The sequence below is a fragment of the Perissodus microlepis genome, chromosome 8 (assembly GCF_051167445.1).
Source record: "Perissodus microlepis isolate ML-2025 ecotype Zambia chromosome 8, ASM5116744v1, whole genome shotgun sequence".
NCBI classification, from domain to species: Eukaryota; Metazoa; Chordata; class Actinopteri; order Cichliformes; family Cichlidae; genus Perissodus; species Perissodus microlepis.
This window is the reverse complement of record NC_140468.1, coordinates 22320164-22442059: the sequence shown is the minus strand read 5'-3', so window position 1 is coordinate 22442059 and position 121896 is coordinate 22320164. Positions and strand designations below refer to the sequence as shown.

Sequence of the window (121896 nt, the reverse complement as noted above, 5' to 3'; positions counted from 1 at the left end):
TGTGACTGCACATGCATTTATTTACTCTATCAGATTGCAATTTAGCACAGATTAAAGATAATAGGTTAAAGTGTGTAGTTTTCTGAGCCTCTGACTGATATAGCTACACCTTATCGACTGGCCTGGCATTTAGCATGGTGAATGAGGGTAAGCACGCTAATGTGTGAACACATATGCAACAGAGCTGCCAGTTTGATGGGGATAACAATCTATCTTTGTGTACGGCCTGATTACTCTGTTTTTGTTACTAGTCTAGTCTCAATTGCCCCTTCCTGTGTGTGAGCGTGTAGCGAGTAATGACAAGGATGTGGGTGTCATCCTGTAAAATCTCATGACTGCAGCAATCTGCAACAGGCAGTTGCACTGCATAATTTACCATGCAATCACTTCTCATGGGCAGTCTTAATCTGGATGTAATAGCTGCTCATCACAGGTCTATTAACCCCTTTTTCCATATAGCTTTTTGGTGAGGGTGATGTCTAAACAGTCTCACACACATCATGCAGAAGCAATGTCAACCAGGTCGAGATAAGACCCCACAGACAGACATTATGAACTACACGGCCATTTCACACACTCACTCCCCCAGAGCAAGGGATTGCATAACAGCTGATAATTTATTTTCTATTGTTTGTGCAGAGTGCTTTGGAGAGGTCGCTTGCCTTTTTTAACTGATGCGCGCACATCCGGTTATACCTGCTCGATTTTGATAGCAATTCTTTAACATTTATTTCCATCCAAAAAGCAAATGCACACTGTCAAAAAGATTTCTGTCTCTTTTGAGCCTCCTAAGTGTTCTTTTATAGCAGCCATTTGTCATTTCACCTCTGTTGCCAGCATGCATTTGCTGAAGTTTCATGAATACTTCATGGCTGCTAGTTGAAAACAGTTTATCGTCTAGCTAGAGTGTCTGTGTACATTGACTCGCAGTGAAGAGAGGCTGTACTGTGATAAATGGAGTTCCAACCTTTGAGGTCATAAGGTAACCGCTATAAATGTGAGAGCCTGTCTGAATGTCCATCTCTGTGAAAAATCAGCCTGCCTGGAGCCCAACTCCGATCAGATAAGTGGGAAACAACAAACAGAAAGCGGTGAGGGGTACACTCGCATTAGCCTAAATTGTTTTCTACTACAAAACAGTGTTCATATTATCATATATCATTTATGGGCCCTCCGCACCATTCCATGTATATATTCTGAAAGCCTAAATGCAAGGAAGAGCAACAGCAAGACACCAATCCTAACTGGCCACACACCCTCTGGAATACAGCAGGCGTCAGTGGCACCAGACATAACGAAGATTAAGTTGGAAAAAGCCTGAATAGCATCAAATGGAAGATCTGTTTGGTAGTAACCCACTGCACTCATGGTGTCACACCTCTAAGAGAAGAACTATTAAGCTGTCACATTACATTAAACATGTGCAGGATAAAAAAAAGACTTGTCAGGCATTTGTGACAAACTGAAGTTAATATTTAGAGTGTAAGACAACACCAAGAACAGACAATATAGAGTACACGGCTGTAATGTGAGTTGGCCTAATACTCTGCAGACAAAATCTCCTTAGCTGAAGTATTACTCTATCCTACTGACGTATCCACTTGCTAATACATGTTATGGATAATGTGCCAGCACTTGTCTTTTGACTTCTGTCCAATATGATCATTAACCTCTGCCTGTGGATCATTTTGCACGTCCCCCATGGACCTATTACGATAATCGTAATAGAGCTGTTTCATTTAAAGATTGTGCCGCATTCCTTTCAATAAAAGTTGTTTAGTAAGCACATTAAACATCTGTTCTCTACTCTGACCTGCATCCTGTTTCTCTTTAATTGGATAAAAGCATTTTATCTTCTACTGCTTTATTTAAAGCTACAGCAAGTACTTTTGGGTGGTGGGTATTTAATAGAAAAAATACACTGTTGTGCTTTAATTGAATGTTATCCATATAGTGCAGAATTATAACAGCAGTCACCTCAAGGCACTTTATATTATAAGGTACAATATTTTTTTTTATTTATTGTTGTAAATAAATGTGCGCCTTATCAGTTACTTTTAATTTAAAGATCATAAAGAGCTCTTTATTTGTACGTGGATATTTTCATTGTTTCTTTCTTATTATGTTTTTCTATGCCTCATCCAGTGTTCTCTCTTCTTCCTCATTTCCACCTCCTCACCTCCTCAACAGATGGTTATAAGCTAAAATATTGCCAGCTAATGTTAGGCTCTAGTCTAATAATCACACTTCCCCTCTGATAAACAGTTTTATAACATTCTCACATCTTATGAAAGTTTATTAGCTAAGAGTAAAAGTCCAACAATGTTCAAAGACAGTTTCGCCAATGCCAGCTAACGATAGCTAATGGAGGCTAACAGCAGCTATCGCCTGACAACGCTTACTAAGACAAAAGTTCAGGATATCCTCAACAACTTTCATCAGTATCACTATCATCAGACAAAAGAGAGGTTCACTAAGTCGTTGACTCATATCAGACTCTTTTCACAAAGTTTTACTGTCTTCCCTACAGAAAATAGACGAGGATAACCAGTATGCTGACATCTAAGATAAACAGCTAACTAACAGCAAACACTCACTACAGATGAATGGCAGCCAGACCTTTTTTGTCCTGCAGTGGTCACCGTAGCTAGTATTACACAGGCTAAATGGTGGGGGTAAATTCAGCTGACTGCAATTTACTGACACCTAGTGGTAAAATTTTATACACTGTAATTTTACAATTGTTCTTCTAGGTAAAAAGGGGGAACTACGCGTCTTTGACCTGACATGCAGTTGTATTAACATGTAGTCCATATTCAGCATGTAGCAGTGACAGAAAGCCAACAACACTGTTTAATTTATATCAGCTTCTCTGCAGCAGTCTGAGGCAAATTGCTGCAGTGGTAGTTGACGCTGACTCTGTAACCATTCAGTTAAAATAACAAACACAATCTAACAAATTGCCATTGCTGTATATCTTTTATTTACTGCATGTTTTTTTGTGTGTCTGTGAGGCTGTCATGCGAGTGTGTCTCAAGTCCTGTTATTGCATATCAGTTTGTTGCACACGCCCCTGTCACATGGAAATAGAGGGCACAGGGGTTACAGAGTGAAAGAGAGAAAGAGAGAGAGCAGAATGCATTTCCTGCATACCTCTCTGCTGTCCGTTCTCTGCGTCTTCTCCCTCCCACTTTCAGGCTTCTCAGCGAGAGTACCTCACTGATAGCTCTGTTTCCCTCCTCCCTTTCTCCCTGCTTTTGCTCAGCCCTCTCTACCTCTGGCACTCACACTCTCTCTATAACTCTCTCTCTCTCAGTCAAACAGAGGATTCTCCATAGCCAGCTGTAGCTGAACGTGATCCTCACTTCTGTGATTGTTTCACTGATGCTTTCTTCCCCCCCTTTCTCTCTCTCTCTCTCTCTCTCTCTCTCTTCCGATTCTGCCGATGCTGACATCCTGTACGTGGATGCTGCTAAGGTGCACAAAGAGTGAAGGGAATAGGAGAGAACTTTTAAGGCTGCTATCAGTGCACTTTCTCTTGAATCAAGACACGTTAGATTGGTTGATTTGCTGTCGAGAGACGAGTCAACAGTGGAGGGGTTTTTGTTGTAGTCGATGACTCATTTAGGTCATTTTCCTCCTTCAGGACTCCTGGATATAAATTTCTTTTCCTTTGCTCCACCTGTGGGTTTCCTTTCTACACTCTGTGGGGACTTTTATGGAGTGTGAAATTTGTCCAGCAAGTGTGAAGTTTGACAGGGCATGGCCGGTGGAACCACAGCTGAGTGTTGAACCTCTTCTGTCCAGTAAGGCAGCCCAGGTAAGTCATCCAATTCACTTTATTTCCCAAATAGATTTGTAATTGTGCATTTACATGCATGTAGTAGGAACTGCTGTTCTTTTCTGAGCTTGCCAGGAAATTCTATTACTGAAGGCTAAAATGTAATATAAGCCCAGCCTGACTTTATCTCTGCCCCTGGTACTTTTTGGTACTACTTAAGTCACAACGGAGAAATTACATCTTAGTGATTTCTGTCTGAATTTTGACAGGTGAGCATTAATCTTGACAAGAAGATGTCTATGACTCAGTAAAGACATCAGTGCAACAACTGGATCAACTCTGATACATTTAGCTTTAGTCTTACTTCTGAGAAATGACTTGGATCATTTTTCAGTTGTGCAATGTTCATGAGACTATTTTTCTTAAGTTGTGCGGTAATCAAATGGGAATAAGCAAAATTTTCTTTAGAAACTAAGATTCATGGTTCCAGCCTAGACCTCAATGTGTAACCAACTGACCAAGTTAGAAACTCACAGTATGTTTACTTTAAGTTCAGCACATAAGTCATAATTCTGATTCATAACACGGAGTCATAACTTATTCAAAGAATAACATACAAGACCATAGGCTACATATTTGTTAGTGCATGATAAAAAAAAAACGAACTTCTTCCCATTTAAAAACTTGCAGAGAATTATGACACATTTTTGTCACCAGAGTTTAAGATTGTGCTAATGTTAATCAGACAGATAACACTCAATAACTAGAGCGCTAATTTCCATCAAAGATTATTTCAGTGTCAGATTTTCTGCATCATTTGAGTCACAGTGTTCAGACTGAATCTAAACATTAGTACTACAGTTTCAAAACTTAGGATAACGCCTCAGTTCTTGACCAACTTGGTCTTACTAAAACACTGCTGTGGTAATTTTTATTAATCAGATTAAACTTTAGTCAGAGAGAAATTTAACCTTTTGTTTAGCAGTTTTGACACTTTTTGGTATCCACCTCTGTAAATATGCACTGAGTCAGAGACTCAGAGCGAGAGATGGTTTAGATCTCTACCTACTGGCGTGTTTTTTCAAAATGGAGATGATAGCTTGCAGAAAATATGCCAGTATAGTCTTTTTAACACTTTAGCAATCTGTTTATAAATCCCCAAAAGATCCACTTCATTAAAATAGCTTCCATGCATTGGCTATATTGGAGAGCTAATATATCATTTCCCTGTTCCCATACGTTTCTCTTGCATCCAGACATGACAACAGTGTCCATGGAGCCTGTGGGAGTCCTGGTGGAAAGGGGCGGCAATGCAACTGACCCTCCTCTGAACTCACTTGAAGATACAGCCGCCACCTTTACCATTGGAACCATCCTCTCCATCATGTGTCTCATTGGAGTCTCCGGGAACATCTACACCCTGGTGGTGATGTGCCACTCCATGAGGTCTGCAGCCTCCATGTACATCTACATCATAAACTTAGCTTTAGCAGATCTGCTGTATCTTCTCACCATCCCCTTCGTAGTCTGCACACACTTCCTGAAGGGATGGTACTTTGGAGATGCAGGGTGTCGGATTCTGATAAGCATGGACTTCCTGACTATGCACGCAAGCATCTTTACTCTGACAATCATGAGTACAGAACGCTACTTTGCAGTGCTCAAGCCACTCGACACAGTGAAACGATCGAAAAGTTATCGGAAAGCTATCGCCCTACTTGTCTGGGTAGCTTCTCTAATCCTCACCCTACCGATGATCGTGAGAATTCAACTGATGGCAGTGGGCACCAAGCCTATGTGTCAGTCCACTTTGTCACCGCTCTCCTACAAGATTTACATCTCCTTCCTGTTTTGCACTAGCATTGTCGCTCCAGGACTGATTATTGGCTATCTTTACATCCAGCTTGCACGCACTTATTGGATTTCACAGACGGAAACATTCAAGCAGACCAAAAAATTACCAAATCAAAAGGTAAGTTAAGCACAAATTAATGTGTTTAATGTGACTATTTTGCTTTATCATTGCACTTACTGTCTTACCACTTATCAAATCCTTTTGTGTGGATTGAATATTTAAATGCCACTGCTCAGCTATCTATGCCTATTCTATTCAAAGCCACATTTCTTCCTGGAAACAAAAGGGCAATACAGTGTTTCCCACAGATTTAAAGGACTTGTCACACAGGTTTAGAGACTGGTTGGTGACTGCCTGGTAACCACCGGTTGTTAGAGAAAAGTCAATGTCATGACTGACTGGTTGCCAAGTGGTTGCAAGAGGTTGCTTGGTGAGACTGATTACAATGAGATAAAAACCTTCCTGCCGTCTGCTAGTCTGCTAGTGACCACAACAATCATATAGGTTTTTGGTACAAAACCATTTTTTGAGACCAATTTCACTTTACAGTATGACAGTCAGGAACCTTCAACAACCACTCGACAATGTGTCATATTTTTCTCTAGTGATCGTAGGTGGCTAAGCGGTCACTAACCATTTTTATAAATGCTTTCCATTTATAAAAATGGAAAGCATTTTTATAAATCTTTCCAAGGTCTTTACCTTGGAAAGGTAAAGACCTTGGAAAGATTAAGTAGCCACTTGGTTAATATTGGCCTCATCCCTTTCGTCAATGTTTTATACAATGTTGGAAGATATATTCAAGGACTTTGAGCAAGTAAAAATGCTAATGTGACATACTAATAGCATTAATACCACTCCATTACTATTAAAGATCCTGTATTAGTATGTTACATAACTAAGAATATGTAATTCTAATTACACAACTTTAGTTTAAGAACAAAAACCAAAGAGAAATGGCGCGTGCGACTACTACACTATTTGTATCAAATGATTATTGTTAGATAAACTCTTTATTAGTCTACAGATAATTATAATGTTCTAGATTTATCTGCTCATTATTTTTTCAGCCAAGCACATCCTCATATATAAAAGCTGGAATGGAAAAACTAAATCGTACTCTTAGGCCAAGCTATGTACAATACTCTGAAACAACTATATCAATAAGAGAGCATCACATAATATCTTAAAAATTCTTCAGTTATTTTCACACAGACTCTCCAACTCGATCTCAGTTCTCCTTTTTTGGTGAGCTGCCTCAACTTCGACCTCGTCTCTTGCATCTTTCCCAGTTTTCAGCTCAGCAGGAGATGAACACATCCATCAACACCAACCTAATGAATATGTTTGAAGTTAGACACAGTGATGCTGTACAAACTTCCATAGATATTCCACTGCTAAACAAAAAGTACTTTATGCAGTGTTTGTCTGATGCACATTCCATTTTGTTTCATAGCAGGGCTTAAGATGGTTTTATTCTCTCCCGACGCGCTTAAATGTAACCCATCACTTGCATTTAAGGGTGAGAATCTTGAAGTGCAAGGGAAAATATAGACTGCCCTACCTTTAAAATTGCTACTATTTGATATCCTAACAATTCTCTCCTTCCCTACCAGGGCTGTGCTTCACTGTGAATCTCTTGCTGTTATCATGCTGCACCAAGAAATGAGAGAAAATTACGTCAGTATTCCCCACAGGGAAATAGTTTGCAATAGTTGCTAAAGTCACACAAGAGTACAAGAAACACAACACAACCAAAGTCTATAGGAAGTTACTGAAAGGATTAATGAGTTAACATTGGCTTCCATACAATACCTTAGACGAGTTACTGTGTAGGGACACTATTAAAGATCTGGGGACAACCAGATTTACTGATAAAAAAAAGTATAGATATTACAGTGCACGACTGATTTGAGTTGTAAACACTTGCTAAAGTCGCCAAAACATGTTATGCATGCGTTTTCCCTTTCTGTAATACGTTTTTTGTTTAAGTATGCCAAATAGGTGAAAATCATAATCCGACTTATGTTAACATAATCCTAACCATACCTATAACCAGAAATGGGTTGGTAGCTTATTTACCCTCTGACGAAAATCTCATCATTAATAATGACCTTTAACCCAATCAAAATATGTAATTTTTATTAAATTGTCCTCCAAAGTCTTATCACTTAGGGAACAAATCATTCTGATAACTGATACAACTCAAAAACTATTTACACTCTAAAGCTGGTTTTGCCTTTCTCCAAAATATAGGGGTTTTGTAGGGTTTGGGTTAACATATACACTTATATATATATATAGATATATAGATATATAGATATATAGATATAGATATATATATACAAAAAACTTGAATTTTACAATGTTTATTTATCAGATAAAATAAGTTAGAAGTTGGAAATAGCAGGGGTGTCCAAATTCAGAGGCTGCGTCCACCTGAGGAGCCTACTTCCAGCCTACCTGGCTTTCGGAGGACCTGGCCCACTTAGACTGCGAAGGCCGGGTCCTCTGAAAGCCAGGTAGGCTGGAAGTGAGCGACTGTGAAACTGGACGGTCAGAATTACGCCACGAGCTCTCTCAGTGGAGTGAAACTCAGCCGTCTGCTCCTTGCTATCTAAAATATAACCGGATGCTGGCGTAAATTCTAGACCGTCTCACATTTCTGTTTAATCAGTTTTCTGTTTGACGTTTATTCAGTTGTGTGAAAACCCCGGACGAATCCTCCTGAGGGATTAATAAAGTTTTATTTAATCTAATCTAATCTAATAATTTTAATCTCAGCCAAACCGATTTACTCACGAACAAATAAAACACTGAAAAAAGCCAAACAATAACATTTTTAAGTTATCTAAATGATCATGTTTAACCTGAGTAGTGAAAGACCGCGGGGGTTTGCTGTTCTCACCGGCTCAGATATTTGAAGTGTACACAACTACATTCTCGCCTGAAAATATGTTAAAAGTTTATTTTGCGACCCAGAAAGAGTAATAAGAGTAATATTACAACTAAGTAGCTGCCGCCATTGTTGGAAACTGGAATTAGCTGGGCCGCGCTTTGAATTCTGGGATATGGTGTTTCAATTTTGTTGTCCGGGTAAAAAATTGGGAGAAATTCGGGAGAATGGTGGCTCCGGGAGATTTTTGGGAGGGGCACTGAAATTCGGGATTCGGGAGGGTTGGCATGTATACATTAACATTAGCATTACATTAGCATTACATCCCAATATCAGGTGTCCCACCAAGTGAAATCTGAGTCTCTCTGATGGCACCTCTTTGTGCTCTTATGTCCTTGAAGGTGCTCTACTTGATCTTTACAATCGTGCTCCTCTTCTGGGCATGCTTCCTGCCCTTCTGGATCTGGCAACTGCTGGGTCAGTTTCACCCCTCGTTGCCTCTCTCCACCAAAGCCAAACGTAACATCAACTACCTGACCACATGCCTGACGTACTCCAACAGCTGCATCAACCCGTTCCTCTACACATTGCTCACCAAGAACTACAAGGAGTATCTGAGGAAGAACAAGCGCTTGTGGACAACTGGCAACTACTTCAACAGGAGGAGTCGTTTTCAACGTTCACCGCGCAGATCGCCATCTGCCAGCAGTCAGCAGTGCACTGAGAGCTTCATGCTCACGCACACGGCATCACTACGAGCTCATAACAGCAGTTTGTGAGGTAGGAGCAGCTTTTTCTCTAACATTCCTAAAATTTTAACTGATAAGAGAACAAGACAAGACGTTCCCTAAGTACAGCTTTGTGCTTTCGTCATTTCTGGCAATTAGGCATCAGCAAAATGAGAGTCATTGCATGCTTTAGAGTTGGTGGCTTTGTTGGGGTTTTCTATAACAGGAAAGACTGAGTTATGTGATTGCAGATAGCGCTGAACGCGTCTATTCATGTTCTCAGAATTCCTACTTGCTGGTATGCACAGCATCAAAACTGTGACGCTTTTTTGATAATTGTCAAAGGAGCTTGCAAAGAAAAGCGTCTGGACTTCTTTAAGTTTACTTGAAGACGTTTCACCTCTCATCCGAGAAGCTTCTTCAGTTCTAAGGTCAAATGGTGGAGAGTCCCAGATATAAACCTAGTGGGAGTATCCCCCCACAGAGGGACAAATAAGATGTTATCTCCGTGCCTGAGAAATAAGAATACTAGTCAACAATTTTTTGATAATTGTTGCTTGATTGATCTATATTAGCACTGCCATCATTTTGGACTACAAACACCAATGGGAAGAGCACAATTGTACAGACAACACAGCTGAGAAAAGGAGCTTTCTAAGTAGAATAAAGCAAATCAATATTAAGCAATCGTTTTCCCAAAACACTGACAGGTAATTGTTCACAGTCATCTCAGTCATTATTGTTGGCTCACAGTCGGCGTGGGAAGGAAACTATTTATCAGTAGTACTGAGATTGTGGGTGTGTGGGTGTTGTCACAAAACTTTTCATAGGGACTGAAATGTACCAATAAACAATCTAAGAGCCAAATCAAAATTTGCCAAACCAAACATCTTAAAAAAGTCGTCAACTAAATGGACCTGACAGGCGTCATGTCTGACTCACAGATATCATTAACATAACTGCTTTGTTTTACTGTTGTCGCAATGTGTGTATTGGACATTTTACTCTTCACTGATTGCATTGACAGAGCTCTGTATGCTGATGTGACATGCAGACTAGTATTCTTATTTCTCAGGCACGGAGATAACATCTTATACGGAAAAGTTAGAAAGCTGGTAAAACATCAGTAATCATGAATAATGAATTCTTAGTAAGTCCTAAGTTGTTATAGTTATTTGAAATCTACATGGACTAACAGGTTATAACTCACTCACACTAATATTTTGTCAGAAGCTGTGGTAAAAGATTCATATGCACTTTCATAACATTTACCATGACTGTGCCTACGATGCCCAGTGCATTTAAATGTGATGTAAAGGGGCATGATCAGGTATCTGTATGTCATGAATTGGAAGAGAGGTCTGTTTCACTATAGCCTCACTGTGGGCTTTGACAAATGTCAATAATTTGATATAAAAGGCTGATGGAGTATTGTCGTCAACCTGCCGGGCAGGTGGTGCGATGACCCAAGCTTGTCAATGCAGTAACTTGACCATGACGAAGGAGTTTCATTGATACCATTGGCCAGGGATAGCCAAGTCCAGGCCTCCAGAGCCGGTGTCCTGCAGGATTTAAATGTGTCCTTGATCCATCACAGCTGATTTAAATGGCTAAATTACCCCCTCAACATTTCTTGAAGTTCTCCAGATGCCTGGTAATGAACTAATCATTTGATTCTGGTGTGTTGACCCAGGGTGTTATCTAAAGCCTGCAGGACACCGGCTCTCGAGGCCTGGAGTTGGCCACCCCTGCCATAGGCATATCTACTAAAAATCTCTGACAAATTTGAATCTCAGTGACCTTGACCTCAAGGTCAAGGGCAGAGGTAGATGGTATTTCTGAAATAGCGCTATTGCTTTTTTTTTTTTGATGGCCAGAGGGGCTGATGGCGCGATATGGCAGCCTCACTTCTGTCAGTCTGCCCCAGGGCAACTGTGGCTACAACTGTGGTTTGCCTGCACCAGTGTGTGAATGTGAGAGTGAATGAATAGTGGAATTGTAAAGCGCTTTGAGGGTCTCGAAAAGCGCTATATAAATGCAATCTATTATTATTATTATAAATAAAATTGTTAGCAAAAGTTTACATAAGTCATACATCGTGGAGTCTAAGTCACCCCTGATGATATAAAGTACCCTAACAGTAACTCTGGAGTACTTGAATATCCTATTTTTGACTTCTGAAAATTTTGGTTACAACTATTCGTTACAGAGGAAGCTGGAGAAATGGCGACAGTGCAGCAGAGGGAAACAGAGGATGAACTCAGGGGAAGGGGGGTGCGAGGATTAGAAAAGGTGGAGGTGCCAGGACACACAAACACTAACTTGGCAATAACAGCTTTGGAAGGATTGCTATGGGTGTAGCCAGCTGATATACAATGCAAAACTTGCTGTTCTTTTACAGATTATGTTCTATAGAAATAACTGATTGCATTGCAGTTATAATGCAGATCATATCTAAGTCCAGACTGACACGACAGGATATCACAGCTGAGCAGCTCAGCTCAGCTTTTATCTTCATACATTTACTAATGAAACGAATCTCATGTTTCACAATAACATCCCAATTCTTTCTTTCCACAAAATGACAAATAGCAGGAAAATCCAATATTTACGAGCAGCTAATATATTGGTAGGGCTTTACTTTTGATTACTTGGTGGTTTGTGAATGAGAGTAGCAGTGTGTCATATATTACCACTCTTGGAAAACAATGTGCTGAGTGACGCCCACCATAATTCACAGAGAGAATACAGCTCCATATTAGTGCTTGCACACCACACATATGCATGCACATATTATTCTTCTCTAATGCCCTAACCACTACCATCAAAGTAAGGCTTTCATGTGTATACAGTTGTGGTTTACAGCCACTCATCATGGGCATGAATGTCATGGTAATTTGAGGGTTTTAAAGTTTTCTTTGAACTGTTCTTCTTCCAGGGTGTAATGATTGTACAGCGATCATCTTTAATGATGTAAAAAAACAAGATTTGGGTGTACAAGTTTCCATTTATTTTGGATTTATGCTGGAACACCTAATGTAAATAACATGCATGGTAGTCTGGGCTGGCTAATGGTTAGAAGGAAATCATCTTATACTGTCCTATGGTCAATTGAAACTCTACTCATGATAAGAATATTTAGTCAGTATACTTGACAAACATGATTTGAAACCGAAAATAGGTTTACATTGCTAAAAGTATAACAAAACAAAACAAAAACAGTACAATTGTCCATGTGTTGCCCTATACTGCTGTAGGACCGAAAAATACAGAAAAAATATGGGTATGTTGTATTGTACACACAAGTCTACAGTAAACACGCATATTAGTAAATACTAGCTAAGATGCTAAGTTAGCATTTAGCACTGGCTAATGCTAAACTGGCAGATAATTAAAGTTCTCATTTTCTAAACAGTCTATAACATATAATCGTCTGTGTGTTGCCGTATACTACTATAGGGTACCAGACAGAGAAAATATAGATATATTATTGATTTTATACTTGATAACCATTGTTTTGCTAACAAAAACAAAAGCCTAGACAAATACACAAGCTAACATAAACCTAGCTAAGCTAGGTTAGCATTAAGCATCACTGGCTAATTCTAACCTGGCACATGCTTAAAGTTTTTTATTTTCTAAACAGTCTATTACTTGTGTTATATACAGAAAATACATGTGTGTCTTAAGGTGGCTGCTAAGCGCTGGCCCTCTCAGAGGCAATCACAACATCCCCTGACACTTTTTAATTTAAATCAGCAAAATATATTAAATTGCTGTTTTAAGTATGAACTTTTAATTATAATGCCATTTGACCAGCATTCCCTGAAGAAACACAGGGGGGTTTAAAAGCTATTATAAACTTTGCCAAGGGGGGAAAAAGGCACTTGGACCCCTATCACCAAGTGGATTGACTTTATATCATGTTATTGTAGATTGGAATTAAATGTGATGTGCCAGGATTCTTTGACTGTAAAACAGCAATATACTTTGCGCAACTCTCACAAAGAAATTTTTTTTTATTTCAGGATAGATACTTAGCTGTCAAAGAAAAAAATATTTAATTTATCTCAATCATTCAACTATTGCATAGTGGCATCTTCCCCTCCCTACACCCAAAGGCTGCTTCACACTCCTGACTAATGAAAAGTGCTGCATGTTTCCAGCAGAAGGCTGGCCCAGTGAGACTTAAACACCTTCTGAGAGACAAATTTGTAACAAATGAGCTCATTGCGTCTGTTAATTTTTTTTTTTTAAACTTGTAACTTTACTTTTTATTAGTGTCCACATACGTCTTTGGTTGGCCAAAGCAACTTTTTGTAAAATGGCCCCTTGACATTGCACAAGTGCTACCTGATACGTTTTTGTACTAAATGTGAAGGTAATGGATAATTTTTTCCCTCCATTAAAGGTTGTACATGGTGACAGCTGCCTGGCAGGCTGTGTCAAAGTGCTCCTCGTAGAAGCATGTTTATTGCAGCTTAGGCCAGAAATAGGAGGAAACTGGGATTTTTATGCACTTAGTGTGGAAAATGTATCCTGTAGGGTTTTGTTGTTAAACAGGGCAATGGTTTAACAGTCAGTGCATGACCATATGGAACCTCGTCCTTGACAAACTGAATTATTCTATACTTGTACTGTAAAAGATGAATGGCTATAAAGAAAAAAGAAACAGTAGTCTCTTCTTTTTTATATACATATATACAACAACATTATACATTCACATATTTTGTGTGTACATCATATGATTTTGAACAGCAGCTTTGTGTAGCATGCTCTAAAAATACAGTAAAATGTCATTATTGCAGTGGCAGGTCTAAATGCTTGCCCTTTTCCTTCCAGATAAGCAGAGGAAATTAGTCAGCAAGGGATGTGGGAATATGCATGAATGATTTTGCAGTAATGATTGTCGGTGCTTGAACATAAAAAGTGAATAATTCATACAGAAAAACAGACAATTGCCTCCAATAAATTATTCATTACTTTTAAAGCACTGTCTTTCAGTGATTTTATATGTTCATTTTGGTCCCAGGAAAAGTCTTCTGATGCCTGTGAGATATTTAGGGGGGGGAAATAAGGCAAAGGAAAACAAATAAAGCAAAGGGAAAAGAGAGACTCCTGGATTAAAGTTGTAATTGTTGATAAAATCTCATTCAGGGCTCCTACCATTCTGTAAATGGAAATTCAGGTCTGCGTGAGAGCCTGCCACTTTGATCTCATCTGAAACATTGCATCATTATGTAATAAAGTTTCATGAGTATGCTTTTATGCTTTCTGTGGCAATTATCTCCAGTTAGAGACGTCATTTAATATATCTCAACACATTTTTGCTGGATTATTGTGAAGCTTTAATAGTTCACTGACAATGGCGAATCATATTATATTGTAAGTAAGCTCAGATCAAATTTTGTAGTTAATTATTCAAATATCTGTCTTTGCACAAAATGTTGTGTCTCAGAACAACACAGCTAATACATATTTTATTCTCCCAAAGTTTTTGCCCTGTGGTTTCAGGCACTTTCAGCTTTAAATATTGTGCACCAAGCTATTTACCTACCATTAGTTTATGTGCAACTTTTGCACATTACAATAAAATAATCATTTTTGAGAACTCTTCTTAACGTCAGAGTCCAATTTACTTTAATGTGTGCACTTATTGAAAAAGTACGATTTAGCGTTTTCTCTTATATTTGCCATAGTCAGAACTGTCAATTTCACTCATTCACAAATTAAAAATCAGTGTAGAAAAACAGATGTTCTTTCTTATTCAACTGTGTCATGTTAGTCGTAGCTAACGTAGCTTTAAGCTACATGCCTAAAACAAACTTGTAGTAGCTTCTAGGAAGTGCCTTAAACCTGAATTCTACCTCAACGTCTCGAGCTGGCAATAGCTGTGGTTGCAAAAACACTTCTGGTCATTAGAAGTCCATCCATCCATTTTTCTTCCGCTTATCCGGAGCCGGGTCACGGGGGCAGCAGTCCCAAGCAGAGAAGCCCACACCTCCCTCTCCCCAGCCACCTCCTCTAGCTTGTCCCAGGCCAGCCGAGAGATATAATCTCTCTAGCATGTCCTGGGTCTGCCCCGGTGCCTCCTCTCGGTAGGACATTCCCAGAACACCTCACTCAGGAGGCGTCAAGTCATTAGAAGTCTACGAAAAAAACCTTTCTGCTTTGATCTATGTAAATATTTTACTATTACAGCATCAGTTACTCATTTCAGGTCATGCTGAATAAGAAATTGAGGCTAATGACTTGTGACAGACAAGTCACTGGCATTGCTAGTTGGTGTTATTGTCAGACTCGCCTTCTCTGCATCCATTTGTTTTGTAAACCAAAATAGCAGCGAAAACGCTAGAGACATGAAGAACTACACAAACCACCAATGACGTCGCGATAGCTGGTTTTGTTCTAAGTTGGAATTCATATAGAAACATGTCTTCAACCTCAGTGATGCTTAATGAGTTAACATTCTGATTCCCTTGTACTTGATGCACTTTTTTCATATGGGCATTAGAACTATTTAGACATCTTTAAACTGACAAGTTCTCCGGCTTATAAACTAGAGTACTGGTTATTTAGTTTAATGCTAACAAACTAAACTAAACTAAAAATACGGTGAACATTATTTTGGGAAGAGCTGCTATTTTCTTATTTTAGTGATACACATGATACCTGAGTTATGAATCTAAACAGAAGACTTCTTTCTCATGTATCTTTGCTAACCATATGATTACCACAGCTTTGTAAGGGCCAAAGTCCAACTTGTATGACCAGTTGCAAAGTTGTTTATGCATATATGTTTGGTTGCTATGCTTGTTATTTCAATAAATGATCAAAGCTATAAAATATGTCTAGTAGGTCTTACATGTTCACAGCCTCTATAGCCTATACAGCCATGCACACATTTTTTCCAGATGAACTGGAAGATCAAACAGAAGGATCCTTGACTGCTAGAGCGCTGCATAATCATTCCCTGTCAGACCAGACATGTTCCAACTTTAATTATAATTACTTTAATCCCATGTCCAAAGCCGGGCACATCAACACCACTTAAAAGATATCCCCATCTCTCACAGGCTGCAGCAGACAATGTTATAGAGTTATTGATAGGCGACTCATTAACTCGGTTATCATCTTATAGCCCCTTTCCCATAACGCTTTAATTTCAGCTGCCAAATGAAAATGCATTTGGACTTGGTCATGGCTTGGTTGAATCAAGCAGAGGTCACTTTTGTAAAAGGCATCCAGAAATGCAGATGCTAATTCTCTTCCTTCCTTTCATGACACTAAAAGGTTTATTGATCGTTCAGTCATTTATCTGAAAGCTGATTACATTGACTTGGCTCACACTGGGAATTGGAAATGGGAATTGCTATTCTCTGGTCGCAGGTGATATGAAACTTTGAGTGTAATAGCTAAAGGCTGTGTTGTCAAAGAAAGTCTCTGGTGTGATCAATAAACACCCTGACTCCCCCGCTTCTGTTGTTCAACAAGATTATACAGTATAGAGACATGGATTGATTGAGTGCCTCCCTTATCTTACCAGGGTTCATGTTAATGGTCCAGCGCTCATTTAGAAAGGTCATAAGCTGATGAAACATTGGCTCCACAGATGATTCGGGTCACACTCACAGAATTTTCAGCACCTAAAGAGCTCATGTTATATTTATTTTTTCTGTCCCAGATTCCAGTCAGACACTTTGAATGGACTGGGAATTACATGAGTTTAGCAAAGTAAGTGCACAGGAATTGATAAGAAACTTCAGTAGGTGACAGCAAGTGGCAGCATTTTATTTTCAGCGTTTCTCTGTTGTGCTTTGAAATATTTCCACAGTTTTGCTAAGGGTTGCCTTCTCATATGGTTTACTCAGTATATGTGTGATTTTTACACATTCAGTTTCCAATGAAAACATTTCAGCCCATTTCAGATCCTGCAAAAGGAGTTAGTCTAAATGGGCACAGTAAAAAAAAGAAAGAAGAGAAACTGTTTTTAGGCCTCAAACTTGATTATTTACAGTGATGGAAAATTGTATTTCTTGCAACATTGATAATAAGACAATTACAAGATTTATGGCCAGATTTACTGAGCAGGGTGTTTTTTTAAGGCTTCAGTCAGAAAAGCCATAGCTGTGAGTAAAAGGTCCTGCGATGATCCTTCTCTCTAAATTCACGAACAGAGAGCTGTAGTCATTTCCTTTTCACAATGACCATCATAGACCTAATTAGGGTTGTAAATGAGCTGACGTATGAGTAATCTACAAATGACACAGTTACAGCTTGTTACTTGTAATGTGTGAAACATAATATAGGTTTTACGATGTTTGTGAGTGTCTCTCAGGAAACTGCATGGCAGTACTGACCAAGAAGAGAAAGCAAAAGGAAGGTTCTCTGTGGGAGAGTTTGAAGTTTTTGTGGACAAAATGTAATCAATTTAATTTAACCAAATCAACCTTTGACATGCTCGAAAAAATGAATTTTGTTGACAATAAAGTCTGTGCTCATTCTCCATTTATGGTTGGTGGCCTGTTGTTTTCTTTTTTCTTTTAGTAACCAGCAGTTTGTTGGAAACACTGTTTGCTGCCTTTGGTATTTAAATGCAGAAATCTGTGGGAAATCTTATACTGTTCAGCTGAAGCTTTGATATATTTCATATAAGTTAACTCATTTGGTAAATTGATTGATTCTTATACACTGCTTTTCTACTCTCCTGGAGCACTCAAAGCACTACATGCAACATTCACTTTCTTCTATGCTTTTAAGTGCTTACTAACTAACATTCACTACCATTCTTTCTCCAATAGATGCATTGGAGAGCAACTTAAGGTTAATATCTTGCCCAAGGGTATTTGCAGAATAGCCAGGGATTAACCCACCAACCTTCTGGTCAGTAGATGACCTGCTCTACCTCCTGAGCTACAGCCACCCGTTTCTGTCACTTGTATCTGTAATATAATTCTACCCCACTGCTCATGCCTGTAGGTGAGGGTAGGAGCAAAGATCGACGGCTTAATTTTCACCGTCAACTTTGTACTGACCACACGGACTAGCATACTGAAGCATCCTTGTTGCTCCTGATCATCTCCTCCACAACCATAAGTGGGCACTCCACCCTTCTGTCACTGAAAACTGTAGGAAAATAGGAAAATCAGTCGTGGCTGAAAGTAGAGTATCTACTGAACTGTTAAAAGAAAAAAAAAATCAAGATGTCAGCAGTAATGTTTTAGTATCTAGGTAAGACTAAAGTTGCACCATGGTTCTTGGATCTAAATCGTAACATCAACATCAGAATCAGAATCAGAATACTTTATTGATCCCTGGGGGAAATTATTTTTTGTTACAGTGCTCCATTATAAACCAACATTAACAAGACAGACAATACACTAACTAAGAATAGCACAATATATACATATATATATATATATATATACATAAAAGTCACTTATTAATAAATAGCTGAAAAAGAAACATGTGTAGCTGTAGCAGTAACCAGTGTGTTAAGTGGATGAGTTGTACAGGGAGATGGCCACAGGCAGGAATGATTTCGTGTGTCGTTCAGTGGTGCTTTTCGGTAATCTCAGTCTCTCACTGAACGTGCTCCTGTGACTGACCAGCATGTCATGGAGTGGGTGGGAGGTGTTATCCAACATTATCTTTATCTTGGACAACATCCACCTCTCCGACACCACCTTGAGGGAGTCCAGCTCCATCCCCACAACATTACTGGCCTTACGGATCAGTTTATCGAGTCTGTTGGCATCTGCGACCCTCAGCCTGCTCCCCCAGCATGCAACAGCATAGAGGATCGCACTGGCCACAACAGACTCGTACAAAATCCTGAGCATTTTCTGGCAGATGTTGAAGGACCTCAGTCGCCTCAAAAAATAGAGACGACTCTGGCCCTTCCTGTAAAGTGCTGTGGTGTTTTTAGCCCAGTCCAGTTTATTGTCAATGTGTACTCCAAGGTATTTATAGTCCTCCACAATGTCAACACTGACCCCCTGGATTGAAACAGGGGTCAAGTGTTTCCTGGTCTTCCTGAAGTCCACTATCAAGGAGGAACATGTTCTCATATTCATAGTGGCAATGCAAGGTCAGGCTGCTGGTAACGTCATCAATCTTAGAGGTACTAGAACAATAAAAAATCAGGGGAAGCAGGTGTTGCTGAAGTCAGTAAGATTAATTTTCTGGAAACCTTTAAAAACCTGAACAAAGTTTCCATCGGGACTACTTTAGTCAAAAGACGTTTTCTAACTGCAGTAATTTTTTTTGGCATTGCGGACACTGATTACATCATGAACAGCATAAAAGTTGGAGCTAAGGAGGAAGTTGCGACGCATAGTTATCGTGGACAGGCTAAAGCAGCTTAAACAATGTGCCCTATCTGCCAGTTAAAAAATCTGTCCAGTGATCGTGTTGGGGTTACTGCTGAGAGCAACTCATCTGCCTGAATGTTGGATGAGCCACAGAGACAGGCTCTTCCTTCTGCCTCAGCCTTTTTTTTCTCGCTCCGCTTCATGTTGATTGGGCTCCTAAATTAAAAATGAAAGTTTATTTGTAAAGGTTAGGAGAATTGCATTGCTTTCTCTATTAAACACAGTTTTGCCAGAGGCTTGTTCACCGTGAAGGTGTCAAGTATGTTTTTTCTTTTTAATAGAAAATTATTTAAAAGTCAAAGAATAAACAAAGTAAAAAACTCACATCAAAACAGCTCACATTAAGAATTAATGAGAACTGTGATAGCTGTTATTGTACTTTTCTCTTTGCCCAAATCCAATGAATTTGCATTTATATGAATTACATAACCAATATACCAACTACAGTTTTGATTACTTTGTCTTTGTGGTAATCTAGCCTAGGGAATTTGGTGATGTTCTGTACATTATCAGGAGTGTGATGATATTTGGGTGAGGAAGATGAAGAGGCTATGGATTTGGGGTTGTGTAAAAAGTGTGTGACTGACCCAGGACAGCTGTATGTGTTTATAGTCCACAGGCTGCACACGTGCTTGTAAATACTTATCCTCTGACCCTGGACAAAAGTGTCTGGCATCTGCACACAATTTGGCATCCTCGAGCAGTGGCCAATAAAAAACACATTCAACAACAAGGCATTAAAAATAAGCCCTGCTCTCGTTTCTGTGAATCCACGTCTAATGTACTGACCACCTCCAAATACTGCAGCTAGCTTTTGTTTCCCCATTCAACTCCTTCTGTTTCCGTTTGCATCCCCTAGCTCCTCTATAGGGAAGCGTGTGAGAAGAACTGTGTGATACAGTTCAGTGGAAGTTGCTGAGCCATGAAGATTCTCTCCACATTGGCGTCAGTCAGTATGAAGTATTACCGCATCTCATAGTAGTAGTAAATGGACCTGCAGAGACATCAGTTTTTGTGTTCAGGCTGACATCATTGGATGGATGCTGACCTTGAAAAATGAGCAATAGTATTTTTAAAGCTGCTGAAATTGATTGATTGCATAGAAGTCGTGTCCCCAGGCAGTAGATATTCATAGCATTCTGGCATTCAACTCAGTGACCAAACAGAAACTTTACAGTGTGTCCAGGGAATATACACAGCGCTTGACTTGTTCCACATTTTGTCACGTTATAGCATTATTACAAAATAGATAGTTTATTGAAAGTCTTTCAAATTCCAAATTTATTAGAAATAAAAAACAAAACAAAAAAATAACATGTACATAAATATTCGCAACTTATCAATTTGAGCAGTCGAGTTAGAAGGCCCTTAGTCAGTCAGGTGACCAAGAACCCGATGGCCACTCTGGCAGAGCTCCAATGACAACCACTTCTGCAGCACCCCATCTATATGGCCTGTACGGTAGAGGGGCCAGGCAGAAGCCACTCCTCAGTAAAATGCACATGACAGCCCCCCTGGAGTTTGCCAAAAGGCATCTGAAGGAATCTCAGATCATAAGAAATAAAATTCTCTGGTCTGATGAAGCTAAAATTAAACTCTTTGGCCTGGATGCCGAGCGTCATGCTTGGAGGGAACCACGCACCGGTCATCACCTGACCAGTACATTCCCTGCAGTGAACCATTTTGGTGGCAGCATCATACTGTGGGGATGGTTTTCGGGTTGAATAAAGCAATGTACACCAATGCTCAGAGCACTCTGGACCTCGGACTGGGCAAAGGCTCATCTTCCACCAGGACAATGACCTTAAGCACACAGCCAAGTTAATAAAGGAGTGGCCACAGAGTGGACCACTCTGTGAATGTCTATTACCTGACCAAACATCTCTGGAGAGGTCTGAAAATAGCTGTGTACTAAATATTCCAACTATAACATGCTGGAGCTTGAGAGGTTTTGCAAAAAAGAGTGTGAAAGACTGCCTAAAAATAGATGTACCGAGCTTGTAGAGTCATACTCAAAAACATTTAAGGCTGCAACTGCGGCCAAAGGTGGTTCAACAAAGGACTGAACAACAGCAGTGAATACTTATGTACATGTTTTTGTTGTTGTTTTTTTGTTTTATTAAATTTGCAAGAAATTTGAGCAAACTTTTCTGACTTTATCATTACGGGGTATTTTGTGTAGAATTTTGTAGTGACAATGAACTGAATGTGTTTTGGCATAAGGTTGTAACATGACAAGATGTGGAACAAGTGAACTGCTGTGAATGCTTTCCAGATGTGCAGTGATATTCACTATTACTCCAGAACCACCATCAGGATTGCAGTGTCTACTTTACATTCACACGCTATATCCACACGGAACAACTGGGATTAAAGAGCTTAACAGTTAACTAGACAGATTAACATTTTAATCATTTTATTTCTGGCTAATAGTTGCATAGGCCAGGATCAGTGTTTGTCCTAGCACTGCCAAGTTGAAAACCAGTCTAAAGAGACTTCAAAGCGATGCTATAAAAACATATACCAGTATAAATGGAGGCTAAAACATGCAGGTTTGACTGGTCATCACTGCTTCTGTTACCTGTGGAGTATCAGGCTCTGGTTGGCTTATATTGAACTTTAACATCACTCTGGGATCTAGCAGTGGGTTAATATGCTGTTTGTGCAGATAAATGCAAAGAGTCACTGTTCTGTGTTGCTTTTGTTGTTGATGAAGTTTGTACATTATCACTGCACTCTTGACTTTTTCTGGAAAACACCGAAGCGAAATCAGTTGATTGTAGCACCAATAAGTGCCTTGAGGCAACTGTTGTGATTTGGCACTATATAAATAAAACTGATTCAGCTGAATTGAATTGAATGGCACAAGTGCAAAGGTAGAAAAACACACTGTTAGAAACAAACACATTTTTCTTTCTGTCCACACGTTTTAGAGATAATTGAAGAACCTTTGTCATGCAAAAACAACATAATTATAAATTTAGTGTGTTTATTGAATTTAGTCTGCTTCCTACTTTTTCACATATCACGTGTGTTAAGTTCCAAAGGCAGCTTCTGAAACATAAAAAATTAAGCCAGTACATAAGTGGACAAAACTACAGTTCGTCTTGTGACTACTATAGGCATGTTAACGTGTGCAACTATACAGCATTAAAAAGCAGGTTCACATGCTGCCACATTGTTTTGTTTTAAGTCCATGTGAGTCGGAGAGTGGCTGTGTTGATTGTGGGTTCAATAAAGCCGCTCAGCATCTGCCGGGCCTCAGCCACTCCTTCAAGCCATCACACTGGAGCTTTTTTTTCCACTGTGGAAATGCTATTAGTGCCTTTGGGGGCATTTTTAATGGGTTATCTGATTAATATTATCCCTTAATGGATGATACAGACCATCTAAAAAGTTTTGGCTTCAGTTTGTGAGTAAAAATCTGTTTTTTAGTCCATCACTTAGCAATAATTAACAGCTATCTATGTCTCTGTTCCTGTGAGATTGTTTTAATCTTTACATCCTCCAGTTGCCTCATGACTGGTAACATTCAGTTTGGGGTTTTGTTTCTACCATGCAATGAAGCTTCCAGCAGAGAACCTGCAAGCTGTTTTTCAAGCTAGACACACTGATAAATTTGCCTTTTTTTCTCATTTTGAGCTAGTCTGTGAAGCAAACGTTACACAGTGCTGCATGGAATATTGAGTTTTTGCCAAGCTTCCATATTGACTACCCTTTATTCTTCAAACAAGCTTTGTTTCTGCCCTTTAAGAATATAATTGAACCCTGAAAGTCTGATGCTTCAGACATTCTATAAACCAAATTTATTGCTTCTTTAATCAGCACAATGGTTTTTAATTGGCTCTAACATAATTGGAAAAGCTTTTGTTATTTAAATTAAAAAAATACAATAAACCTGTATTAGAGAGCACAGTATGCCACTGGAGAACAGAAGCGATGTATGCAGAAAATTAGATTTTTTTTACACCTATTTAAATTCATAAATAATTTATGTCTCATTAAAATTATGATTATGCTCATTAAAATGTTTTCATGTCAACAATTGTAAATGTTTTAAATAAATGCAAATGTGCTTTTCTTTAAAATAATGGGGTTTGAGTCACAGTGAATGAGAAACTATGGTTATCATGTCTGTGCGTTGAGATTTGAGTTACGGCTCTGCGAAACAGCACAGTGATTTCTCACCCACACACTCACCTCAGATGCAAATTAGCCCTATTTCACAGTAAACATGGTGAATTGTGGTAGTGGAAAAAAGGCACTGGTATAATATAAAAACAGCATTAACTACTAGATGCCATATAATTGTCCTTCTAAGTTATATATCAGAACACTGGAAGTGTACATCGCAGTTAAGTTTCTAGTTAGTCTATCTCTCTTTTGCTTTAGCTTCCTGTCTCCTAACTCCTCATCCAAACAGAATATTACCAATGATGGACAGGTTGTAGCGAGTGCTACCAGGAACCAGTATCCATGGGAACAAAGATCAGTGTACAGGTTTGCGTGTGTCTGTTTGCTGAGGGATCTGCACTCTGCAGGATCTAATCTGCTGCAATAAATCACTATCGATACAATCAATGGGATGTCTGGGAATGTGGTCATCCAACAGCCTACATGTCAAATATCTCTCCCACTTTTGCACTCTTTAAAAATATGCAGGATTCAACAGAAGGCTTCATATATTTAGATATTTTTTAGAAAACCGCCTGCTTTAAGCAAAAAAGTGAGAAACCTGGAACCTCTATGAAACCTTTTCATCACAACAGACTCTTTCACACTTATAATCAGAGGTGGGTAGAGTAGCGAAAGATTGTACTCAAGTAGTAGTGGCTCTACCTCAACGTAGTTTTACTGAAGTAAAAGTAAAAGGTAGCCAGAAATTACTTAAGTAAAAAACTTATTCAGTAAAAAAGGCTACTTGAGCACTGAGTAATTGATCAGAACATCTGATTTAATGTTTAAAAATGATATAATTAGAGAGACAAAAATATTACGTAAATATAGTGCAAATGTTGGTATTTTAAAGACTGATAAGCAAAAAATAAAATACTATATAAAAATAACATGATTACAAACTAATAAATCGAAGTAGAAGAAACACTTTTCCAAATCATTATTAAACTAATATTTAGAGTCTGTATATGGTGCTACTTCACTTCTCCAAATGGCACAGCAGGCTCAGCAGATAGAATAACATTAATACAACAAACCTTATGTACAAACAAGAAATCTCCCTTTGACATAAACTGTAACTCATGCATGTTTGGTTAAAACCTGTTTATTATTCATTCACTGAAGTTGCTCACGCTGAGAAGAGTAGCCAGAATTTCTTTTCTCAAGTAATTCAATTCAATTCAATGCAATTTTATTTATATAGCACCATATCACAACAATAGTTGCCTCAAGGTGCTTTATATTCTAAGGTAGAGCCTACAATAAGCTACAGGCATGCATGATGTACTTTCAAGCCTTGCTTTAATCCAAATCTCTTCAACATAGAGTGTTGCAGAGTACATCACTATAAGTGTTTGATTATATTCAACAGCAGTGAGTCTGTATAAACTTGCATAAACTACATTTGGGTTTAGTCTCTCCAGGAAGTCTTCTTTCTGCTATTCTTATAAAAGGTAGACGACTCTCTTTACTGTGTTCTTTTTCATTCAGTTGACAACAAAGCAAACGTGTTCTAATGGACTTGGACACTGGACTGTGGTTTTCAAAAGAATTATTCTGACTGATCACTGAGCATCTCACGGTTTCAGTAGAAGAAAATCTTGCTGCTCAAAGGGCACAGAATAAAGTACAGTATAAATGAATGAATGTGGCTTGTATATGAAAACAAACAATCCTACAAACGATATAGTTATTAGAAATAGAAAAACTGCGTACAAATGAAAGCCTATACTTTAAAAAAATAATCAACTTATAAAAGAGGTACACGGTAAGAAATTAAAACCACAGTTAAATAAAATGAAGGGGGAAAAGCAGAGCCTTGCATGAAAATTAAAATATAGTGTGGTTAGAAGAGACAAGGACCGTTAAAGTATGTTTTTCAAAAGGTTTGTTGTGTTTCAGGACACTAAGACACATAAGTCTGGCTGCTGCTGCTGTTGTTATTAATAGTTATCAGTTTACAAGCTACACATTTCTAACCCTTAACATGTAGATAGGGAGTTGAAATGGAAATTGCAGTCGCAAACAACATAAGTGAGAGCAGTCATTACTAGTTCAAAATAAGAGTGTAAACAACAAGGCACTTCGTTTTTAATTCCTACATCAGGAGTTTAATTTGCTTTGAGAGTTTACTGAAGCATTATCAAAAGCAAATACCATCTGGCTTTGGAGTTATAAATGAAACTGCATTCTGTTTTAACATTTCACAAGCTCAAAATATAAATAAACTACACTGTTACAAAAAACATCTTAAAAGAACGGTAATATTCCGGCAGCTAGGGCACCAAAATACTACCGTAAAATAACAGAAAATAACTTTCTCATGAAAATACAGTTATTTTCAGTAATGAAAATAGGGTTTGTTGCGCTAATTTTACATGGGATTCTGCCTTTTCCAAGTGCTTTTAGACATTAAATTAGGAACATTTTAATATGATCAAACAATGAAATTACCTATAAACAAGGTCAAGGAATGTGGCAATATGAATCGTAATACGTAAATGTACAAAAATATACAGTTAACAGTTGGTTCAAATAATAATAATGGATTGCATGCCCTGGGACAGACTGACAGTGAAATTATGATACATTTCTGAATGTATTTTTGCAAACTAAATATGCATATGTACAAAAAAAATATTTAAAAAACAAGTAAATTGTGTTTTACTATATGTACAGTGATGTTATGTTATTTTACCTTTGACATGTAAAATCACAGTCTACTTATGTACATTTCATGATATTCTAGAAAGACAGTACAAAACTGTAAAATATATAGTAAGATACTTTGACATTACTATTTTTTGGAACAGTGTACAGCTGAATTAAAGAGAAACGTAAGAAAATGGCAAGGAAAGAACCAACTGCACAAACGAAGTTAAGAGCTGTTAAAACACACACAGTTGGTGTACAACAGTAGAGCAGTCATCAGCAAGACACACAAAAGGCTACTCGTCAGTGCCCAAACCAACATACCTATATTTCTAATTTTAAAAGAGTTCACTTCTTACATGTCTTTAAATAAATGTCTGTTTTAATCTGCATAAAATGAAAACACAAGCTCTCACTGCACTGATGTGGCTTTCCAAATGAACATTTTAAGTCCTTTAATCTTTGTAAATGCTGTGCCGGAACTAACAAAGGCCAGTTTGCAGATTTGTTAAATCAAAGTCAACTTAAAACAGTCAAACTTGTTAAACTGATTTGATAAAATAAATACCTACGTAACAGCTCTAGAAACTAGTTTGCGACCACCAGGCAACCACTTGTTTCAAAGGAAAAATGTACATTCTGTTTGCAAGTGGTTGTTGGCAGTCGCTGGTGTGAAACTGATCACAAACGGGTGTACTAACAAGGAAAACTTATTTGCGATTTGCTTGGTGATTAGCATGTTGACATAGTCATCACATGGAAGACACTGACTTGTCTGCAAACACACTTAAACTGCTTGAATTGGTCGTGAAACTATAACAAGTGTGACATAAACTGGAAATTTAAATCCAACATTTTTTAAAAGCACAAATTTTACTTCGAAGGTTTGCGTTACAGTTTCTCTACAGCTCTAAGTCAGCGGACCCCAACCTTTTTGGACCGGTTTATGTCCGACAATATTTTCACAGACAGGCCTTTAAGGTGTCGCAGATAAATACAACAAATTAAAACCACCAGTACCAAAAATGCTGTTCTAAGCAACTGAATTCACCCGGCAACAACCAGCAACCTCCAGCAACCACTTGTAAACCAATGGGGAATGCACACTTTCCCGTGGTGATCGAAGGTTGCTGACTGGTCTCAGGACCTGTGTGACCATCACCTAACTGCCCCCTTAGTGGGCTGCTTTATTTTTTAATTCTTCATAAATTCTACATTTTTACAGTGTAGCATTCATATTTGAATAAATATAAAGGCCAGTTGCTTGGTCTCTTTTCTCCTTTTTAATCGTTTGGCCCACACCCACTGTTCTTTTTGACCCATCCCATCATGCAGCCCTCCAAAATAGCTGACTCTCCTGTAATCCCCCAGATTAATGACTAGTGTGCACCCCAGAGACACATTTAGCATTGCCCTTGCTTTGTCACCTTAATTGAACAAATAAAGGGATCAAGTGATCCATCAAATTAAAACATTGGTATGCTGCCACTGAGGGTGAAACTGAAACACTGTTTAATGTGGAATTTACAAATGCTCTTTCAGGGCTTAACAAGATTCTGCTGCTTTTTATTAAAGGCCTCCAGTGTATATGTGCAGTGGCAATTCATATTCACAACTATAAGTTTTACTGTTAGTTGTCTTATTTGCTATAACTTTGGGAAATAAAATGTGAAAATGAACTGTTAAATATAACATGCTTTTTTCATGTAGATTTTTACCCTGATTTGACTGTTGGAAAAGCCAAGCTATCTTTACCATCATTCTTAACAAATCAATAACGGGTCTGTCATTTATAAATACATTATATTGCCTGTGATCAGAGTACATACTCCTCTTTCTAATTCTGTGAATGGTTAACTGAAAATGTATTTGTGTGTGTGTGAAAACTAGGCTTGTTCAATTTCACAGAGAACCTAAAAAGAAGGATAATCAATGATTAGTCCAGTTTCATCAATTATTACTTCTCTTGAAGCAAATATAGAGTCTGTTCAGCATATGACAGTTTATGCGGTTACCCTTGGTATGGATAATTTATAGCAGAATCTCTGTGAATCTATGTAAAATGCATGTGTTTTGTTTGTTTTTGATGCCTAACTTGATGTCTGGTATTCTGGAAGATTCATGAACAGATGCCTGTACCTGTTCTTTCTGTCCAGTCATTTTATGAGCAGACTTCCAGTTAAGATAATCTATAAATGCTATCCAATCAAAATCCCATCTCGTAATGAAAGCCATTGCAAATCTACTCTCTGTGTTTGACACATTTCAAAGGATTTCTAATATATATTTAAACTTAGTTTTTATCAGAGTTCAAAATAAGTGTATGATGTTTACCAGGTCACCAAAAAATATACAGCCCTTACAGTCCATATCCAAACCGTTCACAGTCATAAATTGAAACGGTTGATGTTTATCAAATTTGGGACTCTGGCTGGATGGAAAAGACAAAGGCTACACTTTTGAAACCTCAAGCTTAGACTCTGCAATGCTCAGAGTATATACTCTAAGAGCTCTGGCAGCAGACCTCAGTTAGTATGTTTAATGTTAAAAAATAATGGGAATACAATTAGAAAAAAGACTGATTAAGTATGGTTTGTTTGGAAGAGATTCCAGTAGAACATTTCAAATCTCCAAAAGAAACATGGCAGCACAGCTTCAATTTTCAAAGTGGTGTCTGAGCAAACCACAAGTCTCCCGAAACAATGTCCTTTTCACAAAAGTAGAGATGCATGGCTATAAAGCACTATGCCATATTTGGCAAAAACCAAACACATCACATCAGCACAAACACTTAATGCCAAGTTTCAAGCATTGTGGTGCAAGGGTGATGATTTCAGCTTCACAGCCAATACAGCTGGGAACCTTGCAGTCATTCAGTCGACCATGAACTCCTCTCTTTACCACAGTATTTAAATGTGAGGCCATCTGTCTTACAGTTGATATGTGGCCAAAACTGGATGGATGCAACAGGACCCCTGTCACAACAGCAAATCTACAACAGAATGACTGAAAAAATGAATCCAGGTGTTAGGCTGTCCAGACTTCAACCTGATTGAACTTATATGGTGAAACCTTAGGAGAACATAACAAATCCCTGCAAACCTCAATGAATTTAAGCGTTAAGCTTTAAGCTGTATTATAAAGAACAGTGGGTCAACAATTTGAGAGACATTAATGCCATTCAATTCAATTCAATTCAATTCAATTTTATTTATATAGCGCCAAATCACAACAAAAGTCGCCTCAAGGCCTCACATCAAAAAGTTACTACAGTAAATATCAGAGTGTCACAGGACTAAAAAGAGTCTTGTGAAAACTTTTTTCACATGACCACAGGTTCAATTCCAAGTGTGACTCTGAATATCCATCAGTTAACTTTTGAAATTCTTTTTAAACCTATTTGGCTTTATGAAAAGTTGATGGATCATCAAAGTTTATTGAGTTAAGATGTTTCCGTGTACGACCATAAACATTGCAGCTCTGGAAAAGCTCTGAATATTCTCCTCCTTTCCGATAATTCAGTCTTGGTTAAAGGGAAGGTAGAGTGATTCACTGTCTAACAATGCCGGCCTTTCAACAATACCTTGAAAAAATACAAACAAGTTTAAACTTCTGTTGAGGTGAATGTGAGCCCATAAAGACTGATAACAGCAGGAGGTGGCGTTAATAACCACCATATGTGGTGGTTATGTGAGGAAAACAAGTTTAAGGTGGTTCCCAGTGGTTTTGAATTGCAGCCAAGTGTAGGATATTTCAGAAGTTTGCTGTTGTGTTTTGTAGTTTATAACAAATCCAGAGTGCATACCCTTGCATGCACCTTTAAACCTCACAAAATGCTCTCACCCACAAACTAGCTAGCAAATTGGGGAGGGAAAGACAGATGGGAAAAAAAACAATGGTAGAAAAGAGTCAGTAATCAAGACATTCAACGTAATGGAAGGGAGTGTAACAAGTAATCAGAGACATAAACCAATGGAAGCCAAGAACAAATACCTACAGGGTTACTTTCAAACCATTAATAATTTTAAATGTTCGACTCAAGATTGAATGTCTGTTACTGCTGGTTCTCACAGACTAATTTTGCTGTGAGACATATTAGTTCTGAAACGGCCACAGTTGCAATTAGTGTGCTATGTCTACATAGATAGATGGAGAACTTTCCAAGACCACACACACACACACACACACACACACACATAAGAAATCCCTAAAGCACTCATTCCAGTCTTGACCCTCACAGTGATTACCCAGTTTGAAAATAAAGGAACTAAGAAATATCAATTTAGATCAATACACTGGACCTTAAGCCACTGGTTGCATTGTTTTTATTAAAATCCATCAAAAAAATTGCCACGAAACAAGACTGGCACTTTTATATTTGTCATGTGTCCAAGTTTATTTTCTAAGGAAACAATCTTGAGAACACGATGAATTGAACAGTTTAGAGTCTGACTAACATCAGTAAAGTGAGGTCCCATTTTCACAAACAGCACAAATACCAATCCCAGCAAAGGACACACAAAGAAAGCTACATCTGAGTTTTCTCTTTTTACCACTTGCCCTTTTCCTTTCAACAGAAACACAAGCTTTTATAAGTTTATTTTTTCATTCAAAAACTACAGTATCATTGATGTGAGCAGAAGGGCTACTCAAAACAATTTGGAACAGATGTCTAACTTACACATGATTTAAAAAATATTGTATTCTTTGCTGATATTATGTAAGATTTTAACTTTTAATATGAAGTAATGCAAAAGATATTTCTGAATTGTTGTTTTATTTATGTATTCTCTCAGTATGTATGGTATTTTTGTCCTCTATAGGAACTGAAAGAATTTTTATGGTATCCAATCTAAACACTTCATGGACATGATTCTGGGAAGTCTTTAACTATTGAGGACTGCCCCAAACTAAAGTTACTCAAGTACACAATAGACCTCAATTGGTCTATTGAAAAATTGAGGATAATTTTTTTTCTTTCTTTTCTTTTCTTTTCTTTCTCCATCCATCCATCCATCTTCATCCGCTTTATCCGGGGCCGGGTCGCGGGGGCAGCAGCCTAAGCAAAGAAGCCCAGACCTCCCTCTCCCCAGCTTATCCGGGGGACCACCAAGGCGCTCCCAGGCCAGCCGAGAGATATAATCTCTCCAGCGTGTCCTGGGTCTGCCCCGGGGCCTCCTCCCAGTGGGACATGTCCGGAACACCTCACCCAGGAGGCGCCCAGGAGGCATCCTTGTCAGATGCCCGAACTACCTCAGCTGGCTCCTTTCGATGTGGAGGAGCAGCGGCTCTACTCTGAGCCCCTCCCGGATGGCTGAACTTCTCACCCTATCTCTCAGGGAGAGGCCAGCCACCCTTCGGAGGAAGCTCATTTCCGCCGCTTGTATCCGCGATCTCGTTCTTTCGGTCACTACCCACAGCTCGTGGCCATATGTGAGGGTAGGGACGTAGATCAACTGGTAAATTGAGAGCTTCGCTTTTACACTCAGCTCCCTCTTCACCACAACAGTGTCCGCATCACTGCAGCTGCAGCCCCAATCCGTCTGTCGATCTCCGGCTCCCTTCTCCCATCACTCACGAACAAGACCCCGAGATACTTGAAGTCTCCGGGTCAGGAGAGTAAATATTTGGAATAATTCTTGATATTTTCAAATTATTTGCTCTTAGCAAGAAAAACATGGAATCCCATCACCCACTGACACCCACTCGCATTTGACATCAGGAAATCACATGCTAGGGTGGGGCTAGGTTTCAAAGCGGGTTCACACGAAACCTTGGCTGATTGTGACCTACACCCGTTTTCACACCTTGGCTCATGTGATTAGGTAGAGGATCATTAGGGGGTTTCTTGACGCCCTTGGGGGGCACTCCCCTAGGACTTAAATTTGGGACTCTCCACCTTTTGACCTTAGAATCGAAGAAGCTTCTCAGATGAAAGGTGAAATGTCTTCAAGCAACTTAAAGAAGTCCAGATGCTTTTCTTTCCAAGCTCCTAAGTCTTAGACAATAGTTATCTTGGACTTCACAGACTGACAGTAGGGAGGGTACTATTGCCTTTTCTGTTTCACAGGTTTTGGACTCATTATAATAGATTACTGGTACATTTGATGACCGCACTGGATTCTTGCTAATTTGGCCTAAACTCCAAAGCATCTGTTATTTGGTCCAAGCAAGGATATCGTTCACTATAGGAATCTAAAGGCACTTTTAACCCACCTGCTATCTGCTCTGAAGTTTGAGCTCGGTGAAAAGACCATTCATCTCTCAGCATCCAGCTTATTTCTCTTCCATTAACTTTTAGTTCACCAGGTCCTCTGCATGTTCTGATCAAAGTTTATTTTTCAAGTGATCCACAACCAAAAGTAAACTTCATAAAAGTGTGCAAAAAAGAAACAAATAAAACTTAAACGTCCTGCTGTGGATGAAGGCAGAACCCTGATGGGTGAAGATTGTTAACTTTGTTTACGAACTCTTCAATCAGAGATTTTAAGTTGGCACAAATGTGGTTTCTGGTACTTTATAGCTGACAAGGGGGGAGTGACATTCAGAACTGTGAGATGCGGGAAGTACATCCTGCACACGTTCATACAGTACTTTGAGATATCTGAGTTCTTCAAAGTCCTTGGAAGATTGAAAGTCTCCTTTGGACCTGATTACAGAAATAGCTCTCTGACACTGTAGATTACTGTGAATCAAACTTGGTGCATGTGACAACTTTTTCATTACCCTTTCTGAAATCTGTTCACACACAGCATGTTGCATCCCAATTATGGACTTGCAGATGCTATATTACGGCAAAGCATTCTTGATGTCAACTTAGGCATGATGAAATCTCATAAAGAGTCTGCCCGTCTTCATTTTGCTGCACTAAACAGATTACCCATGTGAGTCAGGGTGTGATGGAAGCATATGCAAGAGCTGGACTGAGCCTATTGAAAGATGAAGAGGGCCTGCAGAGGAGAGAAGTGGCGGGGAAGGAGGCTGACGTTAGGGCAGTGAAGGCTGGTGGCAGACAGATGCTGTGCTTATCACAGCTAGATCACACAGTGCGAAGGTTGGGCGGACATTGCGGTCTGCTTAATGTGAAATTTTTCCAGCCCCCCCAGAGATTCCTTCAGTACAAAGCTAAAACGTGCAAACATACAGAAACACTACAGATCTGTGGCCCACACACTCTTAGACACACAGAGATGTAAAGTAACATCACACTACCTTGCTTTTTTGGTGAAAATTAAAACCATGACCAAATAAATAGCAAAGCCTGAAGTTAAAATGCTAACTAAAGCTCAAAGAAGTGAACATAGTTTTGGTTTTTAATGAAGGTTATTGAGCTCGATCCTGTAATAGCTTGAGGAATTATGTTCCATAGTTTTGCAACATAGCTGTTAAAAGTTTGGTTTTGATTTTGTCTCTGAGAATAACAAGACTTCACTTGAGGATAAAATTCTAACTAATACTATCAGGATAGTATTAGTATCAGAAGATTTTATTAAGGATATAGCTTTTTGCCTAGCAGTGGGAAATCATAGTAGAGAATAATGCCCTGAATGATTAATGATTTGCTATGATTGGCCATAATTCACATAGCGATGTTTTGTGACAGCATATAATCACGAACACTACATGCCAACTGTCAAACACGGTGTTGGAGGAGTGATGATTTCAGCTTGTTTAGCTGCAACTAGACCTGGGCACCTCGTAGTCATTCAGTCAACTATGAACTCCTCAGTATACTTACTGTAATATATACCTATACTAGTGCAATAAAGTCAAACGAGCTCGACAGCTAAAGTGTGGTTAAAAGTGGGTTGTGCTACCAAAGGTGGTTCTACAAGGATGAGGACTGCATAGTCTCGCAGATCAGTGTTTCCCAACCTTCTGGAGCCACAGCACATATTTCACATTAGAAAAATCACATGGCACACAACCAGACAAAAATGTAATAAAAAGCACACCTATGTGCAGTGGCACAGTGGTTGGGAAACACTGTCACAGATAATCCCTTTATCCATTCCTGTGAGGTCTTTCAGATAAAAACTCTCATTCAAGCTAATCACACTGGAAGGTGAAGACAGTAATTAGTGTCCACAACACAGTACTGTTCATTGTCCTTCTAAAAGCCAGAGACATAATTTATTGGTTAAAATATCCACTTTTTTCTTAACTTTTTCACCAGTTTGATCACATCCTAATTGGCCTTCACTCTCTCATATATCTAAGTGTTGACATACTTAGATAATAAGATAATCTTGTTTTCTTATTATTCATTAAAATGAATGTTTTTGTGCCTTGTAAAGTTTTGGTAAATGTTATCTGCTTAGACAACAATTTAAAGTGCTTGTCAGTAACTTGTAAGTTAACCAGCCAACAATAATCTTTGATAGCGGAATAAACTGAAGTTGCAGTTCATACCAGGATTGAATGGCCAACATAAAGATTGACGTTACACTTACAGGAGAGAAATATCCTCTATATGAAAAAGCAACAGAGACCAAAGCTTCTGGGACAGCTTATGCACTTTGGGTAATTTAGTGAAGTAAATGCACACAATTTGATGACTGTCAGTAATTTCTCATTTCTGCTGCTTTTTTAACAATTCCTCAACATAGAACAAAAAGGAGGGACTTGAGCTGGAGTGAGTATAAGCATTAGATGATTTCAGCAACTTTCAACATGCTTGCTTATACAGAATGCAGAAAGATGGCATTAGCTTTAAAGTGCCAGAAGCTTGTGGCAGTTTTGTTTCACAACACAGATTCGATAATCTCACTTCCTGAGGAACACTTGGCTCTTTCCATACGGATTTCTTTGTTCAATGAATAAAGACGTGAGAGGCACATTTTGTACTGCGCTACAGGAAACATCACAGTCATTCTCTTTCGTGCATTATTGAGGTCGTGTGCATTAACGTTGCTTTCTGTTGGGAAGAGTTCTGTTTTCTATGCTTTTAAATTCTTGTAACACTTATATGCATATATAGATATAAAAGTTTCAATTAGATGGCATAAAGAGTGCGAAAAATTCATTTCATGATACACATTTATGTTTAATATTAGCAAGTATACTGTCACTGAGAGCACTGTGGAAAATGTTATTATGGTCAATGCTATCATGTTAATATAAAAATATGGAAATCCTTGCTTTTGTTTTGAGGAGTTGTATACTAAACTACCTTCTTATGTGGTTTGATTCTAGAGAAAAATGGAAAGGAAACATAATAAAGTAACAAGCCATTTTCAGCTATGCTGCTACTCTGATTCATGCTTCCTGTGTTGACGTAGTGTTTGGTCCTTTGTTCAGATACTTCCTCTGAGGACTACAATTCTTGATGTGTTGGAAGGTTTTTGGCAAAGAGCACAACGTGACAGCACGACTAGAATGATGTCACCGAGAAGCATATTGTATATGTGTGCCATTTCAGATAAGAGCAAGGTCATCAGTATGGAGACCTTAATTAGGGATCCACTTCTGCAACCGCAACAGAAGATGTCACGGCGACACACCACACATACCTCGACTCGCAGATGTGATTAATTGGAAATGCCATCAGTTTGTGTGGAAAAATCTCATTAACTCATACATATGCACGCAGCTCGGCGAGACGGCATGAATCGTTTTTTATTTTATGAACCATCTAACTCGACAATAAAAGAATGCCTCTATTTTATTATAACATATATGTAAATGTGAGTTATTTACATAATGACCAGCTAAAGGAAAAACTCTGAAAACATGCGTGCAAACAAACACATAGAGTGGAGGTAATACTTTTTTTTCTCCCTACAATCAAGATTCTGAAACACAGCATTAATGAAAGGAGTCTGCTGATAACAAGTTTTCAAAGTAAATGCTTGAGGGCTATTCTAAGAAGTGCCCTAACATTATACAATAATTACCACCTGCCGCAGACTAATGAAAGAAGTGGAACGCAAGTGGATGCAATTATTTGTTGCTTTTATGGCTACACGTGTAACTTTAAGTCGATCAAAGCCGTTGTTATTCAGTGGGGGGGCGGGATACAAAGGATGAGCTGTGTGATTACTGGCCGCATGACAACAGTGAAGCTAAACCCTTAGGAATGAGGAACTTGAACCCCTTTGTCTTTCATTACCAAACAGTGGCTCTGCTCCCCCCCATTGGTACCAAAGAGGAATCAGAATCAGATGCAAATCACAGTCATATGGAAAAGATGCAGTCCTGCACAATCTAGAAATGATGGTTTCATACTGCTTCCAAAGGAATTAAGAGTGAAAAGTGTGAGAAGAGTGAAAGTAGCAACCAGGTGCTGCTAATCAGATGCACTTCATTAACTGATCATCAGCAAGTGAGAGCACCTCTGTCACAGCAACAGTATGACAGTCAGGTGTGTGTTAGCATGACGCCCCAATCTTCTGCAGTGACGTCCCCTTGACCATGACAGAAAAATGACACCCCAGATTCTACAGGCTTCGTTTAGCACGTTAAGCCTCTGAGGTCTAAAGCTGGTGATTTTTGGCTCATTTTGAGACGATTTTTCAGTCGTGCGACTGTTTTGGGGATCGGCCCGAGTTTCGCCTTAATCGTGAGTCGTGCATCGTGTAGCATACATGGGGTAACAAGAAGCGATTAACACCTCACGACCAGCTCCCAATCATCAATCGTATGTTAGCGAGTTACCTCGGATCGCCCCGTGCATGGAGCTGCACGTCATCAAGGCGTGAGCGTGGTTAGCTCGTTAACGTGTTAGCGCCGTGCAGGGCGATCCGCAGTAACTTGCAAACGGAGATTTGCCGCATTAATGCGGTTATGGCGTTAATGTCATTTTAACGAGATTAACGCTGACAGCACTAGTTATAAGCTTCATGTTATGGACGCACAGTGTGAGCACTCAGGTCGCATCATAGCATTGGGCTGTATAGTGTGAGACCTACGAACTTCTAACCCCTGATTTCCATTATGATTCAATCGTACAGTTTGGGCAGGAGTTCAATAATGCGACTGAAAAAAAATCCCTGTGTATGCCCAGCTTAAGTCATCAGGTGTGCTAACCCTAATCCTACCCCACACTTTGGAAGGGAAGCACCAACCATTGCTGGCAAATGATGCTCTGGAATATCAATTTAAAACAAATCTGATCCAAAATATCTATTAAAATGTGAATCCAAACATTTTGCTTTTGTATGTATCATTTTACATAGTTTAACAGTTATCGTTATTGAATCATAAAATACCTAAAAAAGCAACATGGTTTGTTTCAGAAGTTGATACGTTCAGATGCTATGATGAGGCCAAAGTGGCTATGCTTAGCCGTCATGCACAGGCAAAGCTTGGCCTAAACTGGATCGTGCGATGGGGCAATGATCTCAAGCACAACAGCAAATCTACAACAGAATGGCTGAAAAGGAAAAGTCCAGACCTTAACCTGACTGAAATGCTGTGAGGGGACCTTAAGAGAGCTGTGAATACACGAATCTCATCAGACCTCAATGAACTGAAGCAATGTTGTATAGGAGAGTGGGTCAAAATGTGTGAGACGGATAAAGTCAGAGAGAAAATGAGTTATTTTCACATGATATTGTGTTCTTACACTCTATCTCCCCTCAAAAGCAAATCTTCTCTCAGACTGACTGATAGTCAGTGTGATTTTATCTAATACCGAGTCTGGCTAGATTTAGGCTGTCAGGAGACAGCGTATTGTTGTTTCTTTCTCTTTCTTTTCTTTTTTTGGGAGGCAGTCCCAGTCAGGTTTTCCAACAGGTCTGACTCTTATCAGTATCAGATTTCCTTTTCAAAACGATCAGTGAGTACAGACACCAGCAGATGGTCTTTCACACTGCTAGACTTTCTAAAAACCAAACAGTCATTTTGGACTTATTCCTTCACCAACCAAAGCAGGAGGATAAAACAGTGATTTGGTGTAAAGCTGTTGAAAGTACGGCATAATGGAAAATGCTTAAATGCCATTCAGGAAGCTTTGATCCATTGAGAAGCAGTTTGAGATTACAGGCACCACTACTGCTGACACAAAAACAACAATTAAAAAAAAAATCCAGTCTGTCAATACTGACAATGAAATGCATCTGACAAGCATCTAAAAAGCTGAATTGTCCATATGTCACAAAAGCACATGGATAGTGTGCAGTTTGTGTTGTAGTGGTGTAGGAGCTTAATGGAAGCACTTCATTCAAGCAGAAATTCATTTCACTGAACAATGCACGCCTACGCTGTTTAAAGATGCCTCCTGGCTCACGAAGGGCTCTTCATGAAGTGAGCGCTTTTAAAAATGCTCTACAGCATTAAGGCAATTGAAATGAATAGCTGTTAAATTCACAAAGCGAGATACTAAATTGGGATCAAATGTATAACTTAAAATAAAACCTGCCACAGTATTGTGCTATTGTTAAAATACCATGAATGAACGGAACTTCTCCAATCAGTTTTGTTTTAATCTTGATAGCTAGCGCCACAGCACGACTCTATAATAGATCCTCCATTGCTTTGCGTTTATCAGCTGCATCCAGGCCTTCTGCTTTCAAGCAACTGGTTTTGTCACCCTGGCAGAGTCCAGACTATTAAAAGACCCAAAGGAGCCTGGGATCAGTCAGTGTCCTTTCGTCTGCAGCCCCTAAGGATCACAGGAAATCAGTCCGTGGGGTCAACACAATCAAACCACCCGCAGAAAAAAATAAATAAGGGACCGCTTGAAAGTCGGTTGGCTGTTTTATCAAAAAATGATTCCTGGGAATTGAGCCGGCATTGTTCAAAGTGGATCAGCGGGTTTGAAGATCTCTGCTCACAAGTCTTATCCATCCTTATTTGCTTTTGATAGAGTGAAATGTGACACTTGGAAATATAAAGATATCTGTTCTATTCACCCACCTTGACACAAATAGCCAAGTGAGAGCTGCGAAATGAGCACACACGAGAAAGAGTGCATGGGAGAGCGAAGGGGGAGAAGGGATAAAAGACCTAACGTGGGATCTTTCCAAATGAAATCAGAAAGCCAAAGAACAGAATGTGAAGGAACAGGGAAAGAGTGGCTAATGGAAACAAAAAGGGGGAGTAAAGCCGTGTGGTTGTCTGGGTGTTCTTTACTATCGGCTAGTCCCTTTTGACCAGGTGCAATTTTTCAGACACTTTGCTCTTAAAAAGTAAAATGCAAAGTAAAGCATTTCACTGTGATATTCCTCCCAGGACTTTAAAGGGAAAGCGTAATCTGTCAGATTTGGACCAGCTCTACACTTTAAGATGTGCTCGTAGGCTAAGCAGGCATTACTTTTTAAAGATCTTATACAAAATAAAACTCTCAAAATGAATCAAATACCTTTTGTCATTCATCTCTATTTCATATTCATGATGCTGAATATGATCCAGCTCTGCCCACATGAAAACAGATTCCCAAAGACTGCAGTGCAAATCACATGTAGACTACAAAAGCAGCTTTCAAAATTATTTTCAGATTGATCACATGACTACATGCATGGGAAAACGGGATTAGTGATAAAACCACAAAGGATTATCACCCTTTTCCCAGTCAAAAAGGCCTTTAAGCTGTTATATTACACCTCCATTTACTAAAATATGACTCCACCTTTGGAACATGTCAAAACTTTTACTTTATTTTCAAAATGCTACATTTGCATCAAAATAATGTGGCATGTTGTGGACACAAGTATTGAAACTAGAAGTATGGACCATAAACTAAATAGAAAATCATGATCAAGTTTCTTTTTGCAACCACAGAAGTTGAAGGGCGTTCGGTTATTCAGAATCTTGGTCTACATTTTCTATATACCACTAGATACTAAAAGTCTATTTCTGTTACACAACTTCAGTTTTTTCAAATGAAGCTGCAGCAGTAGGAAATGTGGAAATGTGAAATGTGTGTATGATATTGTGCTGCATTAATCAGAGGGCCAAAGGATGAATCAACATTGAATCCCCCGATTTGATGATAGTAACCTAATAGAAATTAAAAGAAAAATCTAATTACTGCAGAGATGGTGATTGACCTCGCATGAAAAAGGACACATGATATATGATGCGTCTTATCCTTGGAAAGGATGTTAATGTCGTGGAGTACCAGGGGATCCAGATCAACAGCAGGCTGAACCGGACGACCGACACAGGGGGCTGTGTACAGCCAGCTCTGTTTACTAAGAAATCTGAGATCTTAGAAATTGTTGGAGAGTTTCTATCACTCAGTTGTGGCGTGCACATTGTACTTTGCTTTGGTGTGCGGGTGACCACACAGAGTGAGGCTGTGATTGGCTCAAAACTTGGCACTTCTGAAGCAGTAATGGAGAGGAGATCACTAAACAAACTGTCATCCATCATGGATAATCCTGAGCAACCTCTGCACCACTTACAAGGCAGGCAACAGCACACACTAATTCAGCACCACAATAAACCAGTTTAGTGATCTGGAGTGTCCACCACACTGCACTTTGCACCACTTCAATGTCATGTGATATTTCCTATGCTGTTTATTTTCCAGTATTTGTTTAATCTCATCTATTTTATCTCGTTAAAGAATTGTTATGAATTTAAACCCCATCATGCATGTCTGTGTTTATGTAAATAAATAAATACTCCATGGTATTCATTTGGATTTCAAATTTCTGTGACTGTGTCAATCATTGTAACTCTGGCAAAGTGAAACAGCACCAAGCTTAATGTGCTACCAACTTACAAACCAATACACTGAGATTTAGGCTGCTACACCAGCAAGCTGAAGTAGCTATGACCAGTACCAACCATTAGCTAAATTTAACTATGAGATATTGTTCTCCAAACGGGAGTCTTTTGTTCTGTCTTCTTTCAAGTTCCTATTTTTCCTTGATTGGAAGTTATAGCCAGCGTGATCGTTCTTTAGCTGTGAATAAAATCAAGGATTTTAATAAAAGAAGTGCTCGGTTCTACATTTATGACCCGCCATTGTAACATCAAACATCAAAACCTCAGCCACAGTGTGACGCTCCGTAAAAGCATCCAGAGAGATGTAGACATATTAAAAGGCTCTTCTGATCTTCACTGCGTTTATAGGAGGTGTTCATGAAAGAGCGATAAGTGAATTATAATGCACCTCTAGTTACTTACTTAGAGTCTCAAGAGAAGATCTCTGCGCATCTATTTGAGAACATAACCTCTCTGTAACATTCCTAAAGAAACACAAACAACTAAACAACGTAAATGATGTAATATACTGTGTGTACAGGTGTGGAAAGAAAACATGAAAGAAGCACTTGACTTTTTTAAAAAAAAAGAAAATAGCAACAACAATGCTCTGCAAGGAATGCCGTGGGTCTTTTTTCATTTTCTGGACATTTATATCTCCAAAATATGAACATGAATTATGGGTTCTTACAATCACTAACTCCCTGGCGACGCTTGCATACAGACACACATTCACTGTGTCACTGCACAGCAGCTGCACAGCCTCTCCTCCTCTTCTCTGTTGCTTGCAGTGAGCATGCAGACAGACTGATAACCACTGGCGAGCCTGAAGGAAAAAGGAGATGTCACATATCAGGACATTTTTTCTGTCGCTGTGGTTTTCAGAAGTATTGTTGCCAGTTTGGTAGCTTACACTATATGGACATGAATTCCGGTGTTCCAATCGCTTCCATGCCCACAGGTGTATAAAATCAAGCACCTGGGCACGCAGACTGCATTTGCAAACATTTGTGAAAGAATTGGTCGCTCTCAGCCGGTCATTGAATTTCAGCAATTGGGAAAGACAGCAACTCAGCCGCGAAGTGTTAGAGTTTGTAAAATCATACAACGGGGTCAGCGGATGCTGAAGTGCATTCTGTAGTTCACAGAGGTCACCAACTTTTTGCAGAGTCGGACGCTACAGACCTCCAAACTTCATGTACTCAGAGAGCTTCATGGAATGGGTCTCCATGGCCAAGCAGTTGCATCTGAGCCTTACATGACCGAGCACATTAGAAAGCCCAGATGAATGCAGTGGTGTAAAGCATGCTGCCACTAGGCTCTAGCGACGATGTGTTCTCTGTAGTGATGAATTACCCTTCTCCTTCTGGCAATCCGATTGGATAGTCTAGGTTTGGTGGTTGCCAGGACAACGGTACTTGTCTGACTGCATTTTGCCAAGTCAAGAGTTTGGTGGTGGGGGTGGGTTTATGGTGCGGGGTAGTTTTTTAGGAGTTGGACTTGGCCCCTTGGTTCCACCAGTTTTCATCCAACATCAGTGTCTGACATCAAATGGAAGTATAGTCAAAAACTCCCATAAACACTCCTAAACCTCGTGGAAAGCCTTCCCAGAAAAATTGAAGTTGTTATAGCTGCAAATGTGGGAAACATAATATTAAATCCTATGGATTAATAATGGGATGTCAGTCGAGTTCATATGAGTGTTGTAACGGCGGTCTGGCGAGGCAGCTAGCAGGTCCAGCAGGCATGTGGGGTGGAGGTTAGCCGGACCACTCGGAGGCCATTCAGTTAAATAGAAAAACAGGCATTAACAGAACAAGACCATACAAGCCAGGTCTCCACAGCTCTACTCTGTTTGTACATGCATGTGTACGGTCAATGGTACGGTCTCTCTAAACAGATGCACGGGGAGCAGCATGTTTGGCTGTAATGGCTGCCGCTGCACTCACACTAGGAGACTTTCCAACTACTACAATAATAGGATGACAATCCCTAGTGGTGCTATGCCATAATAAAAGTTCTTACAGTGTGAAGGCAGATGAACGAATACTTTTGGAAATATAGTGTATGTGGTAAATGTGTTCAGAACTCTTGTGTTCAGATTTTGTTTTTTTGTTTCACATCCGTTAGAAAGTCATTTCAGGGCCCCGTACTGACCAGGTGTGGTTTCTTTTTTGTAGTCTGAAGTGCTTGAAAAGAAGGCAACTGGACTTCTTTAGGTTCATGAAGATGTTTCTACTCTCCATTCAAGAGGCTTTCTCAGTTATAAAACAACTAATGGAGGGTCTTAGTTAGGTACGTTGTCATGAAATTATGTGATGTCCTCAACTTGCTTTGAGATAAACCTACTGTGGATTAATATAGTGACTCCTGGAACACTGATTTGTTTGTGCACAAGAACAAAATCATGTTTGGGTGTATTTTGTAGTGGTCGTACATGTATAGCTCTTATATTGTAATCATATCAGAAATCGCATTCGTTTACTGCGATTCATGGCAAAAGAGCGTTTAAAAGTTAGTCAGCCTGCTGTTCTGTTGTCCATAAGTGATTCCATGGGAATCCACACCTGGTGGTGTATCAGACACTCTGGGTTATTGCTAAGGTAAAATGTTTCATACACACTTCACACCTGCATCTGTCAGCGAAGGCACCCAGCGGTGACATCCCCGGCTCGTTCCTCTGCCAAGGTGAACCTGCCAAGCTCGTCTGTCTGTCTGTCTGTTTGTATGTGAGCTTGAAAAAAACCCTGCTGTGTTTCATAAAATTTGGTGGAACAAGGGAAAAGTGAAGAAACAGTTAAAACTGGCCGTGGATCACACTTATTTTCTTTAAAAAATAGCATTTGCCTTGACAGTAGGATGCATGTGTGCCCATCTGCTGGGTTTGGCAGCACCTGTAGTTTAACAATAAAGCAAACACTCAGCGAAGAACTGCTCTGTCAGAAATACAACAGAGGAACGACTCATTTATCTGCTTACGGTGCAGCCAAGAAAATTCATGCTGTTTTAAAAATCAGTCAGTCGTAACCTGGAGCAACTTTGATCTAATTTCACGCTTTAGGACACGAATAGTTTTCACATAAAAGCTGGGAACAGGGGTTCGTGCATTTTTGATTCCCAGACACTAAAAACATAAACTAATAAGGCTGAAAGTCACAGAGTTTCTTTAGCAGAAGAGATTATTTGATAAAAGTGTCCTTGTATACAGTACATGCACAAACTACATTTATACACCGATCTGTTATTACATTATGAGCACTGGCAGGTGAAGTAAATATCACTGATTATCTCTTGATCATGGGACCTGTTAGTGGGCAGGATATTAGGGACCAAGTGAACATTTTGCTGTCAAAGTTGACGCGTTAGAAGGAAAGCAGGAGAAATGGGCAATTGAAATGATATGAATGAGTTTGACAAGGGCTAAATTGTGATAGCTAGATGACTGAAACATAGCATTGTCGAAACTGCAGCTCTTGTGAGGTGTTCCTAGTCTGCAGTGGTGAGTATCTATCAAAAGTGACCCAAGGAAGGAACAGTGGTGAACCAGCCACAGGGTCATGGGCAGCCAAGGTTTATTGATGCATGTAAATATTTGTATGACCAACCAAATATTTGGCGGGGGGTCATAAAGCCTAATCACTGTATGTTATCTGTTGTTGTTAGTGGCTGGTTTCACTGTTTCAACTTGGGATTCAGACTGTCAGAGGCCTCAGAGGACAATATGCAGCATGTAATCCATCGGCAGTGGAAACAGTCACAGGAAACCTAGAGCCTTTAGAATAGTTGTTTTTGTCTTTTTCCTATTTTAAATATCATTTATGTTGCCTTTTTTTCTGAGCTAGTTCAGGCAAGCAACTCAAGCTACATGGCATCCTGCCACTTTCCAACTATGCCTTTCCAATTTGGTGGTTGATTTAAGCTGCAAATTTTGCACCTCTCTCTCTTTAACAAGTCAGTGCTGCTGCTGTCCTGCATTGCAGCCCACACTTTAAACCACTCCACCACTCCAGCATCCACCCTCTGGGGACTCAGGGGGGAATGTTTACTCATCGCTTCCCAATTTCTGTGTGCATTATATTTGCATGGAGAAAAAAGCTTGCAGTCTAGATACCAAATTCTATCTGTATTCTGCTGCTGTAATGAAACAGTCGAACGTACGTAATAAAATCACATACATGCACATATATAGTGCTGTATATAGAAAAGTGCATTGAGACGTTAACAACAATTAACAAGAAACATTGCATTGCTAGAAAATGATCAGCGTTATTGCTACGTTGCTTTTTCCAAGCACCAAGCAAAACATAAATAAAATTTTTAATAATAATAAAAAAATAATAATTATTATTTTTTAAATAATATTAATATATCTGCATATGTAATGAGTGAGAAAATTTAATTACCACACCACCGTAATGAGTAAATCAAAACACCATTCAACTGATCCATGTTTAAAGTTAATTATCAAATAAAAGCTTAAATCAAAAGTGTATTTGTGGAAAAAGAAAAACCACACGCATTCTCCCATTAATAGGTGTTTGTGTGCAGTGTTGTGATTGCATGTGTGGATGAGGCCTGCAGTGCTGCAGGGCAAAGATAGGAACAAGCCACTGAGCTATAGGTGTTAAGCCAAGTGCTATGAGCTAGGTCTGTGTGTCCTGCCAGAGCAGAGGGAGTCAGAATAAGAAGCCATAACAAGCAGAGTACAAAACTGGAACACCAGCTCTACATTTAAGCCGTCTTCTACCCGGACATTCAGTTAAAATTCCACCCAGGCCGAAAAACACCCCCACACGCGATTTTACACTCGACACGTCTTGATCTATTTCTCGTCCAGAAGTGTAGTGTTGTAGTCCAAATTCCACAAGCTGGCATCCAAGTTGAACATGGTCCAGAGTATGTGAAGTTCATAACAATAGAAACTCTGATAACCACAATAATTAGCCTGTAAGATTTTCTCCCAGCCCTTCCACGGAGATTTATACCACTGTGCCGCTAATACGCTTTGCAATCAACTTTGTTTGAAGGGCTGGTAGCTAAATGCTTCCTTCAGCGCTTCAAACAAAAATCACACAATTCCTTAAAGACGGAGAAAGAAACCACGCTGAAGTTTGCTCTTTTCCCCACTTAGCTGAATAATTTACATATGTGGATATACAGGAAATGGCAGAGGAAATCAGTGAGCCCTCACTTCCTCAGCACACTGAGATCCACATGGTGGCTGATGAGCTCTTGATGAGGCTTTGGCAAAGATGGTGCAACTTGCCTGATGGATGCTGCCAAGTGGGCTGTAAGGTGGTTTGGCTGCCACTGAGGACACAGGGGAGGTTTGCTGGAACATGACTGTGGATTTAATGACAGTGGGAGGAGGAGGGAGGGGGTGTAATGGAGGAGGTAGATCAGTGGAAGGGTGCAAAGCCAGATGCATAGCAATCTCAAGCCAACAGGTGTCCAATGAGCAGTCATTCAACTTTCTATTTTCTGCCCAGTGCTATTCTAACAGCAGAAGAACAAAGTGGTGAGCCAGAGCGATGCGGATAAGAGTCAGCAAGCTTAGGCGGCTCCAAACTGTAGAGCTTGCATTAATGAAACATCCTCTTGAGGCGAAAAACTACACTTGAATGTGCATTTATATACCCTATAAGCACGCTGTCGTCAAATAGTCCCCAAATGTGTGCCTCCAAAAAAAAAAATCATTTCAAAAAGCGAAGATTCATCTTCCTTACTTTCATGCCCGCTAGGACCTGAGTGGGACATGCATGCTGCAAAGTAAAGAGGAGATAAAGCATGTGCTCGCAGCCAAAGCAGGAAGCTGGTAAAAACATCCCAAACATCGGATAACAAGCCAACAATGAATATTTCATGGCTGTGTTAGTCAGCAATGAGTCAGACGATTGTCCACTGAAGCATTGATTGACCATTCATAGTACAGCTGTTTTTCTTTTTTCAAATATAAACAATATAAATATAATATAAACTTGCAGCTCGCCTTACAGCCTGGGCCGTATCCAGCTGTAGGGCAAACCAACTATGAATATAAGATGTATAAGGTCAATGACTAGCTTATAAAGTTCAAGTTATTTTAGCATTATATGACTATACAAAACAGCAGTATTCATCAATGGACAATATGTATAAGCAGGTAATATACATATATACTTGCTGACTGATCAGCAGTGAACAATCTGTGTCACACCAAGGTTAAACCTGAGGTTACTGTCCTTCAGGCCCAAATCGAGCTTCGTAGTGCAGACCTCAGCAGAGTGTGATTTGTGAAGGGAAAAAAAAAAGAAAAAAGACTTTGGGGGGAAGGGTATGTGTGTCTTGTCCCTACCAGGGATAAAAATAATTTTAGCAGAGGCAAAGATAAGTAGACCAGAAGGGGGAAGTCTCAGCAGATCATACACTTCTGAATATTTCAGCCAGGTGGATTTATATGTCCAAGGCCCCATGATGCTCTCTCCCTCTCTTGCTGTCTGTCTCTTTATATCTCTCACTCCTTAAGTGTTTGTCTGTGTGTCTGCTATTATCTTTGTTGTGTGAGTCTAAATGTGCTTACAAAGTCACCTGAGAGAACCATCTGAACTTTGAGGACAGAAAGTTCGTTGACTGTATTATGAAGGCAGGGTTAGGGTTAGTCACTAATAGATGGAGTTAAGGTGCCCTCATTACAAAAACACTGAACCATGACGTCATGAAAGACAGATTGTTGGTGATTGCTGATTGGAGGGTGAATGTGTGTAAATCTTAGATAGAAAGCACTTCAACGTAGGAAACAAGAGCTTGTGTAAATGGGTGGATCAGACTGTATAAAACACTTGGAGTGTGCAAGTTGAGTTGAGTTTGCAATATTTAGTATAATAATGTCATTTAACAGGATCCTATCAGGCTACTCTAACTTAACTGAAGCAACATAGGGTAACAAGTTTTAACTCTTTGCTCCTTGAACACCTACTAAGGACGATCCTTGAAGCTCCCCTCTGATCTGAGTGGTGTCTGTCATATTTCAGGCTTGCTTATAGAACAAAATGACTGGGTTTGCATCAGGAATGAGTCAGGATGGTCTCTGTCTTTGTAGGTACCCAAAACCAGGAAAATATTCAAATGGTCATTAAACCACATCTTTATGGATATTTACAGAGGTCTCCAAACTCATTACGAGTACTGGGGTGGTTGTCAGGGAAAGAGTGAAGACAATTGGCCCCTGAACTGCTAAATTAAAGTGCAGAAACTTCTCTAAGCTTGACTATCAAACTAGGCTGCGTGCACTTTAAAGATAATTATGGAAGCACCAATAGCTAGGTGAAGACATATGTTCAGATGGCATGAATGCTGGCTTTATTTGGAGTGAATACCTACTGATCTGAGAACTTTTACTTGAACCACCTAATGAATTTTTACTGCATAAACAGACCTCACAGTCCCACTTCATCTGATGAGCTAAAGGTGACTTCACATACACCTGTCAAACCTCACAAACACAGAACACTGCTAATCAGTGCATGTTCAGCTCCCACTGATTGGCAGAAAAGACATGTGTTTAATGCAGAATAAACTCCTATAGTAAGGGGCCTCTTGGATGGATGGATGGATGGATGGAAAGCTTGGTAGTTGAACCGATGGCCTGCCATAAGTTACAGTTTGATATCATAGGGATGGGTTCTTACAACAAATCATGCAAAACTATTTGAGTAGCACAAAAAATGAAAGCATGGATGTGGAAATCATCATAATAGATCGCCTTTAATTTTCCAAGGTCTCCAACCCTATTCCTAACACTAACCCTAGGTATATCCAACATGTATTCTCTCTTTTTGTTACATTGTTAAACACTTGTATGTCATTTTAATTGGTGCGTATTAAAAAAAAAAAAAAAGTGGAAAACACAATTTATGCAAGCAGAAATCCTTAAAATATTTTACTGCAGATCCGTTGGACATTTAGTCTCAACAAACCAGGTACTGAAGTATCCAAGCATCCAAATAAGAGTCCATTGAGTCTCTGCGTGTGACTTCTTATTGCTGTGTACTATGAAAAAAAAAAACAGAATGAAATTGAATCAGAGGAAAGGCTGAATGAGAAACTGATGATTCTCTCTTCCAGAAATTGTCACAGCACCTGCAAACAACACAATAGAGTGGAGAATGTCGTTAAGTATCCCTATTGTGTGCCAAGTTTGTGAGTGCACACGTGTGCGTTCTGCACTTTGCAGAGTGCAAAACGCACTTTGCAGAGTGCTTACCTTTACAGGGCAGGGCGATGCTAAGTGTTCCAGTCAAATGGATCCAGTAAACAGGATGTGGAAACACTAGCATGCGTGTCAATCCAAAAAGCATCCGCTCACGCGAATACGTACTGACACATTCGGAGGCGAATGCATTACACTTGAAAGTCAATGCAGCTAAAAGTACTGCTCGGGTCCAGCATATTCAGAAAGATATTAAAGCATAATGAGAGCTCAAAGACTAATGCAGTTTGCTCATTTCCTTCAACGTTTTGTGCTTTAGAACATTCAGGTCATGTTCACGATCGTGTTACTTAGTCGTCATTTGGTTCTTCCCTTGTGGTTTCTAAATGTCTTCCTTTGTCCCTGCATCGTCTTTGCTCCACTCTCTGTGTTCTCCGTTTGTCTTTGCATTCTAAGTCTGTTTTTAATTACTTTCTCTTTTATGTTGCTTCACATTGCTTTAATTTGTCTCTTCCAGCCTTTAGATTGTGTCCTCTGCACTGGTTTCAGCGTTGTATTGTCTTCAGCACTAAGTTTCAAAGGTTCAGACAATAATATAATGAATTTACGTTGAATAGACGTGTTGTATATACATTCTTAGGTAGATGGCCATTTTACTCTGTCCACCACTTTGGTCCAGGATGGTTTTTGAATTTGGCTCGATGGACTGTGAATGTCTGAATGGACAATTCTCCCTACAAGTAGCACCATTAGTACAATTTTTGAATTATACAGTATTTTTGTGCATCATCAAACACCTGTGAAACTAGTGACATTGGTTTGTGTTTAGTTCCTTGGAATGATAAAGGCAATAAGACAAACACAATGCTGGAGGGTAAAGGAAGTGTGGCGAAATGAGTGGGCATAAAGAGAATCAGACTAGGGTGATGAAAACAAATGAGACCAAGTCATGACTCACAGCTGCAAAACGTGTATTATATATTTTGGCAATTTTTTTTGATGCAAATTAAATTGCACAACAATGTAAAATGAAAATGATGACCAGTTTATGAAAGGCCGGGGTGGCTGGGCCGTTGTGATAAGATATAAGCAGTAGGGGTGCAACGATACTCGTATCGATATTGAACTGTTCGATACAGTGCTTTCGGTTCGGTACGCATATGTATCGAACAATACAAAATTTTTTATTTATTTTATCAACTTTTCTTCTGACGATGCTTTCTGTGTTGAGCGCTCAGTGGATCTGCGTTCGACTACTCCGCCTAGGCTGCACTGTCGAGTGCAGATCCACTGAGCGCAGCGCAAGCTAGCAAGACAGAAGCTAAGCTCGTTGCAACATGGCAACTGCCTCAACGCTACCCGAAATTGAACCTCCCCCACCCTCATTCAGATCTGGCGTTTGGAACTATCTTGGTTTTCATGTGAAGCATGTCGGATGTGCCACGCAATGCTCAATTGGTGGGAACTAGTGCGTTAGCGCAGTTAGCTTGTTAACATGTTGACGCCATCCAGCCCCACGCACGGGGCGATCCACGGTAACTCGTTAACGGAGATTTGCCGTGTTGTGGTGTTAATGTCATTTTAACGAGATTAATGCTGACAGCACTAGTGGGAACACAATGATTACGACTGCACATTTACGCCGACATCATCCTAGTGCAAAGACAAGTGGAAGCAGACAAAAACAACAAGCACGCATGCTACAAACTTTACCCGAGTCATTTAGACAGCCGTTAGCACATGATTCTCCTTATGGGGACCTGATATGTTTAATATGCTGCTGAGAATATAGCCCAGAAGAAGCGTATAGTATAGCTTTTATTTTGGAAAGAGCCATTTCTCTGTAATAAACTCTCTTTTCCAAAGATGAGTGATTTCTCAAACAGATAGATTTTTTTTATTTTTATTTTGTTTCAGCAACATTACATTTAAAAACTGTACTTTTGAGTTAAAATATATATTTATAATTTTAATAAATGACAAATTAAAAAGGCATGAACATTTTTTTGTATCGAAAAAATATCGAACCGTGACACCAAAGTATCGAACCGAACCGTGAATTTTGTGTATCGTTGCACCCCTAATAAGCAGTGAGACTTTAGTCCACACTTAAGTCGATCCAGGTGGGTGTTGGATTTCACCAGGGCTGCTCTTTGTCACCGAGTCTGTTCATAATTTTTTTGGACCGAATTTTTATGTGGAGTCAACTGGCGGAAGGCTTTTTGTGGATGATGTAGCTCTGTTGTTGATGTTGGCTCTGTATGGCAGCCTCCAGCTCACAGTGAAGCAGTTTGCAGCTGAGTTTAAAGCGGCAGGATTTAGCACCATTAAGTCTGCCCATTATAGATCGTCTGTCAGCAGGAGGCTGACAGACGAGCCGGTCTGTTGTGTTGACGAGCTGAGCATGCAAGAAAAGTAGTTTATTTACTGGTCGATCTACATCCTGATCTACATCTCACCTGTGGTCACGAGATTTGGGTAATGACTGAAAGAATGAGATTACGGATGCATGCAATGGAAATTTGCCTTCTCCAAAGGGTGTCCTGGCTCAGCCTTAGAGACAATGTGAGAAATTCAGTTTTTTGAGAGGGACATAGAGTAGAAACTCTACTCTTACACAGTTGATAGGCGATGAAAGGCATCTAATTAGGGCACCTCAAGGGGTCACAGCAATCAGTGTGTGAACAGTGAACATTAACAGGCTTGGATACTTGTCTATAAACAATTTCAACACACAGTACATAGCACACAATTGGGAAATGTTACCCCCTCCTCAATCTGGCATTAAAAAACTAATGTGAGTTGTTTAACCATCAGTATTTTCTTTGGGTATTTAAGTATTTTACATGCTGTTAAAGGACATTTATGCATCACTATTCCAAAATAAAATATTAAAAGAAAATAGCTGAGGACCGTTTGTTTAATTTGTTTAAGTGAGCTTACTGGGAACGGACTAATTAAATATTTCCCATCTCAAAGATACTAAATGCATTGTTCAAATTACGCCTTAGATTCCATTATAGTGCCCGGTCTTTTTCTTTATTTCTTTTGTTCTTTTTTCCGAGGGAGATACTGATTACATTTGGGAACCTTCTGCAGATATTGAGAAAAACACAGCCTCTTTGATGAATATTCATTAATCAAAGGGCCTGGGTTCATCAAGATGTAGCGAACAGGAAAGGTCATTTTTATTGCACTGGAATTTGTCTTCATTGAGTGTCTCTGTGGAACAAGTGAAAAGACCATTGCAAACAATCTGTCTATACTTTAATAATTTAAATGAAGTTAGAAGTACACTGAAAATAGCAGATAATATTATTCTGGACCACCCATCATTTAAGCATGCCTTTATTCAGCCCAGAAAAGACCAAATTTAATTGATTCTTTGTGTCAGTATACTAGGAATGGCATATATAACACCAACTGCATGGGCTTTTCTACTTGTGTGTAACCGCAATAAATCTGTAAAAAGATGAATGGATGCCGAATGGATGGATTTGCATCTGACCCACATCCATATGATTAGAATAACAACGAGGACCGTGGTAAAACGCAGACTTAGGTAAATGTGAGCTATGAGAAGACATTTTAGGTTGAGGCCAAAAGTGAATGAATGTTCAATCTATAACAATAAAGCTCGCGGTAATGCTAACATGATGATTATTTAGCGTGTTCAATAAGCCGCTAGTAGTGTTGCACTTAGCTGTAGAAAGTGCTTAAGAGAACTGATGCTGTCTGTTGTAATGCCATTAAGCTGTTGCTCTGGTACTACAGCACATGACTCCACGATCAATTAAACAAGATCAATTTAAAAAAACAAAAACAAGGTGAGGTGAAGGAGAGTCCATCTGTTAATTGTCTTAATCCATTTGCAAACTGTCAGCAGGGCTGCTTATATCAAAGCACACACGATGAGTAATGGCAGCTCCGTGTTATTTTCAGAGTTTAGACCAATTAGCGAGAGCTTACGTGCTTGTTGCTCTATGGACTTGGCTGAGGCATGTACAATCTATATGTTTACATCACAAATAAAATATATTGATTAGTAAAGCAGCAGTGAATGAAGTTATTCAATAATTTGGAACAATCAGTAATACAGCAATTAATCAGATTGGCAAGGCATTCATTGACGAATGCAACCCTCACCTCCCAGAAATCTCTGTACTGCTATGCTTTAGTCTTCCCACTTCATCTCATCCTTTATTTACCAATTAAGTCATATATATCTTGATCAACAATGTTGGGAGTAAATCTCTATAAAGTAATTACATTTTTCTTTAACAGCACATATAGAGTCATTTTCAGTAATCACACTGCAGTTTAATCACACAGTGGCAAAGATTTGTTACTTGGTATCTGACTTCAGGAGGAGTCCACAACCTTTTACACACGGTGTAATTTTATTTCACAAAAGGACAAGAAAGAGCAAAGTGTGGCTTGAAACAACTGCTGATAACCTGACATGGACTTTTTGCACAAAGTACACAGTGAAGCTAAAGTGTATGCTGACCCTGGCCAAGCAGTCAGAGCCTGACAAACAGGTAACAAAAGCAGTGATAAGCAGTCAGGCTCGTTTCATGTGTACCCTGTTTGCACCTGTTTCTACAATGGAATTGCTTTGGCAATCTCTGTGAAGTGCTCTTTGGGCTGCTTTTCAACTTTGCACTCAGCTTTGTGTTAATACTAAAACACCAGGAAAAGGTCTCGTGTGTGTCCATATTAGGATCAAGATTTATGCTATTGCATGGCCTAAGGTTTACTTTGTTAAATGGTAAATATGTGACAATCCATCTCAAGGCCATGTTAAAGTAATAACACAAGAATAATATAAAGCATCAGTAAGGTGCAGGTAAGTACTGTGTAATACATACTGTGTAAAGTCAATGCCTTTAAACACCAGACACCTAAAATCTGTGCAGTTTTTTCCTGCCTGTCCTCCCTTAGACATTGTCATACTGCACCACATATATTGTAAAATCTAAAATAACACAAATAGATAGGACTTAAAAATAATATTAAATATACGTTAAAAATGTTTTTGAGAGTCCCCTCATTCTTACTGCCGCTGTTCACGCCGACCATGTAATCTCGCAGAATGTATTTGCACCATTGCATTTGGCACAAGTGGTCAGAGCTCAAAACTTGCAGGTAACACTGGTAAAATAATACTATTTTACCTCAGACACACAGCAAGATGCTGCTCCAGGTCAATCGGCTCTCTGGAATTATTTCTCCCTCCTCACATGTGTTCCCAACACTGCCAGCAAGACCTGGGTCAAACCATGAAATTCCCCCTCTCTCTTCTCATGAAAAATCGGATGGACCCAGATTCTCAGTTTCTTAATTTTCTTTCTTTGAAACATCAGGAGCAAAACCAACAAAAAAACCCATCAGGAGCAGCTCATCATCGCTTGATGTCAACTTTGTTTTCACACCGTTTATTTTTAGGCCTTAACAATAAAAAGAATCAGTCCCATGAATGATGAGTGATTATAGTCCATGGTTAATTTTGGTAAGCACCTCATAGTATAACAGTCATGTTGACTTGTTGACTACAGTAGTGTAAGAGTTAATATTGTTGCCTCACAGGAGTAAACTGGGGTCTCTCTGCATAGAGCTTCCAGGTTTGTGTGCCTGTGCAGGTTTCCCACCCCACACCTCAAGTTAAATGAGGGATTATGAAAATGGGTGAATAATCTACATAAACCTCTTGGTGGCGCTGTCACTTGGTGTTCGCTCGCTCTGCGGTAGAGTATCACTTCCTGTTCCTGCTCAAACACAGTGGTGTTTCTGAGTAGCTTATTTGCTTAGCAATTTAATTAACAACTTTTAAATACATTCTTCTTTCATAGTATAATCTTCACGTGCTTCATCCGAAGCACACTTTCTGTGTACTCACTACCTAATTTATAGCCAAAGTATTCACTCACTGTCTCTGTACTGTTTCGCTAGCTTAGCTTAGCTCGTAGCCGACTCGTTAGCACCATGGCTACTTCACCTGTCCCTCCTGCACTTTCTTGCTCATTGTGTCAGATGTTTAGTTACTCCTCGGCCTCCTTTAGCAGTAATGATATCTGTAACAAATGTAGCATATTTGCAGCTCTGGAGGCCAGGATTACTGAATTGGAGACTCGGCTTCGCACCCTTCATTCACCCGTAGCTAGCCAGGCCCCTGTAGCTGGTGCAGCCGAAGATAGCGTAGGCCCCGCTAGCTGTTCCCCGGCAGACCCCAAGCAGCTGGGGAAAGAGGGCGGCTGGGTCACGGTGAGGAGGAAGCATAGTCCTAAACAGAAGCCCCAGGTACACCACCAACCCGTTCATGTGTCTAACCGTTTTTCCCCACTCGGTGACACACCCGCCGGGGGTCAAACTCTGGTAATTGGTGATTCTGTTCTCAGACATGTGAAGCTAGAGACACCGGCAACCATAGTCAATTGTCTTCCAGGGGCCAGAGCAGGCGACATTGAAGGAAATTTAAAACTGCTGGCTAAGGGTAAACGTAAATTCAGTAAAATCATAATTCACGTCGGCAGTAATGACACCCGGTTACGCCAATCGGAGGTCACTAAAATCAATATTGAATCGATGTGCAACTTTGCTAAAACAATGTCGGACTCTGTAGTTTTCTCTGGTCCCCTCCCCAATCAGACCAGGAGTGACATGTTTAGCCGCATGTTCTCCTTAAATTGCTGGCTGTCTGAGTGGTGTCCCAGAAACGATGTGGGCTTCATAGATAATTGGCAAACCTTCTGGAGGAAACCTGGTCTTGTTAGGAGAGACGGCATCCATCCCACTTTGGATGGAGCAGCTCTCATTTCTAGAAATATGGACAAATTTATTAAACCCCCCAAAATATGACTATCCAGAGTTGGGACCAGGAAGCAGAGTTGCAGTCTTACACGCCTCTCTGCAGCTTCTCTCCTCCTGCTACCCCCCCAAAAACCCATCTCCATAGAGACTGTGTCAGCTTCCAAAAAGACAAAAAACAAACTAAAAACCAGCAACAAACAACTTAAACATAAACAATCAAAAAGAAAGAACAATACAGTATCCACATCTGAACCAAAGAGTAAAACAGTGAAATGTGGATTATTAAATATTAGGTCTCTCTCCTCCAAGTCTCTGTTAGTACATGACTTAATAATTGATCAACAAATTGATTTACTCTGCCTTACAGAAACCTGGTTGCAGCAGGATGATTATGTTAGTTTAAATGAATCAACACCCCCGAGTCATTCTAACTACCAGAAACCTCGAAGCACAGGCCGAGGGGGCGGTGTGGCAGCAATTTTTCACACCAGCCTATTAATTAATGAAAGACCAAGACAGACTTTTAATTCATTTGAAAGCCTGATGCTTAACATTGTCCACCCCAGCTGTGAAACTCAGAAACCAGTCTTACTTGTTATCATCTATCGTCCACCTGGGCCTTACACAGAGTTTCTGTCTGATTTCTCAGACTTTATATCTAATTTAGTTCTGAGCTCAAATAAAATAATTATTGTGGGTGATTTTAACATCCATGTAGATGCTAAAAATGACAGCCTCAACATGGCATTTAGTCTGTTATTAGACTCAATTGGCTTCTCTCAAAATGTAAAAGAACCCACCCACCACTTTAATCACACTCTAGATCTTGTTTTAACATATGGCATAGAAACTGAACATTTAACAGTGTTTCCTGAAAACCCTCTCCTGTCTGATCATTTCCTGATAACATTTACATTTACAATAATTGATTACACAGCAGTGGAGAGTAGATTTTATCAAAGTAGATGTCTTTCTGAAAGCGCTGTAACTAAGTTTAAGAATATAATCCACCCACTGTTATCATCTTCAATGCCCTGTACCAACACAGAGCAGAGCAGCTATCTGAACGCTACCCCAACAGAGGTTGATTATCTTGTTAATAATTTCACCTCCTCACTACGTACGACTCTGGATACTGTAGCTCCAGTGAAAACTAAGGTCTCTAATCAGAAGTACCTGACTCCGTGGTATAATTCTCAAACACGTACCCTAAAGCAGATGACTCGTAATCTGGAGAGGAAATGGCGTGTCACAAATTTAGAGGATCATCATTTAGCCTGGAGAAATAGTTTGCTGCTTTATAAGAAAGCCCTCCGCAAAGCCAGAACATCTTACTATTCATCACTGATTGAAGAAAATAAGAACAACCCCAGGTTTCTCTTCAGCACTGTAGCCAGGCTGACAAAGAGTCAGAGCTCTGTTGAGCCAACCATCCCTTTAACGTTAACTAGTAATGACTTCATGAACTTCTTCACAAATAAAATTTTTATCATTAGAGAAAAAATTACCAGTAATCATCCCACAGATGTAATATTATCTACAGCTACTCTTAGTACCATTGATGTTAAGTTAGACTCTTTTTCTCCAATTGATCTTTCTGAGTTAACTTCAATAATTACTTCCTCCAAACCATCAACGTGTCTTTTAGACCCCATTCCTACAAAACTGCTCAAAGAAGTCCTGCCATTGATTAATTCTTCGATCTTAAATATGATCAACCTATCTCTAATGGTCGGCTATGTACCACAGGCCTTCAAGCTGGCTGTGGTTAAACCTTTACTCAAAAAGCCATCTCTAGACCCAGCAGTCTTAGCTAATTATAGGCCAATCTCCAACCTTCCTTTCATATCAAAAATCCTTGAAAGAGTAGTTGTCAAACAGCTAACAGATCATCTGCAGAGGAATGGTTTATTTGAAGAGTTTCAGTCAGGTTTCAGAGCTCATCACAGCACAGAAACAGCTTTAGTGAAGGTTACAAATGATCTTCTTATGGCCTCTGACAGTGGACTCATCTCTGTGCTTGTCCTGCTAGACCTCAGTGCAGCGTTCGATACTGTCGACCATAATATCCTATTAGAGCGATTAGAACATGCTGTAGGTATTACAGGTACTGTGCTGCAGTGGTTTGTATCATATCTATCTAATAGACTCCAATTTGTGCATGTAAATGGAGAGTCCTCTTCACACGCTGAGGTTAATTATGGAGTTCCACAGGGTTCAGTGCTAGGACCAATTCTGTTTACATTATACATGCTTCCCTTAGGCAGCATCATTAGAAGACATAGCATACATTTTCACTGCTATGCAGATGACACCCAGCTCTATCTGTCCATGAAGCCAGATAACACACACCAATTAGTTAAACTGCAGGAATGTCTTAAAGACATAAAGACCTGGATGGCCGCTAACTTTCTGCTTCTTAATTCAGATCAAACTGAGGTTATTGTACTCGGCCCTGAAAATCTTAGAAATATGGTATCTAACCAGATTCATACTCTGGATGGCATTACCTTGGCCTCCAGTAACGCTGTGAGGAACCTTGGAGTCATTTTTGACCAGGACATGTCCTTCAACGCACATATTAAACAAATATGTAAGACTGCTTTCTTCCATTTGCGCAACATCTCTAAAATTAGAAATATCCTGTCTCAGAGTGACGCTGAAAAACTAGTTCATGCATTTATTACTTCCAGGCTGGACTACTGTAATTCATTATTATTAGGATGTCCAAAAAACTCACTGAAAAGCCTTCAGCTAATCCAAAATGCTGCAGCAAGAGTACTGACAGGGACTAGAAGGAGAGAGCATATTTCTCCTGTTTTGGCTTCCCTTCATTGGCTTCCTGTTAAATCCAGAATTGAATTCAAAATCCTGCTCCTCACATACAAGGTCTTAAATAATCAGGCCCCATCTTATCTTAATGACCTTGTAGTACCATATCACCCTATTAGAGCACTTCGCTCTCGCTCTGCAGGCCTACTTGTTGTTCCTAGAGTATTTAAAAGTAGAATGGGAGGCAGAGCCTTCAGTTTTCAGGCCCCTCTTCTGTGGAACCAGCTTCCAGTTTGGATTCGGGAGACAGAAACTATCTCTACTTTTAAGATTAGGCTTAAAACTTTCCTTTTTGCTAAAGCATATAGTTAGGGCTGGACCAGGTGACCCTGAATCCTCCCTTAGTTATGCTGCAATAGACGTAGGCTGCCGGGGGATTCCCAAGATGCATTGAGTTTTTCCTTTCCAGTCACCTTTCTCACTCACTATGTATTAATAGACCTCTCTGCATTGAATCATATCTGTTATTAACCTCTGTCTCTCTTCCACAGCATGTCTTTTATCCTGTCTTCCTTCTCTCACCCCAACCGGTCGCAGCAGATGGCCGCCCCTCCCTGAGCCTGGTTCTGCCGGAGGTTTCTTCCTGTTAAAAGGGAGTTTTTCCTTCCCACTGTCGCCAAAGTGCTTGCTCATAGGGGGTCATATGATTGTTGGGTTTTTCTCTGTATCTATGAAGCGCCTTGAGGCGACTTTTGTTGTGATTTGGCGCTATATAAATAAAATTGAATTGAATTGAATTGAAACCTCCTTATCACACAACTCATTAGCTGCACGTGTGTTCATTATCTGTCTCCACGCAAGGATGCTTCAGTAGTGACTGAGTTATGTGGCAAACTTGCTTTATCTATGAGAGTACGTGCTGAGGAGCACAAATGTAAAATTACTATTGAAGAGTCTGTCACACATTTTGTGGTTATTTAATGCTTTTTTTGTCTTTTGCTTAAAAAAAAAAACCACTTTCTGATCACATTTCCCTAACTACCTTTAATGATGTTCTTCTGGCAATCCTCCTCTACTGATGAGCTCCACATCTGGATTCAGATGTGCATTCTCTGCAGCATCCTTTATTTGTGGTCAGACTTTCGGGAAATTTTCTCCCTGCAAAAGGCCTGTGAAGACTCTAGCATAATTTCTCTGACCTTTTTGATTAAACTCAGATAAATGTGCACTTACTTTTGAATAAGATGACTATTCTAACACCTTATGCTTTCCGTTGCTGAGATTGAAATCCATCAAGTAAAGCTGCAAAGACGATAACAACAGAGCAGATTATGAAGATTGATTTTTGTTTTAAAAAGGAAGCTGGGGTTAAGCTAACTATTTAAAACTTGTTCCCTTAGCAATAGTCATATACTGTTGTAAAAAAAAAAAAGAAGAAGTAATGCAGAGGGCTCTTATTATTACTCATAAATTATGTTTGTCTCTGACAACACCCCATTGTGCCCAAAGTAATTTGGCCCAAAGCAGAGCAGGAAGTCAGATCTGCTTTGCATTCTCATACCTTAGGCTTCCTCCCAGTACACTTGCACAAATCCCTATCCTACTCAGCATGCACACAAATGCTTTCTTTTGGTGTTAAAATATTAACACAAAGCTAAGAGCAAAGCGGAAAACCAGCCCAAAGATCACTTCATCGAAAAATGTGGCCACAGCAGTTCTTCTGTTGGCGTGAGTACAGGTACAAATGGAGGCTCCAGTGTTATAACCATGACTACTCATCTCTGCTTTCATTACCAACTGGTAACAACTCTTTGATTGCTTGGGTTGACTTGGTTCAGGAGTGGCTATGGGGAAAAAAAAGATTTCCCACACTATAACCCACACTATCGTTTTCAGTCATTTCATCCACACTGAAAATGCTACATACCTGTACTGCGCATGCATAAAATGTAAGACCATTCAACCTGCATCATTTTCGTCTGCCGTTTATTTACTTTCCGGCTCTTTGAAACGGCGTGGCAAAATGTCGAGTGCCGAGTTTTATCTGGAGCATGTCCAAACTGATATTAATCTGTAGGGCTGACAAAATTAGGAGCAAACAAAAAAAACGCTGTACAATGCCGTCCGCCGTCTTAGTTTTAGTCATATATGACTAAAATGTGTCACCGTTTTCGAAAACCTCAGTTTTTGCAGTCCACACTGCGACGCGAGAGAAAAAGATGCGTGCGGACATGGCCTGAGAGACATTGTAGCGTGAATAGTCCCTGTTGGATGGATGGAGGGGTGGATGGATGGGTTGGTCACACATTGGAAGTTAATGCAAGATAATGCTGTTTATTTCCATAGTCCAAGTTACTTGACAATGTCTGTTGTACGCCTTTATTGGTGTTTACGATTGTGGCCATGGCAATGAAGAGCTTGTATTTGTAACCGCAAACCTAACTAAGTTGTTTTGTGCCTACAGGGAGTGCAGAATTATTAGGCAAGTTGTATTTTTGAGGAATAATTTTATTATTGAACAACAACCATGTTCTCAATGAACCCAAAAAACTCATTAATATCAAAGCTGAATGTTTTTGGAAGTAGTTTTTAGTTTGTTTTTAGTTTTAGCTATTTTAGGGGGATATCTGTGTGTGCAGGTGACTATTACTGTGCATAATTATTAGGCAACTTAACAAAAAACAAATATATACCCATTTCAATGATTTATTTTTACCTATGAAACAAATATAACATCTCCACATTCACAAATATACATTTCTGACATTCAAAAACAAAACAAAAACAAATCAGCGACCAATATAGCCACCTTTCTTTGCAAGGACACTCAAAAGCCTGCCATCCATGGATTCTGTCAGTGTTTTGATCTGTTCACCATCAACATTGCGTGCAGCAGCAACCACAGCCTCCCAGACACTGTTCAGAGAGGTGTACTGTTTTCCCTCCTTGTAAATCTCACATTTGATGATGGACCACAGGTTCTCAATGGGGTTCAGATCAGGTGAACAAGGAGGCCATGTCATTAGTTTTTCTTCTTTTATACCCTTTCTTGCCAGCCACGCTGTGGAGTACTTGGACGCGTGTGATGGAGCATTGTCCTGCATGAAAATCATGTTTTTCTTGAAGGATGCAGACTTCTTCCTGTACCACTGCTTGAAGAAGGTGTCTTCCAGAAACTGGCAGTAGGACTGGGAGTTGAGCTTGACTCCATCCTCAACCCGAAAAGGCCCCACAAGCTCATCTTTGATGATACCAGCCCAAACCAGTACTCCACCTCCACCTTGCTGGCGTCTGAGTCGGACTGGAGCTCTCTGCCCTTTACCAATCCAGCCACGGGCCCATCCATCTGGCCCATCAAGACTCACTCTCATGTCATCAGTCCATAAAACCTTAGAAAAATCAGTCTTGAGATATTTCTTGGCCCAGTCTTGACGTTTCAGCTTGTGTGTCTTGTTCAGTGGTGGTCGTCTTTCAGCCTTTCTTACCTTGGCCATGTCTCTGAGTATTGCACACCTTGTGCTTTTGGGCACTCCAGTGATGTTGCAGCTCTGAAATATGGCCAAACTGGTGGCAAGTGGCATCTTGGCAGCTGCACGCTTGACTTTGCTCAGTTCATGGGCAGTTATTTTGCGCCTTGGTTTTTCCACACGCTTCTTGCGACCCTGTTGACTATTTTGAATGAAACGCTTGATTGTTCGATGATCACGCTTCAGAAGCTTTGCAATTTTGAGACTGCTGCATCCCTCTGCAAGATATCTCACTATTTTTGACTTTTCTGAGCCTGTCAAGTCCTTCTTTTGACCCATTTTGCCAAAGGAAAGGAAGTTGCCTAATAATTATGCACACCTGATATAGGGTGTTGATGTCATTAGACCACACCCCTTCTCATTACAGAGATGCACATCACCTAATATGCTTAATTGGTAGTAGGCTTTCGAGCCTATACAGCTTGGAGTAAGACAACATGCATGAAGAGGATGATGTGGACAAAATACTCATTTGCCTAATAATTCTGCACTCCCTGTATAGGCAAGATTCTGATTCTTCACTACCAATTATAACCCATAGGAACAAATCTTGGAAACGCAGTACCCTCATGGACTTTCAAACAATTCTGCAGGAATGATAAGGATGGACACATTTTGTCTGTGAAAAGCTGTAGCTTCAGCTCCATATTCTAGAGGCGCAGTTCATTTAAAGAGATTATACATAGTGCACGGTGATAAACTTTCTTTTGGAACAAAAACCAAACACCCCAGGGATGATAGCACTGAAACTGTAGACACCGTTTACTGCTAATCTGATCCTGGCAGGCAATCCTGTTTACTGTGCACTCTAAATCACACTGTAATGATTTCTTTGAGCTCAAGATGTCTGTTTAAGCAACTTGAAAAAAGAGAGAGAAAAAAGCTGTGACTACCTTCGTAAACGCACGCTGGAGCTGATAACAGCTTCTTTGCTATTTTTACCTCCATGTTGCTTCCAAAGAGGACACACTGTGCAAGTAGGGAGAAGTGTTTGTGTGTGTACATGTACAAGTTTTTTTTTGAGGATTTACAACCACAGTAATTATAGCCATGCTCTGTCCTGTGTGTCCCTGACAGATATGACTGAGAGCTGTGAGGGGACATAAAAAGAAGAAGCAGTTGGAGACACAGATGGGAGCAGAGCCCGAACTCCACTTCACTCCATTTGACCACAAGTGAGACTGAGGACAGAGAAGATGTCTTGAGTATTTTGTTTTTTAACATGTGCGGACACAATTATGTTAAATGAACACCTGGAGGAACCAGTGCTGTTGGACACAATGTACAAAACAGAACCCCCTCCTCACCACCCTCGCATGCATATTCATCACTTGCAGAACTTCCTGTCGCACAGAGAGAGACCAGCGTCTCAAAAACACAGGCTCGTCATATTTTTTCGGGTTTTCTCCCATGCTTGCTTTCTGTGCTTGCGCTGGGTCAGCCTGCATGCTGGCCCAGGGCAAGCTGTTATTTCCTGGTGACTGAGAGAGGTGTACAGTACATGCTGCTGACGCACAAGTGGGAGGAAAAACAGGAATCGAGGGTTTGATTTTGAATAACACATAAAAAACAAAAACAAAAAACAAATGTAAAAACAATTTACTTACGTTGGGCAAGTGGCAAAATATTACACAATGTCTTTAGCTGGTCCTTGCGACCCCTTCTTGGAGGGCACTGTAAATGTTTTGTTCTTCAAAACAGCGGGTAGAAAAAGATACCGACTACAAATGAAGACAAATTGTAAATGCTAAAACATGAATGCTGTTATGAACTTCTAAACTCCCACTCTCTGGATTTCCTGTTTTATAAAGAGCGCTTATGAGATACTCCAAAATTAATGGAGCCCTAAGGAGGTGTAATCCAAATATGTACATTGTGTGGTGATTTTCTGCAACCACCGTAAAGAGCTGCTTTCCTTGATGTGCTCATCTGCTCTGGTTTGTATGGAAGCTTGTTTCCGCCACTGAAAATGTTTTTTTTAGCCATCCATAACTCAAAATTTTGAGTTAATCAGCTAAAATGTTTAAGAAAATAACTCTGCCAATCAGGAAGCGCTGTAGTCAACATGACTGTTATATTATGAGGTGCTTACCAAAATTAACCATCATTTCAATGTTATCCGGAAGCAGAACATGGAAGGCATTAGCTACCAGTGCTATAGCTAAGCTAGCAATGCTACAGCTACGCTAGCAGCATTCAGCTGAGTTACCAGCGCTACTGCTGCTTGTCATAAATGTTCAAACTGAGGAGCATCGGGTTAGCTTAGTGGGATGAGCAGGTGGCCATATGCTATATGGCCAAGGAGAGCAGTAGACCCTGGTTTGATTCTAACCTGTGGGCCTTTGCTGCATGTCTTCCCCTCTCTCCCCAGTTTCCTGTCTCTTTACACTGTTACTATTGAATAAAGGCTAAAATGGCCCAGTAAAATAAATAAATGTTCAAACTGCTGAGTACTCTCAGCATGGCTTTACAAATGATGAAATGTGCTATTCGCTGATTTACAGGCATTAGCATAAAAGTAGCTTGTTCATGTTTACTACACTTCGGTAGCACATTGATGATATCACTACCTGATTTTCAGTACGCATTTGTCTATGCCATCTGCTTCTGGGTAAGCAGCTTCCTGATTTGCAGAGTTAAGTCAAAATTCCAACAAAATAACTCAAAATTTCAAGTCATGCTTGTCCTCTTTTCTCCTCTCTTGAATTCCTACCAACCAATAACGTCAAATAGCAAAATACTGGCATCTTTTAGAAAAACAGCTTTCATGTAAGTAAAACTAATGGGTATTTGTAGTGTTTTATTTCAGTGCAGACACATTATTGATTGTGTATTTGTGAAAATAAAAATAAAATATGTGCTTTTGTTGTCTAGAAGCAGGTGTAAATAACTATTTTAGCCATTTAGCTTCATCCAGTCTTGTTGAGGCTTTCTTGTGAGCAACCCTGCTGCACCCTCTGGTTGCATTACGGCCAATTTCTGTACAAATGGATGGGAAATTGAATGGCTGTTGTAGATTGGCTGCTAGGTGCAATTTTTTTTGCAGTCTAAATGTAAAGCCATCTTAAATAGAAGCCTTTTCAAAACAGGAAAAAAGAGAAATTTCAACTCTTCTTGCCATGCCCAAAAATAAAAATCAATAATCCATCTTAAACTGGTTCTATTATTCTTTTCCCCTTTTTTAAGTCATAAAGATATTATTAGCCAAAAAATCCAGCTCCAGACTGGTCTTAACCTTGATTCAAAACACGTTTTTTTTCTACAGAGCCAAGTTTGATGTGAGATATCCCAAACAGCACTGTCTGAAACACATGGCTCTGGCTGTGAGCACAGAAGCTACAGAAACCTGCTGTTTACATCTTTTTTCTGTAAGAGTCATAAGAAACTTACCTTAAAGAACGAGGAAAGGAAGCAAAAAATGGCTTATTTTTGAGATCTGAGCTGAGGTGCTCAACCAGGCCAAGTTCATCTGTATAGCACAAAATCACAATTGCTGCCACAAGGAACTTTATACCCAACAGTATTGGGTGGGGGGGAAACAACAATCAAGCAATAGGTGATGACGGGAAGAAAAAAAACTTCACTTTTGATAAAACCTTTAGCAGAATCAGGCTCAGTGAGGGGTAGCCATTTGCTGTGACGGGTTGGTGGTGTGGGAAATAAGAAATAAAAAAGGCGAGTAAGGATAGGCGGTCCTCTTTAAAGCTCTGCATGTGACGCACTTTGTGGTCACTTGTGGGTGAATTTTGTTTCCTTTGTTACCTGTTTCCAGGCATAGCTAGCCAGGTGCCTGTGATTGCATCACAAAAACTGTAAAGAATAAAGAGTTAGGAGATCACCCCCCATGACAAAGTTCAAATCTGTGTTTCTTAGTTAGTCTGTGTAAACCAGGGGTGGGGGTACTTCAGGCCTGAAGGGCCAGAGTCCTGCAGGTTTTAGAGCTCACCCTGGTTCAACACACCTGAATCAAATGATTAGTTCATTACCAGGCCTCTGGAGAACTTCAAGCCATGTTGAGGAGGCAATTTAGCCATTTAAATCAGATGTGTTGGATCAAGGACACATCCTAAACCTGCAGGACACCAGCCCTCGAGGCCTGGAGTTCCCCTGGTCTAAACTGTTTCTTTAGAGGCAAGAGCCAGCTCCCCGTTTTCAGAAAAATATCTGATTTTTCTTCTACTCACACCACGGTATTGATACTGATGCACAGTATTTTTCGTCACTTAATGAGTAGTTAGTAAAACAAAAAAACAAAAAAAAAATCTGTCATGCAAATTCAGTTTTCATGTTCTGCAATCCGGTGGTCCATGGCGAGATTAAAGCGGTGACATGATTCAGCCCGCTCAGTGAAAATCCTTTTTTCCATCTCATCCCTGTCATGCAGCATCTAGCTAGCGGTACAGAAGGGGAGCGAACAGAAAAGGGGGGAACTTTTTTGAAGTGGCAGGTAATTTCAAATTCAGTGTTTCACACAGAGCAACATGTAGCTTATGATACGCAACCACTTTATTTGGAGTTTGGCACAAAATTTAACAGCAAGTTAAGGGAACAGTGGCCGTTTTATCCAGGGAAGAAAACAAATGTTAATGTGTAATCATTTATTCTCAAAAAGATGGGAAATGTAATCTTTAAATTTAAAGCTTAAATCTAAAGTCCTTTAAGTTTTTATTAATCAGATATACGATCTGTACTGCTGAAGCGATCTGGATATTTCATATTGCATGCTACACCTGAGCTAAGAGTTCTTCCTTCTGCCAAATCCCGTATTAATACCTGGTGTTTTCCTCTGCAAAAAGCTTTCAGAGTCATGGGTTTGTTCCCCCACTGCATCTCTTGGATTGCCATGAACTGATGAACAAATACAGCCTATTAGATTTGTCTTTAATGGGATTGAATCTAAATTAGTGCTATGGCTTGCAATATTCTGTATTTTCTTGCATAGAAAAAGTGTGAAGAAGAGTCCAAAACAAAGAATGAATAGGTCTCAAATGTCTATATAGCTATGTGTAGCTTTAGCTTGATTCACAAACTGCTAAAAACACATCAATATGGTTAGAGCACGGCATGATAGCACTGTGTTGTTGTTTTGCCTAGACTGTCATAATAATGTTGGTACACGATCAACACTACACTGACCAACGACCTTGTCTTAGCATTCACTTAGCATTAGCCAAGCTGTTAAAACTATTGCAAGCCAACAATATCACGTACAAATTAATAAAGAAAACACTTCCTTCCATCACCCCTAAGCAGTCATGACAGATGGCCGTCCCTCCCTGAGCCTGGTTCGGGCGAAGGTTTCTTCCTGTTAAAAGGGAATTTTTCTTTCCCACTGTCACCAAAGTGTTTGTACATGGAGGGGTGGGGTCATCTGATTGTTGGGATTCTCTCTATTTTTGTTGTTTTATATAAACAAAGACGTTTAATTTCTTTTTTTCTCCACATTCCACCCATATGGAAAAGATATATATAAATCTTATAAAGTTTGTATCTGTCTTGTGTAAAACTTGTATGAAAAGCATACAAGAGTGAAAACAGATATAAGATCCCTTGAAAAATTATATAAATGAAACTTGTATGTTTTGGATACTTACTAAAACAATATATGAAAGTAATGAGAAAGTGGCCACTTTCATGAGTAAATCATATAAGCCTTATATGATTTACTATATGAAGTAGGCCAAATCTTATGCAAGTCTTTTATGAGTTTTTTCTATTTCTTTTCCATATGGGCAAAGCTATGACCTCACAACAACTGGTCAGTTGCAATGTTCGTCCTGGACCAATACTATTAACAACACCATTCTTGATCGGCCGGCCGCTCCTGGGAAGGTTCACTACTGTTCCATGTTTTCACCATTTGTGAATAATGGCTCTGACTGTGGTTCGCTGGAGTCCCACAGCTTTAGAAATGGTTTTATAACCTTTCCCAGACTTAAAGATCTTAATGACTTTGTTTGTTATTTGTTCCTGAGTTTCCTTGAATCGCTACATGATGTCTGGCTTTTGAGGAATTTTTGGTCTACTCCACTTTGTCAGGCAGGTCATATTTAAGTGAAACTAAACTCAGCTTTCCAAAGATGTGACACACTACAGCTAATTTATGTTAAAACGAGGGGGTGGGGCACGTTTTCATACCGCTGTTGCTCTGTCAGAAAACCAGAGCTGAAAATAGTACGCAACAAATGTACTACTTACTACACAATAAACTAACATAAGAAGCTCTTCAAATGATTACAGCTTAAAACAAAATTTAGCTTGATATATTTATTTCTTCAGTATGATCAAATGGACATGCAAAACAGAGAATATGGGATGAACTGACACAATGTAGCTTTTCTTCTTTGCTGGAGAATTGAAAATATCGTCAGTCATGTGCTTTGAGGATTTTTTAAAACCATCGTGTATGTTCTCAAAATTTCCCCTTATTAATATTGCATACAAGTTTCTTTTTGTTTATGTATAGTTTGAATCTTTTGCATGTCAGCGTTCCTTTTTAATGCTTCTTTGCAGTCTTATCGGTTTCTACAGTATCCCACTGAAAAAGCGAAAGGCGCCTTTTGTGTGTGTTCTTTCAGGTCTGCGATACTCCCCTGAGGCCGGCATTGTCATTCTGGGCCAGTTTAATCATCGTATGGCTTCGATTCAGATAAAGGAAAAGATAGAAAGAGAGCTAACAGAGTTACTGGTTGGAGCCACCATGTTACATCTCTATTGATTCTATTCCCCGTGCAGCAAGAGACAAGCTGCAAGCATCGACGGGCTGTTGTATTTTTTAACAAATCTATCCTCTCAAGAAATCCTGTTGGATTTTGGGAGGTTTTCTATGCTGGGCTTAATGCAAAAAGAGTAAAGCCAGATTTCATGCCTTGAGACTGAGTCTGCCATGTCATAAATAAACCTGTTTTCTGGCTGCAGATGGAACTGCCTGCAAGCCAAACACCATGACAATGTTTGGTTTCTTTCATACTCTTTGAGAGAACAGCAAGTCACATACAAGGAGAGAGGTTATGGTTTTTAGTCTGTACAATAGCACTGAGCCTCATTCCCACATAACCATAACTGAGTAAAAGTGGGTGTTTAAATTTGTTTATACACACATAAAGAAGGAGAAATTCTACTATTCTTCCATTGTTATTTATGGCAAGGCCAGGAGGTTCTTTTAATGACAAGAACATTTGAACTGTAATCATCAACCAATCATACCGTTTGAATTGCCCATCCCTGCTCTACAGTTTCATCTATAAAACATAGAGGTCAGTGGGCCCTAAATAGTCAGAAAGCAAACTCCATCACCTTCAAAAATCAGCATCAGTTGACAGAACTGCTTCGCATGCTGATGTTTGTATTTGGTTTTGTTTTTGAGAGTTTACGAAAGACTGAAAAAATTTAACTTCATGATTTCATCAGAGTTTGGGGGAGGATACTTCACATTTTTCAGGGATTACAAACAAAGGGTGCAGAGTTTCAAAGACTGTTCATTTGCCCTGCAGGAACAAACAAATTGGAATTGGTGACCAGCATGTTTGGAATGCTCCCACACTCAGACTAAAGGATATTGGGACCTCTGCTGCTCCACTGATTTTTCAATTTTTGATCCAGCTCTCATGAGTTTACCTGGAATTGTAGCAGCCCTTTAATATTCACATAGGATTGAATTATGTAGATTAATGTGACAGGAAATTGTCAATAAGGGACCAAAAGCCCTTATGTAATTATAATGTTAGCAAATCTTCTCAGGTATGCTTAAGTGAAACAACCATGGGGAATCAATTCATTAATAACTGCCCACTATGAATAAGATATTCAGATATTTAAGACTGTGTCAGAAAAGTGTCAGGATACAATCTTTAATCTGAAAGAAATAAACCCATAAAAAATAATAATAACATACAAACATCCAGTGCTGCATTAGCACACTGTAAGTGCTACACTGCTATAACTTTCTGGATGGAGTCTGTGCTTTTTGTGCCAGCAGCATGTTATTTTGACATAAATACATTTATAACAGTGAATACATTTCATGTCAAGAAGATAAGCCAAGATGGGATCAAGCCTTTCCACACTACAAAGGCTAAGGACTCAAAACAAAAAGGGTTAGCACAAGTTTGCAGTTAGCTAGCTGCACTTTAAGTTTAAACCCATTTAATATAAACTGTGGTTACATTAGGCTAGACTTAAATCCAGTCCAGCTCAAGACTACAAATATTTGCCATCCTAATCTAAGTTTTTTTCTTTTTTTTCAATGCACAAGCGTAGGGTATTTGTACAGCTAATATATCCAAAATCAAAGTTGGGACCTTTTAGCTGCCTTTTCTCTCTTTCACTCACACCTGTTATTAATGCTTTGGGAAATATGAATCAAATGTTTCAAAGGGAAAACTTTTTTATGCATGCTGATGTGGCCATAATTGGGATTTTCATTGTGGGCGGATATTCTTTAGTAAACTGTATGAATCTCCACCTGCTTAATTAGAGAGTGTTGTAAAAAAAAAAAAAAAAGAATCACAACACGGCCAGTCAAGGGTTTGTGTGCAGTTTAGCAGATGGTGTATTTATATTTAATCGCATTGTTCCTGTGGGTATAATGACACCTGGAGCGGCCTTACTGTGTAAAACAGATGTTGTCTGTTAACTGCTTTCCAGTGATGACAGTGAGTGATATAAATTATGTACATTGTTATTAAAAATATGTTTGACCTGCCTATTACCGTCTTTATTTTTTAATAGAATATATTGTAAAATCAAATGCAGGAGTTAATGGATTTTAACCCCACTTACTATTTTATCATGTTTTTACATGTTTTTTTTTCCTGTTGAGCATGAGACAAATGAAGCCATCACAAACTTGTGAACGTTTATTACATGCATGCTAGCTAACAATACACACACTGATATTCATCTAAATCCATTTAAGCTAAACATGAATTTTTCCCACAGCTAACTAAGTCCGCCCGGTGCTGACATCATCGGTGTAACTTTGTGCTGAACATTGGGGGGGTCAAGATTTCTGTCTAAATAAATAAATAAATCTGGGTAAATTCCCAGATGATTAAACATTGCAACTATTTTGCTGGTAATACCTGAAATGAGTAAAGAAAATAAACAGCCTATTTATGCAAGATAATTCATAATTTTATTGGGGGGGGGGGGAGGGGTTATATTGCTTGGGTCTGATTATTGGGGGGGTCATAACCCCCCTAACCCCCGTGGAAATTACGCCCCTGGCTGACATCCAACCAAACTGTAACTAAAACAGAAAATAATAAAGTAAATCTTAAAAATAATAAGCTAACTAAGTTAAACGAGACACAAACCAAAGTCATCTGGATGAAAGATCAACAGAACTGCTTCCTCTTTCAAACCTTATTCTTTATATTACCTCACATAACTTCTTAAAACCTTTCTGGCACAGAGCCCCTCTGCCAGAAAATCCTAAGGGCAAACTTCACTACTACATATCAGTTTTCCTCACTTGTTAACTATGGGCACCATTAGCTAAAAAGATTTGAGAAGTCTCTGCTCACACTGAAGTCACCCTCTGCAGAAAATCCTTCCCTCCCGCCCTCAGCCACCTAACCAAAATCCTCTAAATTTAGTAAAAACTGGGTCAGGCGTGCCCTTAATGATGTTCATGGATAGATGGGATGGACTGGGGCTTATACTGAAATATAGGTTTTGAACCCTAATATGACTCTCTGTACATTTGATGCCACAGTGCAATCACTAGCCCATAGCTGGTGACCAAGATACTTTTGCTCTCACTCAAGCAAAATGGTTATCTTAACCATGGATGGTACGAAGCTTGTAGTGGACTTGATAGTGAGCTCCAGTGTCTTAGTTTTTGCCATGAAGACATTGGCACAATATGTTGTCCCGAGAGATCCACTGCTGATTAGGATTGTGCATGCTCTCCTGATCATTTTGCAGAGATGAATCAGAAAATGGTACCAAGATAGCAAAACATCTGATGATTGCAGCTTAGGAATTGGATTAATTGGACTATACCTAAACAGTAACAGTGATACTGAGTGATAGTAACTGCTGATCACCACAGGAGCTGAGAAAGTGTTTACAATTTAAAAATGATGTGCATTAAATCAATTACCTGGTATACATATCACCAGTTTGTTGGCCTGGATATATGGACCCAAACCAATAATGCATTTCCTCACCCATGTTATTATGCTGCAGTATAAACTACAGTTTGGGGTTTTAGAAGCCTCTTTATAGCCAGATGGGCAGATATAGGAACTAAACTTTGAAAAATACAATGCAAAGATTTTGATCCATGATTTCTTTATACACATGTTGCATCCGAGGAGGCAAACCTTTGTTTTTTCTTTTTCAAAAATGCTTCTTCAGGCTCTCTGGGGGTCTTTTAACATTTTTGTTTAGACATTGGCTGACTTTTATCTAATTTTCTGTCCAGTCTTGTGCTTGACTATTCTCAGGGGAACGTTTTTTGTTTGTTAAACCACTTAACTCTAACCTCTGAACCATTCAAGCATAAAGAAAGCACCCAACTCAAGAGATGAGTCATTTTTTCCACCAACAGCTTAACAAAGAACCAATTTAAAAGGCTCTTTGTTACCTGCAGGATGTAAGAAAAACGCATAATTGATTTCAGTTTGTTTGAATCCACCAAAAAATGCCAAGGCTAACACCGTTTTACAGGCATTACAATATTATTTTTCTGCTGTTCAGGCCTCCATTTCTGGAAATGTAAAAATAAAGATAATTTTTTGAGCTTGACCACTCTGAGTCCAGTTTTTCTCTGTCGCCAAAAGAATTCAAAAGAATTTAATAACACCAACAAGCTGATTCCCAAAAAGCTATTGGCCAAAAAGTTGGCATATCCTAACATGATGTGCAATGTGGTATTAAAAAAATGAGGAAACTTGACCAATACAGGACACAAGTGCCAGGCCTAAAATATATATATATATATATATATATATATATATATATATATAAATTTAATAGTATCTGATAGTCATGAAATTGAAAAAAATCCAGCAAAGACTTTACACATGATGTCAGAAATGCATCTGGCCCTAGATCCACATTAGCTGAAACAGCCATCAGAAATCACCTCAGTGAGGATTAGCAAAGGCATCAGGGCAGAGGTAAAACAGTGAGTGTCTACAGCCTGTAAAATCAGCCAGTGGTGTTAAACATCTTGTTCAAATTGGTGGAATTGCTAAAGCGTCATTAAAGTATTATCTAATTTTTATTCAACTTCTTGCATTAGCTTAAAAAAGTCAGGCTCTGTTAACACTGCAGCACAACATCTATACAAACTGTGCAGTGACTTATCTGCTTGTCTGTTCTTATAGTCTTTAAATCGAAGACTTAAAAAAAAACTCCACAAAATGCAAAATTTAAAAAATAAATAATGATTAAATACCACTGGATATGTACCACAGTTTTCATTTGTAAATATTTCCAGGTACCAGTTTTAACCATCACGAGTAACTGGTATTATCAAGCCATTTACCTTTCTATTTCTGTAAACTAACAAGCAGGTTAGCTCACAAGGACTTTTTTTTTTTAATCATCAGTCTTCAGTGAGTGGGGGCTCAGGACTGTAAATATATTTAGTCCCCCTTTCCAGAAACAACTTTTTAAATGAAAACTTGAAACTCATGCTTGTTAGTTAAACCCACTCAGCTACTACAGCTAACACTGGGCATGTGCTGAAACACTGCTGTAGCCCTTTGTTTAGTCAGAAGGCCACTTGTTTGTTGGCAGCTTAAAATGTTGTTGAAAATCAGCCAGCTGACCAACACTAGCACAACGCAGCAATACAGAATAATTCGTATAGTGCTTTTTGGGCTGACATAAAATTTGGCAGATGTTCACAGCTGGGTCTTTGTGGGTTTTGATGACCTTATGACACCTCAACTATTCTCACTGTGAGGTTAACAGGTATGCCTGTTTGTGCTTTGTTTCTACTGGACTACTTGATCAATTGGAGCCAAATTCGCAAAATCTCCATGCTGAATATTCACAGGCACTTCATAATGACGTCCACTGAGTTAACTTTTTATTCAATGCCATTTTATGCAGTTCTAGTTGTACTACACTTACCAATCTGCAAAACTCTTGACACTTCCATCAGCTTCTGCAGTACCCGAGACGACACAAGAGAAAGACAAAAATAAATATACGATGAATAATAATAGATGTCCATAGACATTTCAAGATGGCTCTAAAGTAGTGAGACATGTTATCCCTGTTAGATAACACCTCCCACCCCATGCAGCACTGAGCAGCTCCTCAGTGACAGGCTGCTGCGCCCATGGTGTGCGAAGGAGAGATTTCGGAGGTCTTTCCTTCCAGCTGCTGTCAGACTATGACTATGTACAAGAGCCGTGAACGTACACATGTGAATACACACCCACATGTCAGCACACACTGGGGTCTGTACATATCTGAATGTATACTGAATGAATACTAAACACTCTTAACATCCAACTATTGCACTCTTATCTAGTAACTGCTTATTATTATATATTAATTAATTATAGTTTTACATATTTTTTAAATTGCATTTAGGTTTAGGAGAATTTTAACACAACGTTCACAGCATTATGACATATTTAAAAAAGCTAGTGAGGAATGTTTCTGTTCCAACTGAAACAAAAGAATTAGAATTAGAAGTTCGTTGCCGTTCACCTGTCACCATTACATTTAAATGTACATAATAATAGGACCACAGTACAACAGGGTTCGACCACACTTTAATTAAGCTCTCCTCCAAATGTAGTAGTTTGGGAAGCCTTTGGCTCAAACTGAAGTCGACCTGAGTATTCAGGGTCATCGCTTCAGAAGGCGGCTGGTATTCCTCTGAGGGGAAGTGTTGAAAGATGTCCGTGAGGGAAATACTACCACCACTCTTGTTTACCTCAACACTTGTACACCTGATTGACTCCAGGATTCTGTCATCTGTACACCTCTACAGAACAGTCTGCTAAAACAGGTAACAGTCTTATCTCATTCTACTTAGTTAATACATAGCTTCCGGCAAAGACAAGTGTTTTGTGATTGCCAAATATTGTTTGAGCTGAAACAACAACTACCATCTGCACAGAGTAGAGGTAATAAGATTTGTAGGCTGGAGTGAAGAAGTCAGCCAATAAATAGTTTGCTTGTGTTGGCTCCATAGTCAGATGATCAAAGAAACGGGAATTCAAGCCAAAGAGTAAAGAAAGGTTGATGATCTGTGTGGAGTTTCTCTGGCGGTGACTGAACAGCACAAAGCTATTCTGTCAGTGTCTGTGAATGAAGTTTGTTCCTACTGATGCTGCTGGTTGCCTTGGTATCAAATGCAGACTGTTAAAAGCAGGTAAGTCTTTCTGTCTTGGGCTTGTAAATAAAGCTACTTGAAACACAACGTAGTGTAGTCCATAATATATATAAAACGATTTGCAGATAGCCCACTAATCTTGAACAGCTGCTCATCCTGGTACACGTTTCTCTCTGACTTCATAGTAAAGAGAGTTAGCCTTTGTGTTTACAGTAAATGGCTTTAAATTGATAAAACTGCAGTTTCTCTCCATCAATTCAGACACAATTATCCCATAAAAATGTGAAGTGTTTTCAAAAATAAATACTTTTTCATTTCTTAGAAAAAATTCTTACACTTGCAGATTTCTGGCAGATATAAAAACTGAGAAGAACTCCAAGCATTGTCTTAGACACCCCTCCCAAAAACCAGATTCCTCCATCTCTGTAGAAGCTCTGCTAGAGTTAATATTCACCACTCACTACAGTGACTAAACCCCTTCCTCCTGTTGTTAGTTTGCCCACAGTACTCTCGGAAATAATCTTGATTACAACTCATTTTTCACTGTTATTAACTCAATCACGCCGCTAGAAACACTCAAAGTTCAGATATAATTTTATGCCCCCTGTCCTGATCAACGTCCCAACGCAATTTTATCACAAAGGTCTTGAGAGAGCCTGTTATACTTGACTGACTTCTTTTTTGTCTTGACATGTCATAGGAATTGGGGAACCTCAAACACAGGTGTGTCCCAAAGATTGAGTCGGCATGAAATCCAATTTTATCCATTTAAAACAAACTCTACGACACAATGAAATGTGCAAAAAGAGAAGAGTGAATAATATCAAGTTACTAATTTGTCCATTGCATGAATAGTTGCTTAGTTACTAAAAAGTTGAATTTACTTCTGAGAACAATTATGTTTTCTTGAACAACAGATATACATGTATGATACACAATGTATTATCCATAAATTGTACTTTGTGTTCTGTTCCTTGTAAACACTTTGTGTGCACCTTCAGGTGAAAGTAATGATATTAAATACGGCTCCATTCAAGCATGATGGTTTGCATTCATTTCAATGCAATCTTGTAGATCATGACCCATCCTGACTTCTGCAGCAGTTCTGTCACGTTAATGTCCCCCCAACACAATCAAAAGCACTTTGATTGTGTTTTACTCAGCTTCCGCTGTGTTTTGTATGCATTTGCAATGTTTTTCTATTTGCTGGTGTTTTCTTAAGTTACAGTGCATTTGATCTCTAAGGCCAACCGTGGCTTCAGTCTGTAGATTGTACCACTTGCCGTTAGCTTGCAAAAGATCCAGTTTTTATTTTGAAGATGAACTCTCTCCATTTCCTGTTTGTGTTGCGGTTGTTTCATTTTTTTGTACAAATTTCAAGCTGCAAGCTTCAGTGCACTGAATTGTATTGCACAACGTTGGGCATTTATTGTCCCTTTGGACAAAGTTTAAATATCATTTACGCATTTGCATTTGCAAAAGCAGAAAATGAAAATAAGAAATAACCCAAAAACTGATTCTGTTGAGGTTTAATACATACAGTAGAGACGGCAGATAAATGTGTCTGTATGTGAGCACACTACTGCACACACACTGATGCAGTTACTCCCCAGTGATTCAAACACAGCTACCCACACACCACAGCAGCAGCAGCAGCCCTCTGTACCAATTTCCAAAAACTGAAAACAAATGACAGACTAATTTATTTGCATTGAATTCCCACATGATTACAACATGCATATCCTCTGATAAACAAGAAGGTTCCACTCTACAGGGAGTGCAGAATTATTAGGCAAATGAGTATTTTGTCCACATCATCCTCTTCATGCATGTTGTCTTACTCCAAGCTGTATAGGCTCGAAAGCCTACTACCAATTAAGCATATTAGGTGATGTGCATCTCTGTAATGAGAAGGGGTGTGGTCTAATGACATCAACACCCTATATCAGGTGTGCATAATTATTAGGCAACTTCCTTTCCTTTGGCAAAATGGGTCAAAAGAAGGACTTGACAGGCTCAGAAAAGTCAAAAATAGTGAGATATCTTGCAGAGGGATGCAACAGTCTCAAAATTGCAAAGCTTCTGAAGCGTGATCATCGAACAATCAAGCGTTTCATTCAAAATAGTCAACAGGGTCGCAAGAAGCGTGTGGAAAACCAAGGCGCAACATAATTGCCCATGAACTGAGAAAAGTCAAGCGTGCAGCTGCCAAGATGCCACTTGCCACCAGTTTGGCCATATTTCAGAGCTGCAACATCACTGGAGTGCCCAAAAGCACAAGGTGTGCAATACTCAGAGACATGGCCAAGGTAAGAAAGGCTGAAAGACGACCACAAGACACACAAGCTGAAATGTCAAGACTGGGCCAAGAAATATCTCAAGACTGATTTTTCTAAGGTTTTATGGACTGATGAAATGAGAGTGAGTCTTGATGGGCCAGATGGATGGGCCCGTGGCTGGATTGGTAAAGGGCAGAGAGCTCCAGTCTGACTCAGACGCCAGCAAGGTGGAGGTGGAGTACTGGTTTGGGCTGGTATCATCAAAGATGAGCTTGTGGGGCCTTTTCGGGTTGAGGATGGAGTCAAGCTCAACTCCCAGTCCTACTGCCAGTTTCTGGAAGACACCTTCTTCAAGCAGTGGTACAGGAAGAAGTCTGCATCCTTCAGGAAAAACATGATTTTCATGCAGGACAATGCTCCATCACACGCGTCCAAGTACTCCACAGCGTGGCTGGCAAGAAAGGGTATAAAAGAAGAAAAACTAATGACATGGCCACCTTGTTCACCTGATCTGAACCCATTGAGAACCTGTGGTCCATCATCAAATGTGAGATTTACAAGGAGGGAAAACAGTACACCTCTCTGAACAGTGTCTGGGAGGCTGTGGTGGTTGCTGCTGCACACAATGTTGATGGTGAACAGATCAAAACACTGACAGAATCCATGGATGGCAGGCTTTTGAGTGTCCTTGCAAAGAAAGGTGGCTATATTGGTCCCTGATTTGTTTTTGTTTTGTTTTTGAATGTCAGAAATGTATATTTGTGAATGTGGAGATGTTATATTGGTTTCATTGGTAAAAATAAATAATTGAAATGGGTATATATTTGTTTTTTGTTAAGTTGCCTAATAATTATGCACAGTAATAGTCACCTGCACACACAGATATCCCCCTAAAATAGCTAAAACTAACAACAAACTAAAAACTACTTCCAAAAACATTCAGCTTTGATATTAATGAGTTTTTTGGGTTCATTGAGAACATGGTTGTTGTTCAATAATAAAATTATTCCTCAAAAATACAACTTGCCTAATAATTCTGCACTCCCTGTATATAAAACAATACAAAACAAACAAAAAAACAGAAACAACCAGATGACATTTGCAACCAGAGGCAATTACACAGAATAACAGGAATGTACAAGTAGTCTCAGCTGGATCCAGCCCTGTTTAGTACCCTTTTAAAAACACTCTATGTGTTAAATAAGCCACAAAGGACTGTGCAGAGTCTGAGACTGAAGAAAAATCAGGTCAGGTTCCTAATGTCAGCAAGAGGTCAATCTGGGAACCCAGTGGATAATTTTTCCAGGGGTATCGATGTGGCTGGAGCTCAAGAACAAGGAGAACAACCATCCATATCAAAGATTTTCTGTTCTATCTGGTTTAAAAAAATATATACATAAAAAAAATATTAATAAAATAAATAAATACTGCCATTTACTATTGTTACATTCTCTTAGAAGAATGTAAAGAAAATACATAAGCTCAACGTTTACTACGCTGCTTCCAGGTCCTGACCTCTGAGTCCCACCCTTCCCTCCTACTGGCTCCTGCTGAGCCTGTTTTCCTGTAATTGGCTGATGTCTGGTCATGCAACCATAAAAGCTGTCTACAGAGCCTATATAAGCTGACCGAAGCTTAGATACTGTAGGTGTTTTTGAGTATGCTGCTAGTCTTAGTTTTGCTTGCCTGCTTTTGCTAGGCTAATGTTTTTGGCTAGCTTGATTTTGGTTGTTGACTCTACCTTCAGAAGAAGCTTGTGGGGAAGAGCAGCCATTTTCTTTTAATATCCACCTTTTTCTCCTGGTCTTTCTTGGTTGACAGGGAGTCGAGGTGTAGGTTAATCTGTTGATGGGGTTTTATTTTAAGTTAGGGCTGTTTTGTTCATTGTGTTGGCCTTGGCTCTCCCTGAAGTTAATTTATGCTTCTGCCTGCTAACAGCTTGGCAATAAGGTGTTTAAAACCAACCAAACAGCCTGCTCATGTTCCTCCATCTATTTTTAATACTGCTTCCTGTCACACTTAGACCTTTTTGGGGATTTAACCCTACTGAAGCTTGACTGGTCAATAGCCTGAATATAAGCAGGAAACAAAACTCTTTCATGACCTTTTCATGGAAAGCTCTGATTACAACAAGAAAACAACACTAAACCTACAAATCTACATGTTTTTGAAAGGCAAATCTCCATAATAAATGTCCAGGTGCCTCCCTGCAGTTCACACCTCCCACCCAATGAAATAATCTTTTAGCACATTTTGGAGAAGAAAATGTGATAGAGAAGGCTGTGAACTTTGGAGCAGCTGAAGCTCTAAATCAAGAACAAAACCAGAGCAGCTGGTCAGCTCAGTCCTCAAACGCTTCAAGAGTCTTGCTCAAAGAAGATGTGAAAAAAGTGAGAATCAGCCCCTGCTCTGAGTTCTTTGAAGTGCTGCTGGCTTATACTATTAAAAAAATAAAATATATATATTTTTAAATTGTTTGCAGCATTGCATCCTCAGATTTTATTTTTTATTTTTTTTATTTTTTTTTACATTTCTTAGCTTCTTATCTTTTTTGGGAAAATAGGGGGAAGTAAAATTAAGCTAAATAAAAGTAAGGCAAAGCTTTATACAAATATATATCATCATAAAGTGATTTTTTAATCTCAAATTGGCAATGAGAAAGACATCCGCATGCTTTCATGACCCTTGGGAGATTATGCACACACAGTGTTAGAGTTCAAATGAATTACTTGGACATTAAAGCGAGCTTACCAATTTTTCATCAGTGCAACAAACCTAGAATAAGAGTCGCACTATGTTGTTCATTCATGCCCCAGAGCAGGCTCATATTTTAAACTTATATAAAAATGTCTATATAATGTGGGATCGTGCTGAAGGAGTGCTCAGGGACCGAGAACCTGCTGGGACAAACCAGCCTCTCGGAAAAGAAACCTGCAAATCGAACATCATGGGGTCAGCTGGATACATGGAGACAGCTACATGACAGCAACGATGAAAAGTGTCTTCCTCATCACTGTGTCAGTTGTCAGGTGGGTCAGCAGGTCTTTTCAAAGCACAGCACAGAGCAGGAGGATTGATGGGAGGAACAGCGTGCTCCAGTTATCTGCTGGCGTATTTTATCATACAGGCACACACATTGCATAGCGATGAACTCATCTCTGTTTGAAAATGATGCTCTGGTGGAAGAAAATGTGGTTCATGTGGAATCACTTAAATGTCATTCATGCGTCAGAGGTAATATTTTGTCCTTTGGCTTCCTAGCCTTCTTATTCTACTCTTCTAAAAGCAGTCATGTATCCTTTTCTTAGTATTACAACCTCAACAACTATTTCCAACACTGAAAATATCCATTCCTCATGTCTGCACAGAGCCCGTTAACCATTAGTCAGGACCATGTTATTAAACCAAAATGTCAAATAAGTTCACTGTATCTTTAAAATACAAAATTAAGCAGCAGTTAAACAAAAACGTATATACCTCCATGAACAGATATGAGACATAAACATTGACATATAGAAGTTAGTGGGCAGCACAGTGAGTGTTTTAGCACCTGTGTAGTTTCAGGGTTTCTCAGGGAGCCTTGAGTTGGAATGTTTTTCTTCCAGCAGCAGGAGGAAACCTAATTGCTCGATGCTGAAGGAACAAAAGTTTCATGCAGTCAAACGTGTTCTTAGAGCGCGCCTCAGATACACATTAGAAATCGTAGGAAACCCATGAGTGCTACAGGGGTTTTCTAAGCCTGACATTTGCCAGGCAGCTTTGTGAGTCTGATGAATTTGCCAGCAGCACAGATCATACCGCAGCGGCACCACATTTCCTCTGGCCGGCTCAAAGTTAAATGCCACCTGGGAATTTAAAGTCTGTAATGAAACTGCATCGGCTGATCCTCACAAAATGTCCAGCACTGAATGCAGCAGGCTCCCTCGGGGCTTCCATCACGCAGAGAGGACCTTTGCTCACAACACTCCTTAGTTCATAATCCTAAGTGTAAAAATGTGAAGGTAGAATTTAAGGCAGAACTTCTGCAATTACACCCACCAAACCTGTCTAATAAAACAGTTCATTAACAAGAAGCTTCCACCAAGGCTGCTCACTGTCTGAGCAGTTTTTACTCTTAAGGCAATTGTTTTGTATGTTCTATATATGTATGGTTTTCTTTGATTACACCAACATTATGTGGGAGTAGGTCCTGGATAACAGTTACTGATTTGTAAATACCTGGACAATAATAACTGAGCTTATTTAATAATATTACACTACAGTAAATTTCTAACTAACCAGCCAGCTCATTCTCTTCCCCTTGATAATAACGTACTTAAAGTTAAAATGCATTTTGGGGTCAACTTTAAAGAAAGGCAGATGTGAAATGTAAAATTGAGGTCAGAGGCATAGTTTTAAAGACAAAATTTTATTTTATGACATTTTATGAAATTTTGAGGTTATTTGAAGAAGCCAGAGGTCAAAACCATTCCCTATATATCAGCAGTCCCCAACCCCCGGACCAAAGACGGGTACAGTTTGGAACCAGGCCGTGAGAGTTGAGGCTCAGGTGTGAAATTTTTGTTTTTCAGTGTTTTTATCAGTTTTATCGTTATTTTTTATCATTAACTCGGTTTCCCTGTGTCTTTTCCCGTGTGTTAAGAATAAATCTGGGTTTTTGGTACCGGTACTGCTTTTATTTTGTTGTATTTATCTGCGATACCTTAAACATAAACAGGTCCGTGGCGCAAAAAAGGTTGGGGACCGCAGAGATCAAATGTGATATATTTTAACTTGACAGTTCATACCACAGATAACAGCCTCATAGTCTTTTTCAGCTTTATACTGTAAGAACAAACTATCACTGTAGTGAGTTATCATATGACCAAGGGCCATGGCGAGCACCAGGACATTTCTGTTGGCCTGAAGAATGCTTTGGCCTGCCATGAATAATCAGCTCAAACAGCAAAGATAAAACAGGCTGAAATGAGCTGAGTGTCACTGAGGTGGGATTCTTGTACTTTCCCCATAATCTGTACAGTGATAAAGAGTACATATGCCTCCTGCCAGACAGCTGAATATTTCATGAACCTTAGCTGTGTATCTGAGTTTGTGCAGCAACACTGTTGTAACCTGGTTTGCTGTTTTATAGTAAATGATTGACTTTTAAAGAGGAGGAACTGGGCATCTGTCATCTTGGGCATGACACAATTCTCTTAGATATCGAGTTAAGTGTGAGAGGTCTCCCTTATAATGTCTGTGCTGTCATTCAACTTCACACAAAGAGTCAAATGAAAAATTCATAGAGAATAGAGAATTTTCATAGAGAATATTTAGAAAAGCTGTCAAAGACCAAAAGCAGTTTGCATTTAGTTCAGGTGCTCCAATGTCAGTGTCCTGATATTGTTCATACTGACTCACATTTAATGAATTCAACCATTTCTAATCTTATTTATTTTGTAAGAGCTTACTCACTCTATTTGCAACACTGACCAATACAGAGGCAAGGCTGAGATAGTTTGGACATGTGCAGAGTAAAGTGGACAAAGGGTGTTGAAGATGGAGCTGCCAGGCAGACGGAAAACAGAAAGACCACAGATGAAATTCATGGTGGTGGTAATGTACTATTGGGTACATGCAGGCAGCCAACTGTGGGGCCCGCATACTGGTGCAAAATATAGGGCATGCCCCAAGGGAGCAGACCCATGGGCCCCAATGGGGGATGTTTGCTAGGTAAACACCTCAGAGCAAATGTCAAGCAGAGTGGAGGAGAACTGGTAATTAGGGCTTGTTTTGCAGCCATAGGACCAGAACCAGAATGTTCTAGAGTCAAACATAAGGCCATCTGTCTGTCAGCTAAAGTTTGGCCGAAATTGGTTCGTACAACAGGATAATGATCCCAAGGACACACCTCAGCCCGACTGACATGCTATGGTGGGACCTTCAGAGCTGTGGATAAATGAATGCTTGTAAAGAAGATTGGACAAAGATTTTTCCACAACAAAGTGAGAGAGGGCTCGTAGTGATACAGAAAGTGATTATTTCAGGTTGTTACAGGTGGTTGACTGAAGTGTCCAATGCAGAGATGGCATAACGGAGCTCGAAGTTTTCTTTAGTTCATTACCTTAAAAAGCTGGTCAAAGGATTGGTGGATATATTTTCCTTGGATGTCCTGTGTTTGTTAGATTTTTATAGGAGACATTTAATCAATGTACTTCTTAGCGGTGTGCGATACTACATGTTTTGGTATCGATCCGATGCCAAGTAAATACGGGCCAGTATCCCCGATGCCGATACTTGACAATAAATAAGGTGGATGCATCACTGAATTGCAAAATCTCAATTAATTTTCATGACCTTATGTGTCTTTTGTGATGTTTCCTTTTTTATTATTCAATAGTTAAAACCCAGGACATCATCACGACAAAGTTTATAATTAAATAGAAAATGCTTTATTATCAATTTTTCTTTTTAGAAAAAATCATAAATAAAAAGTGCATACAAACCAATAAACAAATTAAAATTAGTACAGTTGAGAAACTATAATACAAAATTACAATTAAAATTCTCAACAACAAAAACTGGTGAAAACATAAATAATATGTAAACAACTTAACAAGCCCAAAAGCATCTAAGTCACGTCACGTGACAGCGCAACATCTAAACACAAGAGGGGGGAGGAAAGTGTTCTGCGCTGACACGGGAGCGGCGAGTCTGGCGACCTGGCTGTTTCGTCAAGAGCGGAACTTAAAGTAAAGAATCCATCTTACCAGGCTAGTATCGATCTGATACCGATGCTGACTTGGTAACGATACAATCGATATTTGGATCGATCTTCCCACCACTAGTACTTGTATTAATCATTAGTTTTCGATAAATAAAAGTTTTAAAACTACTCCAGGGTTTGCACTCATGCTTGATGCCTGTTTATTGTGAATATTGTGGACAAAGCCTCACACGTGGTTTTGTCATCAAATAACTAAACCTGGGACCATTTAGCCTCTGCCTGACATTCTTATCTCACAGGCAGAAACAATGCCAAGCCATTTTCTTTTGATCTAATTTAACCTCCTAAGACCCAAACTCTTCCACGGCATGCATTTTTGATTTCTCTTTGATATTTGGGCATATTGGGACCTGATGAATGTAAAAACAAAGAATTGCCAGATTTTTTTTTTTTACCTGATTTTTGTTTCTAAGAAAAATGAGAGCCACATATGAGGATATTAGTTTAAAATGTTGATAGAACAGTGGCAGTATAATGTCCTTGTAAATGGATATCAGGCCCTTGCAGAGCAAAATTTAGTATTTTGGTCTAGACAACCCAAAATGTGATGTCCACATATGTGGACGGCAGGTCCTAGGACAGGGGTCAGCAACCTTTAACACCGAAAGAGCCATTTGGACCCGGTTTCCACGCAAAAGAAAACACTGGGAGCCGCAAATACTTTTTGACATCTAAAATGTACCCAATGCACCCAATTTCCTTTGGGGTTAACCTTCAGGATCAATAAAGTGTTATTGAATTGAATTGAAAAATGAAGATAACACTGTATATATTGTTTTTTACCTTTATGTATGTGTTGCTTATGAAATCCATGAAGTGCTACAGAGAAAATTACATTTTATTTATGTTATTAACACATTTTGAACTCTTAAAGAAATATAACAAAAGGAAAGACACCCAGCTGAACTAAAATGATCCATGTAGCAAACAAAAACTGTTGTGCTGCCACCCTTATATCGCCTTTGGGCTTTTGGAGCCTTGACCTGACTTTTAAAAAATAATTGGAAAAAAAGCACTATGCTGCTAAAAGATGAAAAATAGATATTTCTGCCTAAATATGTATTTTACCTGGTTAATGTGTGTGGCGGGGCGTGGTCTGCAGCACCGCAGCAGGGGAGGCGGACGCACCTGAGCGGCACCCGCAATCACGCCTCGCCGCCTTAACGTCTGTGCTATCTGTGCTGTTGTGTTGGTGTGTGTCGGGCTGTGAGCTGAAAAGCTACAGCCGGCTGTATGTGTACAGCAACCGTGTGTGAAAAGTGGTCAATAAAGAGATGCTGAAAAGCATGTTCATGCAAACATCGTCGGGTCTGCTGTGATATGTTTACAATGGAACTTCTGCGCACAGCGTCTGCAAATCGGGGCTGTACGAAGTCACTTTCATCTTTACGCAGGACTGTAAGCTGTCGTCTGTGAGGCGTGAGCGGTGTTTGTTTTTAACATAGTTCACGGTGGAGCTGCTGACATAATGTGGATCCAAGATCCATAATTGGCCTACCTGGGGTTGAAAGTCTCGATAAATGCACGCCGTTTCTGCGGGTACACCGGCTTCCGCGAGTGTGACGCTTATTTTGAGCGATGAAAAAATAATAGAATATAATTTTATTTTTATATTTCAATATCACAATAATCTTCCAATTTAGAACTACAAGTTAAAAAGGAACTAAACACAAATAAAATACACTTCAGCTAAATACTTCTAATTTATTTTCCCAAACCACTTGGAACTGCAGTACAAGGACTAAAGAGCCGCATGCGGCTCCGGAGCCCCTGCCCTAGGAGCTTAATGTGAAATTTGCTCACAATCCAGTTAGATTGGAGTCTAACAGTTTGGTGCTGTAACAGAGTGTAATATATTCATTGAAAGAGAAAAATGTTTGTTGAGAGAAGCTTTTGTTCAGGCTTAACTGGAACTGACAAGGGCAATTTTTATAGATCAAAACATTGGGTTTACATCAGATGTCATAAACTCAACACCGATCAGGCCCCCAGCAACTCTTAAGGTTTGAGCTGTAGAATTACCACCTAGTACCTATAGTACAATAAAAAAAACAACAACATCAACAAGATAATTTTAGGTCAGGATTGTCGTGTGGCCAGCTTTGGCTTTGTACTTCCTTGTACAGTCCCTGAGAATGGTACCATTTTTAAACTTGTTTTTATATACATATGGGATAATGTGCATCCCATGTGGCTATAAACACCTGATTCCCAAGTGAAGCTTAATGTATCTAATTATAGGGAACACTTTCTGATCAGAGTATAGGGTCTAGTTAGTAAATGTCTGGTCAGGTAAGTATCAGAGGGGATTGATCAGTTTCACTTGCTTTAGAGGGGCAACTATGAGACAAACTCCAAAACAGGAATGGTTTTACAGGAGAAGGGAAATGACATTTTTCATCTTTCCTTGATGAAACTAGTTTGCATTCGGCCAGGGTAGGTGTCACTACTGACAGTGTGATACGATACCTGGACCCTACAGAGGTTGCACAGGTAGTCCAACTCCTCCAGAGTGGTAAATCAATACGTGTCAATGCCAGAAGTTTGCTGTGTCTTCCAGCAATAGCTGGACAAGACCATAGAAAGTCCTTAGACCATGAGCAGGGCTGGTATCTGCTGCTGTGTGCAAGAAGGAAAAGCACCTCCAGTAGGACACTAGTGTGAATGTCTCTGACCAAACAATCAGAAACAGATTTCACGAGGGTGGCCTGAGGGGCCCAACGTCCTCTAGTGGGCCCTGTGCTCACTGCCCTTTCTGTTCATATCCATCAAGCTCCAAATCTACTCCCTTCTCCAGACGAATCACTATTATTGCTGTTGCATTGAAAGGATTTGTGAATTTGATTGAATATTCTTTGATGTTGGCAAATAGGCTCCTGCTGTTAAAGTAGGTAATTGATATTTTACTATCTTGTCTGTCTGTGGAACTGTTCACACACGAGGTAACAGCAGGTGTTAATGGCGCTGGTAAAAAAGTTAATGCTCCATACCTATTCTGTCCAGTACATCATGTTCAACAATCCTTTGAGAAGAACGTATAGTCTTTGAACATGGTTGAATGGGTGGACCCAGTCACTGTTCTTTTTGTATATGTTGGGTACATTTCTAGTTGTGCTGTGATGACTAGTTTTCTCACTTGTACATATAATTATGAGTGCTTTTGCGTCTTCTGTTGTCCCTTTCCGTTTAATAAGAATTTTGCAATTAGTCCAAGTAGTTTGGATTTTCCTTTGCTTGAGGAAGCCGTGCTTCCAGGGCAGTGTCACTGACAATGTCGGGGCAGTTTTATTTGCTGATTTCTCTCTCCTATTTTCTGTGGCAGAGGTTTGCATGCCTCAGGGTTCACATTCACTTCAGTTCTCTTCGAGTAAAGGAACACTGTTTCCTGCTACTCCACGAAGTTTATATGCAGCTTGCTGGGCGTCCTTCGTTTCCAGTTGTAGTTAGTATCTTGCCCAAGGATATTTGGCATGCAGGCTGGAGCAGCCAGGGATTGATTTGCTTCCACGAAACCAATTATATTTTGTTGATACAATATAAAGGTTTTTTTTTTCAATACTTTCTCAAGAAAAAGCTACACTTTTAAGAATATTTTAAGCAAAGAAGAGTGAACTGCCTACATGAATGAATCATTGCATTTGAACTTTAATGACTATTTTAATTTTAATTAATTTTGCCCCTGAAAAACCCGCTTTGTATTAGAATAAGTACAAAAAATTGGAAAATAACACTGAAATAAGACTAAAAAAACCTCAAAACTATAAACTAACTGAAACTAAAGCACAATGAAAACAAAAACTCAAAAGGAAATAAAAAATAAAAACTAATTAGAAAGACTAAACTGAGACCCTTTCCAAAGTTTGATATAAAACAAAAAATTAATTTAGTTAAAAACAGATCATTTTACTGAAAGTGACAACACCGAGGGCTAAAAAATACAATTACACAATTTTCACTTTTAAAAAATTAAAATAATGATATTTCAGAGACTGTGATTTGAGGAAGGTCCATATAAGGACAGGGCAGCTCGCAGGCCAGCTAGATCCAGTTAGAAAAGGTGAGGGAGGGTAGTGCAGGAAGGCATTTATATATCTACAGTATGACTGGAAGATGAGTGTATGAGATGTGGTACCTCAAATTCACTGCTAGTAACAAAAGACACACTTTCCAGTCATTTTTGCAGCCCTGAGCTGTACAAGGTAAAACTTTGGTATCTACAGTCTGTGATTCTGTGCTACAGATCACTCCGGTAATATTGCACTGTTAAATAAAGAGTGTTTTACAAGTTACTTTTATATTACTATCATCAGTGGAGAAAAGCATAGAGATTATGTTAAATGTTAATCACTCAGGCAACTAGATATTTCTTTATTAAAATGGAAAAAGTATTTTGCTGTAGGATCTAAATTCTGTTTCAAAAGGAGAGTGCTCTGATGAATTAACTTGAGCTTTTTTGTTCTGACAAAAGTTCATCTGAGGATAACTCCAAAGGACTCTCAGGGAAGAGTACTTTCTAAAGGTAATGAATATCTGAATAGATCTCTAACATATAAAGGAAACAAAGAGGAAACTGTATAGCTTTAGCTGATGGCAATCCCATTCATTTGTGATTGCACTGCATTTTAAAAATGACAATCTGACGGTTGGGCCACCGTGTTGTTCCCTGTTTGCTGAATTGCTAAGCGATGTTCACTTAACACGTGCACTGACACCAAGCTGGACTGGGATCTTTAAGCAATCACACTTTAAAATGGAAAACTGTTGAAGACATTGTCTGGCTTTTTTGTGTGCACTTTCATGCAAGTCTCTATTTCCCTTCCAAGTCTTCTAGGGACTTGATTAAGACAAACATCAGGATCCAGAGAGCTCCTCCAGGAAATCCCAAAAGGATCCCAAAGCCTCTATAATTGGAAAAAAATAGTGGATCATCATGGCCCTGCCATATTGGTCCATTTGATTGACCTTTATTATAATTATGTATTTACTTTATTTTCGTTTTTTAAAGACGGGACAGACATGACTGGGGGATAGGACAGGGAGAAATAATGAAAGAAAGAGAGGGAGAGAAAGAAAAATAGAGGGGAGAAGAGATGGTGAGAAAGGGGGGAAGAAAAGAAAAGAAAAACAAACAAAACACCTGGATCACCTGTATGGAGATAAAAAACCAGAAGAGAAAACAAACAACAAAGAGCAACATAATAAAAACAACACCATCACAATAAACTAGCTAACAATAGATAACAGTAGATACTTTTTTAATTTCACCTGTTGAGAATGAAAAAAGAAAACAAGCAGAAGAAAACGAGAGCAATAGAATAAACAACATCACGATGATCTATGGGAATATAACAGTAAATACTAAATATTAAACATTATTGTGCAGCACGTAAGATCGGTGTGCTTTAAGGTAGGAGCCAAAAAGGGTGTCGTTTGTGTGTGTGAGCACCCGTGTGTACACCTGTGAGCATGAGCGCGCTTGTTTTTAAAAGGTTCCTTCATGTAATGATCTGCTAGAGGGTGTGGGGAGCCACAGCCCCGTCCTCCAGGGCATGAAGCAGGTATGGAGGAGATCAAGGCTCCAGACATTCAATTCAATTCAATTCAATTCAATTTTATTTATATAGCGCCAAATCACAACAAAAGTCGCCTCAAGGCGCTTCATAGATACAGAGAAAAACCCAACAATCATATGACCCCCTATGAGCAAGCACTTTGGCGACAGTGGGAAGGAAAAACTCCCTTTTAACAGGAAGAAACCTCCGGCAGAACCAGGCTCAGGGAGGGGCGGCCATCTGCTGCGACCGGTTGGGGTGAGAGAAGGAAGACAGGATAAAAGACATGCTGTGGAAGAGAGACAGAGGTTAATAACAGATATGATTCAATGCAGAGAGGTCTATTAATACATAGTGAGTGAGAAAGGTGACTGGAAAGGAAAAACTCAATGCATCTTGGGAATCCCCCGGCAGCCTACGTCTATTGCAGCATAACTAAGGGAGGATTCAGGGTCACCTGGTCCAGCCCTAACTATATGCTTTAGCAAAAAGGAAAGTTTTAAGCCTAATCTTAAAAGTAGAGATAGTTTCTGTCTCCCGAATCCAAACTGGAAGCTGGTTCCACAGAAGAGGGGCCTGAAAACTGAAGGCTCTGCCTCCCATTCTACTTTTAAATACTCTAGGAACAACAAGTAGGCCTGCAGAGCGAGAGCGAAGTGCTCTAATAGGGTGATATGGTACTACAAGGTCATTAAGATAAGATGGGGCCTGATTATTTAAGACCTTGTATGTGAGGAGCAGGATTTTGAATTCAATTCTGGATTTAACAGGAAGCCAATGAAGGGAAGCCAAAACAGGAGAAATATGCTCTCTCCTTCTAGTCCCTGTCAGTACTCTTGCTGCAGCATTTTGGATTAGCTGAAGGCTTTTCAGTGAGTTTTTTGGACATCCTGATAATAATGAATTACAGTAGTCCAGCCTGGAAGTAATAAATGCATGAACTAGTTTTTCAGCGTCACTCTGAGACAGGATATTTCTAATTTTAGAGATGTTGCGCAAATGGAAGAAAGCAGTCTTACATATTTGTTTAATATGTGCGTTGAAGGACATGTCCTGGTCAAAAATGACTCCAAGGTTCCTCACAGCGTTACTGGAGGCCAAGGTAATGCCATCCAGAGTATGAATCTGGTTAGATACCATATTTCTAAGATTTTCAGGGCCGAGTACAATAACCTCAGTTTTATCTGAATTAAGAAGCAGAAAGTTAGCGGCCATCCAGGTCTTTATGTCTTTAAGACATTCCTGCAGTTTAACTAATTGGTGTGTGTTATCTGGCTTCATAGACAGATAGAGCTGGGTGTCATCGGCATAGCAGTGAAAATGTATGCTATGTCTTCTAATGATGCTGCCTAAGGGAAGCATGTATAATGTAAACAGAATTTGTCCTAGCACTGAACCCTGTGGAACTCCATAATTAACCTCAGTGGGTGAAGAGGACTCTCCATTTACATGCACAAATTGGAGTCTATTAGATAGATATGATACAAACCACTGCAGTGCAGTACCTGTAATACCTACAGCATGTTCTAATCGCTCTAATAGGATATTATGGTCGACAGTATCGAACGCTGCACTGAGGTCTAGCAGGACAAGCACAGAGATGAGTCCACTGTCAGAGGCCATAAGAAGATCATTTGTAACCTTCACTAAAGCTGTTTCTGTGCTGTGATGAGCTCTGAAACCTGACTGAAACTCTTCAAATAAACCATTCCTCTGCAGATGATCTGTTAGCTGTTTGACAACTACTCTTTCAAGGATTTTTGATATGAAAGGAAGGTTGGAGATTGGCCTATAATTAGCTAAGACTGCTGGGTCTAGAGATGGCTTTTTGAGTAAAGGTTTAACCACAGCCAGCTTGAAGGCCTGTGGTACATAGCCGACCATTAGAGATAGGTTGATCATATTTAAGATCGAAGAATTAATCAATGGCAGGACTTCTTTGAGCAGTTTTGTAGGAATGGGGTCTAAAAGACACGTTGATGGTTTGGAGGAAGTAATTATTGAAGTTAACTCAGAAAGATCAATTGGAGAAAAAGAGTCTAACTTAACATCAATGGTACTAAGAGTAGCTGTAGATAATATTACATCTGTGGGATGATTACTGGTAATTTTTTCTCTAATGATAAAAATTTTATTTGTAAAGAAGTTCATGAAGTCATTACTAGTTAACGTTAAAGGGATGGTTGGCTCAACAGAGCTCTGACTCTTTGTCAGCCTGGCTACAGTGCTGAAGAGAAACCTGGGGTTGTTCTTATTTTCTTCAATCAGTGATGAATAGTAAGATGTTCTGGCTTTGCGGAGGGCTTTCTTATAAAGCAGCAAACTATTTCTCCAGGCTAAATGATGATCCTCTAAATTTGTGACAGGCCATTTCCTCTCCAGATTACGAGTCATCTGCTTTAGGGTACGTGTTTGAGAATTATACCACGGAGTCAGGTACTTCTGATTAGAGACCTTAGTTTTCACTGGAGCTACAGTATCCAGAGTCGTACGTAGTGAGGAGGTGAAATTATTAACAAGATAATCAACCTCTGTTGGGGTAGCGTTCAGATAGCTGCTCTGCTCTGTGTTGGTACAGGGCATTGAAGATGATAACAGTGGGTGGATTATATTCTTAAACTTAGTTACAGCGCTTTCAGAAAGACATCTACTTTGATAAAGTCTCCTCTCCACCGCTGTGTAATCAATTATTGTAAATGTAAATGTTATCAGGAAATGATCAGACAGGAGAGGGTTTTCAGGAAACACTGTTAAATGTTCAGTTTCTATGCCATATGTTAAAACAAGATCTAGAGTGTGATTAAAGTGGTGGGTGGGTTCTTTTACATTTTGAGAGAAGCCAATTGAGTCTAATAACAGACTAAATGCCATGTTGAGGCTGTCATTTTTAGCATCTACATGGATGTTAAAATCACCCACAATAATTATTTTATTTGAGCTCAGAACTAGATTAGATATAAAGTCTGAGAAATCAGACAGAAACTCTGTGTAAGGCCCAGGTGGACGATAGATGATAACAAGTAAGACTGGTTTCTGAGTTTCACAGCTGGGGTGGACAATGTTAAGCATCAGGCTTTCAAATGAATTAAAAGTCTGTCTTGGTCTTTCATTAATTAATAGGCTGGTGTGAAAAATTGCTGCCACACCGCCCCCTCGGCCTGTGCTTCGAGGTTTCTGGTAGTTAGAATGACTCGGGGGTGTTGATTCATTTAAACTAACATAATCATCCTGCTGCAACCAGGTTTCTGTAAGGCAGAGTAAATCAATTTGTTGATCAATTATTAAGTCATGTACTAACAGAGACTTGGAGGAGAGAGACCTAATATTTAATAATCCACATTTCACTGTTTTACTCTTTGGTTCAGATGTGGATACTGTATTGTTCTTTCTTTTTGATTGTTTATGTTTAAGTTGTTTGTTGCTGGTTTTTAGTTTGTTTTTTGTCTTTTTGGAAGCTGACACAGTCTCTATGGAGATGGGTTTTTGGGGGGGTAGCAGGAGGAGAGAAGCTGCAGAGAGGCGTGTAAGACTGCAACTCTGCTTCCTGGTCCCAACTCTGGATAGTCATATTTTGGGGGGTTTAATAAATTTGTCCATATTTCTAGAAATGAGAGCTGCTCCATCCAAAGTGGGATGGATGCCGTCTCTCCTAACAAGACCAGGTTTCCTCCAGAAGGTTTGCCAATTATCTATGAAGCCCACATCGTTTCTGGGACACCACTCAGACAGCCAGCAATTTAAGGAGAACATGCGGCTAAACATGTCACTCCTGGTCTGATTGGGGAGGGGACCAGAGAAAACTACAGAGTCCGACATTGTTTTAGCAAAGTTGCACATCGATTCAATATTGATTTTAGTGACCTCCGATTGGCGTAACCGGGTGTCATTACTGCCGACGTGAATTATGATTTTACTGAATTTACGTTTACCCTTAGCCAGCAGTTTTAAATTTCCTTCAATGTCGCCTGCTCTGGCCCCTGGAAGACAATTGACTATGGTTGCCGGTGTCTCTAGCTTCACATGTCTGAGAACAGAATCACCAATTACCAGAGTTTGACCCCCGGCGGGTGTGTCACCGAGTGGGGAAAAACGGTTAGACACATGAACGGGTTGGTGGTGTACCTGGGGCTTCTGTTTAGGACTATGCTTCCTCCTCACCGTGACCCAGCCGCCCTCTTTCCCCAGCTGCTTGGGGTCTGCCGGGGAACAGCTAGCGGGGCCTACGCTATCTTCGGCTGCACCAGCTACAGGGGCCTGGCTAGCTACGGGTGAATGAAGGGTGCGAAGCTGAGTCTCCAATTCAGTAATCCTGGCCTCCAGAGCTGCAAACATGCTACATTTGTTACAGATATCATTACTGCTAAAGGAGGCCGAGGAGTAACTAAACATCTGACACAATAAGCAAGAAAGTGCAGGAGGGACAGGTGAAGTAGCCATGGTGCTAACGAGTCGGCTACGAGCTAAGCTAAGCTAGCGAAACAGTACAGAGACAGTGAGTGAATACTTTGGCTATAAATTAGGTAGTGAGTACACAGAAAGTGTGCTTCGGATGAAGCACGTGAAGATTATACTATGAAAGAAGAATGTATTTAAAAGTTGTTAATTAAATTGCTAAGCAAATAAGCTACTCAGAAACACCACTGTGTTTGAGCAGGAACAGGAAGTGATACTCTACCGCAGAGCGAGCGAACACCAAGACATCCAGAGGCCCTCAGAGCACAAGAGACCAAGGAAGACCAACAGAGGGGCAGCTGCGCCACTGTCCCACAAAGAGCTGAGGAGAGCCCCAGATGAGGGGTCACTCAGCAGCCGCGAAGCAGAAGCCAGGGGGGGTTGCAGTGACGTGCCCGTGAGCTCCGCCGGCAGCCAGCTGTGCCAGAGTGACCGAGCCTCAGGCTGTAGACTTCTAAAAGGAATAATAACGTCCCCTGCTGTGCTTTTATTTACACCCCCATGGGTTAGGCTTTCGAAACACAGGGCCAGAAACAGTAACAATAAGTGGCATGGCAGCTTTCAAGTGAACTGTGTGGCAGCAGGTTTAACAGCAAGAGAGTAACTGAGGGCTTAAGTATGCCTATTAAAAGGGCGATTCGATTACACTGATGACCCAAAGCGTGATGACCGTGGCTAATGCACAGCTGGTCCGCTAAGTGCCACCAAAACAGTCTTGAACAGCTGGGATATTGACTAATCAAGACCCCCGAAGGTGCCCTGTGATATGTGTCTCTAGCAGCACATTTGAAACCCTCTGAAATAATCCCAGATATCATCTCGTCTTTAAAATGTTGTTGGAGCTAGAAAATGTTTTTTTTTCTCTGTTAAATTAGATAAATTGTCTGGCAAACCAAGTTATCCATGCAAAACAGACAGTATATAAAGTTAAAGGTTTAAGATGGCGTTACTCATGTCTATCCATCAGTTCTCATCCACCATCTTTGTTGGTGATTTTTATATTTAATGGTATCAGTTTCAGTGGAAACGGAATAGCCTCTGACTTTTAAATTCAGAGGCTACTCTGTTCAAAACGCCTCATATGAACTGTTAAGCATGGTGGTGGAGGGGTGATGATCTGGGCTGTGTGCCAGCAGGCGAGCTGCTGGTCTGTAAAATAACTCATAGCATCACATCTCCAAAAGTTGATTCTGTTCATCTGGATGTAGCGTTTTCAGTGGGAGAAATGTTTCATCACTCATCCAAGTGACTTCTTCAGTGTCAGCTGACTGCAGGTTTCCCCAATCTTATAAACAGTACATTTGCATGAAGACTGAAAGCAGCCCACTGAAGGAACAATGGGCTGGGAGGTATGCAAATGTATGCTAGTGACAAAACGTTTCTCCCACTGAAAAATTGGGCATCACTGCATCAAGACGTCACAGCCTCACATTTCTTTTGTCTACTTTGACATGTAACATAAACTAAATTAGCTAGCAGAACATTTTGATATGTTCATCTCTGCTGCTCTGTTTTGTCGGGCACCAGTAATGGAGTGATTTTGGAGAAAGCCCTTTTTTGTAGTTAACTGATAAAAGCTGTGGATGTTAAGATGTATTTTTTATATCTGCAGTGTAGTATAACGGTTTCATCATACTGAAAACTGCATGTTTTCTTCATATAAAAGAGAGTTAAATGTGAGGCCATCTGTATGACAGCTAAAGCTTGGCCAAATTAATTCATTGAACAGGACAGTCCTGTATACCCTACGCCGTTGGTTCTTGTCTTGTCAAAGTTGCTCATAAACAAATATCTCCCAAAACCAGCGCATCAGCTGTTGGACCCAACCAGTCACTTACCACTTACTGATGCTGGCAGATTGTTATTACAAACAACAATAAATCCCTACACAGTAAAAAATGTTTAAACAGTTTATGTAAAAACTTACAATTGTACTAGAATTATGCCAAAAATAGGCTAAGTTTGGACTTACTCAATAAGCTCTTTAAAGTTCAGCAGTTCTCAGAGTATGATCTTGAAAGCCAAAGAGGGACATAAGTTAAAAGCCTCTGACAGACTTGGACTTGGACAACTAATGCTTGTTTTCTCTCAAAAGGAACTGAGGGACATGACTTATTTGAACAAAGAAGAAATCCTATGTTCTCACATTCCCTGTCCTTTCAGTTCTGTTCCGTGGAAATCAGTAATTGGAAGAGTTATGTACATGGGTCTGCTTCCCTGCTGTGCAGATAACGTGGGTGTGTGACAACCTTGGCAAAGTTGGCCACCCTGCCTGTGGCTCAACTGTCAAATTGAACCATTAATAGCTTTCTTTGATGGACCGTTGGTGGCAGAGTAGAAAAATGGGGGCTCAAAATGTCTGAAGGTGGAGATATGGAAGGAGCATGTACTACTGTACCAAATGCAATTAACCCAGCTTCTAGTTAGAAGAAAGTGAAAAAGTTATTAAGTAGACGGAGATAAGAAGAGCAGAGAATCTGTGATTGGTGTAAAACTTTGTTCATTGTTACAATAGTGCTGGAGCTCAGGTAAAAGCAGCAATGAACCTATAAGATAGATGGAAGTTATCATTGCTCAGAATTAGCCGATAACATAGAAATCTTTCTCCTCTTTACTGGTTTTCACAACTCTTAAAGTCAACCTGCTGCAGAGCTGCAAACCCCGAGCTGCTACCTCATGGTCAGTTTAATGTCCAAAGTCTAAGAGGAGGCCCCGTCAGAAAATATTCCTCCTCCTCAGGGATTTATCCAGCTTAGGGTCTCCTATCACTAATCAGTTAGTGAACTTCAGGGGAAATGTTCTTTAGCCTGGAGAAAAGTTACTGGCAACAGCAGCCGACCGCGCTCCCAATTTACATTCCTCAGCCACCAGCCTCAAAATACAGAAGGCATTAGTGTATGCAGTCTTGATCCTTTACTCACCACAGGCCTATAATGCTTTTAACTCCTGCCAGTCTTCAGAACATCCAGTTATCTGTGGCTTTATGGTGCGTGGCTCAGCTTTACGCTCCTCTCTGAAATAAACCGAAGCCCCATTTGGAAGGTTTTCTTGGTCACCGTGATTTTGTTACAGCTAAATGCCCCATTTTTTATGATCACATCTGGACAGCAATTTTGCTTAAAATAGCCTTCTTAATTTGTGCATGTGTGCGTATTTCTGTCTTTCAACCAACCCACCTTCTTTCGAGTCACTGCTTTTTCAGAAAGAATTTGAAGCACACACAGGAAGCGTTTCAGGTCGAGAGTCATTTATTCGGCTTCACGGCAACAACAACAGTAACAACGATAACAGTGACTTCACAGTCCAGACGACTCCAGCTCAGACCTGCCTCCTCCTGTCCCAGCGGGCTACTAAACAGGGAGGGCATGATTAGGAGATTAGTCCCGGCTGCTCTGCCAGGCTCCCTGGCACTGTCCCCTGAACCCACTGCACCACCCCTACTCTGCAGCAGAGCGCAGACCACACCTCCGCCACAGTAATGTAATATTTCATAATATTGTATTGTTCATTTACACTGTAAGCATAAGGATCTAGAGCATGGATGTCAAACTCATGTCACATATGGTCAGATGAGTGAAACTCCACCTTTTTGTCAGTGTAAAGAAGGGGTAAGCAACCTTTTTGATGATGAGTGCCATCTAAAAGTTCCTCAGAAGTCAGTGTGCCATATAATTGCATTAGCAATAAATATAATAACGCTCTATATCAACAGTTACACACTATATAGAACAACTTTATAGAATTATATTTGTTCGCAGATGTTGGCAGCTATCAACAAATAGTTATCAGCTATTTTGAAACCAAAAAAAAGACACTTTTTATCCATAACATGAACTCCATAACAGCAAATGAACTGTACAACAGAAAATGCATGTCTTGTTGGTATATGTATAATTTCTATACATTTTACATCAGATAAAAACTTTGTTGTAAGATTCAGATAATTATTTATTAAAAGTGAGACATTTTAAATGAGAATAAGAAAGAAAAGTATATCTTTGTGCCCCCATTTCCCTGTTAATGCCCTACCTGGGCCCCTGGCAAAACTTTGATAGACCCGCCCCTGCACAGTTACCAGCTGTCAGCTACTTAGAAAAGGATCCTGGTGTTATTTGTCTCTCAGAAACAGTTCATAACTTCCCTTCAACTCATTAATGTCACCTAAAAGGTAAACCTGTTTCTCCATCACCTGTTCAGCTCTGATGATTCAGTAAGGACATCTCCTGGTTTCATCTTCATGTTTCCCTCTCACCACATATCCAAATCAATCAATCAATCAAGCAATCTTTATTTATAAAGCACTTTTCATACAGCAATGTAGCGCAAAGTGCTTTATATGATTAAAAGCAGCCCACCCCACCCCACCCTCCAACTCACTCCCCACACTCTCATTAACATAAACGATCATGGATACATACAGAAGCCCCCCAGCCAGGCTGAGAAGTCCCACAGAGCCCAAGCAGCCACGGTCGATCACAGCCCCAGTGCAGAGAGCCCCCTCCGAGGAAACACTGGAGATATGACCTAATAAGAATATATACAGGATAAAAAGATAAAATAAATAAGAATGGGATACAGTATAAATATAAATAGAGTAAGAAGATAAAAAATGAATAAGAATAAAATCAATAAATATTAGGTAAAACCTAAATTAATAATATAAATAGAATAACAGGATAGAATAAATAAGCATAAAATAAATAAACGTTAGGTGAAAGCTAAATTATATAAGGTGGGTCTTGAGCCTGTTGTTAAAAACATGTACGTTCTCTGCGGCCCTGAGCTCCTCCGGCAGGCTGTTCCACAGACGAGGACCATACCACTGAAAAGCTGCCTCTCCGTGAGCATGTGTCCTGACTTTAGGGACAATCAAAAGGGCAGTGCCAGAGGACCTCAGGGTCCGCGAGGGTTCATATGGTAAAAGCAGATCTGAGAGATAAGAAGGCCCAAGACCATTGAGACATTTAAAAACCAATAAAAGAACTTTAAAATCGATCCTGAAACACACGGGGAGCCAATGCAGCGATTCTAAAACCGGTGTAATGTGGGCCCGCCCTCTGGTCTTCGTCAGCACACGAGCTGCAGAGTTTTGTAAAAGTTGTAAAGGTGAAATATTCTTTTTGGGGAGACCAGAGAGCAGGGCATTACAGTAATCAATGCAACTGGTAATAAAAGCATGCATCAGCATCTCCGTGTTGGCCCGAGAGAGAATAGGGCGGACTCTGGCTATATTTTTTAGATGATAAAATCCAATTTTGGTTACATGTTTAATATGTGGGATAAAACCAAGGTCAGAGTCAAAAATAACACCCAGGGTTTTCACTTGTAGTGAAGGGCATAGGGCCTGTAATTTAGACAAGAGTTTCTCTCTCTGAGCCTCAGGACCGATGATTAAAACTTCAGTTTTGTCCTGGTTAAGCTGTAAAAAGTTTTCTGCCATCCAAGATTTAATATCTAGAATACAGTTAAAAAGGGCATCCATTGGTCTGGTGTCATCAGGAGACACGGAGATGTACAGCTGAGTGTCATCAGCGTAACTGTGGAAGTTCACTCCATGCCTCCTGATGACACCGCCAAGAGGGAGCATATACAAATTAAAAAGTACAGGGCCTAAAACCGACCCTTGAGGCACACCACATGTCATTCTATGGATCTTAGAGGAGCATGTATCCATACTCACCATAAAAGTTCTGTCTGAGAGATAGGAAGTGAACCAGTTGTGTACAGCACCAGAGAGGCCCACCATGTGTTTCAGTCTGTTTAAAAGAATAGCGTGGTCTACTGTATCAAAGGCTGCGCTTAGATCCAGTAGCACCAAGACTGAGAGCTTTTGGGCGTCCCAGTTACATCTAAGATCATTTAAAACCTTTAGGAGAGCAGTCTCTGTGCTGTGGTTCACCCTAAATCCAGACTGAAATATCTCCAGGATCTGTCTGTCATTCAAAAAGTCATTAATCTGAGTAAAAACAAGTTTTTCTAAAATTTTACTTAAAAATGGTAAGTTGGATACAGGTCTGTAGTTATTAAAATCATTACAATCCAAATTGCTCTTCTTCAGAAGGGGCATCACCACCGCCGTTTTAAAGGCAGCAGGGAAGACACCCAACTGAAGAGAGCAATTCATCATGTATAAAAGCTCAGCCTCAAAAAATCCATGAAGTGTTTTAAAAAGTAAAGAGGGGATTGGATCTAAAAGACATGTGGTGGGTCTCACTGTGGAGAAAGCTTTCTTAAGGTTCTCAGCATTAACCAGGACAAACCTGTCCAGTGTCTCCTCAGGTACAATCGAGCCCTCAGATGTGTTTAAAATCATATCACGAGAAGATAAAATGTCACATCTGATGGCGCTGATTTTTCCCCTGAAGTGGTCTGCGAACTGCTCACAGAGCGAGTCTGTGGGGGTTCTTTGGGAGCTGTTAAAATCAGGGTTAAATAAATGATCTATGGTGGAAAAGAGGACTTTGGGATTATTTTTGTTATCACTGATTATTTTGGCAAAGTATGAATTTCTTGAATTCCTTAGTGTATTATTGTACATTTTAAGTTGCTCACAAAGTATTTGATGGTTGATTGCATTTTTATTTTTCCTCCATCTCCTTTCTGCTGCCCTGCAATTTCTTTTGAGTTTTTTGACTTCTTCGTTTCTCCAGGGTGATACATGTTTTATGTTAATCCTTTTGGATTAACATAAAACACAGATATCATGACCAGCAGCTTTTACAGCTTTGGCTCCAGCAAACATCAGCTGATACTAGAAAGTAATTTTAAATAAATTCTAACAACAGCTGATCAAGCTTAAACGTGCTGCTGTTATTTAGCGCGACATCCGCTGGTTTCCTCTTTCTGGCGCAAAGTGGGAGATAAACAAACAAGAGAGAAAAGCTGATCAGCTAATTATTGATCAGTTTCATGATTGAAGTAGCAACAGGAGAGGGAGGGGAGAGAATGAGAGAAGAAGAAGAAGCTGCAGCATAAAGACCCAGAATAAATCTAGCTTTGTGTCTTTTTCATTGTAGCTGAAATACGGGACAAACTGTTCCTTTTCACCTCAACATGAAACAGTAATATTTTCTCTGAATACGGGATGATTCCGTTTTTTACGGGATGGTTGGAAACTCTACTAACTAACCTTATGAATAAAATAAAGTTCACTATCAGTAACATCATAGCACCCGCCCAGCTGTATAGAAACTCAGTCATGCTAGCTAGTACGCAGTACGAGTTATTGTAACTGACTGTAAAAAGTCAGCACAATGAAAATAAACTCCACCTAAACTTGGTTTATATCTGACCCAGACAGACTGCAGGTCATAACTTCTTACCTGAAGTTGAGCTCACCTGACACTCGGACCGGCGGCCGCCTCGGGTCTCTCCTCCTCCTGCCTCCCCTTTCTCTCATCCACTCTGTGGAAACTCCGCCAGAGTTATTTTTACACATCTGCCAGCACCTGGCCAATCCACCAGGTTTCATTGTTTATACCGTTACTAAAAAATAAATAAATAAATAATCGGCCCATAAAAACGAAAAATCACCATTGGCCATTGGGCACGTGCCCGGTATGCCCGATGGCCAGTCCAGCTATGGTCGTGCCATCAGTTAACCCTTCGTGTGCCCAGGGTTGCCAACCCCTGGTATAAAGTTTTCTTTAGCAACTTTGTCTAATTTCATTATTTAGCTATTACTTATTTACTTTGTGAATGGTACTCATGGCCAATCACACGACACTGGGGAGTTAGGGAATGGTTGCTATGACAGCACTGTGGTGAAAGATGTTAGCCCCCCTCCTCAGTTCAGAGATGGTCTTTCCCTTTTCATGTAAATGGCCTTGTTGAGTCCCCACATTCCTCCATATCCTGTTTGAATCTACTGTTTTTACACTCTGTTAATCCTGTTAAAATTGGCTTCTCGCTGATTTTGATTTTTTTTTTTTAATTTGTATATTCTTTTTTTTAATTTTATTTTAAAGAAAGAATGAACTATTTTGATATTTTTTCCCCTTTCCACCCAGGAAGGATGTATGCAGCGATGGCATTTATAAATGAAAGTTAGGTCAGGATTTTGAGTGCAAATTCAGGTGGTTCATGTGACTGTACCGCATGAATCACACTCAAAGAAAGAGGAAGCTCGAATCCATCAGCACACAGGTGTTATGTGTGGAATGATCCGGAAAGGAAGATTTTTCCTTCTTTCAAATGACTGAACAGTGTTTGTGTGACAGCCTGACCAAACGTTTACAAATACATGTGAATTTCGAAATAAATTATATTAGTCTCCTCTAGCTACATCTCACGTTGTTTTTAGTGCTGCTTTGTGTCATATTCAGACATTAGTGATAAATAACTCATGAGGTCTTCCAGATTGGAGGTCATCATTTATTGTTTTTACTTGGCTTTTATTTTTTTAATGTGAAAAATAACATAACAAATGGAAAACTGCACACACTCCACAAAAATACAGTGAGAATAAAATAACTACAACTGCTGGTAGCTTCCACAGTGCATCACTGTCATCACAAGGTTACACATGAAGTGTCGTATTTTAGAGAAGAGCGAGCAGCAAAATGTTTTTGCAGACTTAAAAGCCGGCAGGTCAGGAAGAGTAAGTGTGCTGTGCTGGCATGCTGAGTAAGTGAGGCACTGCCCACAAGCATGTATTCATACACAGAGGGCTTAAAGATGTACAGTCTCTGAGAACAGGCCTATTGTGCAATGGGCTGAGTGAGTTTTTATGTTTCACGTTTTAATTCAAACATAAATATGCCAATAGATTATACTGTATGTCTAATGTAATTTTGTGCTAGAAGATTAAATTTGTCTGGTAAAAATTGTTTATGAAATGCAAGTAGAAACATGATTAATAAAGCAGGAGCGCCCAAGTGCTTTAACAAAAAATATCACAAATTGGTAAATGAGGGCCCAAATACAGACTCCTGAGGCAGGTAAGGTTTAGCTTAAAGTGCACATTTAATAAAAGGTAGATGGAGCAGTCCAAAGAACACAAAGTCCATAAAGCCAAAGGCATTTGAAATCAGGGAACATGCAAAGCCACGTTAACAGACCCTCTGACAAAGGGCGAAATGGGAGACGGGCCATTAGACACAACAAGGGCCAATCAGGGGACAATAAGGTGAAATTAATCAGAGATAACAAGACGTGGGAAGGAAAATTACATCCAAGGGACAAGCGGGTACCACAATGAAACAGGAAGTAATTGAGACATTGAGTGACTATATGCAGAGACAAGAACTTAAGATACATAACTTGATATAGGGTTTATTTTGTGTCATTTCCGGTGATTGCTTTGGGTTTCCCCTTGTATCCTTCTAAGCAGAATACAGATATCAATAAACTGGAACAAAGAACTAAGGCTCAAGATACAATAATATAACACAAATGAAAAACAAGAATCAAAGTCCCAAAAAGCTCAGAATTCAAAAACCCAGAAACATGACAAAAAAGGAAGCAGATTTTATTTTTATTTATTGTAATGCAGTGGGGCTTTAATATACTGTTGATGGGCTGGTTATTGATTTACCCAAAGATCTTTAGTTGTGGCAAAAGCGTATTAAATGTGTTAAATTGTTTCCCAGATGAAGGAACCTTACAAACCACAACAGGACATTTATGCTTACTTACTTTTTAACATGAGCAAGCGGTTAGAAACGTACCACATACATTAGAGCTCATATGTGTACATATCTTGAATGTTTTTTCCTGCCCAGACACAACCCAGCTGCTGCACTGGGACTCAGGAATCTGGATTATTCTGGATTCTGGGTGCAGATTTGGGATTATAACGTCTTTCAGCAAATTTGAAATCACTAGAATACACTCCCACTTAAGACTTAATAATAACACAGACTGGGGTAGGCATAGTGTTGTCACTGTCACTGGACATAAATCCGTAATACCTTTCAGCACATTGTAATTCAGGTGGTTTCAGAGGCGGCTTGACTCCTGTACCTCATTTCAGCTCTGTTTTTATTTGAAAATTGAGTCCTTGATTGGAGACTGTGGCCTCCTATCAGACTAGCTGCAGTAGAGTTAGGGTATGTAATGTAAAGCAGTGGGTGGTGCAGAGACATTTTGACAGTAGGAAAAGCAAGTATAACAAAAAGAAAGTTGGTAAGAAAAAATAACAACTCACTATTTAGTGAGCATGTAGAAAGACTTTTGGCTGGCCTTAAAGTAATGCTGGCAAACTCTCATGTAACTTGGGAGGGAGGCTGTTATATAGGCGGCATTTTGCTGACCACAACTGAAGACACTGACAGGTGGTGAGAGGAATATTTTGAGGTTCTCCTCAATCCTACTGAAACATCATCTGTTATGGATGTAGAGCCTCTGGATGAAGGGGATGACTCACCCATCACCGGGGGTGAGGTCACTGAGGTAGTTTTAAAGAGCTGACTGATGGTAGGTACCGTGGGGTTGGTGAGATTGACCCTTAGTTTCTCAAAACTCTTGATGTTGTGGGACTGTCTTGGCTGACTCCTTTGGAAGTCGATGATGGTGCCCTAGATTGGCAGAGTTGAAGATTTCAGACTTCTGTAGCTGGGCTGTAGTGTTCCAACAGCGGTGGTATCATCTTTGTCTCCCAGGGAAACTGGGAAGGATAGGACACTGAAGAGTGCAGTTTATCTGTGAGTTGAAACTCAGATCCAGGAGGACCAGTGTAGTTTTAGTTCTGGTCATGAAACACTAAACCAACTCTTTATTTTCTCAGGGATATTCAGAGATATGTTTGATTTTGCCCCACCAATTTACATGTTTTTGTGGACTTCGATAAGGCTTTCAACTGTGGATTTAACAGATTGATCTATTCTCCTAGCCTCAATTATGATCATATATTTTGGGTAGTGACTGAAAAAACAAGATCGTGGATACAAGTGGAAAAAATGAGCTTCCTCTAAAAAAGCGGATTGGCTCAGCCTTTGGCCAGTCCAAAAATAAAAAATAAAAAAAATAACAAAACAAAATAAAACAAAGCAGTTTTCACAGCTGGAGAAAACAGAGAATAAAGGTATCCATGATGATATTTTTTTTTTCTAGGCTGGCAACATGATAGGTATGAGTGTTAGTCTTTGCCACATAGCAACGGCTTATAAACTCAGCTACAGTGCTACAAAAACATATTAACCCTTTTCCTGATTTCTTTTGTTTTTTTGTTGTTTTTTTGCATATTTGTCATATGTAGATATTTCAGATCAAACAAATTTGATAACCTGAGTAAAAAAAATGTTGTTATAGATGATTTCATCAAAACAGACATCCAAACCAACCTGGCCTCGTGTGAAAAACTAAACATAAAATTCTGATTTTATCCCCTAAACCTAATAACTGGTTGTGCCACCCTTGGCAGCAAGAACTGCAATCAAACGTTTACGATAACCAATAATGAGTCTTTCACGTCACTCCGGAGGAATTTTGGCCTACTCTTCTTTGTTGAACTGTTTTAATTCAGCCACACTGAAGGGGTCTTGGGCATGGGCAGCCTGTTTAAGGTCGTGCCAAATATGTCAAATGGATTGAAGTCTAGACTTCGGCTGAGACACTCTAAAACCTTAATTTTTATTAATAGCACCAGCTATTTTTCTCCTTAACAAATGAAATCATCATTTTAAAACTAATATTAATATTTGTATCAGGATCTGAATCATCAGATGGGGCACAGCACTATAGCTGTAAGTGGCAATGCAGGGTTTTCAGCTCAAAACTTGTTAAGCTTGGTGATTGTAACAGGGAGAATGGGGCATGATTTACACTTGATTAATGTAGCGTTTTCCACTCTCCACTTCAGATCTATTGTGTGGTACAAACATAACGTGCATGTAACTAGGGCTGGCTGCTCTCCACAACTGTGCAAACAGAGTGGGTGAGAGAAAAAGAACAGTGGGAGCTTTATTTTACGCTTTCAGCATGAAGATAAAAGCTTTGACACGTAGCAATGAATGATTTAACCTGTTTTAATTATTTAAAGTTTGCTAAAGCCGACATTTATCAGCTGTAATCATTTTTATACTTTTTAAGTTGTTTAGTGTGTAATTACTGATATCCGTAGGTTGATTAGACACCTCTATTTAAAATAAAATCCCCAGTGCCTTTGCTCAATAATATAACAGTCACTGTATCTTATAATCACCCTTTTTTTTAAAAAAATACCAAACTGCTAACTGGGTGATCACAGGCCATCTGTATTTTTATCCCAGTAGTCAGTGGTGTGACAGATGACATCGTTAACCATCACTCACACTAAAACACTGTTCTCTCTTCCTGTTGTCTTTGGTTACATTTAGAAATATTCGATTACAAAATGTGATTTAAGGTTGCATTATCGAGCATCTCTCACATGTTCCTGTGCATCACACTGTCACATTAATTTTCATTAGTGAAACAGTTTGAATGTGTAGACAGAAAGTGTAAGATAAGCATTGGTGAGATAAAGCCACAGGCTGCTCTTATATCTACAATGTTCAGAGAAGAAATGGGAAAAGCTGATGGTGAACTGAAACTGCACAGCACAGGCGTTTGTCAAACTCCACGGCCTCAGCTGTGAAACTGTGCGATTGATCAACAAAGATTTGAGTAAATCTAGCATGCACCTAAGCCCGATTGTGAATAGACAAAGGGATTGGAGCTCTTGCTGTTCACCAAGTTCCCACACTAGCTTTCTCCTGTCAATATAATAGATCAACCTGGCTCAATTACAGGAAGGAAAGCTGGTGCAGGACAACAGATCTCAGAGGAATTCTTTTAACTATTCCAGCAAAAATGCCAAAATTAACTGACTATGGAATATGTTCAGTATCAGAGAAAAGTTTGAACATTGTATACAAGTACTCGTCTTAATTATTTATAGAGCAATATTAAAGATATGTTTGCCTCTCTCATTTTCCGATGCTTATCCAGGTCTGGATCATGGGACAGACCCAGACCTGGATAACCAGCAGAGCTCCTGCTGCTCGGCCACTTCCTCCAGCTCATTTGAGGCATTTCTAAGTCAGCTAAGAGAGCTAAACTCTCCAGCATGTCTTGGGTCTGCCCTGGGGTCTCTTAGTGGTGAGCCATGTCCAAAGCACCCCTTTTTACCCCAAAGAATTTATTTCAAAATATTAATAAAATACCAACATTAGGCTTAATTGTGACTGTTGTTTTTATGTTTAAATTGTGGGGAGAAACTGTGTTGGCTTTATGTATTTATACTCTGAAAGAGTGGGAAAAAAACCCTGAAAAAGTGGATTGGTAATGCAGCTGTCAAGTATGATTACATTTACTATGATGTCTACATATAAGTCAGTATGGTATAATGATTTTTTTTACACTAGGAAGAGCAGATGTGACATTTAAGCTCTGAGGGTCTAAATATCCAAGATCTGCATGAAAGCTCTTATATGTCATTTGTTATCATCTGTGTGCAATGTATGAATAGAAAACTTGAGACGTTTTGTAAAAGCATATAAAATTAATCCACCTAACACGACACAATAATGTGGAACTGCTATAACTGGATGATGTATATTAGGATTTCTTAATTTATTTAGCAAATACTCAAACTGCATTGTGAGCCAATTTTTTCTACAATAGCAGCACAAGCACTTCATTAAAAATAAAGTCAAAGCCAGGTCAAGTAAAAAATTATGGAAACAACTTGTAATTTGCATTTTTAAAACAAATGTCTGCTTTAATCTAAATAGAGTTGTTGCAGACCTTAACATTGCTGCTCCTGATGATTGAAAGGAATCATGATCCCAACAAGAGACTCCTTCAAGAAAGAAATCCAACTCATAGTGAGACAACAAAATCGAAAGCTTATGAATGATACATGAGAAGATGTCTTCAAAAATCGTGATGCAAAACTGCAAGCAGTAAATATGGAAAATAGACAAGTAAGGACAAAGTAAATGAAAAATAAATGGGGAGAAACAGGAGTGATTTTTGTAATAGAATTATAAGAAATGGGCTGAATGAAATAAGATTTAGAGTATATCCAGAAAAGCTCAAACGCCTAAACAGAACAAAACATGTTTACAGTGGGCTTACAGAGATGTGATTGTGGGCCGTGAATCATTGGATGAAAATGATGTTCAGTGATGTGTGTAATCAACTTGCAATTGCCTTTCAAAGGCTATCTTCAATGATAGGCATCACATCTTAGACCACTCACTGTCAGTTGCCATCTTTAAATCAACTTTAGTGCCTCAAGAGTGGAATAAGACATGGAGACAGTCTGTTATCAATTTTTGACAGAAATTTGAAGGGGCCAGGTTGGCACTTACATCCAATCTGCTGTCGTCTACATCAGGTGGTGCTGTACCACAGTCAGCTCCACACTAGCGTACCATTCAGAATCCACACATCGGGCACAACTCCCAGTCAAAGACTGGGCCAAATCTACATGTAACAAACTTCTAATTTACACATTTAGAAACAGATGCAGCTACTGCATTTCATTAATAACCAATATTCTACCAGGAATAATGAAAAGGTGGTTGGTCTTAATGACATATATGTAGGAGCTATGGAGATGCCTAGGAAGCTTTTTAACCAGACTGGTTAGGGTGAGATGACACCTGACGAATGGAGTAGTGGTACAGTTTTCAAGAACAAATGAAATGTGCACAACTGTAGTAATTGCAAAGGGATAAAATCTATGAAGCATGAAGCTATGAGAAGGATTTGCTGAAGCTAGGTTAAGAAGATAGGGGATGATCAACAAGCTTGGCTTCATGGAGAGAAAGAAAGGTGTGCAGTAGGAGATACAGATGGAGTCAAGATGAGAGGATGAGATTACATCAGGCATCAGCTCTGATCCCCTACCTTTTTTGATGATGGACAGGTTGGCTGATAAGGTTAGGCAGGAGTCTCCATGGACTATGATGATTGCAGATGACATTGCAGAAGAGAGGTAGAAGAGGGCCTGAAGAGGTTGAAGTGTGCTTTATGTATGCTAGCAGCACATATATTGGACAAAAAAAGCTTTTAAGTATTAAATTTAACACAATTTGCAGTAAATTACCCACCACAAACTTCAGTAACTCATGTTTGTGTGATCCATCATGGCGTATTCGAACTTGATAAAGCAGATGAACTGGGTTCATCAACACAGACTGACTGTAAAGTGTTGGTAGTGTCACTACATTTAGATATTAGATGGCAGTTATTTGCAAATCAGTTTGAGTCTGACTGACATTGTTTGGAGACAGGGTACCTCCCATGTGACCTATGTAATCATCTTGGGACCAACGACCAGAGGTTGAAGGTGCTGTACGCCGAGCCTCTGGGGAAACAGTTGCCATTGGTTCCCAACAGTAAACCACTATTTTTTTTCCTGGTCACTTGGAGGTTACCATCCTATTTTACCTCTAGAATGACTGACACCTGACACACTCAAGGTTACCAGTTTGAGAACATAGAGATTTGGGGTTTGAGTCAGGATGGGTTTGATGTGAAAAATCAAAATCAAAACTGCCAAACCAAATATGCAGAGCAATTTGTTGGGGTCACCCCTGGTGGACAACGGAGCAGCTGAAAGAAGCGTAGCGTCTTCCACATGAAAAATTCTGTTACTATCTGAGTAGTCCCTACCATTGTTAATAATTTCTCATGTTCTTTCCTGTCCTTTCTTTCTTACAATCTGTCTTCATTATTGAGAGTGAGGTTGTCAAAAGTGATGTCTTGGTAGCTAAATTTCCCCAGGAAGCAAATAAGTTAATTCATAATAACGTGTAACAAATGTATTCTGTAATATCGCTTAAAAAGATGCATTGGAATTTACATTATCTGCCATCTGAAAAACATTGCTCCATCTATGCTCACCCCTTTTCACGTTGGCATACACTAAATGAAAATTTGACACCTGACATCAACTCAAATGACTGCATTATGCATTAATCTGCCCATCAGATGCAATTACTTATTTAATGACAATGTGGTTTTCATATTAAAGTGTTTATGGGCAGGATGCCAAAGTCCAAATTGTATGGAGTAAGTGGATGGCTTGTAGTAAAAGGCCCAATAGAAGTGCCAGCACATTTATATGTACTAATTGTGTTATGTTATTGAAGAGGTGAAAGTGACATGTGAGAAGATTATTTAAAATTCAATTTCATCAAATCAAAATCTGTTGCTATTTTTTATTTTTTTTTAATCCAGAAGGAGACGATTACAATAAAACAAACATTAATGAACCTCGGGTTTTAATAACATTTGTAGAACTGTTCTGTTCCCATTAACCAGTTTGACTGAGTTATTTGTCTTATCCAGCGCATAAAGGCAAACAGAAAGAGTTTAGGCAACCTTGATGAACTTTAAAACAGGATTTCAGTTTTAGAGAAAGTCAACAGTGATTGAGTTCTTTACATTTTGTTCTGGGGATGATTTGTATTTAAAGTATGTGGACGTCTGTATTTTCCTCGAGTGGTTTGTTGTATTTTTGTGTTTGTTTTGTGTGCTTTTGCTTATCTTTTGTTTTTGTTTAAAACATTCTGGTTTCATATCTATGCCTCAAACTGCTGTAGCACTGGTTAACAGCAAATGTAGTATCATAGAATAACTGATTGCAGTGAGTACTGTGTATTTTATGGCAGCATCAGTTACTCATGGATAATTCATGCTTCTTAGTAGAGCTGTTTTAAAACGAGGTGAAACAACAAGGTTTAATGTGGAAAGCCAGTCTCTTTGACATCCCAACTTCACATGAAGTAACCAAGGGCGAAATCATTGTTCATTTAAAACAATGGTTTTTCAAATTCAAGAAGCATGAGAGTAATAAAGGAGAGGTGTGTGGAGGTCAGTTACATGGGGAATGGAAAGAAGTAGATAATAAAAAAGGAGAAAGCGATGGGGAAAAGGGCAGAGGTAGAGTGTAATGGTGTAAGTCAGGAGAAGGGCACAAGAATCAAATCAAAGTAGAGATCTGTGAAGAAGGCTGATGATAGATTTACAGAGAGCAGGACAGGGTGGTGGGAGAGAGTCAGCAAAGCTGAGAATCAAGGCACACAATGTACTCGTTGTCTGTTTGTGCAGTATTCACTGCCTTGGAGCCTTAAGGGTAATCACAAGTGATGTGGACACCAGGCACTGGGTACATTATACCCACTATAAATAATGTACTGGCAAACGCCCGCAAAGCTGTTGGGATTTAGACTTTATTCCCACTCTTTTGCTACAAATAAACACATTTCTTGCCAAATAATAGGAATGTCCTGTATAAACACAAGACTCGAGACAAAATAACCAAACTTATATTGATATTATATAAGCCACAACCTGTGGTATATTAGAGTGGCATTACTGTGTGTTTATGTTTGAGCAGCCCATTATTCAAACAGGAACACAGATTACACAGTTTTCTAAGTAATAAAAGTGAATCACTTTTAAGGTTTGGATTACTCTTGTCCTAACCACTTATACCACCTGAACTCTGTACATGTTGTATTCAGGTGCTCTTCTTTAATTTGCAAGTTTCTTTTCATGTCCGTGCAGCATGAATTTATCCTGGATGATCAGACTGTCAACATCAAGTTCTAGTATAACATCCTGAGGCATTTGGATGTGGATGAAAAGGTAGGAACTTTTGACCATGCTAACACAATCATGGTCCGCTCACGACCTTCCTCCTCAGGTTTATCTTCCTGTGACTTTGTCCTTATCTGCAAAATTACATTTAGGATGGAGAGTCACTGTTTTGACACAGTGGATGAAATATTATTAAATGCTAATTACCCATACATTGTTACTGCACAACACATTCCAAATATAATTTAAAAGGTTCACGATTCTGGGTGGTATTTGATCTATTTGCTGACTGCACTGCTGTTTCTAATAAAAAGTTTCCCTTCGTGTTAAAAGTAAAACTGTTTTTTTTAACAAAGTCCCTGTGGCAGGTGGTGAAGAAACACCTTTAATTAAGGGTTTTGCTATCTTAGCTCCACAGACAGACCATTCCAACAGCAGATTTCTGGATCTGTCACCATCAGTGAGAGATGCTTACCACGTAATTTTGTGATAGTTCCCTTAGAACGGTACACTTACTTTCCTCACAACTTAGCAGATATGTTAATCCCATCCCCCGTCTTCTGTTCAATTCAAATTTATTCATATAGCAACAATTATTCTAATTCATTAAAAGGACTAGACGTTACAATCCCTGATAATGCATTGCTTCAAATGGAGAAAGTCTTGAGGGATGGATACTATGAGGAAAAGCAGCCCGGAAATGTTACCAGCGCGATGCATTGTTGTGTGCCTCAACTTCACGGGGTGTTTTGGTCTTTTATCACAAGTTATTCTGCAATTTTTTTAGTTTCTTTTTACATTCCTTGGTTAGGTTTAGGAATTAGAAATCTGATCTAGATTTTAATATTAAAATTTTAGGACACATCATCAGTATTGGACATTGTATTCAATGGGTGTTTCGGCCACTATCACTAGACACCCTCGTCCAAGGAGGCCATGCCAGGGTTGATCAGGCCCCAGTTTGTCACTGTTTTATGTTAAATGGTTATTTCTCTTCTACTTTCTTCTGTTCAATTTTCTCAATTTATTTTATCAATTAACTGCAAAAATTAACAACAACAGCCCCTTCAGTACCAACAATTAGAAAATTTCCTCAGAGCAAGCATTTGGTGACAGTGGGAAGGAAAAACTCAGAGGAAAATACCACCAGGAAAAGTAGGTTCAAGGAGGGGTAGCCATCTGCCAGTGGAAGAAGGAGAAGAGCAAAAATGAGAACATAGAGAGACGAACTCCAGAAAAGAGAAGACAAAAATTAATGAGATGCAGTAGAAAAGAAAAGAAAAGAAAAGAAAAGGAAAGAAAAGGGGAGTGAAAAGAGGTCAGTGAAGTAGACATCCTGTCCATCATGGGAAGTCCTCATGCAGTGTGAGTCTTCAGGTGAGCCCGAAGCAGCCTTAAATATAAGCCTTATCAAAATGGAAAGTTTTAAGTCTAAGTACAGATGTCTGTCTCCCAAGCGTAAACTTGCTGGACAGGAAAGAGGCCTGATAGCAAGAGGACGCTGCCATACTTTTAGAAACTCGCAATCTAAGAGCAAAGTTCTTTAATGGGACAAAACTCTACATTCTGGTATTTTAGATATGAACAATGAGCAATATTTAAGACCTTATTTGCTTTTGGTTTATATAAGCTCAATATCAAGACCCTAAAATATGAATGAAGACTGATTCTGGAGACTGGTATTTGAGTGTGTGTTTCCCCTTCGTCTCTGTATCTTTAATTCACTCATTCCGACTCTGCTACACGCGCTGTCCTAAGGGGAACCTTTTAACCTACTGTGAGCGTGTTTTCCACGTTCTTTGTTGGTTGCACTCAGTGTCCTAGAAGGTCGTTCTGACCCACCATGAGCTTCTTGTTCTTCTTTTTCCCCAAGACCACTTGCTCCCTACTTAGACCTGGCTTGCACACGTGGAATAGTAGAGCACAGCACAACCTTTACATATGTACTGGCACCTCTTCCTCTTACTTGATCCTCCTACTGCCAATGGTACAGAAAACACAGAGAGACCGGGGACTTGGTTCACCATTTTCCATGCTGTGCTTGCGCTAGGGACGCATTCCATGACACAAATGAGAAGAACTACGAGTGCCTTAACCAGCATCTTGAGAAACAACCTACACTTGTGTCACTTGCCCGCCATTCATTCCGGGTGGACTTCTCGCCACAGGACGAAGGCATTTTACACCAACAAGCTGACGATGTTGTACAAGAGAGCCAGCAAGCGGCCATCCTGCGACAGCTGCATGTAGCAGCCAGCTGTATTTGTTGGCAATGAAGTGGAGGATGGCGGTGGGCAGATCTTGGCCCTTCTGCTGTGGTGCAGCAACACGTTAGCATTTCTCTTGGGCATCTAGGACACCAGGGAAGCGAGCTCAGTGGCCTTAGTTCTTCAGTCACCTGGAGGACCACTCTTGTATCCAGGTTTATCTCGGGACTCACAACCTTGCTCACCTTCCCTGTGTACACCTGTATCTTCCACACATAGTTGGATCAGGCATCGCAGGCGACCCAACTTGATGCAGTATTTGGCTGGTTTGCCAGGCACGTACCAGAGAAAGAGACAGCGACCTGGACAAAATAGTACTAGTAGTAGTAGTGGTGGTGGTGTACATGATGGTGATGTTGGTGGTGGCAGTGATAGTGGTGGTGGTGTTGGTGATAGTGGTGGTCATGATGGTGTCTCGTGGCATGATCGTCAAAGCGTAAAACCTCTTGAGCAGCATCTTGGCAGCAGCCTCTCCTCGAGACCTTTAAACGCTGGCCAAGATCAGCAGGCTCCAGTAGACAAGCAGTAAATAAATAAGAAAACAAAGAAACATGTCAAGTAAAACACAATGACCACAGAGAAACCCCATGAAAATCCCGCAACCCTCCAATAACAACAAGCACACAGCTGTCTCATCACCGCTACCACAACCATGAAAACGTCAGGGCCATTTTGACCCCAAGACCAGAAAGCCAGCACGAGGTTAATGGGGATGATTGAATGTCATGCTTTAGGTTGGTGACCACTTACGTAACATATCGTTTACAGTAATGGCCGACTACACCAGTATATTGTATCACTTTCTTCACTGATACTATTATGTATCAATTTACTGGTGCAAAATATTGAGACACTCTAAATTCATCTGACAGTTTTCGCTCGTTCTTATCAAATGAATGAAGGTAAAGAAAGTGACCCAGTGACCATATTTACAAATTATAATGATATGTTAAAAAATAGAATTACAATGATGAAAAAGACAAAATAGATTATTCCTGCTTTCTGGATTTTTTTTCTTTCATTTAAATGGATATTGTGATTGTGATACTGTGGGGCATGTTATGCCGTTTACTTCACCCTTAGCTTTTCTACCTGCTTTCAAGGCACAACAGAGGTGAAAGAAGCTAAAACTGTAAGGCTCTGATTGTCTTACATAATCACTGTGTTGTCACAACAACAGCTTAGCACTAACTTAGTTCACACATATTCACTTTTTGTTGCTTATATCATTGGTAAGAAAACATATTCCACTTTCTGCATTTTTATGCATAATTTTACTACAGAGTTGACTCAATGACAAAAAATGTGTAATAAAGAGTTTGATTAAGAGGAAACCAGTAGTTTGTTTGTTTTATGTTTTTTTGCTCAACACGGGCTGTTCACATTTTCCCAGTGAATCAGTCCCATCAAAATTTAAAAGCCCACAGCGAACAAATAATTTGTCCAGTACATGCTGATCAAATGTCTGGAGGACTGTGATGCACACCATGTTCTTTGTAGCCTCCAATCTAACTAAAGAAAAACCTAATATTTTGAAAAATACCTAATTATTATGTGACTCTGCATAACATCAATTAACACCACCCACTATAATTATTCTAAAAACTGAAACACAGTGAAAGGATGGTCTTGTATGGCAGCGACATGCGTGACTCTAAACTGGTTGTCACAAATCTAATTTTTAAAGGCTTGTAGGTGATCGATAGCACACACATATAATTTACAATGAGTGTGTGCTGTGCAGATCCTACCCTCCCTCTCTGTTACTTTTCCACATTCCTTATTTGTGCCTCAGCGGTGTGCAGGTGTGAAAGGAGGGCTATAATTACAGAGCACGTTGGCTGGCTCAAACTCTGGCCGACAGCTTATCTCTGCCCCTCCCCAGTCATCAGGCTGGTGCTGTCGGAAGAATCACGTCTCTGATGTATTATTCCAACTCTTTCACTTCTGTGAAAACCTGTCTTTGCTGTTTCAGAAGAAGTGTGGCAGTGTAATAAAAGGTGTGAAGTGGTTTTTCATCTTTTCCAATCTGCTTTTTATCATTCGCTTGTCATTGTTGAGCCTTGAGTTTGCTACTTTGTTATTTATTTTCAATTACTGAGGGCAAAGACGGCAAAAGATTTTGCGTGGTTTTTGTTGTAGTAAGCACGTAACTTCCAATAATAAAAAGCTCAGAGTAGAAAATAAGCAAACGGGTTAAGCTGTGCAAAACGTGTCTTAAACAACGTTCTTAATGATTGATTGAGAGGTCCCTGCTGTCCGTGCTCTATGTGAATTCTGCTGTTTGTGAGCATTACAGTTTTATTTCTCAGTTTCAACAACAAGAGCTTCCAAGTGCTATAAAGGGCTCTCCATAAATAGCTCCCCCATCCTTGGAGGTTTAAGCACATTTAAATTAAGGGTCGTAATTACTATTAAAAGTCTCTCTTCTCCCCACTGGATTAACGAGTCCACTTGATCAGTGAGTGATAATATATGCACTTTTCCATCAGCCTTAATTGGAAAGGCTTTTGACATTTCCACATCAGCAAGCAGAATGAGACAGAAAAATATATTATTAATAATAATAATCAATTATCCTTGTATTCGGATCATGATTATAATCTGAAAGCTTCACAGGGACATGCTCAAAAATGAACAGCTGGTCCGATGAAAACAGGTATGAGGCTATCAGAGCCAACAGTGTTGGGCTGAGACCGAGCTGTAAAGTTTAATGGGAGCAGAAACTGATTCATGTCCTTTCCTTGTGCATAAATGACTAATGAGAACATAACAAGATGAAGCACTCAAATAGTTACAAGTGGCAGTGATGCTGCATGAAGTAGGAAATTAACACTGTTTTCCACTGTCTGCATTAATGGAACAACAATCAGTGTCTACTTACTACTACTACTCCTAATGCAGCCTGGACTCCTAAAGACACAGTGAGCATGACCTCTCTAAGTCTTGTTCACACTGAGGGTAAGTTTGCCTACACTCAGAAAATTAATAGTAAAACAGCTTGTCACTGGGTACTCTCTAAGGTTACAATGACCCTTGTGGTTCATATCTTACAGAACCCAGTCTTGAACCAGCTTTGAACCTCTGGAAATAATCTTGCAGCAAATGTTATTATGCAAAATTGAATATGAAAGTGCAAAAATTAGACACAGAGTAAGTGTTCATTTATTTTATTCAGTCACTTGGAAAAGAACTGGCATTTCAGTAGAAGTGTATCTAGCTCACATAAACGCGTGTTTGAAACAAGAATCTTCTTGCTATTACAGAAAAGATACAGAAAGAAAAGTTATCTTTAAATGGGTTTAATTCAGCCTTAAACGGAAGCAGCAATATATGAAGAAATAGTTATGTATGTATGTATGTGTGTGTGTATATATATATATATATATATATATATATATATATATATATACACACATACATATATTGCAAATGTTAGTACAGTAAATTAGTTTGTACACTTGATTTGAATATTCTCCTCCCTGTATAAAGCAACTTGAGGTAGGAACTCCCAGAAATACATCAGGATAAGTAACAAAAATATTTTAGTTCCCACCTTCTTATATGCAATTTTCTCTCTGTGCTGTAAATAATGAACACGTTATGCCAGCACCCTTAGTCCCAAGGGGTAGATTCGTGTAGCTTGTACTTGTAAGGACAGAACTAGAATGTGATTGTACTCATATTTATGAGTCTAAATACTAGAAAAACAAGTTTCTACCATATGAATAACCCACGCATCCCTGAAAATCCCTGAATAAGAAAATGGGAGATCAGGAGATGCCTTCAGTTACTTAAAACAGTTATGTAGATTGTTTCAACCAGTTGCAGCAGATAGCTGCTCCTCCCTGAGCCTGGTTCTGCCAAAGGTTTCTTCCTGTTAAAAGAGAGTTTTTCCTTCCCACTGTCACCAAAACACTTGCTCATAGGGAGGTCGTATGATTCTTGTGGTTTTCTGTGTTTTCACTATATGATTATAGGGTCTTTAGCTTACAATATGAAAAGTCTTGAGGCAACTGATTTGGTGTTATATAAATAAAAGTGAATTTATTTAAATAAATGTGTATTTCTAACAAGGTCCCATAGCAGTAATGTTTGATTTGTTTTCATGGGCACAAAATGTCCTTTTTTCCATGTACATGCACACAAATAACAGCTGCCTAAACTTTATGACATAGGTTTATTGATCAGCCAGTGGAGGTAAGAGGTAAACAAGTAAAACAAATAGATTGAATTTTGTGGATATTGGATTTCTTGCCATTGATTGAAGTAGGTATTTAAGGCATGATGACATTTTGAGGAACCACAAGCTGAGCAATAGATGTGTCAGCTTTAAGTAATGTGTATCTTTGCTGAAAAATCAAAGTGGTGGCTTGACTTCAGTCTAATTTTAATTGTAGGAAATCATTTCAGGAACTGAACGGTTCTGGTCAAACTGCTTCTCATCATGACTCATTACGCTCACTGCCCTCTAATTTAAATTAAAATCAATTTTAGTTTTACCACATTTGTCTTCATTCAGTCCAACATGAGGTGATTTTGGGGTTTTTTTCTGTCTACCCAACGTCTGTTTAATTGTTTTTGTGTCTCAGACTGTGTATGTAATTTCTACATCTGTTCCACTGCCAATTAAATTTGCCCTTTCAGACACGTTTATCTCAGAGCACAGTGTCTCGGAGAAGCTGTGGTGCAAGAGTTTGTGGAAATTCTATGTATGTGTCGTGAATACTGGTGGCTGGCAGCCCCGGACACTTTTATTTAATTCTTTTCTTTTTATAGAGCCAGCAGTAACTGTGAAGTTTTGACTTTGATGAGCTTCCTTCCAGAAATACCTGCCCTTATTCAAACTTGCAGGCCTCAGTACTTCTTGCACATACAGTTTGCAAAGGTAAACCACAGAGGGCTCTCGGTTATGCAAGAATGTGCCCGTACCAGCATCTTATAGTATACTCACAGCTCGTTAACAATTTCAGGGTGTCTAAAGGGCTGGAATATTTAAAAAGTTCATATTAAGTAGGCACACATCAAGTAAACAAACAAAAAAATCTTCCTTCACAGCTCTCCGCTCTTGCTAGCAGTTTGTGATCATTGTCCTTATTAAATAATGTAAAAAGACATGAAATATTAATTTTACTGAAGCATCTGCTGCTTCATTTATCTTTGCGAATCAAACTCGAGTCCATTATTTATAGTTTTAAAAAGTCCGTATATATATTCCAGTCAGTCTTAGAACTAGTAAGCTTGTTCTTGTCATTCTGAAAGACATAAAAAAGTATTCACATTTTGTTCTTATTACACTTTGCACATTGTCGTCTCCTTGGGCGTGTCGGCTTCCCAGATGGGAATTCACCTTTTCATACATGCTTGCATGTTAATAAAAAATTCTGGGAAGCCTTCGTGGCCACCACTGTCTTTTTCTTTAATTCGCTTTACTCCCCTCGGGGAGCTTTTTACTCTGAAGCATTTTGTTCCACTGGCAGCTATACATGAGCCACTTGCACCCGGGGCACACAATAAAATGTTTCCAGGAGCGAGTCAGGCAGCCGTTTGTGGCAACGAGTAAACGCACAAGACGAGTGCCCGACAGCACCCCACCTGTCTCCGATTAAACACGTGCATATTTGCAGTGTGTAGCAACGAGCAGCTGGCAGGTGCGGGTCAGTGCTACATTAACTCCCAGTTGGTGTTTGTCAAGCTATTTGCATGTCCTGGAGGACTCCTCAATCCATCACAGCAGGAGACCATGGTGTCCTTATTGAGCTCCAGAGGGGCATTTATTCTTCCAAACAGCCCAACAACTTCCAGTAAATTAACATCTTCAAAGTAGGTTTATTCTCAGAATGTGTGCAGTGGGATTTGGTGACAATATGAACCCTCCAGTCACTGCTGAATAGAAATCCACAGCGTATTGCTGCTATTTGTGGCGTCTTCACTCTGCTCTTAAGGGCATGGGAATCTGACCATGTTCATCTGAGGAAGAAAATAATGAATTGTGGGATCTTTCTCTACCGGCTAATAAAAGGCACAGCCACGTGGGGGTAGGGTTCTTCTTATTCCATTAAATTTATAGGATCTCCATCAAAAACAAAAATAATAGGGGTCAGCTGATGTGCTGAAGCTACAGCAAAAGGGGAGCATCTTCCAGCACAATATTTTGATCCACAGTTTGAAGTGAGGCCACAACATCTGGAGGAGATCACCTCAGATTAAAGCCTGGCTTATTTTGTCCAGAACTGCAGAATGAAGGAAAATTTTTGTAGTTTAACATGTAGTATAATCCAGTTTCTTCAAATATTTAGAGACCTGTACGGCACTGCAGTCGTGCATAAGCTCTGAGTGTTTGTAACTCTGCTGTATCTATAATGTACAGGTTTCTGTGTGAAGAAAATGATCCTAGTCAGTGTCCTCAATACATTGCAAGGAAGGACTTTTCAAAATAAAATATTCATATGCAGTGCCTATGAAACCTGATGTAATATACTGTAAATGTGCACTTCTTCTACTTAGTATGCAAAACACTTATTTCATTAGACAGAATCAGATCCAGCACTGTATAAATATATTTATCTGCAAAAATATATTTATCTGCAACGTTCCAGTACTACACCGTTATCAGAAAACGAAAGCAGCGAGAATCTCAAGTGGTTGCACTCTTACGGCCAATCGCTTTTCCCATGTGCTGTAAAGGTATGAATGAAGAATACAGTTTTAACATGTTTAATATAGTTAGAAATTGAAAAAACTCCAAGAACACAAAACTCACTCTCTAGGCTGTATTTACTTTTAGTAAAATAGTATTATATTTTGTGTATGTTCATTTTGTTTTCTTTGTTTGTTTGAATTTTAAGCATACCTATATAGAAAAATACACTTTACAAAAGCTTGAACTTATTTGCTCTTAAGCAAGACATAAGAGGTCCTTATTGAGAATATTTAGAATTCCCATATATAAGTCCCTGCATGATGACTAGCTTTAAATAGCTCCATATAGGATTATTATCATTCTGACCTTCAGGTCAATCTATTGACCTTGAAGCAGATGTCAGATGTGATGTAATACTGTATTTTTTGTATGTTGACAGTACACAGCACAGTTGTAAGAATCACAGTCTCTAAGGCTTTTTGTCAAATCAAATCGACCAATAAATCACTGAAATGACCTTGAAGATTTGGTGGCTGTAACCCAAATTTTAATGGATTGTTAACACGACCCCAGGATTGTGACCTATATATTTATTTAGGAGTACATGGATATTCACATATATCTCAGACCATCTACAGCAGCGGTCCCCAACCCCCGGGCCTCGGACCGGTACCGGTCCGTGAGTCGTTTGGTAC

At 39.5% G+C, this 121896-nt stretch overlaps 2 protein-coding genes across 2 annotated transcripts; one reads left to right on the top strand and one right to left on the bottom strand.

The window, feature by feature from the left end:
• Positions 1-3200: 3200 nt before the first annotated feature.
• uts2r1 (urotensin 2 receptor 1) lies at positions 3201-71530 on the top strand. Its single transcript, XM_084938289.1, has 4 exons — positions 3201-3820; positions 5038-5753; positions 8934-9312; positions 63491-71530. Exons 2-3 carry the CDS (start codon positions 5040-5042, stop codon positions 9309-9311), a joined length of 1092 nt encoding a protein of 363 aa, XP_084794415.1. The 5' UTR covers positions 3201-3820; positions 5038-5039; the 3' UTR covers position 9312; positions 63491-71530.
• Positions 71531-90366: 18836 nt separating this feature from the next.
• LOC146382019 (RNA-directed DNA polymerase from mobile element jockey) lies at positions 90367-95039 on the bottom strand. Its single transcript, XM_084938286.1, has one exon. The coding sequence runs from the start codon at positions 93389-93391 to the stop codon at positions 90791-90793; it is 2601 nt and encodes an 866-aa protein (XP_084794412.1). The 5' UTR covers positions 93392-95039; the 3' UTR covers positions 90367-90790.
• Between the last annotated feature and the right edge of the window lie 26857 nt (positions 95040-121896).

What these genes read in the sequence shown, in the direction of transcription:
- uts2r1 (XM_084938289.1), top strand. Translation starts at nt 5,040, where the DNA reads ATGACAACAGTGTCCATGGAGCCTGTGGGAGTCCTGGTGGAAAGGGGC. An exon ending in AAAAATTACCAAATCAAAAG is followed by an intron (nt 5,754 to 8,933) that starts GTAAGTTAAGCA and finishes ATGTCCTTGAAG; the next exon opens with GTGCTCTACTTGATCTTTAC.
- LOC146382019 (XM_084938286.1), bottom strand. Translation starts at nt 93,391, where the DNA reads ATGCTTAACATTGTCCACCCCAGCTGTGAAACTCAGAAACCAGTCTTA.